This window comes from the organism of the source record quoted next, unplaced genomic scaffold (assembly GCF_019419815.1).
Source record: "Pyrus x bretschneideri cultivar Hongxiangsu unplaced genomic scaffold, Pyrus_bretschneideri_v1 Contig20, whole genome shotgun sequence".
Lineage (NCBI taxonomy): Eukaryota > Viridiplantae > Streptophyta > Magnoliopsida > Rosales > Rosaceae > Pyrus > Pyrus x bretschneideri.
The window spans coordinates 5,377,594-5,506,729 of NW_025999502.1; the positions used below are offsets into that span (position 1 = coordinate 5,377,594).

At 36.6% G+C, this 129,136-nt stretch overlaps 10 protein-coding genes and 2 long non-coding RNA genes across 18 annotated transcripts; 7 read left to right on the forward strand and 5 right to left on the reverse strand.

Annotated features, from left to right (window-relative positions):
• Positions 1-10,785: 10,785 nt before the first annotated feature.
• On the reverse strand, positions 10,786-11,661 carry LOC125477175. The gene is made up of 2 exons (XR_007258344.1): positions 11,423-11,661; positions 10,786-11,236 (listed from the first exon to the last, which is right to left on the reverse strand). It is a non-coding gene; the product is annotated as an uncharacterized LOC125477175 (long non-coding RNA).
• Positions 11,662-13,878: 2,217 nt separating this feature from the next.
• Positions 13,879-18,173, forward strand: LOC103960254 (pentatricopeptide repeat-containing protein At3g04130, mitochondrial). 2 transcript variants are annotated; one of them, XR_007258314.1, is made up of 3 exons: positions 13,879-14,042; positions 15,554-17,565; positions 18,035-18,173. XR_007258314.1 is itself a non-coding variant. In XM_009372699.3 (2 exons), exon 2 carries the CDS (start codon positions 15,596-15,598, stop codon positions 17,114-17,116), a length of 1,521 nt encoding a protein of 506 aa, XP_009370974.2. In that variant the 5' UTR covers positions 13,879-14,042; positions 15,554-15,595; the 3' UTR covers positions 17,117-17,717. The 2 variants fall into 2 exon arrangements, 1 of the variants encoding a protein (XP_009370974.2); XM_009372699.3 differs by lacking the exon at positions 18,035-18,173 and having other exon boundaries at positions 15,554-17,717.
• Positions 18,174-18,324: 151 nt separating this feature from the next.
• Positions 18,325-21,601, reverse strand: LOC103960253 (trimethylguanosine synthase-like). 3 transcript variants are annotated; one of them, XM_048583993.1, is made up of 6 exons: positions 21,347-21,601; positions 20,909-21,158; positions 20,182-20,317; positions 19,764-19,855; positions 18,705-18,828; positions 18,325-18,567 (listed from the first exon to the last, which is right to left on the reverse strand). In XM_048583993.1, the coding sequence occupies exons 1-6, from the start codon at positions 21,420-21,422 to the stop codon at positions 18,487-18,489; spliced, it is 759 nt and encodes a 252-aa protein (XP_048439950.1). In that variant the 5' UTR covers positions 21,423-21,601; the 3' UTR covers positions 18,325-18,486. The 3 variants fall into 3 exon arrangements, with proteins under 3 accessions (XP_048439950.1, XP_048439952.1, XP_009370973.2); XM_048583995.1 differs by having other exon boundaries at positions 20,909-21,144; positions 21,347-21,592; XM_009372698.3 differs by having other exon boundaries at positions 20,909-21,149; positions 21,347-21,592.
• A 9,503-nt stretch (positions 21,602-31,104) lies between these two features.
• LOC103945400 lies at positions 31,105-33,320 on the reverse strand. Of its 2 annotated transcripts, XM_048583775.1 has the most exons (3): positions 33,099-33,320; positions 32,263-32,313; positions 31,105-31,617 (listed from the first exon to the last, which is right to left on the reverse strand). In XM_048583775.1, exon 3 carries the CDS (start codon positions 31,583-31,585, stop codon positions 31,301-31,303), a length of 285 nt encoding a protein of 94 aa, XP_048439732.1. In that variant the 5' UTR covers positions 31,586-31,617; positions 32,263-32,313; positions 33,099-33,320; the 3' UTR covers positions 31,105-31,300. The 2 variants fall into 2 exon arrangements, with proteins under 2 accessions (XP_048439732.1, XP_048439731.1); XM_048583774.1 differs by lacking the exon at positions 32,263-32,313 and having other exon boundaries at positions 33,099-33,311.
• A 3,277-nt stretch (positions 33,321-36,597) lies between these two features.
• On the forward strand, positions 36,598-40,266 carry LOC103945401 (probable serine incorporator). Of its 2 annotated transcripts, none has more exons than XM_009355963.2 (7): positions 36,598-36,751; positions 37,160-37,389; positions 37,708-37,947; positions 38,222-38,333; positions 38,428-38,602; positions 39,297-39,537; positions 39,765-40,266. In XM_009355963.2, the coding sequence occupies exons 2-7, from the start codon at positions 37,206-37,208 to the stop codon at positions 40,052-40,054; spliced, it is 1,242 nt and encodes a 413-aa protein (XP_009354238.2). In that variant the 5' UTR covers positions 36,598-36,751; positions 37,160-37,205; the 3' UTR covers positions 40,055-40,266. The 2 variants fall into 2 exon arrangements, with proteins under 2 accessions (XP_009354238.2, XP_009354239.2); XM_009355964.3 differs by having other exon boundaries at positions 36,602-36,751; positions 37,174-37,389.
• Positions 40,267-40,801: 535 nt separating this feature from the next.
• LOC103960249 (ubiquitin receptor RAD23b) lies at positions 40,802-46,633 on the reverse strand. Its single transcript, XM_009372694.3, has 12 exons — positions 46,436-46,633; positions 45,858-46,019; positions 44,040-44,078; positions 43,869-43,945; positions 43,748-43,786; positions 42,760-42,937; positions 42,573-42,692; positions 42,434-42,499; positions 41,774-41,821; positions 41,577-41,686; positions 41,249-41,336; positions 40,802-41,169 (listed from the first exon to the last, which is right to left on the reverse strand). The coding sequence occupies exons 1-12, from the start codon at positions 46,499-46,501 to the stop codon at positions 41,053-41,055; spliced, it is 1,110 nt and encodes a 369-aa protein (XP_009370969.2). The 5' UTR covers positions 46,502-46,633; the 3' UTR covers positions 40,802-41,052.
• Positions 46,634-53,110: 6,477 nt separating this feature from the next.
• On the forward strand, positions 53,111-63,328 carry LOC103945461 (STE20/SPS1-related proline-alanine-rich protein kinase). The gene is made up of 21 exons (XM_018647010.2): positions 53,111-53,698; positions 54,156-54,410; positions 55,004-55,128; positions 55,262-55,306; positions 55,413-55,494; positions 55,586-55,654; positions 55,748-55,918; positions 56,013-56,078; positions 57,122-57,190; positions 57,351-57,473; positions 57,572-57,639; positions 57,801-58,028; positions 59,244-59,359; positions 60,390-60,484; positions 60,556-60,612; positions 61,890-62,048; positions 62,126-62,174; positions 62,259-62,317; positions 62,971-63,032; positions 63,117-63,175; positions 63,246-63,328. The coding sequence occupies exons 1-20, from the start codon at positions 53,534-53,536 to the stop codon at positions 63,166-63,168; spliced, it is 2,115 nt and encodes a 704-aa protein (XP_018502526.2). The 5' UTR covers positions 53,111-53,533; the 3' UTR covers positions 63,169-63,175; positions 63,246-63,328.
• A 7,329-nt stretch (positions 63,329-70,657) lies between these two features.
• LOC125477061 (cell division cycle protein 48 homolog) lies at positions 70,658-71,759 on the forward strand. Its single transcript, XM_048583828.1, has 2 exons — positions 70,658-70,893; positions 70,994-71,759. Exons 1-2 carry the CDS (start codon positions 70,658-70,660, stop codon positions 71,757-71,759), a joined length of 1,002 nt encoding a protein of 333 aa, XP_048439785.1.
• Positions 71,760-73,991: 2,232 nt separating this feature from the next.
• Positions 73,992-75,329, forward strand: LOC103960269 (fasciclin-like arabinogalactan protein 8). The gene has a single exon (XM_009372714.2). The coding sequence runs from the start codon at positions 73,992-73,994 to the stop codon at positions 75,327-75,329; it is 1,338 nt and encodes a 445-aa protein (XP_009370989.2).
• A 6,578-nt stretch (positions 75,330-81,907) lies between these two features.
• On the forward strand, positions 81,908-84,264 carry LOC103960268 (fasciclin-like arabinogalactan protein 10). The gene has a single exon (XM_018650627.2). The coding sequence runs from the start codon at positions 81,939-81,941 to the stop codon at positions 84,045-84,047; it is 2,109 nt and encodes a 702-aa protein (XP_018506143.2). The 5' UTR covers positions 81,908-81,938; the 3' UTR covers positions 84,048-84,264.
• Positions 84,265-91,925: 7,661 nt separating this feature from the next.
• Positions 91,926-98,365, forward strand: LOC103945403 (putative glucose-6-phosphate 1-epimerase). 2 transcript variants are annotated; one of them, XM_009355966.3, is made up of 9 exons: positions 91,926-92,104; positions 93,607-93,681; positions 94,867-94,923; positions 95,014-95,174; positions 95,537-95,677; positions 96,652-96,754; positions 96,844-96,943; positions 97,205-97,451; positions 97,996-98,365. In XM_009355966.3, exons 1-8 carry the CDS (start codon positions 91,997-91,999, stop codon positions 97,420-97,422), a joined length of 963 nt encoding a protein of 320 aa, XP_009354241.2. In that variant the 5' UTR covers positions 91,926-91,996; the 3' UTR covers positions 97,423-97,451; positions 97,996-98,365. The 2 variants fall into 2 exon arrangements, with proteins under 2 accessions (XP_009354241.2, XP_009354242.2); XM_009355967.3 differs by having other exon boundaries at positions 98,005-98,365.
• A 1,272-nt stretch (positions 98,366-99,637) lies between these two features.
• On the reverse strand, positions 99,638-104,977 carry LOC103960246. Its single transcript, XR_669216.3, has 2 exons — positions 104,355-104,977; positions 99,638-100,156 (listed from the first exon to the last, which is right to left on the reverse strand). It is a non-coding gene; the product is annotated as an uncharacterized LOC103960246 (long non-coding RNA).
• Positions 104,978-129,136: the final 24,159 nt, after the last annotated feature.

Genomic DNA, 129,136 nt, shown 5'->3' on the forward strand with positions numbered 1-129,136 from the left:
CATCTTCGAGCCCTCTCGGTGTAGGACCCACTCCTTCGTTTCATTCAAATTTATATTATTTTCTTTTAGTGTTCTAGATTAGTGGTGTGCTCTGAACACGGTCCTTATTTGCATATTCATTATTCTTTTATATTTATAAGCCTTATTTATCCTTTGTTTTCAGCATTTGCACTCAATAAATGACTTTCGTCACCCTCGGGTGTCGGCCAGCACGTGCCTATCCTGGTATTCGGGGAATATCGGGGTCGGGGCGTGTCAATGAAGATGGGGAGAAAGAGAAGGGGAGATAGGGGGTGGAAGGGACGAAATGTTTTGTTTTGTTTTTTTTTTTTATAAATTTTTCTTTATTATTTTAATATTTAAAAATATTAAATGATTTTTTTTTAATTTTTTTAATATTTTAATAGAAAGTGGGGTCTGGATCAAGCCACGTCATTTAACTGACAAATTAACGGCAAGCTAACGGAATGTATAACATTGGCACAAATTCGTAAGATAAGGTATGACATTGTCAATTTTAAATAATGAGGTATGAAAGTGTCGTGACACAAAAAAAAATGTCTGAGTATTTGGTAAACTTTATATAAATTGATGCGAATATGTTAAATAACTAAAAATGATATGATATTTTTTTTTTTAATACATTGCTATTTTTACACTAAGGAGAAAGGGAGTTCGGCTAAGCCACAATGGGTATTCTAATTTGGTATCGAATTAGTCATCCATTAGATTTAAATCTAAGATCTCTCACTTCCAATTGAAGAGGAATACCATCAGACTGTAGTATTGAGTGGCAAAATGATATGGTCTTTAATGTGATATAATAATTGTCAAAGAGAATAATGTAAGGACAATGATAGGTGTATATTTGTCATTTGAAATTTTCATTAAATGCGCGTTGATTACTATGCTTTGAAATAAAAAGCATTTTTTTTGAAGCATTATAAATCCTACTTCTTTTTTTCTATGTTTTTCTACTGTCGTTGACAACAGTTTTCAAAAATATCACTTTTTTTTTGTTGCTTTACCAAACACATTTGATGTTTCAAATTTTTTAATAAGCTATTTTTTATTTTTATTTTTATAATAAAGCATCACAATCCCAAACTAACCCCAAATGACTAGACTCACCCTGGCCAAGCCAAATTATATTGTAGAGCATTCAAAATCATGTTCAGTAAATTACGAAAACTTCCCTTAAAGTAGAATATCGTTTGGGTAAAAAAATATATATGTAATAAATCTTAATGGAAAATGTTAAACAGCTCTTATTGCAAAAAGAAATACAAGCTGCAATAATACTCGATGCTTTTTCATGCAAGGAATGCTAGAGAAATCATTTATGTAAACTATGGTTGTTAATAATTGAATTATTACCTAAGTGTTGATTAACATGCTTATTTTCTTTTGGTGACACATCACATAGTTCGCGAATTTGGTTGAATAGTCTACCTAGCATTAATAAAGACAACCCCAAGCCAACAAGGCTCTATACTTTGCGAGGATCAAGGAAGAAGGGAACGTATATCGTACGCAGTCTTACTTTTGCTTTATAAAAATGTTGTTTTCACGACTCGAGCCCGTAACCTTTCGATTACAAATGAGCAATATAAGAAAAAAATACAACACGCAGACATTAAATTCCTTTCTTTTGTTGATATTAATAAAAAGACTGTCAAACTAACAATGAAAAGCATCCGTACAAGTCAAGTTCTAGGCGAATTTTGTATCCACTTTGAGCTTTTAAAGCACGTAGGACTTGCAAATAAATGGAGAGCTTGAGTGATCATCCATTTGGTTCAGATTAGGACCAAATTCTAGCTGGTAACGGTCACAATTCCATATATATGTTGTATAAATACACAACGATTAAGTGAGAGGTTTTAGATTCGATTTTCATCAAAGGCAAATTTGAACCACATTATTTATAACACATTATGAGCTAAGCCAACCCCCTCCTCCTTGACGAACTGGGTTGGGGTTCTTCTTCTTCTTCTTCTTTGGGGGGGTTGGGGGTTGATGGGTTTTCAAATTTTTTTATTATTTTTTTATTTGAAGATTAAGCAAAGAAGAAAATGAAGATGGGGAGAGAGAGAAGGGGAGATGGGGGGGGGGGGGGGAAGGGACGAAAGGTTTTGTTTTTTTTTTATTTTTTTATTTTTTATTATTTTAATATTTAAAAATATTAAATGATTTTTTTTTTAGTTTTTTTAATATTTTAATAGAAAGTGGGGTCTGGATCAAGCCACGTCATTTAACTGACAAATTAACGCCAAGCTAACGAAAGGTATAACATTGGCACAAATTCGTAAGATGAGGTATGACATTGTCAATTTTAAATGATGAGGTATGAAAGTGTCGTGACACCAATAGTTGAGGTAGTTTTTTGTACTTTACCCAAAAAAAAATGTCTGAGTATTTGGTAAACTTTATATAAATTGATGCGGATATATTAAATAACTAAAAATGATATGATATTTTTTTTTAATACATTGCTATTTTTACACTAAGGAGAGAGGGAGTTCGATTAAGCCACAATGGGTATTCTAATTTGGTATCGAATTAGCCATCCATTAGATTTAAATCTAAGACCTCTCACTTCGAATTGAAGAGGAATACCATCAAACTGTAGTATCGAGTGGCAAAATGATATGGTCTTTAATGTGATATAATAATTGTCAAAGAGAATAATGTAAGGACAATGATAGGTGTATATTTGTCATTTGAAATTTTCATTAAATGCGCATTAATTACTATGCTTTGAAATAAAAAGCATTTTTTTTGAAGCATTATAAATCCTACTTCTTTTTTTCTATGTTTTTCTACTATCGTCGACAACAGTTTTCAAAAATTTCACTTTTTTTTTGTTGTTTTACCAAACACATTTGATGTTTCAGATTTTTTTAATAAGATGTTTTTTATTTTTATTTTTATTTTTATTTTTATAATAAAGCATCACAATCCCAAACTAACCCCAAATGACTAGACTCACCCCGGCCAAGCCAAATTATATTGTAGAGCATTCAAAATCATGTTCAGTAAATTACGAAAACTACCCTTAAAGTAGAATATCGCTTGGGTAAAAAAAAATATATGTAATAAATCTTAATGGAAAATGTTAAACAGCTCTTATTGCAAAAAGAAATACAAGCTGCAATAATACTCGATGCTTTTTCATGCAAGGAATGCTAGAGAAATCATCTATGTAAACTGTGGTTGTTAATAATTGAATTATTACCTAAGTGTTGATTAACATGCTTATTTTCTTTTAGTGACACATCACATAGTTCACGAATTTGGTTGAATAGTCTACCTAGCATTAATAAAGACAACCCCAATCCAACAAGGCTCTATACTTTGCGAGGATCAAGGAAGAAGGGAACGTATATAGTACGCAGTCTTACTTTTGCTTTATAAAAATGTTGTTTTCACGACTCGAGCCCGTAACCTTTCGATTACAAATGAGCAATATAAGAAAAAAATACAACACGCAGACATTGAATTCCTTTATTTTGTTGATATTAATAAAAAGACTGTCAAACTAACAATGAAAAGCATCCGTACAAGTCAAGTTCTAGGCGAATTTTGTATCCACTTTGAGCTTTTAAAGCACGTAGGACTTGCAAATAAATGGAGAGCTAGAGTGATCATCCATTTGGTTCAGATTAGGACCAAATTCTAGCTGGTAACGGTCACAATTCCATATATATGTTGGATAAATACACAGCAATTAAGTGAAGTTTTAGATTCAATTTTCATCAAAGGTAAATCTGAACCAAATTATTTATAACACATTGTGAGGCTAAGCCAACCCTCTTCTCCTTAGTGTAAAATATCGTAAAACATTACACAGCAATGAAAGTAGAAGCGACATTACATTTACAATGACCGAGGCTTTATGTATGTTTAATCCAACATGAGATTATTGGTTCAGGTTTTAATTATCCAATTCGTCCGAAGTTGGTCTACTCTGCCAGAAATTAGAAATAGTCAAATATATCTTATGAGCGGGAACTAGCATCTATGTAAGTGATTGTTTCAAACAAAAACGACGTACAATGTGCATGAAGAAAAAAATTTCCTTTTCTGATTCATTATCATTTATGTAGTCACATATTTGTATACAAGAAGGCAAGCTACAAAGCAACCCTAACTAATCCTCTAAACTAATTGTCACTAATGTACAATGCGATCATCCTTTTTGTGCTTGAATAAATATCAGCCCCTAGGAGGCATGATCAAAACACAAGAACTGCAACAGCTACCTGACTTCGGCTTACATATACGTTCCCATTTACTAAGTGTGAAGATGAAGACCACTTCAACTAGAGTAAAATAGAAATTAGAAATAATGTTCATCTGTGATTTGAATGTAGGGAAACTTTAACTCGATCTCATCTTGGTTTTCGAATTATCAGAGGCACTTCGTCTGATGTAATCTAACTCCTATGTTAGTTGGCTTGTCAACAACTAACAAGCTAGTTTATGAAACAATGTCAAGTTCACTGAATCCGTCAACATTATACTATAACAGATTGTGCACCTGATTAAGAGAAAAATATTACCCTAGACAAGAGATCTAATGAGACTTTACTCCTGAGAAATAAGATTAATGAAGATGTTAAATAACTATTGTTTGCAGAGGGAAATATAACCAGAGCTAATATGAATATAAACAATGTGTTTTCAACTTTTTTCATATGGGAGGTATAGTAAAACGATACAACAAACAATGCATTTTACTTACAACACGCACGCATGGAACCTTGTTAATTTGTCACATATTGAGTCAGAACATCACTTTCATCACATCCTGAACTCTAAATCAAGAAAATTATTTCTATATACCGGAGAAATTGAACAAGAGTTAAAATTCTAAAATAATTCAATGTGCATAAAGATTATAAAAAGGAAAAGTAATTAGTAACTGATTCATGACAACATTCTCTGATGTGATTCGTTCTTTTACGTAGCTATTGGATGTGTCATTATTAAAAGTAGATAATAGATTAAGATTAGTGGGATTGGAGATCATTATGTTGGAGGTCATCATTATGTTGAAGGTCATCATTATGTTGCTTTCGGTTCTCCCATATATGTTGCATCTGTAATGGTATTGGATGTGTCATTATTAAAAGTAGATAATAGATTAAGATTAGTGGGATTGGAGATCATTATGTTGGAGGTCATCATTATGTTGCATTCGGTTCTCCCATATATGTTGCATCTGTAATGGTTTCAGATATGAAATATACATAAAACATTCAATATGGTATCAGAGCGGGCATCATCTTGAGCCAGTTCTGTATATCGAATCTGCTGTGTTTATTTTTCAAAAAACAATGGCAGATGGAAGTATCATTGCTTCTTCATCTGGAAGCACTTCTGAAATGGATATCAATCCAAACCAACGACTCAGTTCAGTATTATTGAATGAGTTTAATTATTTGCCATGGGCAAGGGCTGTTAGTCTTGCTCTCGGTGGAAGATCCAAACTCGGTTTCATCAATGGCAGTCAACCTGCACCAGATGCTTCTTCTCCAGAATATGGAGGGTGGCTATGTAAAGATCAACTGGTCATGTCATGGTTGTTAAACTCTATGGAAAGGAATATTGCTGAAATCTTCAGCTATTCCGAGTCGTCTCTCATCCTTTGGACCACCGTGAAGGAGATGTATGGAAATCAAAACAATGCAGCTCGCATCTTTCAACTCAAGAAGGATATCTCCAACATACAGTAAGAAGGTAAAAGCTTTGTTCAACATCTTGGTTCTTTAAGAAGCATGTGGAATGAGTTAGATGTGTTCAGACCTCACACAACTGATCTCTCTGTGCTCCTTAAAAGAACTGAAGAAGATAAAATTTTTCAATTATTGTCTAGCTTGAGCTCAGAATATAAGGATTTAAGAAGTCATATTCTCATGAACTTGGAGCTACCATCCTTCACTAGTATCTGTGCAACTATCCAACGTGAGGAAGTAAGGAGAAAAGTCATGAACAATGGTATAAAAACCAACGTGACAGAAGCTAGGGCTTACCTGACAAATGAAAAAAGATATAAAGGAAAAAACCCTCATTTAAAGTGCCTACATTGTGACAACATCGGGCATGTGAGAGACAAGTGCTGGATCCTACATCCAGAACTCAAACCTGACTTCATGAAGGATAAATCCGCACCAAAGACAAGTCGAGCACACCCTCGTGCCAACACTGCAACATCTTCATCTATCAACAATGTTGATACCTATCAACAGTTCACTGCAAATCCTGCCATCCTTTTAAATGAGTTCGCATCGTATCTCCAACAAAAGAAGGGAAAAGAGGATGGATCGGTTGATCATGAAGATGGAAGTACTACTGCATTGATGGGCAAATTTGCAGGTTTTTTAGCTGATGCTGATTATGTACCTCAGACAAACTTGAAAGGTATCATAACTGCTTTCCAAACTGCTCTTAAAATAAATGAGTTACATGATTTTTGGGTTGTAGATTCTGGTGCCACAGACCATATGACTAATCAAATGTCAAAGTTACATAGATTTGAGAAACTACATAATCCTTCACATGTATCTGTTGCTAATGGTGAAGGTGCAAGGATTGTAGGAAAGGGAAAAATCCACCTGATATCTGATCAAATAGAGTCTATGGCCCTATATGTCCCATCATTTCCATTTCAACTTCTCTCAGTGGGAAGAATCACAAATTCCTTAAATTGTTTGGCCATTTTTTCACAAAAAACTGTCATTTTTCAGGATTGTATAACCAAGAGGACGATTGGTGAGGGGTTTTACCTTGATGGTCTCTATTACATATCAAAAAGCTCTTCCTGTGGGTTCCATGCCAAGTCAAAGTCCATCCATACCTCCATTCAAGCTTCCACCTTGTGGCACCAACGACTAGCTCATCCATCTCAACCTATCTTATCCACCTTATTTCCTGACTTAGGCAAAGAATCAACCCACTGTGAAACTTGTCATTTGTCAAAGGCAACAAGACTACCTCTAGGGTCTTCGATGTCTAGAGTTTCTCATCTTTTTGAGCTTGTACACTCTGATATATGGGGACCAACAAATGAATCTTTTGATGGTTATAAATATTTCATAACTTTTGTTGATGATTATTCAAGAGCCACCTGGTTATATTTATTAAAATAAAAAAATGAGGTGATGGAAGTGTTTAAGGACTTTCACAACCTTGTCAAAAATCATTTTTCTTCTCAAATCAAAACCCTAAGGTCTGATAATGGCACAGAATACATGTCTCAAGTCATGACTCAATATTTGAGCAACAATGGCATCATACATCAAACTAGCTGTGTTGGCACACCCCAACAAAATGGTGTTGCCGAGAGAAAAAACCGAGATCTCCTTGAAAAAACTAGGGCATTGATGTTACAAATGAATGTACCAAAACGTTTTTGGTCTCAAAGCGTCATGACAGCAGCTTACCTGATCAACAGATTACCTAGTAGGGTTTTGGGGTTCAAATCCCTAATGGAGATAGTCAAGAACAGAAAGGTGGACTTGTCTCACCTTAAAGTCTTTGGATGCATCTGTTTTGTTCATGTTCAGTCATTACATCGAGACAAACTTGATCCTAGGGCAACTAAATGCATTTTCCTTGGCTACCTGTCCACACAAAAATGGTATAAGTGTTATAATCCACAACTTAAGAGACTAATTGTTTCAAAGGATGTTCAATTTCATGAAACTAACTCTTATTACAGTAAGTCTCTGGATAGTACAAGTCAGGGGGAGATTATCTTGGACATGTTTCCACTGCCAAAGACTGAGATACTCAACAATGCGGGTGATCAAACTCACACAATGGATCTTGTGGCTCCAAATCAACCGGATTCATATGACGACAGCAACATGCCTGTAGAAGATGAAACTCTACGTAGTATTGGTCCTGAAGAACCTTCAGAAGAGTCTCTTCCTACCATACCTCGACGAAATCCAACTCGTGAGAGGCACCCACCAGTAAGACTGCAAGACTTTGTTACGTACAAGCTCAAGCACCCCTTATCCAACTACTGTTCTTATCAAAAGTTGTCACATAATTACACTGCCTATTTGAGTAATATATATGCGCATGAAGAGCCTCAATCATTTCAAGAAGCTAACCAATCCCAAGTGTGGCAGCAAGCAATGCAGGATGAACTGCATGCACTCGATCAACATAAAACCTGGAGCATTGTGCCACTGCCCAAAGGAAAGAAGATAGTAGGCTGCAGGTGGATATACAAGATTAAATTCAACTCGGATGGGTCTATTGAAAGACACAAGGCACGATTAGTGGCCCGTGGCTTCACTCAAACATTTGATGTGGATTACAAGGAAACCTTTGCCCCTGTTGCAAAGATGAACACAGTGCGCGTACTCTTGTCTGTGGCTGTCAACAAAGGATGGCCTATGTATCAAATGGATGTAAAAAACGCCTTCTTACATGGTGAACTTGAAGAAGACATCTACATGAGATTACCACCGGGTCACTCTCAAAGTCATAAACAGGATGTTGTGTGTAAACTGCACAAATCAATTTATGGTCTTAAACAATCACCGAGAGCCTGGTATGCTAAGCTCAGTTCAGTCCTTATCAGTGTTGGTTTTGGAAGAAGCAATGCGGACTCCTCTTTATTTGTACGCTCAGGCACCGCTGGTACATTGGTTGTTCTTGTGTATGTTGATGACTTGATCATCACCGGAGATAACCCTGAAGAAATCAAAGAACTCAAGCACTCCCTTCAGCAACGCTTTGCAATAAAAGATCTTGGTGTTCTGAGATACTTCCTTGGCATCGAAATGGCTACATCTCACAAGGGCTTCTTCCTTAACCAGCGCAAATATGTTCTGGATCTCCTTAAGGAAGCAAACATGAGTGATGCTAAACCGGTCCCTACACCTCTTGACATTAAACTTAAGGTCAGCTTAGAGGGTCAATCTCTTCCAAACATAAGTTATTATCAGCGGTTGGTTGGTAAGTTGATATACCTGACCATCACAAGGCCCGACATTACCTATGCTGTCAGTATTGTTAGCCAATTTATGCACTCTCCCACGATGGAGCACTTTAACCTAGTCAAAAGGATACTTCGGTATCTAAAAGGTTCTGTGGGACGTGGTATAATCATGAAGAAAAATGCAAGCACTCAGATTACAAGTTATTGTGATGCAGATTGGGCTGGTAATTCCATTGATCGTAAGTCTACAACAGGATTTTGCACGTTTGTGGGAGGCAACCTTGTCTCATGGAAAAGCAAAAAACAAACTGTCGTTGCAAGATCCAGTGCTGAGGCAGAATATCGGGCAATGGCATCTACTGCGTGTGAACTAATCTGGCTCAAAGGTTTATTGTGTGACTTAGGTGTTTTCAATCATCAATCCATGTCCCTTTTCTGTGACAATCAGGCTGCAATGCACATTGCTTCCAACCCAGTTTTTCATGAGAAAACCAAGCACATTGAAGTCGATTGTCACTATGTTCGTACACAAGTTCAATCTCAGGTTATCCAAACGCATTTTGTAAGGAGCTCAGATCAACTTGCGGACCTATTCACAAAATCATTGGCCTCTCATCAGTTTCAGCTTCTTCTTGGCAAGCTTGGATCTATCAACCTTTTGGATCCAGCTTGAGGGGGAGTATTGGATGTGTCATTATTAAAAGTAGATAATAGATTAAGATTAGTGGGATTGGAGATCATTATGTTGGAGGTCATCATTATGTTGAAGGTCATCATTATGTTGCTTTCGGTTCTCCCATATATGTTGCATCTGTAATGGTATTGGATGTGTCATTATTAAAAGTAGATAATAGATTAAGATTAGTGGGATTGGAGATCATTTTGTTGGAGGTCATCATTATGTTGCATTCGGTTCTCCCATATATGTTGCATCTGTAATGGTTTCAGATATGAAATATACATAAAACATTCAATAGTAGCAAAGACAACTCTCAAGTTAGGGTTGGTCAGGCTAAGAGGAAAAAACACTTCCCTGTGAATTATCTTAAACCACTACACTGAGTTGCAAGACGTATGGTATAAACTTTCAAAAAGAATTTTGTGCCACAACTATTATCATATATACAAACAATTGCTTAACAAAATGCACCTAATTAATCACTATTACACAACTAATCGCAATGAGAAACGTCTCCAACTTACTTGCATAAATATCAACATGAGATCAGTGAATTACCATTGCTTAAGGTGAAAGACAAGATGGTTCAACTGGCTAGTAATACAACTACACATACTATGTGAAGCACATTCATATATGTAACTCATATTATCAATAACCCAAACCTTAACGAAGAATATTAAATAACTCTTGTTGCAAAAGGAAATGCATCCAATTAATGAATATAACTGAATTGTTCACGTGGGAGGTATACTAAAACGCTACAACAAAAATGGTATTTTCATTACACGCAACCCTATTGCCCTGCATGTATTGTAGGAAACCGAACCAACAATGAAACGCCCAACCCTAGCAAATGAATTGAGAGCCGAGTGGACCAACAACTTGGTTCAGATTAAGAGAATAACCAAGCTGGAAACAGTCACAATTCAAATGGGCGCGCGAAATCTTACTTACAATGAAGAAGGCTTTGCTCTGTCTGTTAAGTCCACAACAGAAATTTGTTCAAAGTTCAAAGGGATCTTCACTCGTCAAGTTTGTTCTCAATCCGTCTATTCTGCGAGCAATTAGAAATGGTATAGACAGATCTTACGAGAGGCACATAATTGTTTCACTTTTCGAACAAAAAAGAGAACAATGTGAATGAACAAAAATTTCCTTCCATTGATCCATTATTAGGTTTACAATCACACAATTACAGCACATGCATAACTAATCGTCCTAACTAAACTATAGCCTATAACGACAAATAAAAAATGTTTACAACTATATATATACAATGCCCTCCTCCTATTGAGATGTTTGCTTCTAATCTTCTCTTCAACTGAGATTGTCTCTTGAATGCCTTCTTGTTGTTATCGGATGATTGGGTCGGAAGAGTCCTCTTCAGTCGCATTCCGCCGTTCAGAGCATGCGCTTGCACTTCAGTCTTGAAGGGCTCTGCACTCTACGAGCCTCTCGTCACTGTTGCCATTCTCCCATACATCAGAAGCGAATTTGGGACGACCCGATTCCCAAAGGATGGTCCAGGGGTTCCACTGAGATCCCAAGGTGTTTGTTGATCAGGACCAGGCCACGCCCTTTGAGGTTTTCATCTGCAATTGCAAAAACATAAAATCATGTAGATGAAATTAACGTATAGAGCTGATCAAGGTCTTAATTAATATATATGAATCATATACTCTCAAAGGGTAATTAGATAATTTATCACAGGTTTGTCGAAAAATTAAGATGAAGATCAAATTTTAATAAAATCATGGATTCGATTGAAAGAAATATACCTGATCTGGTAAATCATGGATGCGATATGTTAGAACCCTACCAGCACCGCCATCCTCTTCATCTTTGCTTTCAGACCCTCACAAACTTTCATCTCTCTCTGGATCCCTAAAACCTAATGAGTAATGAGGGTCTCAACGTGGTCAGTTTTATAGGTGGAGAGAAGATCTGTAGAACGCTGGGCGCATTTCAAATCCAGGGGCTGCTGCTGCTGGTATTAGGGTTTTGAAGTAGAATTGGATGTTGTCATCAAATTTGGGAAATGCGTTTTCTTTACCTTAACAATATGGGGGTTTTTAACTTTAATTTTTGAAAAAGACTGAAATTTAATATAAAAAAAAATCTAGTGTTAAATTTCATATTGATTATAATTGTCTTTAATTCAAATTAATTAATGAGTATTTTATTCAATGTCTCTCATTAAATATTTGAATTTACTAATATACACATTTTAATTTATTTTTTGATCAAAAAACGGTTTTTTTTAATTTATTAATTTTATTTAACATTCTTCATATTTGAAATACTGAAATAATGTACCTAAATGTTAGTACCAAAATATATTATATTGAACTAATATTAGTAAATGTTAGTACCGAAATGTATTATATTGAATTAATGCACCTAAATGTGTATACCGAAATGGATATACTAAAATATATCAAACGAATTAATGTACCTAAATGAAGAAGACAAAATATATTAAAATATAGTATATAACAAAAACTAGTTTATCCAAATGTTTACAACAAAATATATTATGATGAATGAAATGAAAATAAAAATTATAATGAAATACAATTAAATACATTAAAATTAGGAAGAAAAAGAAAAATAATTAAAACATCAAAATATAACTAATAAATGAGGTGATGATTAATGTATTAAGAGACTAAAATTAGATTTTCATCTTACTCATGGTTTTAGTCTAAAAATATTATAGACAAGATTCCAACTTCCAACTTTCAGGTGCATTGTATTATTCCCAATAGACCACAAGCAGGCCAATAGATCACGAGAATGATCCCTAGTGCAGGTCGGTGGAACTGGAAAATCAAATGGAAACCGTGAGACCTGAGAACATATTCGCAGAGGAACATAAAACAAATTATTCTTCTTAAGTACTAAAACATTCTTGATGAAAGAACCACAAAAATATTCGCTAGAAACCAAGTTTTTCTATGCCGGAGTCTTGGTTTGATTGTTGAATCATGGTGAAGCCGACGTCTATCGAACTACAATCACTAAGTAGGGACGAAACTTTGTTTTAAGAACATTGTGGTACGCAAACCTCAATCATTGTTTTTACTTGTTTGAAATTAATTTCATTTATTCATAATCTATCAATTGATTGAGTTGTATTTATTATTTATTAGCTAGCATGTTCGAATTTATTTCTATATTATTGATCATTTTCTAACATCTACAAACATGATCAAATATTTGAGTTTTCATGAGTCACGGGGGGCCATGGCCACTGCAGGCCTTTAACAGTGATCCGCTCCTGAATGCGTAGTCATGTCACTCACTACAAGTGAACAAGGGGCAATAGATCATCATGAAGTACGATCACATGGCAATAATGGTGCATTATAGGAGAAGTACTTGTAGGAACGGGAAGAACCAAGCAAATAATTTCATTATATCCCTTCTAAGTTCGTTCGCATCCAAGGGTATCCCTTCTAAGTTCGTTCGGCATCCAAGTGTCTTGGGCGGTAGTTTATTCTGTAAAGGATGTCAGGTGGTCGAGTCTACTAATGTGATATGATACGCGATCTCAATCTTTGAATCCTGGGATGTAATGTTCGAATGGTGCCGCACTCTGGCAGCAGCAGCTGGCGAACTATTTCACCATGATCATGTTGGATTGTATAGTACTCCAATAGATCCTACCGTTTGGGCATTCATTTTAATACGTCTTGATGCTTGCTTCTTTCATGTGACGTTCATTGTCTAACAATACATTATTATATGCATTATATATATATATGACAATGTATTATTGAATTAGGATACCACGTAGTGGCTAGTCAAATTAACATTTGAGACATTTGTCTAGCTACAATAACAAAAATTTAGTTAGTATTGTTGTAGATGCTCGTGATGCCAATTAGTGCAATTATAAAAAGGATAATCGTTGCTTTCCTCTACGTAAGAAATGCACACATCCTTCCACTTGCAAAAAAAAAAGTATATTTTATCGTGTAAATTTCATAATTAGAATGGATTATTTTCTTAATCCTCATTTAAGTAAGAGTAATTTATAAGAATTTATTCAAATTGAAAATTATTAAGAAATTAAACGATTGAATTATAAAATTTATACAATAAAATACGTTATTTGTGAATAATGGTGCACTGTCCCATAGTAGGAGGCAAGTATTTTCCTTAAAAATGTATAAATGAATAAATATATAAATAAATGCGAAATAAAATAAAAATGAAAAGAACCGTTTCACCCCGTCTGTTTTTTCTAATTTGCCATCTCACTCTCTCCAGAAGCAGAAGCCAGAAGAAGAGGGTTTTAGCTTGAAAACCATCCATTTGTGTCGGCCTCATCCACTTCACTTGCAGCAGGTATTGCAGTGCGCCCCTCTGATATCTGCGCTCACCACCATCAAGGTCAGTGCTTACCCTTCTCTCTCTCTCTCTCTCTCTCTCTCTCTCTCTCTCGCCTTTAGCTCAATATTTTCCCTTTCATCCTCTTTGCCTATAAATTTTCATTAGGGATGAATTTAGCAACGCTTTAGCCTCTACTTTTTACCCGAATTTAATATAAAACTGCAATATAATTGAGGAATGCCTTTTTATTTTCGTTTTTAATTTCTGGAGGTTCATGTTTTAGCTTTAGCTAGTGTTGTAACTACTGTTGATGCTGAAATATGATATTTGATGATGGGCTGTTGCAGTCCATGGCCTTTTGTGTGAATTGGGTAATTGAACTATTTGGTGGAAATCCATGTGCCCTCAGCTTCTGGGAACCGGCTTCAGAGCCGGTGAGCAGAGACTCCCTTTGATCCAGTCAGTCTTGTGCAGACTCCCTACTTGTCCCGGTTTTTGGATTACCAGTTCAAAGTCTCTAGGATGATTGAGAAATTAATGAGAAATTTGTTTCAGTAAGGTAGGGAGGTGGGTAAGATTAGCAAGGGCCCCTTAATTTGTTGGGACCTAGTATGAAGACCAAAAGAAAAGTGGTTTAGCTAATGGTCATTTGAGGCAGAGAAATGTTGCCTTGTCGGTGACTGGTTGTGGTGGGAAAGACACGGTGTGTCAGCAGTCCTATGGAGGGGACTCCGTGTAGGGGAAAATGGTTCAATTTGGTGTCCTTGGAAGACATTTCTCAGGGTACCCTGTATTTTCTTCTCTATTAAACTTGTGGTGACTCATCGTTCCAGACACTGTTTCCAAACCTGTGCGGATCCTACTTGAACTGTGATTCCACCATTGAGTTCTTGGCTTATCTTTCTTCCTCCCGTGTGGTTTATTTGAATCATAGTTTTAGGAGAAATCTAGTGTTAGGAAGTTGGATAAGTATTAGGAACTTTACTTTGCTTCCTTCCTGTGCTGACAGGAGTAGTTTATAATTTCAGGGATCTGGAGTCTTCTCCTGTAAGTGCTTTTTGATGTCTTCATTAGATAACCCGAACCGTCCTCACTTCACTTCTTTTAAGTTTATTTGGAAGTTGGCGTGCCTACTAAAGTACTGTTGCTTGGCTGGTTGTCCATGGCAAAGTCAATATCTGTGATTTGCTTCTTTATGGCCTTCTTGTCCATTCTGTTTTGTATTTTCTTTGATCTGTTTTAAATATTTGTTTTTTTATTAAAAAAAAAAAAATTATGCCTCCCTTATAAACATGCTAAAAGTTGTAAAATTAAGTCCTTGTTCCGTTATGGAATAATCATGAGTTTTTTTTTATCCTGTTCTTGGAAGTTCATTTAGTTTCATATACTTCACAAGAAAATACGTTAATTTTGATTTATGTTTTTGTCAACAATGTTAAGGCACGTCCATTCATATACTAATTTAGTTTCTATGGTCATCAATTATCATTTCAATGTAAAATGCTAGTTCACATTTCTATTTTCTTCCCCAATTTTCTATTGGAATATATACTAAAGTAAGCTTGTTGCAGGAGCTAAAAGACATAATCTTTTCATTTCCTGTGGACATCTTCATGGTCTTCCATGTTCAGAAATGCTTTAAAAGCCTTCGCTTCCGACGCAGTACTTCAAAACCTTGCTCCTTTTTCCATACCTCTCCTGAAAATTGCTCATCTGCTCTTTCTTCAATTTTGTCTGCTCCGCTGGGATCGTCACAGTTTGAAGACTCTACAAGACTATCTGACCTTGACATCATCATATCTAAAGTATCTGTTGGAAGCAGTGATGATGAAGTTCTACAGTCTCTTGCACAAGATCAAGCATGTAATAGCATTCAGCTCACGGATAAACTTGTTGATCAACTGTTTCATCGGTTTAAGAATGATTGGAAGTCTGCATTGGGTGTATTTAGATGGGTAGAGTTACGCTCCGACTATAAACCCACCCCAGATGCATATGATTTTATAGTTGACATTTTGGGTAAAATGAAGCAAATGGATAAGATAACGGGTTTGTTAGAAAAAATGCGCCAGGATCATCTGGTGACTCTTAACACCGTAGGTAAGGTTATGAGAAGGTTTTCCGGTGCAGGGAAATGGGAGGACTCTGTGAGGATATTTGATGATTTAGGAAGTTTTGGTTTGGAGAAGAACACAGAATCTATGAACTTATTGCTTGACACCCTTTGCAAGGAAAACAAAGTTGAGAAGGCCCGTCAGATCTTCTTAGAGCTGAAATCACATATCTCCCCCAATGCTAATACCTTTAACATTTTCATTCACGGTTGGTGCAAGATCAAACGGGTTGACGAGGCACATTGGACAATCCAGGAGATGAAGGGACATGGCTATCGCCCTTGTGTCATCAGTTACTCGACCATTGTCCTCTTTTATTGCCACCAATACAATTTTAGTAAGGTCTATGAATTGTTTGATGAAATGGAAGCTCAGGGGTGCGCTCCAAATGTCGTCACATATACCTCTGTCATGTGTTTTCTAGCAAAGTCTGAGGAGTTTGAGGAAGCTTTGCAGTTATATGAGAGAATGAAATCTGCTGGATGTGATCCTGATACACTTTTCTACAATTCACTGATCCACACACTAGGAAGAGCTGGCCGAGTCAGGGAGGCTGTTCAGGTCTTCAACGTTGAAATGCCTGAAAAGGGGGTTCCTCCTAATACATCGACATACAATACAATGATTGCCATGTTTTGCCACCACGGGGAAGAGCAAAAGGCCTTTAATGTCCTCCTGCAGATGGAAAATGCAGGGTTATGTAAACCTGATGTTCAGACGTACTATCCATTGCTTAAAATGTGCTTCAAAACTGGAAAAATAGACGATTGTTTGACTCAATTATTGAATGACATGGTCAACAGACATCATCTCAGTCTCGACCTATCCAGCTATACCCTTTTGATTCATGGACTATGCAGAGCAAATAGATGCGAGTGGGCTTACCTTCTCTTCAAGGAGATGATTGGTCAAGAGATAAAGCCTAGGTACAAGACATGTCGTTTTCTCTGGGACGAAGTGAAACTGAAGAATATGTTTGCCGCTGCTGATACCATTGAAGATTTCATGAAGAAACTATAATCGCATGAGAACCATCTCAGGGTACTGTAGTTCATTTGACGTGACACCGACACGTGAAGAAATGCATCTTGACTCATTGTCGTTGCGTTAAGTATGGATTTGTGTATGAAGAGATGGGGGAGAAATACTTCAGGCTATGCACAGTTGTAGGAGTCAGGACACTAAGAACAGTTACTGTTGCAGCGCATTAGGACTGGATACGTTTACTGCTGGAGATTTCACTTTCGGTTTGGAATGTCTGGCATCAACCATTTTAGGGACTGAGAGGCGTAAAGGTAAAAGATTGAGGTCAAGGAACTGGATGGGGAGGAAAGATCATACTTCTGAAAGTGTTGTCCAGAACTTGTTTTAATCAGATTAAAGGTTCCACCTCCCACCACTCCTGAGCAGAAGGAAATTAACGAGACGATCCTGGCGCTGTTCCGAAAGACTATCTCACATTATTTTTGGTACATTGCATGTCCTTGTTCATTTTTATCAAACGATTCTCCGTTTATTTGTTCAATCCAAATGCCAAAATTAAACATGACACGAGCGTGTAGGTGTGCGGAAATCATTTTTTGTAGTAGTTATTATCTATGTCCAAATCTGATTCATTTTCCGGTGTGTTCCGTTGCATCGTAGAAAAATTACCGGATTTAGGGCTGGTTTGGTGTTGTTGTGCAAACTACTTCTGATGTGCTGTGAGAATAAGCTCATCTTTGCTGCTTCACATTTTCATCTCTTTTTCACCCCAAACTGTGAAAGTAAGCTGTTTTTAAATATTTACCAAACACCTTTTTGAGGTCAGCTTATTTTTATACCCACTTTTTGTAAAAGCATCTCAGTACCAAACCAGTACTTAATCACCTAACGAATAATCTGTGCAATGTTACCCGAAATCTGTCACTCTTTTGATCATATGTTTGGCCGTTCCAGGTTGATGTGGATACCTCAAAGAGAACTTGAGCTCCATGGAGAATGGAGATGGCCTTTTTTGAAGTTTTTGGTTGCCTTCCTCGGATAAAACGAAAGTAGAGTACATATTTTTGGTTGTCTTCATCGACATCGTTGGAAACCTTCGGGTTTTTTTTGTTTTTTCGTTCTGAAGAGATGCCGGTTTACGGCAACTGGCATTTCTTAAAAAGGATTGGTCTACATCAACGGACCATGCCATGTAATCTTGCAAGGAAATTGGTACATGAAAACCAACACTCGAGCATTTTGAGGAAGTTAACTGAACCTTCTCCGTATGTATGTTTGTGTCTAACAAAACAACCCTAAACTCACTTGTATTACAAATTGGTTCCTGTAGGCTGTGGTCAACGAAAACTTATAATCGGGGAGCGACAAACTGGAAAAACAGCAAATTCAGCAAGCGATTAACATCTTCATATACATTGAGTGGATGATGCACCACTGAAGTAGGCTGTTATAGCCTTTAGAGAGCTCTGCACATAATTTTCTTCAATCTGCATATTCAATATCAATCACGGGCGTACGCACAGTGTTCAAAATTCAGATAACTATCACAAAACAAAACTAAAAAACATGATACTATTGATATTTTCCGTGCATAACACATTACTTTGTATGCATCGGACCATACCTCAACGTCTAGAGGAGGAGCAGACAACCAGCAGAGTTCTTCCACTTGGTGTAAGTCCACATTCCGCGGTAAGTACATAATGATGTTGGGCGTTATCGCTTGAGCAGCTTGAAATATTGCGTACCTGTGCTTAATGCATTAATAGAAAAATAAACATACGAAAAGAAAATAGATAACGTAGAACATCAAACTACAACTGTCTACATACGACTACAACAATAATCACTTCACTTGGTTTTGTTCGAACACTTCCCGAGGACAAAATTTACCAAACAAGGTTAAAACTAGAGAGAACATTAATATTCTAGGAAAAACTATTCTAGGGACTCAGATGTGAAAGGTTAGGAATTGATGGCAAGGAACAAGTTGGGGATGATCGTAGGTTTTATAAACATCGTGGTATCTGTAAAAATTTTATGACGTATCGGAAAGAGCAGCATACATCTGCAAGTAGCCGCCCAAACTTATTTTTATTTGATAAAAAGAACTATGATACAAAGGCTTCTACCACACCTGATCAACAAGGAGATGGACCTCAAATTGGAAAGAAGTAAAAGACCAGATATGAAACACACTCCTGCGCACCGGTCTATTTCTTTCCCTTGATTCTCCTTTGATTTATTCAGTCCAAAGGACACAAGAAAAGGGATGTGTGGAATCACTTCCCGGGACTAATGGTGAGGGACTGAGTCAAAACTCAGAACTACATCCCATATCCAGAAAAGTAGAAATTCCAAGATATGCCATCAAAGTAGCTATTTATATTATATAAACTACAAATACAAAGGATTTCAATCTGTTCCAAGCGAAACTTAGATATACTTTCAATTAATTTTTGGTCAAATCTTCTTATAACTTGCCTCACATCTGTGATTTAGATTAATGCATCGACAAATTTATCATCATCGTTATTTTAGTTCATAGAGCCGACCCCACTTAGAGGATAAGGCTTTGTTGTTGTTGTTGTTGTAGTTCATATATTCAGTAAACTACACCACACCAGTTAACGTTCTCCTTAATTCCCATCATGCAATGTAAAATGAAGACATCTTTACATACCCATCTTTTGGCTTGAGTAGGTCAAGTGTAAATTTCTTTACCCTTGTGTACGATGGGCCTCCCCAAGGTGGTGAAAGGAACACTACATCCCCCTACGAAATAAAGATACAAAATTTACATTAGTAAACGCAGCTCAAACTATTACAGAAAAATAGTTCTAAAGTTTTATACTAATAAAGCAGATGCAACTACGCAAGGTTTTATCTGTTTAGTTATTCATTCATTTTAATCTCCAGATAATATTGAATCAAATATCAAATCGTATGAGGTCACACAACAAAATTATGAATCATTATACAAAGATACGAAAAAATCTACAAATGTCATCAAAAGTTACATACCTCCTCATCGTGGGGTTGCTTACATACAGAATGATTTCATAGATTCTCAGAAATTAATACTGAGAGGAAAGCAGTACCTTCAACGATGGTGCAAGTTCAAAAAAGTCTCCAACAATAAAATCAATGTAATCTTCCACTCCATATATTTTTGCATTGTTAATGGCCATATCCACCTTTAGGGGATCAATTTCAATGGCAACAACGTGACAACGCCTAAGAGACCACAGACCAAAGATCAAAGTTATTAAGCTCTTGTAAAACACATACATAATGAGAATGTAAAAGCTTATCCAACATGCATGAAAATGGTCGTTCGATACGTAACGTCCACCTACTCTTGTCCATCAAAGATGAAACCCCGACAGAATTCAACATCCAAAACCAGACACTAAATTGAATATTGATCTATCATATAAAATCTCGTATAAACTGAAGCAAATAGCCTACAAAGTACAAACTGTCAAGAATACAAGACATTAGGTCCCCCTTTAATACCTCCGTCGCTCCAGTACTCTATCGTATTTTTCAATCAAACGATATCCACAATTTACTGCAATTTATCTGGTCTAGCAGTAAAATTCAACCCTCGGGTTTCGATAAAGTACTCAAACATAAAAAAGCTCTCAGCTTGAATGCATACTTTCTCAGGATTTAACCAAAGTTGAAAGTAGGCACTACATTTCCTGATAAACATATCTTCAAATATCAAGGCCATAAAGCTTAGAGATTGATACAACTGATTGCCAAGTAACTAATAATTTGCATAAAATTACCACCTCATATGAACGAAGTTTGGGAACTTACAATGAAGCAAACTGAATGGCATTGCCGCCAACGCCCGCGAAGCAATCGATAACAGTTGTTCTTTGGCATCTCTTGGCGTGCCCGATTGCAATCTGTTCAGGCGTGACAGAGTACCAGCCCTGTTCATCCATTCTGATCCCCTCGTCGTATCTCGAGAAGAGATCATATCTCTGAAACCAATACTTCTCAACAAGGGGACTCAACCCTTGTTCAAGTAACTTCCTTCTCCTATAAATCTGACCTGAGAAAACTAGCAAACAAATAAATGGACTATTAAAAATTCAAAAGAAAAGAACCCCAGATTAAATTTTCTTAGGGATTTTTATGAACTAATTTCTCTAGCATTGCAGTTTTCAGCAGGAAGATTTGAAAAATTAATGTTTCCTTCATTTTCTGGGAAACCCAACAGAATTAGAATACAGAAAAATGACTGATTACGTGGGAGGTGTAAGAGCTTGTTGCATTTCTTAGGACGACGAGTGCCTCTTCGCCGCCTTGAAAGTTTCTTCTGCATCCTCTGATATTGGCGGGCTGGAAATTGAATGAGAGCGGGAATTCTGGTTCAGTTCAGTGGTAGTCTCCTCCTTTCTCCTCCTCTCTTGCACCGAGTTTGATGATTCATCTTCTCCTCCGACTTTTTTTGTTTTTGGTTCAAGCAGCCAATTTCAATAAATAAATAATAAAAAACACACGCACACACACAAATAGGCAAGTCCAAAGTCCAAGGACAATTAAACGTTGCCCAAAGTTAAAAAAAACTTCTCTCTCCGTGTGAGAGCTTTTCTCTCGTAGGGTTATTTTCACTTCGAGGGTTACAAACCCAAGAAAATCTGGTGGTGTCAGTCCTAGCTTCAGCTCGGATCAATTGTCGTTGTGTTCTTACTTTCTTTCTCTTTTATTTTCCTTGTTTCTACTGTTTTTTCTCTCAAATTTCTACTCTGATCTGTTATTCCTTTATCTTCGAGGGTATTACTCTTCCTGGCTCTTCCTTACTCCGATCTTCAGCCATGAATCCTATTGAGATTGTGTGTAGAGTTCCAGTGTATCCATAGGCTCGGGTGTTTCCAACACCACCACTTTCTTCTTATTGTCTGTCGAATCCGACAGTGTCGTTCGTGGGTTTTTTGATCAGTTGGCTTCTCACGTTTAGTTGTCGGCTATCCCTAGCTTATAGATATGCTCAGGTAGCAAATTGGAGTTAGATGTGGCATCTGTTGAGGCGGTGCGAGGCGGTGGACAAGGAATCTGCGGATAGATTGGAACTGGACTAGTGGAGAAAATTGTGGAAAGTTGTGGATGCTTCTCGTTTCGGAAGATTGGTGTTAAGCTTGGGCCTAACTGTTTTTGGGCTAATTTTGTGTTTTCTAGTGTTTTAGGCCTATTTTTGTTTGTTATGTAGTCTTTGGGCCTTGGTTTGCTTGTATGTTTGTTTGTGGTGTTTAATAAAATATCATTTTACCAAAAAAAAAAAAAATAATCCAAAGACAATCCATAACATTAATAAAGGAAACAAGCCCCAGAAATGAGCCCATAACAAAGTCTAAATCGAAAACCCTAAAATGGAAATGAGAACTAGCCTCCTCCACCAAAATAGCCGCATTACCATCCCCGAGCCGCCGCCACCAAAAAGAAGAACCAAAGAATCGAACAATGGAAAAGGGGTGGGCAACCAACCCGCGCTAAAAGCGTTCCCATAATCCTACCAAATATTGTGAATTGCACGTTAGTAGCCATCGAAACCCAAAGCACGCCTCCAACCAAGTCTATGGAGGAAGAACTCGAGGAGCCAAATAGCGAAATCCGGCAGGCATAAGCTCACTGCTAGGAACAACAATTTGGATAGAATAAGGCATGAAACTCAGATAGGCGACAAGAATCCGACTTGTTAATTAGAATCTTTGAGTTGAAACTCACATAGAAAAACATAGTTGAAGATGAAAAAAAAATGCAAAATTTGTATTTTTAAAGTCACTATTAAACAATGACTTTAAATTTTCTGGCAAATAAAAAAAATTAAAAAAAAAAATTTCAGCCAGAACGATGGTGGCTAGTGATAAATTTTGGCATTAGCAACGATGGCATGTAGGTCATGTGCAATGGGGACAAAATATAAATCTTCATATGCTTATAAGTGTATTTGCCCACAATTTGTTTGTTATCCTAATAGAATGGTAATTGATCAGTAGCGTAGTCAGGAGTTTCAAATAATGGGATCACAATATAAATCAAAAAAGATTTACTTGGCCATTACTTGGTAGGCACCAGCTAGTTCCTGCCAATATATACTAATAATAATTATTATTTGTATAGGCTTGTCGAGGGTGGATACAAGATACTATGGAGTAATATTGAAAATTGTCAACTCTTGTCAACTAATGTATTTCATCGAGTATATTGTACGCACAATAAAATTGCACACAAGAAGAGAGAAAAGGAAGACAAATATGATAGGAGATATACCAAGTAGGGGAATGAGATTGTAACTTAGTTTGCCTTAGCTGTTTATTGAGGTCAAAGCAATACACTAACGCCACTTAATAATACAGTTCAGTGGTTCCGCTTCACTTGTAAGTGAGAAGTCTTAAATTCGATTCTCGCCGAATGAGAATTTGAACCACATTATTGCTAGCTCATTGTGTAGCTAAGCCCACCCATTTTCCCTTAGAGCAACTCCTGCGTATCAAATGCCCCATAGGGCAACTTCCTACTCAATCCCCTCTAGTGAACAGTAACTGCCTTTAATGAACAGTAATTACCTTTTGCATTTCCACCCCTAACTAAATAGCCATGGCAATAGGCAATAAAATATTAGTATTTTTTATTTTATAAAATAATACAAAATAATTTTATTTGTAATTTCGGATAAGATTTTCAATCGTTCTCGTTGTGACACATGTTATTATTTGAAAAGACAAACTTTGGTGATAGATTTCGATAAGATTTTTATCCAATGTCGTTGTGCCACGTGTCGTTACCTTTTCAGAATCGTTGAGAATAGATTTCTGATAAGATTTTTAACCAATTACGTCGCGCCACGTGTCACAATCTGTTTACAATCTTTGAGGGTAGATTTCGATTAGATTTTTAATGAATGACGGCATGCCACGTGACATTACAACCTAATCCTTTCTTTTTCCTCCTTATAACCCATCATCAATCTCAAGAAATCACACACCAAAATCAAAATCTCTATTATTATTCATAGTTTCTGCCTCATTCTTACAATGTCTTCTTCAAGGATGTTGTGGGAAATCAATGAGCAAGAGAAAGAATTGTTTAAGCAAGGGAAAGAAATGTTCAATCTCCAGGTGGGTGAAAATGAGATGGAAGAGGATGAAGATGAGGAGCGTAGAAGGAGAGATGACGAATCAATAAGCCAAAGAGTCTCACATTCCCAGCAAGTCATCCAAGCTGTGGCTCAGATCTCCAGGCCCAGCCATTCCGTAAACATTGATAGAAACAAGGCAACGACGAGGTACATATCTCTTGGATGATTATTTTGTCTGTAACAATGCATTCCTTAATACGTACTTTAGACGTCATTTTAGAATGGAACAACATTTGTTCAACAACATCATGATTGCTGTTTGCAACCATGATTCTTACCTTGTGCAAAAGAATGATGCTTTTGGTGTTATGGGTCTCTTCCTGAACAAAAAATTACTGCTGCCTTGCGGATGTTTGCATATGAAGCATCTGCAAACCAAGTGGATGAGATAACGAGGATAGAGAAATCAACCATTCTTGAGTCCCTGATGAGGTTTTGCTCCACAATCGAATCTATCTACACCACAGAGTATCTCCAGAGACCTACTGAGATGGACTTACAAAGGCTTCTGAAGAAAGGCAAGATGCAAGGTTTTCTTGGGATGATTGGAAGCATCAACTGTGACAACCCATCCCGAATTATTTGTACCATAGGCGTGAAATGACGATTTTGCCTTTGGTGGTTAATTGCCATTTTGGGGTGTTGTTTAGTTGTTCTTTTTCGTTGTGAACTCACCTAGGACCACACACCCACACACACACATCCGTGGACTTTTCTCTCTCCCTTCTCTCTCAGACTTTCTTCCATTTTCTTCCTCATCGTACGGACAACTTCCATCCAACCATTTCTGGCACGGATTGTGTTTATTGTTGGTGTTTTTGGACTCCTTTCGAGCTCAGGAGTCGATTGGTGGTGTTGGTTGGACTTGAAACCCTCAAAAACCCTAGAACCTGTGAACCGAGTTTTCGTGCACTGTTTATGCAGTCATGATCGCAGAGGTTTCATCGAGTTTTGAGGTTCTAAAAGCTTTAGGACGTCTTCACGAAGCTTGGAAAGTAATTTTGAAGTGTTTTGGTACCAATTTCATGGAATTTGGTTGAGAAATGAAGAAGATATTAAAGTTTGAAATTTTTCCCAGTTTCCGGCGAAATTCAAGTTGCAGACGAGAGCAACCGGCGAAGGAGGCGAATATTCCGTCAGAGTTAACGGAATATTCTAACGGCATCAGGTAATGGTCGTTCACTTCTGTTAGGGTTTTAACGAAATATTCCCTAATGGCGTCAGGGTTCCACATGCATGCCTGCGCGTGGCCGGCGCGTCTGACAATGCCTTGGCTGGAGCGTGGGGGCGCGTGAAACCTCAGAAAATTATTTTAAAAATATGGGGATGTTTGTGAAGTTGAGTAGAGCACGTTGGTATATTCAAACACTCTAATTGAGCAATGTATGAGAAGTTATTACCCAAGGTTGGTTATGTGCGTTAGATTGACGGTTTTATAGTTGTATCACATATAGGTAAGGACTATCTGAAGGATGAGCGTAGTCATGCGAGGCTCAGGGCTTACAACCCTTCTACGTATCAGTGAGTGGGCTTTTGTTTTCAATATATATATATATATATATATATATATATATATTATGATTGGTATCTTTCTAGAAATTACGTTTTATTGGTTTTATAATTGAAATGTCATGTCGAATATCATCGTTATTATTATTGTGATTGTGTTGGTTATGCTTTGGTGCCGCGAACGCTCAGGTAAGTTAGGTGAGTATGGTGTTAGTGATAAATGTGGTGTTGATGAGATTGAGTTATAGCTTATATTTCTGCACCTCGGTGATTATGCTCCACTAGAGTAGGGCCTAGCCTTCACGTGATCGTTCACCTCCCGCACTGTACGCTCACCTTGGATCCAAGGCAGGTGCCAGCCTTTCTTACAGACCACTATAGGTGGTTCCAACTCGTAGGTGACTCGTGATACATCGCACAGCCTTCATGTGATCGTAGCACTGAGCGTAATTAGATACACCAGCCTGTCGTACAGACCACAATAGGTGGTTCCGACTCGTGTGCAGGATAGTGGTTGAGGTGCTATAGATTCAACCGTATAGGTCACTTTAGGTGACTCCGGCTGACGTACTGATATTATCGGCATATTTTGATTGTTTTATCTGACCTACTTGATGCTTGTACTATTTGTTTGGATATTCTGACGCAGCATATTCTGGCATGACATATTTGAGCTTTATCGTTTTTAGCATGATTTGATATACTAGTACGTATAATATTTTCTGGAAAGTATACGGGTTTTACAGATAGGGGTTATTACTTGATATTGAAATGGTTTGAAAAACAAACTTTGTTTTTGCCCACTCACGTTTTTTGTTTTGCGCCCTTCCAGGTTTTAGGTAGCGAGGATGTGGGTGACGAAAGAGGCATTGATGCATTTCTAACAGAGCACCCTCCATGTAGGATTTTCTAGTTATCACTTGTGTAGTGTTTGTTTTTTGGACTGCACCTAGGATACTCGAACCTTTACTTTTCATTTCTCCTTCTATGTTTGTCACTAGCACTCACTAATCTTTTATTGTAAATTATTTTGTTGATTTTATTTTTCTCGTATTTTCACTCTTTTACTTCCGTATTGCGCACTTGGCTACGTCACCCTCACGTGACGGCCAATACGCTCCAATTTTTGAATCGGAGTGTGTCATCTACTGTATGCACTGGACCTGAAAAAACTGTCCAAGTGCATGGCAAGGAGCTTATGGGGACAGAAAATGAGCAAAAAGTATCATTTTGGAGGCGGTGGCATCATTTGATACATGGATTTGGCATGCTTTTTTTTATATTCTGAGAGCTCAAAATGACCTCAATGTCTTGCCCAATCCCTAGTGTTCAACGATATCCTGCAAGGAAAAGTACCAAGTCTCACGTACTAGGTCAACGAACATAAGTACCACGGGCCATATTACCTAGTACCCAAGGTGGTCATCATTTGTCAAAACAGTGCCACGTCCCCAAAGTGCAAAGGAAAAACACTTTGCAAGCTGTCAAGAGGGTGTAGGAAGGATTTGGAGCTTGTTTTGGTATCCTCCAAGCTCGTTGGACGATTGTCAATGGTGCTGCCAGAATGTTTGATTTAGATTCGCTTCGATCCATCATGATGATGTGCATCATTCTTCACAACATGATTGTGGAAGATGAGTATGATTATAATGCTGTTGATGAATATGAGCCAGACACAATGAACAATTCCAGAACACAAATATATTGTGCTCATGAGGCCACCGAAGAACCCATGCAACACGAACCATTACGAAGGGATGGACGTTACAATGAAAGGCTCATTCAACAATATACTTCACTTCATGACGCATATATTCACAGTGCCCGGCAAATTGACTTGATAGAGCACAGTGGTAATTGAAACAAGCTCAAGAAACTTAAGTTAATTTAGTGTCTTTGTTTTTATTTGGTGTGTTTATTTAATTTTATTTGGTGTGTTTTTTAAGTTCATTTTGTGAGTTTTCTTTTATTTGGTGTGTTTGTAATTTTATTTGGTATGTTTATGTAATTTTATTTGGTGTGTTTATATCCTTTGAATAAAGATTCTCTTAGTTTAAATAAATTACCAAATTAAATAAATATACTCTTAGTTTAAATAAAGTACTAAATTCAATAAATTGGAAACAACATAAAGTACTCTATTCAATAAATAAGAACTTACAACCCAAAGTGATTGGTAAATTATGGGCTCCAATTAAAAACAAATTCCCTAGTCCCTCGTGAATGGAAAATCATCACCTAACCAATTTGTGGTGCTAGGACCATCTCCTCTTGCTCTCGCTTCTCTTGCACTCCTCCTTTGCACAATGTCCGCTTTCTCCGAATTCCAAAAATATTTAGAATTTGGAGATATCACCTTTACAGGCTCCTTCATAATGTCACGATCTTGTTGAGCCCTTCTTTCTTCTTTAAGCTCTTCCCTTTCTTGCCTAAGTAGCTCTCTTTCTCTCTCGTTAGCTTGAAATAATCTCTCAGCAGTTGTAGCTTTTGCCTCCTCTCTAGCCTTATCAGGCTCAAATTTAGCCATTTCCCGCGCCAAAGTCAATTCATCTTGGCGAGCAAGTTCTTCCATATATTTTGCATAATCATTCTAGGAAGCACTCCATTTTCTCTTTGAAGCCTTCTTACCTTGAGGCCTAATTGGATAACGGGTCAACCTTGACCCTTGTTCAGGGGTTACTTCCAGCACTTGTTCTGTGTCGCTTTCATGAACATGCAAGTGATGATCGGGCGTAGAGTATAGAGGGATATTGTTCATGACAACTTTTGGACCGACAGGCACAACTCTAAATTTAGGACAATCTTTGACAATATTCCAACATTCACACCAGTTGAATGATTTTTTTTTTTTTTTTTTTTTTTTTTTTTTTTTGGTTTTGGCATTATACCAAGCTTGTGCTTGAAGTGTCTACACAATGCAAGAGAAGAAATAATTATAATCAAAGTAGCTAATATAAATTTGGGTATAGTACAAGCAAATAAATAATATATTGTTACCTAATCTACGAAATTTTCCCCACTTCGAATATTACTACTAGCTTGTGCCAAGGTGTCTCTCCAATAACTAAACGATTGACTAAGTATTCTCCAACGACTGAACATCGATTCTTTTGTTCTTTTCCTACCAATTTTCTCAAGAAAAAAGGTATGAATAAGACTTCACATTTCTCGTAACTACATCTCATTACCCGTAATCGGATCATGAGTAACTCCAACCTAGTTAGAACACAACGTAACATCTTCAATAAGCGTCCAATTCGTACTTGCATCATTAGTCATTTTGTTGGAAACCAATTGGATTGAAACTTTGGGAGAAAGATTGGAATGTGGTTGAAAGTATTTGAGAAAATATGAAATTATGGTGTAAGGTAGAAGATAATGAGAAGGTATATATAGAAAAGTAAAATCAAATTTTTTTGGACTTTTTATTAATTTTTTGTTAACTTAATTAATTTCTGTTGTTGGATTAAAAAAAATTTGAAATCCAACCCTCCAAATTGTGCCATGTGGCACAATGGTAATATATCTAATTATTTTTCCTTTTTTTCTTATTTTTAAAGACAAATAATGTGGACCATTGATCTGAAATCCAACGGATGATATTGTGCCACATCATCTAACCGTGGGGGGGGGGGAAGTTTGAAATTTTTTTACCGTTGGAAATCTAACGATCCAAAAAATTTATCCGTTGAAATCTAATGGACGAGAATGTGCCACATGCCCGCATAAACGGTAACATTTCAGACCTTTGGACGACGGGCCCCACCGACTAAAAAGTTGTTGGCGATGCGCCCCTATACGCACGTGTGCGACACGCACCAGACGTAAATTTTTTTATAACGTGGCTGACATCAGCCATGCATCATTTGGCCTCAAGCTCACGGGCCGCCGATTCAAGCCCACCCTTTCACTCGAGCCCCCCTCAGCCCAATCGCATGCATGGGCTGGAGCTAGGAGAGGAAGGCAATTGGATGAAATTATTGCCGGTACAACGGGCTATCACCCATGGTGGAGTTGCTCTTAGTGTAGGTAATTTTTTTTTAATTATCCCATGGTAGCTCCACCACTGAAAGCAATTGGTAATTTTCTTTAAAATTAGCATTTTTTTTCGTAAAGCATTTTATTAAAATTGGTATTTAATTTGAATTTGCCTTTATTTTGAGCAACAACCTCGAACAACATTTAAAAAAAAAATTAAACAAATTAAAAAAAAAAAAACTAAACGACAATGATAGTAACATAGAACTATGTGTCTTGGGTAATACGCATTGGAGTGGTTGTAGGATGCCATAATTTCATCTTATCTATCAATTCAATATTTCTTCTTTCTTGGGGTATATTTTAGGAGCTCTTTGTCAATAATTGAATCTTCCTACTTATTTTACCCTAATTTGCTCGTCTTGTCCGATGCGTTGCGTTGCTCATCTTGTTTGTTTCGTTACTACTCTTCTCAATGAATTCATCTTCTTTCCTATCTCCTATGTTGAACTAATTGCCTAACGATTTGGTTTTGGCAAGACACGAAGGCATGAAGGGAAATGTTAAGGGCTTTCTGAAAGTGGGACTCTTTATGGACTCTGTCACCTCACAGTTCAATGCCAAGTCACATGCTAACATTATAAAATATTGTGCCATAAACATGAGGTGACAGATAGTCCATGAAGAGTCCCACTTTGGAGAGTCTCCTTAGCATTTCTCAAGCATGAAAGTACAAATTGACAAAGGTGTCTTTTCTTTGGTAACATGAAAGAAAGAAAGAGAAGAAATACTAAGGAACAATTAGTCTAACTTTAGCAACTCCATAGCAGTTATCGAAAAGGGTTTGAACTAAACAGGGAGGAGGCTCCACAAGCTCTTGAAAAACCATCTCGCTATTTAAACTCAACTTGGCTAACCCGTCAGTTACAAAATTACACTCTCTATGAACATGTTGCAAATTGCAACTCTCATTCTCATGATCAAACTTCTGCACTACAAGACGACCATAGAGCATTGAGAAAACATGTAGCAGCATCACAGCTTGAGAAAACATGCGAAACATTCTCCACAGTAGAATCACAAATCTAACAGAGTGTTGCTAGACATGTGTCTTTTAAAACATTGCTCTCTAGACAAAAGTGTTTTTGCTTCAAACATTGTCCTTCAATGCTCCCAATCCTTGTTCCGCTCCTCCTTCCTTCAACCTTTCTTCACTTCACATATTTTCCCCTTTTATCTCAAAGCAAAATTAAAAAACAAAACGGTTATTAAACGATTAGGTTCTAATAACATATGCACACATTGAGGATCATGACAACTCTTTCAAATACATTGTGAAAGAGACCCATAAACCCATGTAAGTAAACCACATTATCTGATAACACCATATGCCTAATTTCTCTTTCAATCAAAATAATTATTACAATAAAACCGCAGTGTTTCCATACTACAAATATTATGTATATGACCCAATCAATTAGTTCACAAACGCAATAAGATGAACTTCAATCATTTAAGTGTTATTTGAATTTTCAATACACTCTAATGAAATTGTAAAAGCAATATCAATCTACATCCTAAAGAATTTTCAATTTTCCATGGGCAACTGAAGTCTTTGCATGCTCCAAGCTACACAACGCTTTTTGAGTTCCACTCAAACCCGAACATGATGGACTGCCTCCTAATGTGACTGCAAAGTAAAGATAAATGGTGCAGAGGAAAGCCAGGAGTGCTAGGGCTGTTAAGAGGAAGCGGTGTCTCTGAAAGACTGTCGACCAGCTACCCAACTCATTTTGTGAGAATTGCTTTCTAAATGATGCTGACTTCCGAACAGGAGAAGACAAAATGCTCTCAAGAACCATTGTACAGTATGTACGGACCTTCCTCAGACAATCTGAAATTTGCACAAACGTGTGTTCAAGATGACAGCTAAAATAGTGAAGTTTCCATGCTAAGGAGGAAGTTTCAAAGATAAATTGCTATTGCAAACAATGCATTGAAGGGCATGGTACGGTTAAACAATGAGATCAAGAGTATAGAGTTGAAGATACATGACAATACTAAAAGTATGACTGAGCTTAACAAATTTGTCTTCGGTTATAATCAACAACAGTCGCATTATGACTGGATGCAGTGAAAAAATATGAAGAAGATAATCACTATAACTTCCGAGTGAAATTCTACAGCCATTCTTCAGATGAGAAACATGCCAACAAGAAGCATTTTCAACAATCGCAATTAACACCCTCAAACAAGTGAGGGTGTGGGAGAATTATGCTGTACATGATACTGACACGTCATGATACAGAACAATACTGAGAGTTCATTGAGCACGTAATGATAACAATATTTCAGACTACCCTAGGTGTTACTGCCCAATATTCCAGAACTTGACACCATCTTTTACAACCCAAAGGCAGGTGCAGAAGAACAACCGTAATGAAGCAAGCAGTTCTAATAGCATTGAAATAGACTTGCAAAACAAAGACAATGAGTGCTTTGATTCACCAGATATACATCATGATTAACAACAGCTGACCTTAATTTAATAACAGAAAACAAATGATTCCACCTTGTAGTTGAGAATGCGCTTCATATATCAAAAGTTTGTCCTCAAGTTAGTCCTCGTTTTCCATAAATTTCGTTTTCCATAAATTAGTAAGTCGAGAATCCCGCCCATTTACTCGTACTACAAAAGCTACCCCTAACGGTCAAGGGTCATGAACTTCTCCTGGGCTACAGCAGCCTAACCAGTTCACTAAGGTTAACATAAGATTTCCAAAAAGAAGCATTGAAAGTTAAAACTAATACTAGATCAAATGGCTGACAGTGGATTAAAAGTACACTCAGTATATTATGAAACCAAAAACATTAAACATCTACCAATTAAAGAAATTCAGACCTCACAAGAAAATAAATGCACCCATGTAGGGGTACACAAATAACTAGGGGATGCTATCCACACACCCATTTTTACTTCTCACACACCCTTTGTTAATTACTGTCATTTGATCTTCTTTATTTCATTCGATCCGAGCCCTAAAATTGAGAGGGGATGTGTCAATAGCAAACCCCATTAACTATTCTCCTTTCATATCCATAAAGGTTGGATCTTGATATGTACAATAACAACAACACCTATGAAAAACCCACTTGACATTTACAATCAAGAATCTCTAAATCAAACCCACAACCCCAAAATCATGTCATTCTCACAAAACCCACATCCATAAAAACTCTAATTAAAAGAAAAACAACCATAAATTAAAATATAAAATAAAATAAGAAAAAAGAAAAAAGCAAAACAAAGAAAACCCAGGTAAGCAGGAGCTCAGATCTGAAGGAAATGAAAAGGAAAAGACGAGGGAGACTTACAGATGACTCGATCACAAATTTTCTTTTATTTATGTTGCCGTGTCTGTTGGGTCTCCTGAGTCGTCGTCGTCGTCGTCGTCCTCTTCTTCTTCTCCCTTTTTATTGTGTGAAGGTATTTCGGGGTGGAGGTTAGGGAGAAGAAGGGAGAGATGAGATGTGATGACAGGTCCCTTTTTCTGCGCCTTGTACGCGCTCAAGGGCCGTTTTAATGTCCCCAGACAGGCGTTTGGCGTTAGTCAGTACTAGATACGGTGCTGTCGTTTTACCTTTTTTATTTATTTATTTTTTCAATGTCGTTTCACCTTATTAATTCTCACAAGTTCGTCGCACATAGAAACTATTTTCTTTTATTTTTTGGGATGCTTTGGATTTTTTATTTATTTTTGGTTGAAAACGGGGCTAAAAGTACGAGTCCAAACAAACCTACTTAATGATAAATCTTGACCAGGGCATCCCAAGTCAATTTTTAAGGAACTAATTGAACAAAAATGAGGAGTGTCAAAATAAAAATGACCTAAATCTAAATCAAGATTATAGGTCCCTCAACTGTCTGCCACAAAGTTCTTTTTTTAGTAGACGTGTCGAAGTTCGCATTGCCAAGATCTTGAAAGCAATTCTCGGTAGCCCAAAACAAAGGGGCCTAAAGGATGATTATTGCCAACGGCTTGCAGTACCAAGAGAACTGTAATTACTGAGTCTGATTCAACCAGTAATTTATGAATCCGTAATTTTCATGCCAATTGTATGCTCAGGTAAAGACCTCATAGTTCAGCAGTGAGAATCTCACCTGTGCCCAAATTGGCACAAAACCTAGAAATCCATTTACCATCAAAATCTCTTAAAACACCATCTACTCCAATAGAATTATTATTTCCCTTCTTGCAACCATCAACATTAAGCTTAAACCAACCCGAAGGAGGAACACCCCAATGGAGAAAAGATTCAACCTATGTGGTTTATCAATCTTGTGAGTATTAGCCTTCAACCATTCACGAAGATAAGTACAACTAGCAATTGTAGGCTCATCAGTCATTGCAAATCCTGCTCAAAAATAAATTTATTTTTCTAATACCAAATAAATCAAGAAACAACGGAAAAAACTAACCTCCACTCTAAACCCCACCCCCCCCCCCCCAATAAGACAATTTTATTAGTGAGATTAAAATGAAGCCAATCATGAAAATCATTGTGGTCTGACTGTTGATTAAACATTCCCAACCTTTACCAAACTTCTCTTGTCTTAGCGCAATCTTTAAAAACATGAGCTGCATTCAAAGCCCCAACTACACCTTTGACACTCAGGGTTATCAGTCATACCCCTTTTCAGCCTTTGTTCATTAATGAGGAGCTTATCAAGAGACAACAACCATAAGAAACTCTGAACTTTTGGAGGAATATGAAGTTTTCAAATGAGATTGCATCGCTAGTTAGGAAAACCACTAGAATTAATGGCCAACATATAAGTAGATTTAACGTTAAGATATAAAGTAAAGGTTTTTAACCACTTTAACTACGAGATCTTTATGTCACTTCTTTGAATGAATGAAAAATATAATGAGAAGAATGAATATTTTTTGTTACAAGAAAAAACCCAAGAGAAGAATTGAACACAAAACCAAGCGTGCAAAAACGAATGTTATAAATCACTTGAGCTAACAGTCTCGTATTATATAATAGTTTTGAATATACTTAAAAATAGAAGAATTTTGCTTTTTTGACACCAAAATTATATATATAATGAGGGGATTTTTTTTCGCAAGTACCACCTGAACTTGTAAACATGTCGATATTACCACCTAAACTTTCAATTTATATTTATCACTTAGGCTCTTTTAATTGTTGTAATCTACTACCTGCATAACTTTCCATCAATTTTGCCATTAAAACATGTCACATGTAGGGATATTTTTGTCAATTCACCTCATAAGAATGACTACTGCTTGAGTCAATATGGTGCCAAAATTGGAAGTTTGTATAGCCCCAGTTCGTAATCCCCTCCATAAATATTTGAAAAATTAACTTTAAATAAATTAATATGAACTAGACACTCACTTGCTGACCTACCAAAAAAATCTTGAACTCACTGTAAATTAAAGATTAGAATTTTGCATGATTTCTACACATGATAGTCATTCCATAAAGCTTAAAAACAACATAAAACACACCAATTTCTACGCCAATCTGACTCAATATCCTTCATCCCTCTTCACTTAATGCCAATGTAGATGGGGCCAATCAATTTTCACTTCAATTTTTCAACAACTCTTGACAAAATCAAACTCAAAATCAACTTCTCCCTTTTCTTTTCATGACCTAACTCTAACACCGCTACACAAAAAAAAAAAGCATTTTGCCTTCATTACAAATTGACTCCAACAAACCCTAGGAAGTGAGTTGACAAAAATATCCCTCCACATGAAGAGCACGCAACATGTTTTAACAGAAAAATAGATGGAAAGCAATGTAAGGAATAGATTCTAATAGTTAAGAGAATCTAGGTGGTAAAAGTTAAAAATTGAAAGTTCAATTGGTAATCAAATTTAGAAAACCGAAAATGGGAATCAAACTCAGAAAACATAAGTCTCCAAAACCAATCTAAATATGAGCCGAGTTTTGATGAACTAAATGTGAGCCAAAATTTACCGCAAACTCAAACTATGTCTAGCTGATTTACATTCTCAATCAGACTTTTGGTACAACGGTCTTCGAACTAAGACCCCGCTATTTCTAAAATTCAAACAAATGCCTTCTCATTTACAAGTGAAAATGAATGCTACTACACTGTATTACTAAGTTAGGCTTTTTTGTTGTTGAAATACAATGATTTATTTACGCTAAGAGGTTGAAGAATAACTTGATTGCAAACTCGCAATTTATGATATTGAACTTTAAACATCTCTTACTTATACATAAAAAATAAAAAATAAAAAAAATCGCTAAACTGTAGTACTAATAGTTTTCGTTAGACTGCCAATTAGACTTAGAGCATCTCTAAAGGAGATGTCAAAATATAAATGTCAAATGTTAATTTGATGACTGACGTGGTAATGTCAGATTTTCTCTTTTTTCTAACCGATACTGTTTTGATTATAAATGATATTTGTACGATTCATTTTAAAAAGAAATCAATTAAAATAAATTTTCAATATCTATAATTGTTGCATTAATGAGACCCACATAATAAAATAATTAAAAATTATTTGACATCACCTTTTTTCATATGTCAAATTTGACATATGAAAACGTCAATCTACATAGAATTGATATATCGGTTGGAGCTTGTTTCTACCTTCAAATTTGATTACATGACATTCCACTTAAGATTTGACATCTCCTTTGAAGATGGTCTTAGGTGTTCGATTCTCGTCAAAGATAAATTTAAACCATATTATTACTAATTCACCATCATCGCTCTTAGTATAGATAATACCGTTTGGTTAAAAAACTAAAAAAATAAATGTCTCCGTTAGACTTATATCACTTGCGGAGAGGGTCAAAATAAAGGGTACCCTAAAATAAAAACTTGGATAATTCCCGAAACCAAAAAGCAGTCTTATTCTTTGTCCGTGTTATTTAGCAGGCTCTGACTTGGAATTATTCATCTTCCCCTTCTTCCCCTTCTTCCCCCTTTGCTCTCGTCCATATTCCGAAAGGTAGGCCCTCACTCCTCGATTGCATTTCTTTACAACCAGAGCTTTATGATTAGGGTTCCTGATCTACTAGATCGTCGTTTTGCTGATCTGTATTTGAATCTGTTTTGATCAATAAATCATATGTTTTGTTTGATGGTTAGGGTTTTCGCATCAATTTATGTTCTCAATCTGATCGAATTTTGTTTCTTTTCTTATTAGAGTTCCAGTTTCAAACCATACATGCTTTCATTTTCTTTGTCCAATTTTTGAATTGAGCTGCAATCTAATAAGTTAATGATAGTGACGATTGGCTCGAGGCCTGATATTTATTTGAATTTTTCGAATTTAGCTCAAAATTTCATCAGGGTTTGTTGTTTCTTTATCGAATTTTATACCTTCATGTGACAAGGTCTTGATTTTGTTGATTAGTTTGCTTATTTGAGGTTGAATCAGCGGTCAAGTGTGAAAGAAGAAGATGTGGGCAGCTTCGTGCCTGGCATCATGCTGCGCTGCTTGCGCTTGTGATGCTTGCCGGACAGTGGTGTCAAGTATTAGCCGCCGGTCTGCTAGGATTGCTTACTGTGGGCTCTTTGCGCTTTCTTTGATAGTTTCATGGATTCTCCGTGAGGTTGCGGCTCCTCTCCTCGAAAAGATTCCTTGTAAGCCACTTATTCCGTCATTCCAATATTAGTCTGTGGTGTTGTGTTATCATCTTGTATTCTGTACAAATGTTTTGAATGTATTGTAATGCTTTATAATAAAATCATAATAATATAGTGTCCTCCAATGAGTGAAGAATTTTAACTTCCCATGGAAGTTTGACTACAACCAATGATGAGAACGATTATATTTCATCGGTCAGTTTTAGGTCAACTTTAAACTTGAGGAAATTAGAAATTACTTGGTTCTTGGTTTTATTGGTATATCATATTTGGTGGTTGGACGTGACGCTAATCTCATCTTGGTTTTTGATGCAGGGATTAATCAGTTTAACGAGACACATAACAGGGAGTGGTTCGAAACAGATGCAGTGCTTCGTGTTAGCTTGGGAAATTTTCTCTTCTTCACTATTTTATCAGTTATGATGGTTGGTGTGAAGAATCAGAAGGATCCCCGTGATAGTTTGCATCATGGTGGATGGATGATGAAAGTTATATGCTGGTGTCTCTTAGTGATCTTCATGTTTTTTGTACCAAATGAGATTGTTAGCTTCTATGGTAAGCAGCATTAACTATCAGGGATTTGTTTTCGTAGTGCATGAAATTTCCACTTTTTCATCTATGAATAGTTCCAAGCACTGTAAATATAAAAACACTAGAAACGGATGAAAACCACTGTTAATTGTACTGTGGAAAATCTTTATGGAGTACCAATGGGTTTTATTAATCTTTATGGAGTACTAATAGCATTTGGATTAATATGTTAATTCTACTGTGGAAAATCTTTTCGATTGTTTGACGAAATTTTAACAGTGAAATATCATGTTTGCAGAGACAATTTCAAAGTTTGGCTCGGGATTTTTTCTTCTTGTACAAGTTGTACTTCTGTTGGATTTTGTTCATGGATGGAATGACAAATGGGTTGGATATGATGAGAAGTTCTGGTTAGTTTATTATTTTCTTCATTATCTATTATTCAAATTCATATTTCTACATTCTTTGGCTGATTTTAACTTGTATCTTCATCATTATACATAGGTACGTTGCACTTTTTGTTGTTTCTCTTGTTTGTTATCTGGCAACATTTGTCTTCTCTGGACTTCTTTTCCATTGGTTCACACCATCTGGACAAGACTGTGGGCTCAACACCTTCTTTATTGTCATGACTCTCATGTGTGTCTTCGTGTTTCTTATAGTGGCACTGCATCCTGCTGTAAGTTTGTATTTATGCATGTTTTTTATGGTTTCAATTACTCTTGTAGCCAATGATAATTGTTTATCAATAAAGTAACAGGAAAAGAAGAAAACAGCTACCATAATGGTATGATACTTGCATACATAGATGCAATTGAAAAACAAATTAAAAATGATATAATAAAACTTGTATAAGGTTGTGGGATTGTTGCATTATTTGTTACTGTCTTTATGAATGCAGAGAGACTAGTTATAGATTCAGTGATATACCAAAATTACAGAGCACACATAGGCAATAAAATCCAGCCCTTATTTTATTTTATTTTATTTGTTTCAGGAGGAAATATGATAAATTGACCCTTATTTAAGACTGTTTTGTAGATAACATGATTAACTGTCTTCTTGGGTTAAAACCACAAGAAATTTCACTTTCCAATTATAGATATGGCAGACTTGGTGATGAGCGAGGTTTTCTTTAACTTGATTCAATTTATTACTCTCTCTGCATTCTGATGATAGCAGCACGTCTCCATTTTAAATCCAGTTAACATAAAGAGTCTACATGTAGCTTGGCTTCTTTGTACTGTAGTAACTTTGGTTATGAATTAACTCTTATATTTTACACGCGTAGCCGTGGTATATAGATGTATGGAAGTTCATGCTTGTTAGGGGGACCTTTATGGTTTCTGAATTATAATTTTAATGCTATACAGGTAAATGGCAGCATTTTGCCAGCATCAGTTATATCTATGTACTGCACATACCTCTGCTACAGTGCACTTGCCAGTGAACCTAGGGACTATGAGTGCAATGGTCTTCACAAGCACTCCAAAGCTGTTTCCACTGGGACACTTACCTTCGGTTTGCTAACCACTGTTCTTTCTGTGGTGTATTCTGCTGTTCGTGCTGGATCCTCCACAACACTTCTCTCCCCACCAGGTTCTCCCCGCGCAGGTAATTATCTATGGAACCATTAGAACTCTTGGTTTTTTTCGAGATGTGAAACTTTTCTATACTATATGAGAAAAATGTGTTTAAACTGTCCTTTCCAAGGGTTGGTTATGTTGATTTTGTTTCTTGAACAATTTTATTTGATGTTTGGTTGCATTGAAAGGCTATGCAGTTTTGCCATGCAAAAAACTGATACACCTTTTTGTTATTTTTTTTCTTTTCTGGCAAAGGCGCTGGAAAGCCTCTGCTTCCATTAGACAAGGTTGATGAACACGAAGAAAAAGAGAAGTCCAAGCCAGTGTCATATTCGTATTCATTTTTCCACATAATCTTCTCTCTTGCTAGCATGTACTCGGCCATGCTTCTGACGGGGTGGTCAACCTCTGTTGGGGAGAGTGGGAAGTTGGTGGACGTTGGGTGGCCATCTGTGTGGGTGAGGATGGTGACTGGTTGGGCAACTGCAGGTCTGTACATCTGGTCTCTTTTGGCTCCTATTCTGTTCCCCGAGAGGGAATTCTGAAGCCCGACACCACCAAACGAGAGAAAAAGGTTTGCTCATTGACGTCATTAAGTATATGTATTGTGTGTACGCTTCTTCTATTGTGTACTTAAAAAGTACTATCAACTATGTAAATAGAATGGCTTGTGCTTGACTTTTAGAATAACCAAATCTTGTTGGAAAAACTACATGGTATTGAGCTTGACAATATTATCTTTTGATGTCCCAGAAAATTTCTGTTTATTTTTATCTGTGCATATGGTTCGACCTTACTTAGTGGGAAAAGACTTTGTTATTGTTGTATGCATATGGTTTGTACACAACCCGAATGCCTTTCGTTTGGCGGGATGTTTTGAAAGTGCAAAATTTGATTGCTAGAGTTGCAAAATGCGGTGTCACGAATATTGCGTCGACTCATCAAGTTATTTGAAGGGATCATCTTTACAAAACCACTTAGTCATCGAACAATAACATACAGAATAGACGAATAACACAATGTTTCTAGTAAAGTGGACGGTCACGATAAGAAAGGTTTTCGGATGCAGGATATATGCTCTTAACCAATTGAGTTGCAAATTCCTTGCAAGGAAGGAACAAAGTTAGGGGTCCCTGCGAGATGGGTTTTTTCTTCATGAGTGCGAGAGAGAGAAGGTGACCATGGTTGGAGGTTTGCACGAGAGAGATGTAAGAGTGGCAGAGACAATGAAGGAAATGGCGTTGGGTTTCAACGAATACATATCAACACGAAATCTTATACAAAATTTAAAGTTAGAAATCAATTTCAATTGCCATTCATAATAATACCAAAAACTGGAGTACGAAAAGAATGTTACACTTAAAAATCCAATTTGAAAAAGAAAAAAAAAACAATTACTATTTAATTAAATTCATTTTCTTGCGGACATTAAGTCGCTCCAGACACTCCACGCACCGCCTTCAAGCGACAATGATGCGGATTCAAACCAATAAAACCATGAATCCAATGGGTTAAAGTATAACTGGGTGTTTAAAACAATCATTCAGTCCTCGAAATCTCCAGCGTTCTCCAATAGATAGTTGGCTGCCAGTTCCTCGTTGCGATCGCATGCCAGAAAAGCCTCAATGACCAACGCTCTGTCAAATCCCATCGCCTCAAGCTGTAACAGGGAATGCCAAACTAATCAATACTTATGAAAAGATTATGTAGCGGTTGTTAGGAACAGAGAGAATACATACTCGTTCAATGGCCTCCTGCTCGGCAGGGGTTACATTGATGGCATGAGGCAAATCTTGGTCAGGACCGTCAGGCTGATCAAATATGTCACTGGAAGATGGGGAAATCTTATAAGAAATACAAGTCATGATACTGACAAGTTCTATAGAAACATAAACCAGTGAAGATACGGTAAGCTTTAACAAGCCCCAATGCAAATCCAAGGGATGGCTAAGAGTCAGAGCCTCGGAAGATAAGTGGGTGGAGAAAAAGTACTTGATGAGCAAGCAATTGTGTAACTGGGCCCTTGTTTATGACTAAAATGTACCAAATTCATATGTCAATACTCACCCTTCAGAACCCTCAACGGGTTCATTTATTAACTGAAGGAACTCAGTATGGTGCTCCTGAATTAATCTTAAAAGCTGGGGGTTTTGCTTTCCGAGCTCCTGCAGCATGGGCTGTAACAAAAGCAACATGAAACTATTTAACACATTATAAGAAACCATCACAATATTTAATGTCAAAGACGTAAAGCAAATGCAGACCTGCAAAATTTGTGGGTTTGATTGCACCATTGAGCGCAGCGCTTGGAACTATGATGGAAACAGGAAAAAGGTAAAGCAAACCTTTCAGGACCGCACGTTAATAAGGCAAGCAAACCGAATCAAACTCAAATATAAACCATTAAGATGAGACAGTTTAGCCAAACACGGCTTGCAACTGAGGAAAAATATGTCCTCAACTTCATTGAAAATCCAAGATTAAATAAGAATAAAGAAAGAGATGGGAACAATTTACAATAATCTACTATCCCCTCACTGCATATGACCCATCTACCCTATCTGCACATTTCTGTGATTCATGAGAACCGAACCAGTTTACACATTATCACAAAATTTCCAAATATTAAAAATGATACTTGTGGTTTTCCATATACGTCAAGTTTAATCCTGTGGTTTCAATTTGTCAGCCTCACCCTTGGCGTTTTTGTTTATATTTCTGGTACCAAACATAAACCAAGGAGAGACTGACAAAATTGATACCACTTGACCAAATTTGACATATTAGGCCAATTGTTAACATAGTCAAGTAATACTATCATAAAAATGTCTGCAAGTTTAATCATGTTTATGTGATCGTTTATAATATCAACATCCAATATACAAAAAGTACACCATAGCTGGGATACAATATAACAAGTTTACCTGGCGATTATTCCTAAGGAAGTCGAGGGATCCAAGGGCCCCAGCGCCAGCACCAGAGAGTGTTTCCTGGAGGATTCCAGTTTTAGATACAATGCCTCAATAAATGTACAAAAACCATCAAAGAAGCCTGAGTCTTTACCTGAGGAAACATATTCAAAGGAGCAGAGTTAGGCGCTCCAGAGACGGGGGCAACATCAGTTGCCTGACTTGCAGGGAAATTACCTACAGGAACTGCAACTTCTGTTGTTTCTGGTATACTCTGAAGAACAGTATGTCAGCAGCTACACAATAGATCAACATCACAGCAACAAGTTTAAGAGACATACAGAGTACAAGTAGTCCACTGCTCGCTCCGGATTGTTATAAGCTGCTCGTAAGGCACGTGTAACTGTTTCTTTGTCCCAGTTGCCACCACCCATATCCATTATTTGTTGAATAGTCTGCTCAAGATTAGTACCAGCAACTAAAGTTGAAGCAGCTTGACCATAGGTATCACCATGCGCACTGCAGTTGTAACAGAGGGACTTAAGATCGTTATGTTATACCATAATACCAATAAAAGTATTAAACTATGGCAAGAGGAACCCAACTCTGTTATTTTGAGTCAAATTATAGAGAAAGAAAAAAATGAAAAGAGGATAATAAGAGGCTTAAGAGCAGTTTCTTGAAGCAGCCAATGTACCAACAAGGATAGTTCATTCACTAAACCCTAATTCACAATTGAACATATAGTGGCCTCCTAATTCTTAACGAAACCTACACAAGTATCTGAGTGAGCATGCACAAGGTCTAGACAGCATGGTCCACACACTGAGCTCAGCTCAAGAACTTGACTTTAAGGCTCATATGTTGTATTGAAAGTTGGGCACCAAATTCAACCTTAGTTTCTAATTACACATGAATAGGACATACCACCATTCCACACTGCCTTGTTCAAAAGTAACACAATGACTACATATACTCTCTTCTTCATATATAAACTTAAATAAAAGGTTCCAGGGGCTATACAAGTAATACAAGGCAAAAATCATTAAAAAAAAAAAAACCAATGGAGGCTACAAGAGGAAAGAGAGACAACTCTAGTTATCCACACGAGTAAGAGTGTCAAAAGATTAGCCCTTAACTCAAACAAATGATTCCCATCAAAAGATGCTGGGTAAAGTCCACTGATGTACTTGATTCCTTAGCAACAAATGCAACTTAATGCAAGCATCATATGCAACAATCTAAGGTAATTCAAATTGTAACCATTTACACATACAAGTTATTTGTACAACATATTGTTAAATATAACGTCAGGATAAAGTACAATACCTCGAAGTGTCTGGAGCAGATGTGGTACTCTGCAAGGGTCTGCGGCAGCACAAAAAGTAAAAGTATGAATCTAATTTAATATGAACACAAGTTCAAAAGGTTGTTTGTCATGTAAACTCACGGTTCTTGTATGGGAGCTTCAGTTCTGTTTGTAGAATTTGTGGTTGGTGGAGTTGTAGGAGGATTTGTAGAGGCAGGCTGCAACACAGAGATACAGCATTTAGCCTATACATGAATAATATACCCAAAAGTAAATTAACAAATGCCTAGCAACTAATATCGAGAATAATACCTGAGAAGAAGAAGACCCTGCTAAGCCTGAAGTTTTATTCTGTGAAAATTTCCAGAAAGAAAACTTTAGAAAGAATGGTGGGAACAAAAGCATATGCACATTGCAGAGAAAGCAAACAATCTTGGTTAGTGTCTTTTCTCCATGTTTCAGAATACGGTTAACCAACATGTTAACTAATCGATTACGATAAATTCAACCAAATTCTGCAGTTTTTTTTAGTATTTTTCCTGTCCCATATTCTACTAATCATGGTGTTAATAATAATCCTGCCTCTCAAATAAGAAACATAGTCTCATTTAAAAAACAGAACAATGTAGGGAACAAGTTGACCAATAGTCTAGTTAGAAGATGCTAGCTAAACAATTCAACAAAGACAACAAACTCAACTAAACAACAAAGATACATGGCAGCAGACTAACAAAAAACTAATGTACCGCAACATGCAATATAGCCTGAAAAGAACTATTCCTAAGTTCTGAAAATGCAAATACCAAAAGGGAAGCCAAAACCAAATTGATCCCATTGAAGATCCATCTCCTCGTCCCTTGCTCCCCTAAGAAATTCTTCCATTCCTCTACATCTGAACCACTCAAAGATTTCCATCAATGATATCGACTATGGCTCGGTTTAAAAGGGTCCTCTCTTCCTTACCTAATTTCATTTTTAATATTTTCCTTCTACTTTTCTTCTCTCAGACCTCATCTCTCCTCTCACACTCACACACACACCCGCATAGTAGTACTTCTAATATAAATTAAAAGATCTTGACTTTGCCGATTCATCATTTTATTCACTTAAGAAAAGGCCATAACCCTCTAAAACTGGATTGATTCATGCACCTCATTCAGAAGAAAAGCCAAAAAAATTCTTTATTCGACACATTCATGGAAGCTCCATTAATTATACTGTTGTAATCATGCAGTCCATATCATGACAATTACTTTGAAATCTTACTCACAAATGCCACCATGTTACTTTAGTTGCCAGAATAATCACACACATATCTTAAGCATTGTTAGACTAACTACTTTGATTAAATCACAAATAATCCCAACTAATAAAGCATTTCATCTTCCAGAATTAGAGGTGTGGAAACATGTGTATATTGCCCGATTTACTAATCATTCCTCTGATACGAATGTTTAACCATTACTAATCACTCTCATATCCTAAGAATTCGAAATATCATAAATGCCCTTGGTTAATTCCATATCAAAAAGACGACAACTTCATTAAAGATGGATAAACAGTAAAAAAATAGTTTAAACTGAAAAATTACATGAACATGCGAAATCCCAGTAATTTATCCACATGGCCAGTTGAGCTAACCCAACCTTTCTTGTGATTTGCTTTCTTTGATCATTATCTATTCCCTTCTATATAGATATTCACTATAAAAAAGAGCCAAATGACGCGGGCATGAATGCGTGCCAGAAGGCACAGTACTAAAGTCGCACACTAATTATAGTATATACAAGTTTTTAGTAGAATAGTAAGGCATTACCATTTCTGTGTTTCTGAACAACATAAATAGTTTCAAAGGATGGAAATAAAGGGTAATCAAGATCAGACAAAACACACATGTCGGACTCAAATCTAGTAAAATCTAGATTATTAATGATTCTCTGACTAGAACTTGCCAAATACCCCTAATAATAAACTTATTTACTAATCTTATAACCATGAACTAAGCTTCCAAAGCTGACATGAAATCATACAATTAATTAAGACATCAATCAATAAAAATTGGTTGCCGTATCTGAATAAGAGTTACTTTGATTGCAATAGCATATTGCCTTGGATTTAAAAGAGGATTACCTTGCTAAGCATGACAACAAGAAAACCGTCTTCTGTGACCTTGTTGTCAGCCAATGTAGTTTCGTCTTTCAAGACCTTCCCATTGTGAATCAGTAACTGCTGTCCACATGGGTAATTATCTTTTCCTTGTATATCCTCAATGTTCTTCTTCACAGCCATAACCTGTATTCGAAGTAACATAAGTACATTACGCGAATATTCAATTTCAATTTTCTAATTATATCAAGCTTCTCTATAGGCTATAGCCATTCTTGTATGCAATTATGCTAACGTGATATGCGAATAAACGGACATAAAATTAAAATAAATTTTCCACATATATAAAACAAAATTAACATTTCTTCCATTGGACAGGAATGTGGTTCCCAAAAGCGGAAAGAAAAAAGAAATTGGAAGTATTACTCTGCATTGACATTGTGCAATTACTTGACAAGCAATAAGATATAAAAAGTTACAAAATCTCAAATTTCCTCAAGATTTTCTTTCCTTATTTTCTTACCAACCAAACAGACTGAACAGGAGCATGGAATTCAAATTTCAAAAAAAATGTAAAAAGGGAGAAGAAGAAAGATGCTCACGGCGTCAGTGGGCTGAACCCTAATTTCGAAATGGCTGCCCTTGAGGGTCTTTACAGTGAGCTTCATCTCGGCGGATTGGCAAAGTCCAGAAACAACAGCGTCTCGATTGGCTTTAAGAGAGAGACAGAAAACCCTAGAAAGCGAAGGCCGAAGCCTTTAAAGAGAAGGCAACCGAGTACAGGCAAAGCGCAGTGTACTGTGTCCCGCTTTCATCTCCTTCGTAATAAATACTGTAATGCACGAGAGGCGCACGTGACTTTTATGGAAATTGTACATAAGCCATGGGTGCAAAATGAATGGCTTAAATATTAAATAGTCTCTTTGTTTTATCAGTCAATTCAATTCCTGTATTTTTAATTTGGTCAAATTGGTCCATGTGTTTACATCTATTAGCCAATTCAAGACATTCCGTTAAAAGATAGTTAAAATTGACATGTCCTAAACGCATAGTACTCAAGTGAATTGAACGAAACGTCAATTTTTAAAGATTGGCATCGTATCTATTTAGTGGGTGTAAATAAAATTACACCGTTGTCCTCTCACTTGCTTGACACATGTCAATTTTAATGATCCTTTAACAGAATATCTTGAATTAGCTAAAGGATGTAAACACATTAACAGAATATCTTGAATTAGCTAAAGGATGTAAACACAGGGACTAAATTGGCTGATAGAATAATACACAACGACTATTTTGAGATTTCAACTAAAATCAATATGAGAAATATTAATGAAACTTTTCCAACAGTGAGACTATTCATAAACTTCTATAATATGTGTGGCTCAATATATATATTTTTTAACAGAAGCGATAAAGTGTTTCATTATCAAGACCAACAAATACAAGAGGTGTCAGGCGAGTATATTTGCTCTAGTGATTAATTTCTTAATTTAGAAATAATTCGTCCAAATCACAAATAAATTTAAGACCCTATACAACTAATGCAATAGACCAACACAAGCAAGGATCCCAAAGTGGACCTGTAAAAAAAAGGGGCAGAGGTGACAGATCAATCAACTATGCCCTCACATACATGCATAAAGCCATCATAAATAGCGAAGCCACCACAATCCCCAAAGTAAAACAAAAGCTACTAAGCTAACTCGCTTCAAGTGCTACAAGCAAAATACATATAACAAAAACTAAACTAATTAAAGCTGATAATGTGTCCACAAAGAAGCGCGGGAACATGACATAAGGTAAGCGTAGTAAGGACATATGGGTCAGGCGTCGGTTGACAACAGATAGAGGCTTGAGGAGTTCTACACCAAAGCTACTGTCGTTGCCGCCACACCACGAGCCCATAACCTACATAGTTTGTTAGCACAAGAAGTCATCAAAGGTATCATCCATCTGGGAGCAGAATATGAGATTTTAGAACACTAGAGTCGCGTGGGTTGCAAGTTGATAAGGGCAGCAAAGAGTGGCAAGAAAATAGGGACCCACACCATAGTCATTAACAACGCTACAATGATGTTTTCCGCAACCACCACATGACTAAAAACCATTGGACCGAGCCATAACCTCCATAGCGAAAGCCAGGGAAGCCCTAGTTACCCGAGAAGGAGTTGCAAATGCTTCAAATCTACAAGAGCCACAAACACTCGGACAACCACCTTCATGAAACACAACCAACACACTTAATAAATCATGGTTTGATTAAACCAAACTAGAAAGAGATGTTGGATAAGTTGTTATGAGAAAAGAAAATGGAAGCGAGGTGAGGCATGAGGGCAAGTTGGCAAATGGGTGAAATGGAAAAGAATGAAATAGAGGGTGGATTGGGCGGGGGCGGGGGTGGAGGGTGGGGGTGGGGAGGAGGACGACAGAAAGAGGAGATGAGGATGTTTTAGGGAAGGAGAAGGTGTTTGCAACCTACCCCAAGCGGTAGCTAGGGTCGTCGGCTGTGAAATTCTAGACCTAGGGGCTTTTTCTTGGAGGAGAAGAGAGGGTCACAGCTCGGGCTTAGAGAGAGATTGTGTGGGTAAATATATACTATATAATGGTAAAGTTCATCTTTAATAAGAAAGTGTGTTTAAATAACAGATAGTTTCATTGCTATTTAGGATTATATTCTTCTTAATTTGTAAGTGAGGTTTTAGATTTATCACTCATGGATAGTGAGTTTAATATCAAATCATTATATTGCCTTTTGTGTGGCACCCATAATGCAAATATAATGTCACATAAAACAGAAGAAAAAAAAGTTAGCATCACTAGTGCAAAAGACTTGTAGCTCAAGTAGTTAAACGCATTATGAATAGTTTATGGACTTAAGAGAAACTAGTGGAAGGTGTAAAGAGCCGCTAAGAGAAGCGACACTTCCATGTAGAAAAAAAGCAGATGATTGTGCGGGTCGACAACAATATTTGTCATAATCAACCCATGAACAATGGCTATAGGGTAATGGGGGTTGATTGGGTGTGTATGATTGAATCCTTGTTGGATTGCCCACATATCTTTAGGAATGGAGAATCAAATCATAATGTAGTTTTAAAGAATGAGTGGTGAGATGTGTGCCACATCGTGAACCATTCCTAGTGAATAAGCATACGGCAGAGCGTGCAGGAGAGATGAGTCTTCATGGGTATATATAGCATAGACGACTTGGAGTAAAGAAATACGATGATTGTAGATAATAGATCCTTAAAGATTTATTTGGTAGATACCCAAACTAGGGTATTTATAGTGGTCTTGAGAGTCATTGTAGGAAAAGTAATCCAATTGTAAACTCGTGGTTGGAGTTCCAAATGAGTAGCTTTAAAAAGTTGAATGTGTGGCAGAATGTGCCAATTTTTTTTATATTCTTGAAAGGATTTAGATGCCTTAGGAGATAGTTTGCTATTGCATTTTTTGGCTTCTACTTAGTTTAATCTAATGCAAGGTTCTAAAAAACGTTAGGCGCTAGTCGGGCGGCGGGTTAGGCGGGCGCCTAGGCGGCCTAGATGGATTTAGATAAATTTCTTGTATATCTTGTAAATAAGTGCATATTGACACTTACAAAAAATTAAACTTGTATGAAATTCATAGATAAGATAATAAAAAAATAATAAAATGCAAAAATAGTATCCAACAAGTCCAAAATTTAAAAACACATTAAGCATATATGCCATATAACCATAGTGAGGAGTATTGTAGGATGACACATGTACAATAAGTTCACAATTTAAAACCACACAAAATGCAAAATAGGAGGAAATAAGGAAACATAGTAATGTAGATATAATTTTTTTTTTTTTTTTTTTAGTTTCAAAAAAAATAAAAAATAAAAAATCCTCCTAGCCGTCTAGCTCGCCTAGAGCCCAGCCGATTTTTCCAACAAATTCGCAAGAAAACGCTTCGGGTCACCACCGCTCAACACCTAGGCTGCCGCCTAGGCCGTTTTTGAGAACATTGATCTAAAGTAAATTGAAGTAATCATCCTTTGTTTCCTTTCATGGAATGGGTTTTAGTCAGCCAACTTTCCAGAGTTAACCAACTTCGAATAATGAACCAAGAAGTCTAACACGAATAAGTTTAGAGGCCAAAGCACTAATCTACTTTCTTCATAATTTTGCCTGAGAAATTATTACTTCTAAACTAGTGTTTACAACGTTTTTCAATGCGATGTTCAGAGTACCATCTTTATCTGACGACACGCCGGATGCCAATAGTAAATCTATTTCTTCGAAGCTTGCTTTTGTTGTGGACTGGAGTGGGGTCCACGAGGGCCACGTAAGCATATACGGAGGAACTAACAAAAATTGTGATAAATGTATGACATTGAAATGAAAAAGTAAATGTATGAGATTGAAATGTTTTAAAGATGTTGTATTGTAACAACCCTTCTCGGAATTTACGGAATGGAAGGGCATTTTCATAATTCCACTTTGGGTTGAAAAATATTTTGAAATGGTTACTATTTGGGTCTTAAATGGTGTGCCCAAGGGGGCCCACTTCTTTTGGCTTTGTCTCCTCACCTCGGCCCACTCTCATTCTCCTTTCTCTTCCCGTATCTTTCTCCAAAAACATTCTCAGCTATCTCTCTCTCCCTCCACACAACTCTTGGACCTCTCTTTCATCTCTCTTCTCCAAGAATCACACTCAGCCGACGACCACCACACATCATCCTCTATGGCGAGCACCACATACCAACCACCCTTCTCTAGCCCTCTCTTACACTCTCGAAATTGGAATGGAGATGCACGAATCACTGAGTTACTATGCGATGGCGCAACTCCAGCAAGTTCCTTATCTTTTCGACGATTGGTAAACCTCGGGACACTTGAAATCTCTTCATTTTCGTCCTTGTGGCCTAATTCTAACTTAGATTATGTATTTGGGACGACGAGTTTACACGGAGATACCATGGTACAATCTCAGCGTCAAGGCACTCCTACATCTGCATCTTCAAGTCCTCTCAGTGTAGGACCCATCTCTTTGTTCATTCAATTTTATATTATTCATTTTTAGTGTCTAGGATTAGTTGTATGCTCTGAACATATTCCATAATTGCATAATCATTGTATTTAGATTTATAAGTATTGTTTATATTTATTATTTCTCATGCATCCTAATATGGCTTTGTCATCTTCGGATGTCGGCCATTACGTGCCTGTCCTGATGTTTGGAGAATATCAGGGTCGGGCGTGTCATGTGTAAAGTTGTAATTAAACACAAATCCGAGAGGTAAAATAGTAATTTACCCTTGGATTATTTATGCTTGCGTCATCCATCACGCTTCCGCACATGCGTACTAAAGTAGTCCACAACCCAACAGTTGTATTGGTGCCATGGTTAATTGACAAAATGGACGTTACTCGTTGTTGGGATGTGTTTTTCGTTGCATATTTTGATTTGCAAGAATTTTCATAAATATTTATATTTATTTTATTGTTCTAAAATTTATTGTAAAAGTTAAAATAATTAGAAGCATGAACAAAAATATATTTTCTTGGAAATTAACAAGTAAAAACTAGACTAGTATGTTCATAGTTTCAGTTAATTATAGACATGATTAAACTTGTTTTTTGCCATGATCAACTAGTATTTTTTCATACTTGTGTGTATTTTATCATGTTAAAGAAGTCCGGAAAGATGAAAAAGAAAATAGAATTTTCGTGTCAAAAATTGTTGAAAATTTAGGTTAATTGTAGCCTAGGGCTTCCCCCTTGCCATCAATTTTTGGTGGAGGCTATGGGGTGTCCCCTCCTAGGGCTACTGTAATTGTTGGATAAATTTTAGGGTCCGGTCTAACAAGAATTCCCATTACTAAATTGGTAAATCCTTCTAAATTATGACACACAAAGAAACTTAATAAAATTAAGATTCCTGAAATTTTATTTGGATTATAATTCCATATTAATCTAAGTATTTAATTCTCAATATCATTGAGAAATATTATCGTCAACACTCATTCATTAGCTACCATGCATGGTTTAAATTAATTAAAATACTATTTGTACCTATTTAAATATAAATTTTGGAACACATTGTTTTTTAAGAAGATGCATATCTAGAATATCTATTTTTAGAGATAAATATATCGAATACAACTCGTGTAAGATTGAGAACCATCTAGCAAGATTCATATATATATATATATATAAAAAAAATCTGTTTTACGTTTAAAAAAAAAAAAAAAAATATATATATATATATATATATATATATATATATATGCGCCTTTGAATTTAAACATCTATGCTATCACGGGGACCAAAAGCTGCCAATACATGACAAAACATACAATCACAGGAATGCCGCCAAGTGCTTTCCCACACAACTTTTTCACTTCACAGGGCCCATGAACAACGTAGTCCATTCCTACCAAAGGGGCAATTGTAGCAAACCCTCGAGAATGGTCCATGAATCTTTTAGAGTAAATTGACTAAATTCATTTTGCCATTGAAGAGAGGTTTTGAAGAATAAAGAAGTTAGATTCGGGATGACTCTCCATTCAAGATGACCTAAAACATTGTTAAATCTCGAAGACGACCTTTGTTGCTTGAGTTGTGTAAGTTTGAAATCCAAGAATATTCAAATCGTGATAACAACTAACCCAGCAGGATTCTCTTTGGATTCTTTTGATGAAGATTCTGAAGATCCGTGAATCGTGTCCTATCATCGTATATCGTGTAGTTAGTTTTTATCAAGCATTGTTTGAATTTAGTTGTTAAATAAAAATATTTAAATTCGACGAGAATCAGATTCGAATTTCAATTCACAAGTTCATAGAGGAGAGAGCACAACCCCACACCTACCACCAAACGTCCTAGAGGAGAGAGTTTTGTGCCGAGGAAGGGAGGCAGATTGTCTCCACTCCTCTTTGGGTGCTTTTCCCATTCATTTCTATTTTGTGCAGTCACGGTTAAGTTACGTTAATATTTTATATTAATATTTTTTTATAAAGATAATAAGTAAAAAAATAATACGAATATAAAATGTTGACGTAACTTAAGCGTGACTGCACAATTAAAAAGTGTTGGAAATTACACTCGCGGACAGACAATCTACCTCCCCGAGGAAGGCAAGGAAACTGCACGTACGGTCGGCTTATATGAAACCGAAGGAAAACAAAAAGTCAAAACAAACAAATATGACTAAGACACGTGGAGGTTGAAAAAGTAAAATGTGGAGAAAAAGGGGAAGAAAAGCAAAATTGAAAGATTGACTGTGCTTAACAAACAAGTGGCGGCCTGGCGGGATTCCTGCATACAAAGTTACAAACGTCTCCTCTCTCTCCCTCTTTCTCTCTGTCTTCTCCAGTTTTAGCGGCGACCCGGTACCTTCGTGACTTCTTCCATAATTCCCATTTCTTTCTCTCTTCCCAAAAATCATCAAATTTTGAAGAAAAAGAAAAAAAAAAATTCCTGGGCTCTGCTTTTAATTTCTCTTTTTGTTTTCTCACGAGAAACCGTTTGATTACAGCAACAACAACTCATGTGACCGCCATTAAGGCTCTCTCGGTCGAGATATTTCCTGGTCTGCATTCAGCCCCCATCTTCTTCTTCTCTGTACGCCGCACAATGAGCTACTGCGGCTGCTGCGATTTCGTTTGATCCAAACAAACCAGAAAAGGAAGGATTTTTTGGGTGTAATTTGTGGTGTGATTGGGGATGGAGAAGGAGAAGAAGAAGTATCCGATAGGACCGGAGCACTACATTCTGTATGAAGAGGTCGGGCAAGGCGTCAGCGCTTCCGTTCACCGTGCTCTCTGTAAGCCCTTCGAGGAGGTTGTCGCCATCAAGATCCTCGATTTCGAACGCGACAATTGTGATCTGGTACTCCCAGTTTTCAATTCTTCATTTTGTTTGCAATTTTATTTTATTTATTTTTATGTATTAGTCGGTTTCATTTGGTAATTTGATTGGTAAAAAGCCTAAGAAGGCAATGCGGCCAGCTTTTTGTATATTGAATTTTTACAATTCTGTGAAAATTTGCAAAAGGCTATCGAGAACGGATTCAATTTTTACGAATAGCAGCTAATTTCAGCTTCCGTTTTTGGTTTTGGAATTTGAGTTGTATTGGTACTTAGAGAAGTTCATGTGGTGGTGCTACTGTACATAATTTTTGAGAATACGGACATTTAGTTCCGGTTTATTTATATTTTCCATGACCCCATTCGAAATTACTCAAGTTATCATGTGTTTTTTGCTTAGATTGTTCAATCCCATGATTTTTGTTTCCATGGTGGTATTGGTTTTTGAGCATTGTCTTGTGTATTGTTGCTTTCTACAGAACAACATTTATCGGGAATCGCAAACAATGATCCTCGTCGACCATGCTAATGTCCTCAAATCGCATTGTTCCTTTGTTAGTGATCATAATCTGTGGGTTGTCATGCCATTCATGGCTGGGGGTTCTTGTCTTCACATTCTGAAGGCAGCATACCCAGATGGTTTTGAGGAAGTTGTTATAGCCACTATATTACGTGAGATTTTGAAAGGTCTAGAGTATCTTCATCATCATGGCCACATTCATCGAGATGTCAAAGTAAGTATGTTAACATTCAGCATCATTCAAATATTTTTATGTTGCGTCGCAGGCCTAGGTGGACAAATCAGCAAATTGTTTCTTTGTTGTATTGTCTGGAACTTGTTATATCTTTTAGGGTATGGTAACTAGTTTTAATAATACTGTCATTTGACTGTCTGTGTACTGTATTCGCTGTTAAAATCTCATATCTGAAGACGGTTGCCCTTTTTTTTTTTCCACTTAAATATCCTTCCACTCTTTAAGACTTTTCATCCAAAACTTTTTATGGTCATTTTACAACTGGATCAGTGTTGTCAAAAAGTCACTTACAATAATTTGTAGGTTGCTCGAGTCATGTCAAACAGAGCCTTTCCAATCGAAAACACATTCTTGATCCCTCTTACCCCATATTCAGTAGGGTATTGAGTCTAGTGACAATTCTTATGCATAAATATTTCACTTCTGTACATTCTGTGGAATTGCATGTTTGCTATACACCGGAATAGTTGTACTGGCAACCACTATTGTTTTTATTTATTTAGTGCATCTATAATACGGTTGGGCACCTTTAATTCCTTTACTCTTCTTTGTCTTATAAATACTTCTCATAGGCTGGAAATATTCTCATTGACTCACGTGGTGCAATCAAGCTTGGAGACTTTGGTGTTTCTGCTTGCCTTTTTGATTCAGGTGATAGGCAGCGTATGAGAAATACATTTGTGGGAACGCCTTGCTGGTATGCTATTTTTAACATTTAGCTAAGAAAATTAATTTTTACCATCCAAACAGCATAAGCTTGATTCCTCAGTCTTACTTTTCTTATTACTTTGTGTTGTTTAATCAACAGGTTTTATATCTTTGTCTTGTAGGATGGCACCAGAGGTTATGGAGCAATTACATGGTTATGATTTCAAGTGAGTTTGTTTTTTGTAAACTTATTGTTATCTTTTCTGCTTCTTTTTATGAAAACAAAATTCTTAAGCATCATAGAGTTAATTTTTGGTTGTCATATTCGTGCAGGGCGGATATCTGGTCTTTTGGTATAACCGCATTGGAGCTTGCCCATGGTCATGCTCCTTTCTCAAAGTATCCTCCAATGAAGGTGTATATCAAATGACACTGTATCCTTTTGTGAGCAACTTTTCGATCATTATCAGATCATTGAACAAAATGCAAATCTTATATGTTTATAGGTACTGCTGATGACCTTGCAAAATGCACCACCTGGTCTTGATTATGAAAGGGATAGGAAGTTTTCTAAGGTATGACAACAATTTGTATTGAGTTTCCTCTGATATTGTAGTTTTCACACCTCCGATATTGTAGTTTTCACAAGGACATGTCTTTTTCTTAAGTCCTTTAAGCAGATGATTGCTAGTTGCTTGGTAAAGGATCCTTCAAAACGACCTTCTGCTAAGAAGTTGTTGAAGAATTCCTTCTTCAAGCAAGCTCGGTCGAATGATTATATCTCACGAACACTTCTGGAGGGCCTGCCTGCTCTTGGTGATCGCATCAAGGAATTAAAGGTAGCAATTCATATCCGACTCTCAACACTTATTCATTTTCATGCTATAGTTATGGGTTTTATGTACTTAACATCACATGTTTATCCTATGATAGCGAAAGGAAGAGTATATGCTTGCACAAAAGAAGATGCCAGATGGACAAATGGAGGAACTATCACAGGCAGGAATCTTCTCTCTTTAATCAATAAGAATGTTGCTGATATTTTGATAAAAAAAAACTGGTACTGTGATTATTCTGTTTTGTTTTGCTTGCTTTTATTAAGATAAGATACTTAACGAAGGTCACTTAAAATCATGCATTCAATAAATTTTTATTGCTGCAAGTAAATTGGTTTGCAGTTTAAAGTCAGTAAAATTTTTCGTTACTTAGATTTACATTTGAGGTTAGATACCATTAGAACATACCATTTCGTTCTAAACAGAATCTTAGGAAAAATTAGGCATTTGTCAGCTGAAAATTGTAGGAAGTATCTGATAGGGTGTGGAGGAGCGATTAAGAGAAGCTACCCTCATCAGATACTCATTGGTTGCCATGGGAAATGTAACGAAGGATACACAACCCATAACCAGCATTGCCTTCGTCATAATCTTTGCATTGCCTCGTTAATCTAGTCGCGTGGTGAATCATTGATGACATCCCTTCTTCCGTATTCTTTTTAATTCACAAAATCTATTCATTATTTTATCTGAACCTGGATGAAATTTCCTGTTCTGTCTCTACCGACAAATGGAATGGAGACATAAGATACAATATGATCTTCCTATCATAGGGGCTAGTTTCACCCCATAATGGCAATGTGAAGGTGCAACTCTCCCCCTAAATTGGTGTTCGATTTTACCCTCCCCCAATATTGATTCTCGAATAAACATGCATATGGTAAATGTATATTTCATTTAGTAGTAACTGTAACTGTTAACAGATGCTAATTTCCTTTCTGACATATTTATATTCCTAAACAGCTTCGATAATTAAATCTTGTACAGACAAATCCAGTTTGCTCTGTAATTTTCTATTGTTGTGTGGTAATGGGTTCCAGTTGATCCTGCTTTTTGTTCCCTTTTTGTTTCTTTTTGGCTCTTAAATCTATTAAATCTACTGATTTAAACCTGCAAAAGGATCAATGGAGTTAGGATTTTTGATATTTAATAATCCTTAGTTTTTTACTTATTAATTAGTTCTCATTTTAAAAAGTTATATTGCAGAATGAATATAAAAGAGGAATTAGTGGTTGGAACTTCAACCTTGATGACATGAAGGCTCAAGCTTCCCTGGTAATTGTCCATCTTGATTCTTCACATATTTTTATTTATATGATTCCTAAAAAAATATAATGATGAAATCTAATATGGTCTAAAATATGCTATTTTTCATTTTATTGTCAGAAGCAACAAAAATTCATTTCTTTCTCAATTTACGTTTTCTTTCTATCAGATTCAGGATGTTGATGACCCTGTACCTGATAACAATCAGACAGGGAGTTCGACTTCTCTGTCTGCTCTTGATGCGCAACTAAAGCCATCACTCTGTCGAAACTTAGAACCAGTTGCAGATATGGTATTTATCAAATTGGCTGGACATTTATGGTAGTTTGAAGCACATGCATACATATCATAATAGCTGTTTCTGGTTACTCATGGATTAATGTTTCACAGGAAGACAATGATGTGACTCGGAACCAACAAGCTACTGCATACGTTAACACAGCTTTATATGATGCCAAGTATTTCATCTGTGATATCTGTTTTTAATATGTTTTGCTAATATTTAGCTTTACTTTTTCAAGTCTTGATTCCCAAAACACAAAAAAGGTGTTGTATAAATGATTAATACCTGTAGATCCATATTTTGATTATTTATGTTGTAGCACTTTTTATCTACCAGGTTTAGAAGTGACAAATCTGATGATGATTCTAGCATTGCCAGTCCTAGCCATGAACCACTTACTTCACCTTGTCATGATGATCGTACTGAACGGGGTGAAAATCCCAATGGAGATAATATTGGGAAACTTATGGAGGCGACAGCTTTGAATTCTCAACATAAAAGGCAGTGCTCATCAGGCAGCAGTGGTTTACCAGAAGTTAGTGATCCTCTTGTTAAAGGAGACAGGTATGCCATTTAATTGACACTATAATGTCTCTGACTGAATCAGTTAGCCTTTAAACTTGTGATTAGCATATCATGATTCCAACAAGATAGTTCCAGGGAGAAAAATAACTTGTCAACACTCCATTCTTTTTTTCCGGATTCCTGGTGAAATTGGTCTGACATGGCCGTTCATTGGACATTTACATGTGGCAAACGTGAGAATTATCCTGATAAACTAGACACATGAATAAATCAGAAATTCAATAAAAAATGGAGGTCATCAAGTGGAACAAAGTAATATGAAATGTATGCATGGAAGGTCTCTGTAAACTTCCAAATGTTACAATATTTCACAAGTTCTCTATAGAACTATATTGCTTTACTTTCCCTTGAAATCCAAACTCCATTTGAAGTTTCCCCTATGGTTTTGGAGTTGTAGCAGATTGGTTAAGCCGTCTTCAGACTAAATTTCCAAGATGAACATGATTGTTGATATGAACGCCAGTTTTAAGTGATTGTTTAGCTTGCATTTGTGAGCAAAGTGTCATATCGTCTGATGTGCCACTTATAATTTAGAATCTCATGGCTTGAAATCTGTTCACAGAAGAAGAATGCTAATGTAACTTAAGACCATCGTTTTCTTGTGTGAATTGGTGATGTTTGATAGAGTTCTGTTAATAATAAACCGGAAAGTAATGGAGGGAATTACAAAAAAAACTTAAAGGAACTATTGAGATAAAAGATATGTTTTTTTTTCCTCTTTGTGTGACGAAGTTCTTACTAATGATGCAACGCAAGAAAGTTCTGTTTTCTTTGATTTTTCCAGAGAATGGTCCAGAATCCAGATTATTGGTAAGTGGGTTTTAGGTCCAGAATCCAGGTTCTTGGTATGTGGGTTTTAGGTTTGTGGAAAAAATAAATTTGTTAGCATGCGGATATGATATTTGAGTTTCCAATCTCTGCTGTCTTACTAGGTAACTGTCTTAGGGGGGAAAGTTCTCCTAAGAAAAAAAGTACTCTTCAATTGCATACATGATGAAAACTCATCTATTATGTAACTAGCAGCAGTAGCTCATTCTTCATATCTGTTTGTCTGCTTAGCGTTTGTTTCAGACTGAAGTTATGATTATTCTTGATGAACTTCACTTTGAATTTTCAATTTTCCATGGTATTTCTTTTCGTTTTTTTATTCTTTTTGTCTTTGCCGAAGTTAACTTAAATTACTGGAATCTCCAGTGATAAATTGCAAAATCATCAGCCCCAAAGTAATTCAAAGGGAAATGCGGCAGTAGTTCCACAACTAGCAGATGACGTGCTTACTGAAGTTCCTCCTAAAGCATCTAAGTCACCAGGCATGTTCTGATATTATAGCTATCCCTGGATTTATTGATCGTTGTCTCCATGAAAAACAATTTCTCCATTTTTTTTTTTGGAATTCATCTATGTATGTGTGTGTGCGCGCGCGTGCATGTTGTGGTCAAGTAATTGATGCTCAGTTTATAGGTCAGATATGGGTGAAGACGCATAGTGGATGAGCTGCATCTTGGTCCAATAATTAACAATAAATCCAAAATTTTATCAAGATATAATGAATTTGAGGGAAATGATTTTAGAGGAAATTCCTTTCTGAAACAGAAAGAGAGTTTCTTGGGAGATGGAGGGGGAGGGAGATAGAAATGACATAAAGCGGGATTGGGGCCTAGGGGATGGAAGGCTTGTTGAGGGAAACTTAATTGGGTTGGAGGTGATAGGTTTTGTTATTTTTCGTTCTTGAGAGGATGCATTTAAGTGGAGGTTTTGAAGGCCTATTGGCTTGGTGGCCAATAGATTTTTTGTTGTTGAGAAAGTTGACTTGGTTCTTTAACCTGTGAGGTATCCCTTTTCAGTCTCTTGAGTAGGAGTGATTGCTTATATGTTGTAAGGTATTGCCAGGGCCTGATTGTCCTATGGTTTCCTTTTGCAATATGATGAAGGAAGGTTCTCTTTTTGTGATATGATGGAGAAAGGTGTTATGGTGTGAGGAACTTTGTAATCAATTGGTGGTAAATGTAGATTAGTGAAGGTTAGTGATAACAACCTGCCAGTTTGGGTTCAGGTATTTCTAAAGTATTAGTTTATGATCTGTCGTATCCATGGTGAGAGGTTTTGGTGATTAAGTTTAGATGCTCTTGTAACTACATTGAGAGGGAGACGTGCTTCTTGTGGCCAATAAAGTGGTGGAAGATTATAGAAGGTCAGAGAATGTGGGACTGCATTAGATTGTGTTGAGGAAAAGGCCTTAAGAATGTTAAGCATTTAATTAAAGATCATAGACAAGAACCATGTTTTTTTTCTGATCTCAGGTGAACTCTGCCTTATTAACTGATGAAGTTATTCATGCAGCTCACAGTGGTGAACTCGATGAGAAAGCAAAGGCACCAGTTGTACAGCAGAAAGGACGTTTTAAAGTCACATCTGAGAATCATGACTCAGAAAAGGTGGGTTTTATAATGCTGGGTTTAGTGTTTTCTTCATGTGAACTCTGTGGATAACTTATCTTTTCTTTCAGGTGGTTCCGGCTCCTATTCTGCAAAAGAGTCACAGCTTGCAGGTTTGTAGTTCTGAGGTTAGCACAATTGTGCCAAAGTGCCTATTTAATTTTTTCTGCTAGCCTCTTGTCTGAGAATTCAATTACCTTACCTGCATTAGTAGATATAAGAAATTTGAGAAAACTTTACATGGCACATCTATCAAGGTGTCATTTTTGTAAGTCCTTTGTTTAGTGTCTTTATGGTGCATTAGTAGTGTTTAAGTAGTAGCATTCTTGTGCTCGAGTAGTTCATTGGTACTTTATTGTCCTTGACTCCTTGTATTACATTTTTAACAATTGAGTCTAATGTTCCTTGGTATTTTGAAATTCCTTATCCAAACATAGGGTTGGTGAAAGTTCCTAGTCATTCAGAAAACCCTTGGTGGCTAGAAGTGGAAAGACAAAGCTTTCTGAAAATATCATTAGTGATAAATCGATCATGCTGACCGTTTTGATCATAGAATGCTAGGCATGCCTCAACTACTCAGTTTTCTAGATATTGTTTTGATTTATTAAAAGCATCATCACGCTTACCATTTAGAGTTGAGTATAATCTCACTTGTCAAATGACTTGATGGTAATTGCACCCAAAAACCTTTGATAAACGATTAAAAGACATAAGCTTGTTTTCACATGAATGTAATTCTCTAATGGTTTGCTCTGTCAAGAATCAAATATTACCATTCCATAAAAGAACAAAAACTATAAAACGGTACCTTGGACCAAATTTTTTGGTCTTAAGATTTGATGAATTGATTGCATGTTTCTCTGAGTCTCTATTTTCCTTTGTGAGACATTTCTTAATTTTTTTAGTATGATTGTCACGTAATGTCGGCCTTCACAACACTTAGGAAATAATCTGCAGTATCAGTTTTTTGACCATCATGATTATTTCGGACCTAGGTCCAGCCAGGAATTCTTTAGAGATATGTACAGAAACTTATGGCATGTTTACTTACATGGAATGGGTATTGGAATTATTACCAATTCTTGATTTAATGGAGTTTACTAAAACATGGGCGTTGGAATCATTGAAATTCCTGATTTCACCACGTGTTACTAACACACATGGAATTAAAAGATGGTTTCCTTATTAATATCCATAATCCAATACCTGAAAAACCAAGAATCCTATCATCTCTGGGTGCTTGTTGATCCCATTCCCATTCCTTCTTTCCCTTCCTTGATGCTTGGTGACCGTACGGCTATGAAAACATCTTGTCTGATATATTGTGAATTTATATCCTAAGCGCATAAGATTATATTTATTAACTTTTACTGAATGTCTTACAGCACTTTTACCGGTTATGTAGGTGATTAGCTTCAATCCTGCAAATCCTCTACAATCAGCTCTTCCATCACCCCTACCTTCACCTCTAACATCACCTTCTGATGCTACCGCACCAGCTCTTTCTGGCTACTCTCTTTTTCCAATGTTAAACTCTATTTTGCAGACAAATATTATTCAGAGGGTATGTGTTAGCAAATACTTTTGGCTTATTTATGTTTCATATATGATAGAAATTTATTCGTCATTTCTTCTTAACAGGAGAGTATTTTAAGTTTAATGAAGCAAGTTGCTAATGGCGATTTCACAGGTTCAAGCAATTATTGCTCTTTCAGTTTTAGAATTTTATTCAATTTAGATGATCCTAACGTATTGTTGTAAAACCTTACTCCAGCCAACCGTGCAAGTGATGTAGGATCCACCCAGGCTACTAATGGTTCGGAGAAATCATTGGTATGTTATAAAGAGTTTCATTTCTATGCTATTCCTTCCAAACAAACTATTCCGGCTCCAAATTTAGTTGCTATTTATCAAGTTTCCATCTATTCTTAGGATAAGTTGCCAATGGATTCATAGAATACTAAATTACATATATCTTGTATGAGCAAGTACGAATGCCAAGAATGAGTTGAACTAGAACTTGTTCAATGATATGACATAGCACTAAAAATTCGAAATGCTGATGGTCTCGCTTTGTAGAGTGCTATTTGTTTTGTTATGTTGGGGCAATGGGGTTAATGAACTTTCACAATTACATTTGAAAGTTAGCAAAAATGTTTCAGGTTCTAAAATGTATTATAATTATGTCAAAAGTTCACCCTCTGTAAGTTCAACTTTCTCATTCTTAGATACCACAGATAGCTTAGAATCTTCAGCTTTGTGTTTGCTCCATGACTCTGAAATGTTGCTAGCTATGGAATTGCGAGTCCACGCAGGATTCTTAAGTTGTTGGCAGCATGATAAAGATACTAGTGAAAAATTTGCGTTCGAATGAGAAACCTTCTGCTTAGGCTGATATGCCGTTGCTATTAGTCTTTTATGAGTTTACTTTTAAAGCGTTGGGTGATTTTTTTCATAAACATAAAGTGGCATGTCTGTTCTTGCAGCCTCAAGCAGCTCGAGAGAGGGAAACCGAGTTACTCAATGAAATAACTGAGCTGCAGAGGAGGTCAAAATAGCAACCAACACACGCCGTGCCTAATTATTATGTTTATTTTGCTAGTAATCTTAGACTCTTTTTGTGCATATGTAGGCTCATGTCTGCGCAAGATGAGCTTCAAAAGTTGAAAGTAGATACTGCTTAAAACTCAGGTTATTATCTGATATCCTGTTGCTCAAAAGTTTTTGTTACGGATATCAGATTCTAACATACCAGTTTCAGGTGTGATTTCATTATCCAACTGGCGCTTGGATGATGTACGGAAGTTCTTCGAACGCAACAATACTGACAAATCTACGAAGAAGGAAAAAAAATTTGACTGATGTTGTATCGTTAAAGATAAGAAGCTAAGTTTACTTGTTAAGGTGATGATAAAATTATTTTTATAGGTTTCCAACTAATGCAGCTTCAGTAATAAGTTAGTCATGTTATTTTCTTCATGCTCTGCTTGTAATTTGTATATATAGATTTAGTTGTCTGCCATATTTCTGCTCAACTATGTTGCATTTGTTTTTCCCTTATTATTTATTTAATTTATTTTTATTGAAGTTAATCCTGCATCTTCTACCTAACTGCCGTTGTGCTTCATCTGTAATAAGTATTTTCTACCTCGACCCCTGAAAGTAATCGTTCATCGTCGCTCGACTCGACTTTTGAAAGTAACCGTTCATCTTCACCCGCTATGCGCGAGGATTAAATTGACCCGAAAACATGTTTGATTTTGTGAATTAATGTATCGAGTACTTTGATTGTGAGCTAGTGTATGTTTTTGGTACTTTAGGGAATAGAAAGATGCATGTAATGTATTGTTTAGGGTTTAAGGAGGGAGACAACATTGCAACGGACTTCTAGTTTAAGTGGTCACCTGAGCTACTGTGTCGGAATATTGCACCATGGCTAGCCACGACCTTAAAGTTTCCTAGTTTCACGAGCTCGTTTGAGGGACATCTTGTGGTCGTGTTGTTGTGGATTTCAATTCGATTACATAATATATTTATTCTTTAATATTGTATTTGCTAAAAATTAGACAAATTCGTAATATCCGACATTGTATTTTAAGAAACCACTAAAATGACATTTGATTTAGTTGTCAAGGGTTTTGGATTTGAGTAATTTTTTCAAACCACCGAAATATTTTGTAAAGTTAGCCTCGTAAGGGCTCCTCTCTTTTTAAGTGAGTTAAAATTAAAAATTTAAAACAACATTCTTTCATAACAAGAAAAGGAGTTTATTAATAAAAAAGAAAAAATTAGATTAGGAGACATTTTTTTAAAACAAATTACGGTAATTACCTTTCCTGTTTAGGAACCTTTCCTAATTAACAAAAGACAAACCAGAGACTCCATAGGAAACCTTTTCCTAATACTACAAGCAGTTGTTAACCTCGGCTTATAAATATCACAACCCCTACGTGCTTTGCTCTCACTACTATTCTCCAATCTGCAATCCAATCTCAACTGCTCTCTCTACGTTGTGTGTTCCTTAGTCTCCGCTGTCACGATGCTCGCGGATAAACCAGAATGTTCTGACAGTAAGGGAATGACGAGGGACTTCAGTACGGCGTTACTTGAGCGCAAGAAGGCTGCCAACCGGCTTCTTGTGGATGACGCTGTCCACGACAACAACTCAGTCGTAGCGCTGCACCGGGACACTATGGAAAAGCTCCAGCTCTTTTCCGGCAACACGGTCTTGATCAAGGGAAAGAAAAGGAGGGACACTATCTGCGTTGTTGTTGCTGATGATACATGTGACGAACCAAAGATAAGGATCAACAAGGTTGTCAGGAGCAACCTGAGGGTTATGCTTGGGGACGTTGTTTCGGTTCATTAATGCGCTGATATAAAGTATGGAAGGCGCGTCCACATTCTTCCTGTGGACGACAGTATTGAAGGGGTCACTGGAAATCTGTTTGATGCATATTTGAAACCTTATTTCTTCGAGGATTTCCGCCCGGTGAGGAAGGGTGATCTCTTCCTTGTGAGAGGAGGACTGAGGACTCTAGAGTTCAAGGTTGTTGAAACCGACCCTCCTGAGTGTAGAAGTTTACAGAATTAAGAGAGAGAGCGATTGCAATTGTTAAAGAAAGAATGATTCTCATTAACTTCATCTGCAGGATACAAGGGATATATATGTGTACATAAAATATCTAATCAAATGCTGAGTCATCATCAATACTTTAGCTTAACAGCTAAGCTAAGTGCTAATCCAGTGCCTTATGCTCATTCTAGTCTGGTGGTCCTTCACTATCCTTAATACACCCCCTCAAGCTGAAGGAAGGGGATCGAACTGAGAGCTTGAAGCGAAGTTGTTCAAATCTGTCTGCAGGTAAGGACTTAGTGAATATATCTGCAATTTGAAGCAATGAAGCCACATGATGAACATGAACATGGCCCAGAAGAACTTTTTCTCTAATGTAGTGATAATCAATCTCTATATGTTTTGTGCGGGCATGAAAAACCGGGTTGAAGGCTAGAGCAATGGCACTTTTGTTGTCACAGAAAATACGTGGAGTTTGAAGAAGAGGAAAGGAGATATCTTGCAGGATTTTGCAAACCCAGCTAAGCTCGGCAGCAGTATGAGCCAGTGAGCGATACTCTGCCTCAGTAGATGACCGAGCTATTGTGCTTTGTTTCTTGGCACTCCAAGAGATGAGATTAGGACCCAAAAACACACAATATCCACTAGTGGAACGTCTGTCCACAGGGCATCCTGCCCAATCAGCATCCGTCCATGCTGTGAGAACTTGCTTGCCTTTAGTAAACCATAAACCTGAGTCAAGAGTACCCTTCAAGTAGCGAAGAATCCGTTTAACAGCCTGCAAGTGAATCGTGCGAGGACTATGCATGTATTGGCATACTTGATTTACTGCAAAGGCCAAATTAGGTCGTGTCCATGTGAGATATTGGAGAGCACCAACAGTGGATCGATAAGAAGAAGGATTAGGGAGAAGGGTACCAGAGTGATCCAATTTGGTGGAACTAACAGGAGTAGTACAGGGTTTGACCCCAAGCATATCAGTTTTCTTGAGTAAATCCAGAGCATATTTGGATTGATTGAGAAGTAAACCTTTGGCAGACATGTGAACTTCAATGCCGAGAAAATAGTGGATATCACCCAAGTCTTTGACAGGAAATAGAGATTACAGTTTGGAGATAATGGACTAACAGACTGGAGTGGAACTCCCAGTGATGATAATGTCATCAACATAGACCAGTATGAAAGTGATGTGAGAACCTTTCTGAAAAAAAAGACTAGGATTAGAGGGTGATGATGAGAAACCCAAGGAAATAAGGACACTGTAAAGAGCTTCATACCAAACTCTGGGAGCTTGTTTAAGGCCATAGAGAGACTGTTTGAGTTTACAAACATGTTGAGGTTTAGATTGATCCACAAAACCAGGAGGTTGAACCATGTATACATCCTCTTTAAGAGAGCCATTCAGGAAAGCATTGCTCACATCCAACTGATGCACAAACCAATCATGAGTTACAGCAATAGACAAGAGAATTCGGATGGTGGTTGGTTTAGCTACGGGGCTAAATGTCTCAGAAAAATCAAGGCCTTCTTGTTGATGGAACCCCTTAGCAACCAACCGAGCCTTATACCTCTCAATGGAGCCATCAGCTTTGTGTTTGACTTTAAACACCCATTTGCAACCAACTAGATTGTAACTGGGATGAGAAGGTACTAACTCCCAAGTACCAGTGGTTTGAAGAGCTGCAAACTCATCTGCCATTGCTTGGACCCAATGAGGATTCTTAGAAGCTTGATGATAAGTGGTAGGTGGAGAAGGAATAGTGGTGAGGTGGTCAACAGATGGTGGAAGAGGGTGTTTAGTGGCTGTAAAGACTTTGGGCTTGGTGATGCCAGATTTGGCTCGGGTAATCATGGGATGGTGATTAACAGGAATAGCAGAAGGAGAGTGGGCTATTGGTGAAGAAAAGGGAGGAGGTTGGGTTGCAGGTGATGGTACCGAGATAGGTGAAGGGGTAGGGATGGGTGGAGGGGGAGATGGAGAAGTGGGAAGAGGTATAGTGAGAGAAATAGGATTGGGAAATGTAGGAGGAATAGGGGGAGAGGACTGAAGTAAGAGGGAAACCTGGGATTGTTTGAAAGGAAAAGAGGTTTCATCAAACACCACATGTCTCGAAATATAAAGCTTATTGGTGACAGGATCGAGGCATCGATACCCACTGTGGTTTAGGCTATATCCCAAGAAAACACAAAGCTTACTCTTGGGGGCCAATTTACTAGAAGAATAGGGTTGTAGCCACGGATAACATGCACAGCCAAATGTCTTCAAGGTGTGATATTTTGGTGAAGCTTTGAATAACAATTCCCAAGGACTAACAGAAGAAGTCTGAGGGGGCAGCCGATTGATCAAATAAACAGCAGTCTGAAATGCTTCAATCCAGTACTGAGATGGTAAACCACTCTGAGATAGCAATGTTTTACCCATTTCAACGACATGCCTATGTTTCCGTTCTGCACATCCATTCTGCTCAGGAGTGTGGGGACAACTTAATTGATGAGTGATACCATTAGCATTGAAGAAATTTTGCAAAGTAGCACTTAAGAACTCACCCCCTGAATCGGACCTGATACATTGAATCTTACTAGCAAAAAGTGTTTGAACTTTCATAACAAAAGTCTGAAGAACAGAACACACATCAGATTTGTAATGCAGTGGATATAACCAGCTGTACTTAGTAAAATCATCCACTAGAATTAGGTAATATCGATATCCAGTACAAGAAGGGGTGGGAGAAGGACCCCATACATCAGTGTAGACAAGATGAAATGGCCGAGTGGAAGTACAAGGCAAAGTAGAAAATGACAATTTAGAGGCCTTCCCCATTTGACAATCTAAGCAAAACGACTTCTGAGATACTGGACCAACAACAGACAATTGACCTTTATTTACTACTTTATGTAGAGCTAAACTAGAGGGGTGTCCAAGTCTTCTGTGCCATGTAGTGATGTCAGCTTTAGCAATCATTAAGGCATGAGGCGAAATGGCAATACCAGAAATACCATTGGAAGCATTCCAGTAGAAAGGGTACAGACCACCTTCACTGGGGCCCTGGAAAAGCATCATCCCAGTGCTTAGATCCTTGATGTAGAAACCAAATGGATCAAAGGTTAGGGAACACCAATTGTCATACACAAATTTATATACGGACAGGAGATTATGAAAGGCCTGAGGTACTAAGAGCACATCATGAAGTTGAAACACAGCATTAGGAGTGTTAATTAAAGCGTGGCCATTATGAGAAATACACAGACCTTTTCCATTACCAACAAGAAGCTGGTCAGGGCCATTGTAGGGCATAGCAGAATTGAGAGACGCTGGATCAGGAGTGACATGATGTGTAGCGCCACTATCAGTAATCCAATAACTTGGAGTAGAAGAACCAGTCATAGCAGTCAAACCCATAGGAGGAGGATGTTGAGAAGCAAACTGAGAGAGACGACTACAATAGAGAGCAGAATGGCCATATTGATTGCATAGTTGACATGGCATGGAACGACCAGAGAGAGCTGAAGAATGTCCCGACTGAAAATTGCCAGAATTTTGGCCAGTATTTCCAGAAAAGGAGGAACGAGAGGGAGCAGAACCAAGAATACCTCCAGAGTTGTTGTTTGGGCGATTTGGACCAGGAGTACGATGCTGAGGAAAACGATTACGATTCTGATAGTAATTACGATTCTGATTCTGGTATCTTCCTTTAGAACCTCCCCGAAATGAGGTTAGATTCGAAGATCCCTGTTGAGCAGCATAAGCATGAAATGGTGCAACAGTAGAAGAAGAAGATGCGCGAGTTTTGCGTTTCTGAAGAGAGATCTCCTTGCTGAGTAAGAGGCCATGGAGTTCATCACCATTCACAGACTCAGTTCTTGTTTCAATCGAATCAACAAACGATTCGTACTCATCAGGAAGACCAGCAAGAATATAAGCAACCAGATCAGAATCAGAAATCGGTTCTCCAGCAGCAGCAAGTTTATCAGAGACATCCTTAATAGAGTTCAGATAATCAGTCATGGAAGCATCACCTTTCTGAATGGTCTGGATCTTAGAGCGAAGACTGTGAACATGAGTGCGCGACGCTCCGGCGAAACGGCGTTCAAGAGACTGCCACAACGAGTGAGAATCTTCCATTCCAATAGTCAGGGGAAGAAGATCTTCAGCAACGGTGGAGTTGATCCAGATCGTTAGGATCTGATCACGTTCACATCACAAGTCATGTGCAGGATTGAGAATTTGAGATCCAGATGAATCACGAACAAACGGAGGAGGGCAAGGATCATCCTTAGTGATAAGGCCAAAAAGCTTGAACCGCTTAAGAACGGGAAGAAATAAGCTGCGCCAGGTGATGTAGTTCTGACGATTGAGTTTCGTCGGAACCATTCCAGCAATATTTTGGACAGTAATCGTCGCAATCGATGGAGGTACAGTGTTTGAGATCTCACCAAGAGGATGAGGACCAGAAGATGTAGCAGGAGAAGTGGAATCAGAGGAATTAAGAGTGGCCGCCATAGAAAGACAGACAAATTGCGCAGATGAAATGAGGAAAAATTAGGTAAGACGTGTTTGGGAGACAAGAAAATGCAAGAATTTCAAGAAAGTGGAAGCGGAGGATCGACGTCGGTGGACTCCGGCGAAGATACCATGTAGAAGTTTACAGAATTAAGAGAGAGAGAGAGATTGCAATTGTTAAAGAAAGAATGATTCTCATTAACTTCATCTGCAGGATACAAGGGATATATATGTGTACATAAAATATTTAATCAAATGCTGAGTCATCATCAATACTTTAGCTTAACAGCTAAGCTAAGTGCTAATCTAGTGCCTTATGCTCATTCTAGTCTGGTGGTCCTTCACTATCCTTAATATTGAGTACTGTGTGGTTGCTCTCGACACTGAAATCTTCTGTGAAGGGGAACCTGTGAGAAGGGAGGATGAGGAAAGAATGTTAAATGAGGTTGGCTATGATGACGTCGATGGAGTGAGGAAACAGATGGCTTAGATTCGCGAATTGGTGGAGCTGGCACTGAGGCATCCTCAACTGTTTAAATCAATTGGTGTGAAGCTGCCAAAGGGCATTCTGCTATATGGATCTCCTGGCACCGGCAAGACTCTAATTGCCCGAGCTGTGGCTAATGAAACTGGGGCATTTTTTTTTTCTGCGTCAATGGACCAGAAATCATGTTGAAGATGGCGGGGGAGAGTGAAAGCAACCTCAGGAAAGCTTTTGAGGAAGCAAAGAAGAATGCACCATCCATTATCTTTATTGATGAGATTGACTCAATTGCTCCCAACAGAGAGAAGGCACATGGAGAAGTTGAGAGGAGGATTGTTTCCCAGCTCTTGACACTCATGGATGAACTCAAATCCCGTGCACATGTAATTATTATAGGGGCTACAAATCGTCCAAATAGCATTGATCCGGCTCTTAGAAGGTTTGGAAGATTTGATAAGGAAATTGATATTGGTGTGCCCGATGAAGTTGGACGTCTTGAGGTTCTGCACATTCATACCAAGAACATGAAGCTGGCTGAAGATGTTGATTTGGATAAGACAGCTAAGGACACGCATGGCTACTGAGGGTGCGCTTCAATGCATCAGAGAAAAGATGGATGTGATTGACTTAGAAGATGAGGAAATAAATGCCGAGAGTCTTAATTCAATTGCAGTTACAAACCAGCACCCGCAGACTGCTCTTAGCACTAGCAACCCTGCTGCTCTTCGTGAAACAGTTGTTGAAGTGCCGAATGTTAGTTGGGAAGATATTGGAGGTCTCGAGACTGTTAAGAAAGAACTTCAAGAGACGGTTCAATATCCTGTGAAGCATTCTGAGAAATTTGGAATGTCCCCCCTCAAAAGGAGTTCTTTTCTATGGCCCTCCGGGATGTGGCAAATCGCTTCTCGCCAAAGCTATTGCCAACGAGTGTCAAGTAAACTTTATCAGTATCAAGGGACCTGAATTGCTTACGATGTGGTTTGGAGAGAGTGAGGCCAATGTACATGAAATCTTTGACAAGGCCCGCGGATTTGCTACTTGTATCCTGTTCTGTGACGAACTTGATTCCATTGCAACTCAGAGAGGGAGTAGTGTAGGTGATGCTGGGGGTGCTGCCGATAGGGTTTTGAATAAACTCCTTACAGAAATGGATGGGATATCGGCAAAGAAAACTGTTTTCATCATTGGGGCCACCAACAGACCTGACATTATAGACCCTGCACTTTTGCGTCCAGGCCACCTGGATCAGTTGATTTACATCCCTCTCCCTAATGAGGAATCTCGCTATCAAATATTCAAGTCTTGCTTGAGGAAGTCCCCAGTTCCTAAAGATGTGGACATCAGAGCCCTTGCCGAGTACACCAAAGGATTTAGTGGTGCGGATATAACAAAAATATGCCAGCGTGCTTGCAAATATGCAATAAGAGAGAATATTGTGAAGGATATTGAGAGGGAGAGGATGAGAAATGAGAATCCTGAGGCAATGGAGGTGGATGCTGATGATGAAGTAGCAGAGATCAAGGCAGCTCATTTTGAGGAATCGATGAAGCATGCTCGTAGGAGTGTTAGTAATGCTGATATCCGCAAGTACCAGGCATTTGCGCAGACATTGCAGCAGTCAATAGCGTTTGGAACGGAGTTCAGGTTCACAGGCAGTGCTTCTGGGGGAGGCACTGCATACGACTCTTGCAACAGCTGCTTCAGGGGCTCATGAAGATGACCTTTACAATCAGTATAGTTTCATGAATTAAGTGTCTTTTTCGAGTTTGAATTCTAACTCTGCGTTTCGTGTTATATCCATACGTTTTGGAAGTTAGAACCGTGGAAGTGTCCTGTGTTTACCAAGTGTTGTACCCAAAATAACGATCATATATCTCAGAGATAAATTTGGAAGTGGTTTACAGCATAAAATGTGATTTTCTTTCTTTTCATTTCGTAAATTTGCTACAAATATTACTTGCTTCGATAAATCTCTGTGGTTTTTAATACACATGTAAGTGATTTTCCTTTAATCGCCTATCATGAACACTAATAGGACAGGACACCGGCAACGTAGAAAGCATACAAATATCCAGTATTATACACTTCAAAGGATTATTTGCATTAGCTTTTCTACACGCGAAAGACTTTTTTTACATCCTAGCGCGCTACGCATGGTGTACAAAGTTTTTTTTTTTTTTTTTTTTTCTTTTCCTTTTTACATTCGAGCATTGCTTAAAGACATTTGTATGAAATCATAGTCTTCAAGGTCCTTTCATAGCTGCCTTTTCTTCTACTACCTTGCCTTTCTTTGGTGGAAGCTTGCAAATGTCTAAAACCATAGAAGCAATAACATTTTGAGACAACTTGCTGGTTACATTCTTGCAACAGTTTCACCACCAGATTTGAGATTTTGCCTTCCCAAAGTGATGTTAAGCCAGTCGTTAACTTTGCAAATGATGGCTTGTGTGAGAACCTCCGGAGAGGATTGGTGGAAATACAAGTGTATATCTGCATGCACAAATGACTAAATTCAATGTTAATGATGATGTGCTTACTTTCATACGAGACTAACTAAAATTTTAAAATATTTATAGGAAATAACAAGTGAAGAAATATACCCTGCAGCCATGAGCCATGGTAGAGAAGCTAGCTCGATGATCCTCTTTCTATTCCCCTTGTCCTCCGATTTCTCCCATGCCACCCATTTTTGCAGTAAAATAAGGTTCTTAACTGATGTAAATTGGACTGTCACAGTTTACCTCTCGCTTTTGCCTTTTCCCTGCTACTTTTCCTCCACTTCTTCCTCCTCTCTCCTCAATAGAAGTACCGATTCTCTAGTTCTAAATTGGTAATCATCATCATAGGAAGAAACTATGAACAATGTATGACCACCTTCGTGCATTCCACAAGGAAGTATTTATAGAAAACATTCCGATAAAACCGATGTTGGGCCGTTGATTGGTCAACTATAGAGTCAAATTATTCATCGGTTTCACATGAAGTCACATAAATTAATCGAAACAACTCATGAAATATTTTTTAATATTTATGTCTTTTCACGTGACCGAATAATTCAAATAATTTTTTTATTAGAAAAAAAAAATCAAGAAATAGAAATTTCTAGTGAAATAATAAATGAACGGCAAAACCGATCAGTTTCCCACGTTAAAAATTGTTTTGACTTGTAGTATACTACCTTTGTATTGGCTTTTTATTATATTTCTTAGTATTATGCTTGAATTGTGAATTTTCATATGTATCAATGAAATTTTTTGTTCTTTAAATAAATTTTTTTTTATTTTTTATTTTCTTTGTATGAAGTGTCCCCTTGGTTCAGATTTCTGGTTCGCATCTCTATAGCACCATATCATATACCTAATTAGTTAATACTTTCTATTGAAGTTTTTTGGGTTCTTTAGAGAAAGGCGCTTGGAACTCCTATTTTCCAAACAAAAACCTACATATATTAAATATTCAAATAAAACCTAAAATTCAAATAGAATACCATGTAGACAAATATATAACCAATTATTACAACATATTTACAACTTATGCCACAAAACCCTAATTACTCTTGAATGTTCATTTACTGTTATGCCTGTGTTAATATAGTAGATGTGTTCAGCGTGGTTTGAGTTAACTATTTAACTGATGTACATATCTATTTTTAGAAGTTGAGTGCATGCCGGCGAATACATTGTCAAATGGGAATGACTTAATTTCCTACAAATTAAGGTTGAAATCAAATCAACACGACCAAGACCATCCATCTGTTCGTCCATTTTCAACCAAACAAAAACATTTTCCTGCAAATTTGGCGGCACGAAGACTTACTCTTCCTCAAACACATATAAATAAGTAGCCCTTGAATCCACTCAAAGGCACCTCAATCGATTTCATCATTGTTTGTTAATTCTCTTTGTTAATTCTGTAAGTCTCGATCGACATCGATCAATTGATCAAAATGTATTTGCTCGGAAGGTTCAAGTTTAGCACACCCATCACGTATCTCTTGCTCTCTTTCCTTTTCCTTTTCTTCTCTGCATTGTCGGCTTACAACATAACTGACGTTCTAAGCAAGTACCCCGACTTCAGCACCTTCAACGACTACCTCACCAAAACCCGAATCTGTAACCAGATCAATGAACACAGAATTCTGACCGTCCTCGCTGTCAATAATGCAGCCATGTCCTCTCTAGATGGAAAATCAGTGGACGTGATCAACAAGGTGATACGCATCCACGTCTTTCTGGACTACTTAACATTGAATAAGTTCAAGAGCTTGCCTACTTCACTGACCACCCAAGTGACCACGCTGCTTGAATCTCCTGACCAACAACGCTACCTGAACATCACAAATGGGGACTCCGTCTCAATTGTTTCCGCTGCTGGTTCTGCTGAAGTAGAGGTAGTTCGAGATATTTCTCCAGATGAAATTTATATGACATCCGTGGTGCAAGTCAGCAATGTTATTATGCCCTCAAGCTTAAGCATTTCTCCCTCGCCATCGCCATCATCACCTTCACCTTCTCCTTCGCCATCACCATCACCTTTGTCGTCACCTTCTCCATCCCCTTCCCCTTCATCTGCACCATCCCCATCCCCATCCCCTCCTCCTTCATCGTCATCCGGTCCTTATGACATCACCAATGTTCTAAATGACAACTCAGATTTCAACCTCTTCAGCACCTACCTGACTCAAACCCAAGTCGCTAACCAGATCAATGAACGCAAAACCATGACAATCTTTGCAGTGAACAACGGTGCCATGGCCTCTTTAGTCGACAAACCAATGGAGATTAAGAAAAAGGTGCTGAGCCTTCACGTTCTCATGGACTACTACACCGTCCAGAGTTTCCACAACTTGCCTAGTGCGCAGTCCATTCGAATAAACACGCTGTTCCAAGTTACCGACAACCCAAGTGGCCAACTAGGCTTCGTGAACGTCACAAATGGGAACTCAATCTCGGTTGTTGCAGCTGCCGGTTCTGACCAAGCAACGGTAGTTCGAGACGTTTCTAACAACAAAACTAATTACATATCCGTGGTGCAGATCAGTAACCTACTACTGCCTTCAGAATTAACTGCATCTTCTTCCAACCCAGGCAAGTCACGATCTGCCACGCCTGTCAAGGCTCCGTCTAGCAGTATTGCAGCCGCACCAAAGCTAGGCGACGCTCCAGCGCAGAGTCCAACTGCAGCTGCTCCAGCCCCGCATTCATCTGCACGTGCTTCCACTAATTCTCTGTTAACTATAATCTTTCTGTCCGCTTTGTCTCTGACTTCCGTGATGCTCATTTGAGTTGAAGTATTTCTTAATTTCCTCAAATAATGTCATCAAGTCTCAAAAATTAATGAAGCCCTCGATCAACAATTTTGAGTTTGTTTTCAAATATTTCTAGCAGAGGTATTTTTCTAATTGTAAAATTAAGAAGAAGAAGAAGAAGAAGAAGAAGAAGAAGAAGAAGAGAGAGAGAGAGAGAGAGAGAGAGAGAGAGAGTAAAGTCATGATGATTAAAATAGCCTAACTTGCTAATTACAAATGGTTGTGTGAAGACCTATGAAGAAATTTCCCAAATTTTAATCTTGCAAAACTAACATCTACGTGATTACTGATTTTCACGAAATGTAGACTTTGGAGACGCAGTGAAACCTTTCTCAATTAAAATAAGTGAAAAGGTAGATGGATTGAGGAACCCAAACCCAAGTGATAAAAATCTCAATTAAATTTCAGACGAGGTAGGATTGAAATATGATTTCAATCCTACTACGTAACAGTGAAGAACTAAAACAAATATGCAGATAAAAGGAACAAATGGTAAAACCCACACACAATGAGGAAAATCGATGAATACAACCGGTTAAAGAATTCACTGAGGAATAAATACTTTTGAAGACTTACCAAGATAAACAATTACCACCCTTGAACTTCTCTCTTGTACTTATGTTCTTGTAGCACGCTGTCCTTCCTTTGCTTTCTTTAAGATGAACATTGTGGATGTAACTTTCGTACACGGTTGGATTGATGAAATTTCACCAGTAAGAGAACAAACACCGTTAGTCTAATTAATGAACACCACGAAAAAGGGGAGGGTGCCAGCTAAAGGGCATCTGATGCCTAAGTTAGAAAAATAGTCGAGAGAAAAGAGAACTTGAGAGAGTTATGAGTAGTAAGTGGTGATTACTGTTTCATCTGTTTTACCTGGCTATTTATAAAGAAAAACCCTAGACAACTGGGAAGGGAGGCTACACAGCATACTAGGCAATTCTCAATAATATAGGTAGTCTCCACAGTCTTGCTAGCTAGCAGTCTTGAAGGTCCATGTTGGTATGTGCGTAGTTGAGCCAACCACCCAAGGGGAGACTCTTCAGAATCGGTGCCTTACCACCATTGGACCAGGTATGGCTGAATACAAGACGTATTATAGATGGGCCGAAGATCCGATGATCCGCGCCCTGGACGGCTTGGAGAGCCCATGGACCATTAATGGCATGAAAGACCAATTACCTTAGGGCACACTACGTCTTATTCTCTTGGAGTAGTTATGTGGTCTACTCACGACGTCAAGAGTAAAACCGCCATATTGAGAATAATGTCCACGTATCCTTTTATCAAATGTGGTTAATTTATGTCTCCACAAACACAATGCACACAACAGGCCCTCCTCACGAGCAAAAAGTTTGCACAGAGCTTCTTCTAACAAATGATTGTTTATGAATGAATGTGATAGTTAAATTTCTAAAGCCTCAGAAAGATTTACGATGAAACTCACTTTTGCTCTCAAATGCAATATGAAACTCAAGGGTTCTGCAAGCCATTTTTTAGCGATGTAAACCCGGTTATTTAAAGGGACTCACAACCCTAAGAAATAGGACTACATAACTTTTATTAAACACATAATTATCTTTCCCTTAAATAACTAATTAATTATTCCTATTAAAGAAATAGATTAGCTAAGTATCATAATCCTATAAAACTTAATTACTCAATTGTGATCCCTAAATGAATGCATATGAATCTTACCATGGGATATCCACGAAATCTGCTCTTTTATTAATGAATTGTCGTGCACCCAAAGTCTTTGACACCTATACCTCAGACTTAAGACTAGTATGAAATTAGGGACTAACTAGTTAAAATTTTTAGACAATGAATACAAAGATTAGTTCATCTTTGACCTCTCTCAAGTCTTTAGGTCTCTATTGTGGTCACACGTCAGGAGAGAGGAGAGGTGGATAGTGCAAACCGGCTTACAGCCACGTTTGCTAAAGCCTAGAGCAATCTTCCTTCTTGCAGTTTCGATTAATTTAGTGTAGATTAAAGCATCTCGAAATAATTAGGCAAAATAGATTTGCATGCAAGTCAAATGTGGCTCCAAAGGACTAGCAAATGCCTAGGAAAATGGATTTACTACGCCACGAAAGTAAAATGCGCCCTGTAATTTCAATTATCCTATTGTTTTTCACAAACAAACAAAAAAGAGATGGACAGTGAAATATTTGCACCTCCAAAGCTCTCCCAATTTTGTACAGGCAAATTCTAATATCACTAACTACGCTCTACAGTTACAAATGTTAAATTGTGCTAAATCAAGACCCGTGACTATGCAAAGTGATTGCTCAATCGAGACTAGGGTCACTTTGGAGTAAAGACTTAACAATGTACAAATTTTAAAAGCTTTTGAATCACTAAGAGCATGTTTACTTGTACCAGGAATCGATATGAAACGTATTGATTATTTTGTCTAATGCTGACATCTATGAGTTTGCTAACGCAAACGGAATGAAAAAGTAAGTGGGTCTGTCCTTGAAAATTGTGAATGTAACACCTAAACAGACAAGTATTGGATCACCAAGAAGGGTCGTTAAATCACACCTACACAATCAGGTAATATTCGTATATCTCACTCATGATCCTCTCATATAAACATGTCCTCGTATGATTTGGGATCTTTGACTTGATTTTTTTTTGTCTTGGTATCATCTATATCGAGGTTCTCTTTATTTCAACAAGTTTTTTAATTTTCTGGTGATCACACGTCTTCTTATGTATGACAAATTTTCAAGTCAAATACGTGATATGGAGCACGTGTAGCACACATGGTACAACCTGCTCTCATACCATGAAGAAGTTGGGGTTCCATTAGCTACATGGGGATTCATCCAACCTCTTGTAAGTCTTTACAAGGTTTCTCCTTTCATCGATATGAGACTCTTTTACTTTCACATTTTCACAGTGAAAATATGTCAAAAGTTGTTTCAATTATTAGATGACGCTTTACGCAGTGGAGGAAAACAATAATATCTATGCACTTGGGCCTGATGCTGGTTCGATCCTCACCCATCCTCCTTCTCCCTAACATTTGACAATTTAATCTACTACCGCTATCGTCTGGAAAAAAAAAAAGAAAGTTGTTTCAATTAGTTTTAGATTTTTGGAACTACATGTCTAGTTTTGTAACTTCACGTGAAACTAATGAACAATTTGTCTGTACGTATTTAAACAAGCTTCGACCCACCATCGGTTTTATCGACCAAGTTTTCTATAAATACCTCTTTTTCAAATCCACGAATATATCTCATACTATTTAGTGGTTTCTTTCTTTGATGATGCTCACTGATTCAGTACTTGGGACTTCGTTTTTTGGTTTTAGAGTGAGGAGCAAGAAGTGGGGGAAGAGGGGCAGGGAAAATGGAAAGCTAATGGTATACTTGAGCCGGTTCAATTTACATCAATTAATAACATTATATCGTTGTAGAATTGGGTGGCATGGGAGAAATTGTGGACAGAGTGGAAAACAAGGCTCGTGGTTGCGAGGTAAATTTATTCACTTGTTATTTGTTTGTTTGTTTGTTTGTTCTTTATTTTTATTTTTTCAATCACTACAGAATTTTCATTACTTGGTAACATGCGCTGAAGTGTATACGTTTAGTTTTCTGTAAAAATAAGCACATCGATCATCATCATACATATTTCATTAATGTATTCGTGTGTACGAATTTGCAGATACAACTACTTGGCCCTGTAAGTACTTCTAAAGAATCCCATCTATCTTCCTCCCATCTACCCGGGAGGTTCTCGCTTAAGGCAGCTTGGTCATGTCGTCCCCATCATTCTGCCGAACAGTGCGATTTTCCAGCGGATTTTCTGCAGGCATCATGTTTTCCATTTCACAAAGATGTCCACAGGCTTGATGTCCCTTTCGGAGGGGAAAAGTCTCGAGAACTTGTGGTGATTCCTGTTGCATTCTTACTTCTTGCTCATGCATGGAATTTACACAAGTTCAAATCTTGAGGGAATGTACAAAATATAGAGGAAAGTTGAAGGGCTGTACATGTCACAGGTCAAAAGAATTAACATACTCGGATCAGCGCAGGGATTTCACTCTGAAACTAGCAAGTTGTCTCAAACATGTTACTGTTTTTATTGCTTAATATTTCTGTTTTGATCCTTTGTATGCCTTCTAGTATTGCGGTTTATCAGAAAACAAATTGATACGTAAATAAAGGAAAATTATTTGTTAGTAATACTAGCCTAGTATTACTGGCTGGTTCCTAAAAAAAATTAACGGCTCAATGTAATTTTAGATTAAAATTCAAACAGTCTGCAATGTAAATACAAATGAATGTTTATTTAAGAATGTAAATAGTCTTTTCCTAAGTTGAATGCAAATAATAATAATAATAATAATCCACATTTGAATGTAAATACAAAATTGATTATCTAGAATATTCGACCACGTGAAATTGCAAGAAAATTGAAATATGTGTCAGAGCTGTTACGATTAGCCTTAGATTTTGTGTCATTTTTGCAACTTCACATCAAAGTAAAGCAATTTGTCTGTATTTTTTTTTTTTAACAAACGGTATTATCTACACTAAAAAAGTGGGGTGGGGATAAGTCTCATAATATGATAGCAATAATGTGGTTCAAATTCATCTTTGGCGATAATCGAACCTAAGACCTAATTTGTCTGTATTTAAACAAAAAGATATGATAAGCATACTCTTATTTTCTTCTTATACTCTTAAGCTTAATCATGTCCGTTATATGCGTTTTATTTATTTGATTTGATGGTAAAAAATAAACAAAAGTGTCTGAGAAACGAAAAGAAAAAAGTTAACGGTGGGTAAAAGTCAGCTTCCTTGTACAAACGTAGAAGCCAATAATCAGTTTTCACGTTTAGTGGGAGGAAGAAGTGGAGGAAGAAGAGGACGGAAAAACGAAGGTGAAAGGTAAACGAAAGAGGCGGTAAAGTTTACCCAAAGTTAAATGCACATAAGACCCGGACTGTTTGTGGTCTCTGCAATTGCCATGCAAACATATTATTTTGACAATAATTTTTTTTTTGAGTGTGAATCTGCCAACTCTATCCAATTTCCTTACATTTATCATATTATTTACTATGGCCACCCCAAAAAAAAAATACTTAGAAAACCCACCTCAAAGAATCAGTTTGGATCTCATAATTATTTACATTTATCTTAATTATTTACTACTACCGCTTAAAACTGCAGAGTCGTTAAACTTTTAAACGTAATTAATTTGATTTTCCTGCAGATTTTCATCTGGCATCTACAGTGTTGGTTATTCGGAAGAGTTAATGTTCCATCCTAAAATCAATTTCAATAAGAGATTAACCTAATTTGTTGTAAGCTCACACAAAATTTCTTTATTTTCTAACCCGTTAAGCTTCATACATGAACTAATTAACCTTTGTAACATGAAAAAATTATTAAAAAACAATTAACAATAAAGAGTGGCTCAGCTCTTCATAAGTTCTTAAATGGTTTCTTAATTTACAGATGGAGAACAACACTTCACGCCCTAACACTACTGTTGCGAAGGTGAAATAAATATCGTGAAAAAATTTGACATGAGATAAAAAAATATATTATGTAGCGAAAAAGTTATTGGGCATATGCACATGTGTAGTTATAAAAATGTACTAAATTGTTGGTTTATTTTTAGATAAGTTTCAAGTGCGAAAACATTGTCAACTGGGACAGACCGACTCTTCCTTTACCATGACCATCCATCTCGTCCTTCTTTTTCAACCAAACAATAACATGTTCCTGCACATTTGGCGGGGCAAAGACTCACTCTTCCTCAAACACATATAAATAGATCCATCTTTCAACCCACTCGTAGGCACCTCTTTCTTTCTTTGTCTGAACTTCGCTCCTCTATCTGTAATCAAATCTCAAAATGTATTTACAAAAGTTCAATGCACCCGTTGCTTACCTCCTGCTATCTTTCCTTTTCGTTTTCTTTTCGTCATCGTCTGCATATAACATCACGGACGTTCTCAGCAAGTACCCTGATTTCAGCATCTTCAACGACTACCTCACCAAAACCGAAGTTTGCAACCAGATCAATGAACATAGAATTATGACTGTCTTAGCTGTCAACAATGCTGCCATGTCCTCTTTAGTAGGAAAATCAATGGACGTGATCAACAAGGTAATACGCATCCACGTGTTTCTGGAATCCTATACCCTCACCAAGTTCAAAAGCTTGCCTACATCACAGACCACCCAAGTGACCACACTGTTCGAATCTCTTGACCAACAACGCTACTTGAACATCACAAATGGGGACTCTGTCTCAATTGTTTCCGCTGCCGGTTCTGAAAAAGTGGAGGTAGTTCGGGACATTTCTCCTGATGACATTTATAGGATATCAGTGGTGCAAGTTAGCAATCTAATTTTGCCTTCAAGCTTAAGTAGTTCACCGTCTCCATCAGCATCTTCACCAACTCCAACACCTTCTCCATCATCACCTTCTCCAACCCCGTCACCTTCTCCATCAGCACCTTCTTCATCACCTTCTCCAACCCCGTCACCTTCTCCATCAACACCTTCTTCATCACCTTCTCCATCAACTAGTTCTCCATCCCCTTCATCATCCATGTTTAACATCACCCAAATTCTAAACAAGTACCCAGAATTCAGTATATTCAACGACTACCTAACCCGAACACAAGTTTGTGACCAGATCAATGAACGCAGAACCCTTACGATCCTCGTGCCCAATAATGAAGCCATGTACTCTTTAGTAGGACAACCAATGGACATGATCAGAAAGGTGCTAAGCACCCAAGTTGTACTGGACTACTATACCATCTCGAAGTTCCACAACTTGCCTGTTTCGCAGTCCACTCGAATAATCACACTGCTTGAAGCTTCTGATAAACCAAGTGGCCAACAGGGTTTCATGAATGTCACAAATGGAGATACAATCTCGATTGTTTCAGCTGCTGGTTCTGACCAGGCATCAATAGTTCGAGATATTGCTTCTGATGAAAATTATTATATATCGGTGGTGCAAATTAGCAAGGTAATAATGCCCTCAGGCTTTATTTCACCATCTTCATCACCTTCTCCATCAGTATCTTCACCTTCTCCGTCAGTACCTTCACCTTCTCTGTCAGTACCTTCACCTTCTCCGTCCTCTCCTCCTTCATCACCTACTTCATCAACTCTCAATATTACCAAAATTCTAAATGACTATCCAGATTTCAGCCAATTCAATAGCTACCTGACCGACACCCAAGTTTGTGACCAGATCAATGTGCGCACATCCATCACAGTCTTTGTGGTCAACAACGCTGCCATGTCCTATTTAGTTGGAAAATCAAACGAGGTTAAGAAAAGGTTATTAAGCCTCCACGTTGTTATGGACTACTATACCTTTGATAAGTTTAAAAGCTTCCCTAACTCCCAAACCACTCAATTGACAACATTACTCCAAGATACTTTCCAATCGATTGGCTTTGAAGGTTTGTTGAATGCCACAAATGGGGACACAGTCTCGATTGTTTCTGCTGCTGGTTCTGAGAAAGCAAAGGTTGTTAAAGATATATTTACGGAGAACTTGAAACTATCAGTCGTGCAATTAAGCAATCTAATTGTTCCTGTAGACTTAAATAGTTCACCTTCTCCGTCAGTACCATCTCCATCTCTTTCTCCGCCAGCACCATCTTCATCTCATTTATCTCCTTCTCCATCAACCTCAGCACCATCTCCTTCCCCTCTTCCTTCACCACCATCAGGTCCTTTTGACATCACCAAAATTCTAAGCAACAACCTGGATTTTAGCCTCTTTAGCACCTACTTGACTCAAACCCAAGTTGCTAACCAAGTCAATGAACGCAAAACCATGACAGTCTTCGTGGTCAACAATGATGCCATGGCCTCTTTAGTCGACAAACCCATGGAGATCAAGAAAAAGGTATTAAGCCTACATGTTATCATGGACTACTACACCGTCCAAAGTTTCTACAATTTACCTGCTTCACAGACAATTCGAATAAAAACACTGCTCCAAGTTATTGACCGACCAAGTGGCCTACAAGGCTTGGTGAATGTTACAAATGGGGACACAATCACAATTGTTTCAACTGCTGGTTCTGACCAAGCAGTGGTTGTTCGAGATGTTGCTAATGATGAACGTTCCTATATATCAGTGGTGCAAATTAGCAATATAATACTCCCCTCAAGCTTTATAGCACCAACCCCTTCGCCTTCTTCAACCCCAGGTAAGGCACGATCTGCTGCACCAGTCCAGGCTCCATCTGGCAGCCCTGTACCTGAGGCACCAAAGCAAGGCGAAGCTCCACCACCATCAAATGCAACATCACCCGACACACCAAAGCAAGGGGAAGCTCCACGAGCATCAAATGCAACAGCACCCGTGGAACCAAAGCAAGGGGAAACTCCACCAGCATCAAATGCAACGGCACCCGGCGCACCAAAGCAAGGGGAAACGCCACCATCTTCAAATGCAACAACACCCAAAGCAGCAAATCAAGGCGAAGCTCCATCAACAAATTCACCAGCATCCGACGTACCATCGAGTTTAGATGTTGCACCCAGCTCAGAAAGTACTTTACAGGGTACAACATCTGTTGCTCCTACCCCATCTGGGAGTCCTGCAAGGTTTTCCGTTGACTGTGCTTCATTTATAACTACAATTTTGGTAACTGTTTATTCTCTAACTTGCATTAGACTGACTTGAGTTGCAAGAAAAATGTGGTTCATGATCTTAGAATAAGGAAGAAGAATCGCATGGTAAAGCAAGCAGGTGATTGAAATTTGTTCTTGGTAGACAAACGATACACATAAGCTGCGAAAAATGTGTGCATCTTTCAGTTGTATTGTGTTAATTAGTTTCTAGTGTTGGAGTTAGTCATTTTTGTAGTTGATTGTATCAATTTTGGCATTGTTTTGCAAGAAACAAAGCGCTTTAGCAATAAAATTTGTTCATTGCATTCCATTTTTCTTTGCAAACTTTTCAATGGTTCTGAATTCAGAGCTTGATTTTCTACTTTTCTTGATTTTCAATGGATTAACCCATTGTCGTTTGAGGAATTGAAATCAATTTTGAAACTAAACCAACTTTTGGTTTTGGACAACCCATTGTCGTTGTGGGTCAGATCACCAGAAGTTGCTAAGCAACCTATTAGTTCCCACCCTTCTATTTGTAACAAAGGCCACAAGAGGAGTCTAGGTTGATTGACTTACTGTGGTCAGGAGCTTTTGCCGTCTGCAGTCATAAGTTTTTTCCATTTACGGTCTCTTTGTTATTGTTTTACACAATGATTTTTAATTATAAATTTGTTCTTTACAAAATTATAGTTTTATTCGATAATGATATTTTGGGAAAGAAAATTAAAAGTACAAATATGTCTTGACACACCCCGACCGAGATCAAGGCATGTTGGCCGTCACGTGGAAGTGACGTAACCATGTGCATAGTGCGGAAGCTAATAAATAATAATAAAAGTACGAATAAATAAAAACCAGCTATACACAAAGTAATACCATACATGTGTAAGCGTAAGTGTGAGAAACAAAGTTCAAAGCACGGAAGACCTAATGCAGTCCGGGAGAAACAACACTAAATAAACACACCCAAATGTGGTCCTACACTGGTGATAATCTGTCAGATAAGCCGGGAAAATCCTCTGGGGAGCCACAAAAGCGCTAGCCGAACTAGAACATGGAGGGGCGCAAAACAGAAAGCGTGAGTGGGTAAAAACAAAGCTTTTCAAAAATCATTTCATAAACAAAGTTCTAACCCCTCGCCGTAAAACCTATATACCTCCCAGAAAATAAAATATATACATATATATATAAGTCATGCTCAGAAATATGCCATGCCAAATGCCTCGAAATAAATGCAAGTACTCAGGTAATTCCAATCCATGCCATATAATCTGTCAGCCGGAGTCACCTAACGTGACCTGTACAGCTGAATCTAGAGCTCAAATCTCCAACGCACTAACTATACCTGTACACGAGTCGGAATCACCTAAAGTGGTCTGTACGACAGGACTGGGTGTATAATAAGTACGCTCAAGTGCTACGATCACGTGAAGACTAGGCGAATAATCGCGGGTCACCTACGAGTCGAAACCACCTAAAGTGGTTTGTACGATAGGATTGTGCACCTAACTTGGATCCAAGATGAGCGTGTGGTGCGGGAGGTGAACATCACGTGAAGGACTGTGCCCAACTCTGGGAGGGAGCACTAATACCGGGGGTGCAGGTTATAAGTTCTCTATGCATCTCAAATCACTACTAAACATAAACATAAATCATAACTTACCTGTTACTTACATGTGTGTCCGCAACACCAACACACATATATATATGCAACTAATAATGCATAATTAAATGGGCAAACATAATGCATGGCGTATAAACGTATAAACGTTTCATTTCACTTTCTGGGAAAAACATAAGTATATAGGTATATACGGAAAAACCAAAAGCCCACTCACTGGTATGTAGAAGGGTCGTAACCCCTTGCCTCGAGTGACTGCGCTCGTCCTCAGGAGAGGTCTCACCTATAGTGCACATCCACATGCCCGGGAGTGATCTTATATGTATATATCCTACCTGCCGAGGCCTTTGGAGCTCACTGCTTCGGGTTCGTAGAACTCCGAATAAACAACTAATTCCCAAGGGTGACCATCAGGAAGTTCTCGTGTGATTCAAAAATAAACCGCGGGCGTGGTGGGCCCAAAGCGACATATCGGCTCCGGCCGGAATCATCCCACCCGGGCCGGGATGTGACAATTTGGTATCAGAGCCTAACCCTGGTCGCGAGTGTGTCGACGAGGACGTCGGACCCCAAAGGGGGGTGGATTGTAACATCCCACATCGCCCAGGGGAGTGATCCTTATATGTATATTCCTATCCTTACCTAGCACGAGGCCTTTTGGGAGCTCACTGGCTTCGGGTTCCGTAGGAACTCCGAAGTTAAGCGAGCTCGTGAGTTCCCAAAAACAAAACCGTGAGGGAATGGTAAGCCCAAAGCGGACAATATCGTGCTACGGTGGTGGAGCGGGCCCGGGAAGTGATCCGCCCCGGGCCGAGATGTGACAATTTGGTATCAGAGCCTAACCCTGGTCGCGAGTGTGTCGACGAGGACGTCGGACCCCTAAGAGGGGTGGATTGTAACATCCCACATCGCCCAGGGGAGTGATCCTTATATGTATATTCCTATCCTTACCTAGCACGAGGCCTTTTGGGAGCTCACTGGCTTTGGGTTCCGTAGGAACTCCGAAGTTAAGCGAGCTCGTGAGTTCCCAAAAACAAAACCGTGAGGGAATGGTAAGCCCAAAGCGGACAATATCGTGCTACGGTGGTGGAGCGGGCCCGGGAAGTGATCCGCCCCGGGCCGAGATGTGACAATTTGGTATCAGAGCCTAACCCTGGTCGCGAGTGTGTCGACGAGGACGTCGGACCCCTAAGAGGGGTGGATTGTAACATCCCACATCGCCCAGGGGAGTGATCCTTATATGTATATTCCTATCCTTACCTAGGACGAGGCCTTTTGGGAGCTCACTGGCTTTGGGTTCCGTAGGAACTCCGAAGTTAAACGAGAAGGGGGCTAGAGCAATCCCATGATGGGTGACCCACTGGGAAGTTGCTCGTGAGTTCCCAAAAACAAAACCGTGAGGGAATGGTAAGCCCAAAGCGGACAATATCGTGCTACGGTGGTGGAGCGGGCCCGGGAAGTGATCCGCCCCGGGCCGAGATGTGACAATATGCGAAACAACTATAAATACGTTAATTTTAAAGCACATAACCAACATTACGAAATAACTTCTCATACAATGCTCAAATGGGGTGTATGAATACACCAACGTGATCTACTCATCCTCACGAACATCCCCGTATTTTTAAAATAATTTTCTGACGACGCATGCGCCCCCACGGGCCGGCCAAGGCACGGCCACATGCGCTGCCCATGCGCAGGCACGGCCACATGCGCTGCCCATGCGCAGGCACGTGTCTGGCACACTGACGGCGTCAGTTAACGCCGTCAGGAATATTCCGTTAACTCTGACGGATTCCGTTAACGCCGTTAGGAATATTCCGTCCAAACTGACGGAATATTCCGTCGTCTTCTTCGGCCAACCTCCGACGCCGGAAAACCGGGAAAAATTCAAAACTTTGTATCTTCTTCGTTTTTCAACCAAATTTCACAAAATTGGTACCAAAATGAAGCTTACAACAAGATGAACAAATCGATACCACTTTCAAGCACTAAAACCCATGGAATCTCGCCGGAGAAAACAGCACCAACTTCGGCCAAACCTGTAACTCACGATCCCGATGTCCAAAACCTTTAAACGAACCACCCCGAGCCTCCTAAAGACCTCACCAAGCTTCCTACAAGCTTGAAATTCCCAAAAACACAAGAATTAACTTGTGCATGAACAGTGACCAAATCGGGAGATCCCGTGTTCGATGTGAAAACAAAGGTATCCTTACCTGAAATGGGTATGGTTGAACTCCTAAGGACCTCACGAGCACAACTGTGTAACTTGTTTCCTCGATCTGTGAAGATTTCAAGGGTTTTGGGTGGTGTTCGTACGAAAAGGATAGGAAAGGGAGAGAGAGAGGGGCTCGGGATAGGGCAGAGAGAGAGAGGAAATGAGTGTGGTGTGTGTGTGTGGTCCAAACTCCACCAACCAAAGCCCAAAAATAACCACACAACGAAACAAACATACTAAAGGCAAAACCATTATTTCACCCCTTCGATACGAAAAGTCCGGGATGGGCTGTCACATGTCTGGTACTTAAATTTAAAATGTAAAACTTTGGAGCTGTTTGATAACCATTTTGTTTTCACTTTTCAACAAAATAAAATGAAAACTGAAAGCCATACTTGAAAAAACTATAAAAAGTTGCAGCTGTTTATAACAATTTGTTTTCAATTTTGAAAAATAAAATAAAATAGAAAACTGAAAATGGTAAGCCTAAATTTGAAAACTTAAAAAACTTCGCAACTGTTTAATAACCATTTCATTTGGCTAAAAACTCGTTTTGTAACTGTACAATCAGTTTTTAGGGTTTCCAAAATTTGGCTTTCAATTTTGAAAAATAAAAACCAAAATTAAAGTAGTTACTAAAAGAGTTTTCTTTTCAATTAAATGAAAATTTAAAATTTTAAAATTAAAAAAATAAATCGGGCCTCGTTTTGTTAATGAACATCGCCGTAGAACTGATTAGTCTAACTAGAAACATGCAATCTTATTCAAACTTGATTCTTTAGCAAAACGAAATGCAAAGTTTTTTGGCCTGCAGTTTTAACACCAAATGTGAAGCTAGTTGGCTACAAATCGGTTTTCATAAGGAAGCATAGTGAGAAGAATGAAGCATTGCAACCTCATTGCGCAAGACTTCTTTAAATTCTCTAGGATTGATTGCGAGGAGACCTATTCCCCGTAGTGGACATCATAACATGCTGCTACCTTATCAATTTAGTAGTTTTTGAAAAATTGAATATGCAATTTATGGAGGTGGTAACCACTTCTCTCTATGGGTAAATTATTAGAAGCTTATTCAAAGTCACTACCAAAGTCAAATTTTTAGAAGCTTGTTTGAAAAATTGGTATGTGTAAATTATCTGAATTGCAATGTTTGTAGTTCTCAGGACAAGTTTTGTTAAACTCAGTGAAACTATGTCTTGAAATATATTCATTTGACCTTAATGTACCTTTTTTTCGATCAGAATCATTTTATCCCATTGGGATTGTGTTGCCTAATGAGATTTTGATGATGCACCCATTCTGTGTTGGTCATACCTTTTTGTGCTTCCTACTTATCCTGAAAATGTTAAGTGTTGACATATTGCATTGACTCAATTTTCTTCTTAGATTATGGGTTTTGTCACATCTTGGGTTTTACCATAACCAGATTTTGTGAGACTTACTCTTATATGCATTCCCCTATTTGAGACTTACATTTGCTATATATGTCAACTAAACGAGACGACTTCATCAACTACTTCTAGATCATCCATGGAAATCTGATACACCGATTACTTGAGTAATACACACTCAAGTGGAAGTGTTGAAGTTCTAATTTAATTAGGAATGTGATTTTGTTGATCATGATAGACTGTGTTTAAGATTATCTTCTAGATGTTTCCTATAAACTTTCGCCTAACATATAGGGCAAGTAAGCTATGTCGACTATAAATAAAGGCACAAGTGATGAAAAAGATCCTCACAAAAATTTCCCAACTCTCTGTTTTTCTCTCTCTCTCTCCATGTGCCGCACCCTCTCCTCTTCGCTCACTAAAATAGGCCAACAACAAGGATCATTTTTAAGAAGAGAAAAAACGTTTTTACTTTTATTTTTTTTAACTACCTACCATATTGAAATGCTATTAAATTTCCAACGAGAGTTGATTTAGTTGGTAAGGATCATTCTCTTTGTTAGACCAAGGTTTAGGTTCGAGTCTCGCTGCTTGCAATTCTCCTTGATGAGCACTCTGTAAAAACCAAAAAATAGGGCTAAGACCCCTCTGTAAGTCCTTCAAAAGACTTGTGGCATGGACTGGCCCTGGGATGTGATAGCTTCCCTTCCACCTAACTTTTTGTTGCTGAAAAAAATGCTAATAAATTATGCTATCTTATTTTTTTGACAAACTGTAAATAATCTTCACTACATTCATGTAAATTATAGAAAAGAGAAGAGTTGAATCCAGCATGTAATAGGTTGTAGAAGAAAGCCTTATCTACTTGAGGCAATCCACTAGTTGCAAATTAATTAAACCACTTTTGTGTTCACGTATTGGCGTCTGTTAGTTGTTGACATAGCTGATATGATGCCCACTTCTACATGGTAATCAGACCATATGACCTACTCAATTTTAGTCTAACTCAAATCTCATTCCAATGAAGGCTAACTCAACATTTAAATCTTCACGATTTGCTTGTTTTATTACACGATGATGGCTATAGAAATATAAAATATCTCTGTGAATCTTTATAATCCCGTAAAGGTAGATTGCTATTATAAAGTCGTCAGCTTGTCCTCTTTTTATAAAGGAAAAATGGAACTTTGTATTAGAGCAAAATTTGGTGAGAATTAACTCGGTCTTGAATTGGCTGCATAGGCAATTAAAGTACGCCTATATGCTCAGTTATAATATTGAGTTGAATATACTTTACGATTCCAACAGTAATATGAACTATTTAAATACTTTTCCTAACACAATATATTTACATTAAGTGGTGGAAGGAATAAATTGGTTTCAAACTCGTCATTCGTGTCATTTAATACTACGATCTAGTAGTATTTATTTTCTCCTATAAGTGAGATGTCTTAAGTTGGATTCTTGCCAAAGGCGAATTTGAATCATATTATTGTTAACTCATTGTGAGGCTAGAAGCACTTCCACCCCTAAAAGCTCATTGGGCAATAGACAATTCAATCTCTCTCAAGTGAAGAGTAACTGCCCAATGCATCTCCATACCTAAACTTCCACCCAAGTAAGCAATAATTATCTTTAATGAATAGTAATAATCCAAGTGCATTTCTACCCCTAAACTAAATAGCCTAGGCTATTGGTATTTAAATATTATTATTATTTATAAAATAATAAAAGATAATTTTATTTTTAATTTTGGATAATAATAAAATATTGATTGAAAGTATTTGAAAATATTGAAATGTGATGTAAAGTGGAAGAACATGATTAGGTATTTATGGAAAAAAAATAATTTTTTGTATTTTTAATTCATTCTTATATTTTTTGTATTTTCAACTAATTTTCTATAACTTTTTATTAAATTTTATAATTTTTTTTTAATTTTGGTTGACGTTAATCTTACTTCACATGGCTTAGGAGTTAGGGCAGTCGATTTTTGAATCAGCTTAACTGGGTCCCCCAATAGCCCAATGGATACAAATGGGGCTGGAGGAATTTTGGAAGGGGGGAGCTGAATTAATCCACTATCCCTATGAGATTTGAAAGGGGTGGAAGTGTTTTAAGTTCATCCCGTCCCACGTAGATAATATAAAAATTGAACTCATCATTTATAAGATTTGAACTTAATTAATTTTACTTCTAAATGTAGAGAAATAATACTACTTGAACGATTTATTACCAACAACTAAAATTAACTGGTTCGCATGCTCCTCATGTAAAGTTTCGGAAAGGATCCAAATCAGTATAAGTTATAACAAATGGAAGGAACCAAATCCGTTCTGAACCCAAAGAAACTGAGCCTAAGGATCAAATGATCCAGACCATTGAAATTTGATCTAATAACTACAATTATTATAACTTTTAGAGGGACCCCTGTTCGTAACCATTAAATCAAATTTCAATGGTCCGGATCATTTGATTTTTAAGCTCATATTTTTTGGATCCGGAGGGAATCCGGTTCCAAATGGAAAGAGTTTTTTTTTTATTAAAAAAACAATATAAGGAAACCGAAAGATTTTTTTATTTTTTTTTATTTTTTATGAGAATAGTCTTGAATATACCAGATTACCCTTTACTTTGGACCGAAAGATAAAAAAAGTAGGATAATATCGCAAAATCACCCAATAAAATATAAAGATTTCCCAACCCAACTGAAAAAATATTATATACGAGGGACGGAAGGAGGCATATAGTTACAAAATTGCAGAGCGACAGAGAAAGCGAGAGAGATGTCTTCCGGCGTCCGGGAGAGAGAGAGGGTGTTTGTGGAGCACTGTAAGGGCGCGAATGGTCTTGACAAGGTTGTTCTCAGAGAGGTTCGAGGCTCCTCCGCGGAGGTACCACCCACCACCGACCCTTCTCTTTCTCCGATGCTTTTTCATTTTCTTCAACGTTTTCTGATTCTGATTTTCCTCTTTTTATTGTCGCTGATTTATTTTTTTCTTGATTATTTCCTCTATCCTTTGCTTTGTCTAGGGAATGCTGGTGGATTCTGTCTATTAGAATTTCGAACCAAATTTTCAATTTAATTCATGTGAAATTGTATCCGGATTTTTTAATTTATTGGGTTTTGTTGGATATAGGATGAGCTTTGTCCGTATTGATGGCATTACAATTTCCATGAACAATAACAGATAGAATCAGAAAGGAAGAATTGAATTTCAATTTTCAATCTAGTAATGTTTGATTTCAGTAGCCATTTTCTTGCGTTTGTGTAACTGTTTAGACATTTTGCTTAATTATGATTAGCTTCGGTTTTTTGAAAATTCTTATTAGTTCTGCGAGGTAATTGTTCGTTAGATGAGCGGTCGGTTGTTCTAATCTTCTTCTTTCCATGTGTATTATACTTTTGAATACTCTTTTTGTTATTTATATTTCAAGTACATCTTGGCACTAGTTGTGTGCTACTTTGAGTTGTGACATCGCACCCAAGTTATAGTGGGATGGAATTCCTACTGGGATTCATTGTGATGAAGAATGATGATCAGCCAGGTCAGAATAGGCTTCTGGGTTCAGTTTTTTGTGTCCTTAATAGCCAAATGATTTGAAACGTGTTGTGGTATTCAATTCAGGATAGGTTCTTTTTTTGGCAATAAAATGTGCTATTATTGATCTGTTAGTGGGTTATGGGATTTTGTTGAATGCCTCGTTAGTTTCTCTGCAGTGTACTCGGGTATACAAATACGTGAGACACCGCTTCTATTAGTAGTTTTCATCCGATAAATAACAAACGAAAAAGATGTACAGAAATAAAAAGGAAATCATGAGGGGTAAAAGGATAGTAGTCCAATTAATTTGAAGTTTTCTTGCTTAACAAGAGTGTGCATTACCAGTTACTTCTTTATCCTGTGATGTGCAGGTATATACAAATTTGTGTACCTTTTCAGGCCAAATAAAAGTTCTTGTGCCTTTTACTTATGTGTCCCTCTAACCCCTTCGTTGTTGATACTCTTTATTTCAAATTTCCCACAGAAGAATATTTCCTGGGCCTCTGTTCTCTATTTGTGTTCCTATGCTAGTGCGTGAGCATGTGCAGGTTTTCACGGATTTGCTAACATGCTGGAGGACATGTCAAATAGCACCACTAATCTTATCTTGACAATGTTGCCTTGTGTAGTTTTATCATTTCGTTATTTAGAAGAAAAAGTATTGTGTTTCCTTGACTAGATTGATGTAGTACTGAATTTTTATTTATTGTATTCCTTATTCAATCTTATGTAATCTTCAAATATTGGGCTTTACCTTGAGTCTCTCTGGGTACTCTCTCTCTGTTTTGTGCAACAGTTCATGGGTTTGACAGAAAGATTACTGATAAACATTGTTTATACTTCTGAAACAGGTATATTTGTATGGGGGTCAAGTTACATCATGGAGAAATGAATATGGGGAAGATTTGCTTTTCGTTAGTAGCAAGGTATAAGATTTCAGTATGTTGCCCAGATTATCTTATGTCCTATGTAGGGTTGCAGTCATAAAGGTGCTTGATATTTGATGCTATCCTAACTCTCTAGGGTTGGATGTTAATGCCTTTATGGAGGTTTTAACTTGTAGTGGTTGAAAATTGTAACATTGTGATTATGACAGATACAGATTCTTTATTTTGTCTTTTGAATTCCTTTATCTCTTGCTTACTTTGATCTACGTCAAAATATCTTCTCAGGAAACAATAAGAAAAAGTAAACAATTAAAGTTGGATCAAATTCTAGGCCAGTGTTATATTCTCATTATCTTTGAAAGTATACAGGTAGGAGGGAGTGGGAGTGATAAATGAATAAAGCCCATAACTCTGTAATTTGGTAAAGGTCATGGAGCATGCTATTATAGAGCAAACTATGTAGACTAATTATATTAAATCCTTTTGCTAATACAATTTTAGATATATTTTGATTGCATGCATATGTGCGAACTGAAAAAAAAGGAAGGCACATTTTTAAAATAAGAAAAAGCTACAGAAAATTGAAAGTTGGGTGGCTTTGGAAAATGCTACTTCCCATTCACCAATTATTTTTCTGTGACCTTTTATTTCCTTTCCCTTTTGTAAACTATAAATAAAGTCCATTTGTCACTATTTATATTTGAGGGAAGTAAATAATCAATGATGACACTTCAGACCTCCACCTCCTTCTCTGACAAATTGTTTCCTTCGTTGTCTCTTGCCTCTCTTTTTTCTGTAAAGCTCTAAGACAATGAGAAAAAATTGAAAAGGCTATGGGGGGTGTGGAAAATGGTACTGATTTTGGAAAGACGTGAAGTATGGTGAAATGTTACATAGTCTTGCTGCAGTAGGAAGATGTGTTTGTGTGACTGTGGAGGCTTGCATAATAATCCTGTTGCAGCCGTATCAGGGTACTCCAGGCTTATTATGAGTAGAAAACAGAGAGACCTTTGTAGCTTTGAGAGGACATATAATTAAAAGAACCAAACTCAGATGATGGAAATTTGGAGAATGGATGTTGAGAATCATACAGATGTCTGCTATGTGTTATGTCAGTTCCACCACCCATGTCTAATATTGGGTCTCAGTAGGTAATGCTTACTGATCTAGCATAGCTGTGAGTTTTTTCCCACCTTTTCTAATATAAATTCTTGCTTCTTGCAGGCTACTTATAAGTCTCCTAAGGCTATCCGTGGCGGAATCCCAATATGTTTTCCTCAAGTAGGTGTCCTTTATCGATTATCTCTACTTTCATTCTTTGGTTACTTTTCCTTTCTATTTGTTTTGAACATAAATAGTGTTCATATGCAGTTTGGAAGTCATGGTTCTCTTGAACAACATGGATTTGCAAGGAATAGGCTTTGGAGTATTGATCACAATCCCCCGCCTTTCCCAACAAACAGCGGTAACAAGGCTTTCATTGATTTAATCCTCAAACCTTCTGAAGAGGATGCAAAGATCTGGCCTCATAGGTATTTTACTTAAAGTTGATAATTGCATGTTTACGTAAGCTGTAAGGTAGCGTGCCATTTCTTCCTGGTGGATGGAACAGGCAATTGTCAACTCTGTGCTCGTGTATACATACACACACACACACACACACACACACACAACCACATACAGATACACGTCATATATGGTTATGGGGCTATCTTGCACAACCAGTTAATTAAAATACTACTCTATGGTCTATGAAGTGTTAGATTTTAAATATGTCAACGCCTCTTATTCATATTTTTTATTGCTGGATACCTGTTTGGTTGAATTCTAATTATTCAGTGGATCTCTGTTTTGCATTGCTTGGTTATAATGATGTAATAGCAATTACTTGCAGATATGAATTTCGCCTTAGGGTAACTTTGGGACCAGGAGGGGATTTGATGTTGACTTCTCGCATCCGAAATACAAACACTGATGGAAAGTCGTTTACATTCACATTTGCCTATCACACCTATCTGGCTGTAACTGATATCAGGTTTAAAAATACAATTTCTTGCCGTTGTTTGAATTGTTTAAATCAAATAGTTTAGCGTTCCTGCATGGTTTTCTTTGACAAGAACTGGAAGGCATTGTAGACATATGCTATTATATTGCTCGCCGTCTTTGCTGTTGTTTAAGCATTATATAAGCCATATATATATATTTTTAAATACCAGTTGTAATTCCTGTCAGATTTCAGATTGTGAGAATGGAAGGGATAAAATGATATGTTAGGGTAACATTCATTCGATATGTTTAAGTTTTGACTTTTGATCTGTTACAGTAACATCCATTTCTAAACATTGCAAGACATATTCTGGTAGCCAATTAATCTGAATATATTGTCTAATAATATTAAAGAATTTCAGGGGAAATTTATCACACATTTTTCTGTGTATGCAAGTATGAGTGCATATCATGTATGGGTTTATAACATTATGGAAGTCCCTGTTTTGAAATTTTGTAATGAGAAATAAACTACATAAGTCATGAGAAACCTTTCTCTTGAAATATGGCAGTAGACGTTTTGGAGGTCCATTGCTTACTGATGATTCAATGGCAAATTCCTGGTGTTTTCCTGACGGTGTTTATTCCATCTTCCTTTGAAAGTATTTGTCCCTGTTTTCTTAATAAGTAGTAGAGCAGTAGATAGTTTAATTGACAGAATTTAGTAAAGTATTATTCGAATTTGGATATTCCATAGATGAATTTCATAGTTGGCATCTCTACTCCGTGTGAGAGACCTGTTTAATGCATACCTATGGATGAATCATGTCAGACATGGTATACATCCCATTGGAGGCCTCTATGTGCGTCTAATCCATGGCTGGAAAGTTTTCCTTTCTGTTGTTTATGCATCAAAATAATCCATGGTACAGAGTGTCTTGGGGGGTCTCTGCATCAAAACAATCCTTCTCTGTAAAGTGTTCCTTGTGTTTGTGCATTGACTGTCATGTTGCTTTTATATAGTGAAGTGCGGGTAGAAGGACTGGAGACACGGGATTATCTGGATAACCTGAAGAATAGAGAGCGATTTACTGAGCAAGGGGATGCAATAACATTTGAGTCTGAGGTTAATGTTTGAAGGATTGATGTTTTCCACTGTTGTTTTGGTTCTTATTTATGTTTATTTGTTGCTAAATGATGGTTTTTATTGTCAAGGTGGACAAAGTTTATCTCAGCACGCCTACAAAAATTGCTATTCTGGACCATGAAAGGAAGAGAACATTTGTGTTACGGAAGGACGGGCTTCCAGATGCTGGTGAGTTTTGATCAGTCAATTTCTTTTGCTACAAAACTATTATGTCAAGGAATTTATGAAGAAAATCTGCAGTTTTAGACATGCTTTTATGAGGTTTTTAGACTTTTAAAAGAATTGACAAGAAGCCATCTGTCTTATCCATGCTAGATATTAAGTCAATTGAGTAAATGTGGAAGGTCTGCGTGTTTCATTAAAGGGCTTACGGGCGTACGAAACAAAAGTCATCTTTAGTGTTAATCAGATTGTCCTTTTCCGTTGCAGTTGTCTGGAATCCGTGGGATAAGAAAGCAAAGGCAATTACTGATTTGGGGGATGATGAGTACAAGCATATGCTGTGTGTCCAGGCTGCTTGTGTGGAAAAGCCTATTACTTTGAAACCTGGTGAAGAATGGAGAGGAAGGCAGGAACTGTCTGCTGTCCCTTCCAGTTACTGCAGTGGACAACTTGACCCACGGAAGGTACTGCTAGGCGGTTCATGATGAGCTATTTTGATACATCTATTGTACAGGTAATTACTGAAATAAAATATACCTTTTCTACCTCCATTATTGGTTTGAAGATCATCGTGCTAATAGATAGGACTGCACATGCATGGCGGGCATGTGTTTGCGCATGCTTTTTATGTAACTCTCGAGTCGTCCTAGTCTTGACATGGAGAACTTCAAAACAATTTCTACTAGACCTACCAGTGTTTGTGTGTTCTGATAAAGTAGCGAGTTCTAAACTTTGTAGAAGACTTGTTCTTACTTAACCACCGGTTGTTTCATCAAAAATAAGAAAAAGAACAAAGAAATCACCAGGTTACACAACCATAGACATTTTAGCCCCCGTGTTTAAACATGTAGCATTGATCATGGCCTATAGTCATGATCAAAATAGGAATGTCTTTACAAAAATTAATAATTTCCATTATCAGTTGGATTTCAGTTTCGCTAACCTTTTCAAAATAGGAATGTCTTTACAAAAATTAATAATTTCATTCAAGTATTTTGCTTATATTTTCTTTCTATTGTTTCCTTTTGCGACCAAGTGGTGATGACTATTATATAAAGGCATTGCAGGCACAATTTGCATTCGAGGTTTGGCATGATTTTTCGGTTGGATGGCAGATTCATTACAAAGCCGAATCTGTCTACAAGGAGTTTCATCGGATATTTGATTAATGCAAGAACACGAAGGTCAGTTAAAGAAAATTTAGTTAATTATTTGTACATCTATAGGGACTCTCTACCAAAGAAACAAAGAGGAGAAAGCAGAAGGCATTTTCGCTCCCCCTTTGTTTTCTGGCCTTTCACAATACTCCTTTTAATCGAATTATAAACCGAGATGATTGTATTCTTTTCTGTCGATGAGTATTTTGTCCGCATTGAACGATGGTTCTTGTAATTCTCTTTATCTTTGGAAGCGTAACGTTACCGAACACTCGATGGATTGGTTCGTTTGCAAGATTTTGCACTGTGATTTTTAGTTTGTTTCATAGATGATATTTTATGCATTTTTTAACTTCTTTTTTAATTTCTTGGGGGAGAAGTTACTGTTTGGTAGCAGAATTTTGTTTTTTTTTCATTTGGAGTGGTTGCAATTGTGAAGATGAAGAATTATTTTTCTTTAATCTTTTCTTAACTCTCTTTTACCTAAACCCTAAGCCCTAAACATTTGTCGCAATGCAAACAATTAAGGTGTAACTTGCGCACTGATCTCTAATTTGTTATGGATTGGAAGTTTAATAATATTCATGGTGGAAAAATACTCCACTAAGTTGTTGCAACTAGTAATAGTGACGGTAACACTAAAGAGTCTTATGGTTTGACAGGATAATGGATTTGGGATTGTGAAATTTTCTTCCACATGTTTGGTGTGTCCAAGATTGGAAATAAAATTTTACGAATTCACGGAAATTTGTAATTTAGGATCTACAGCCTGCGGACGGAGATGTCTAGAGTTGCGTTTTTTGGGGTTGTCGCTCACACAGAGCGACATGACCTCTGATTAGGGTTTGATTTTTTTTTTATTTTTTATTTTAATTATTAGTCAATTTGGAGAATAGTGATTCTATTATTCTTACAAGGAGGTGATACTTATACAACAGAGGGCAATCAATCCCGGACAATAAGGGAAATAAATCTAATTACAATAATAACCCCTACAATCAGGAATCTTAAGTATACAAAAGTCAACAAAAACATCGCAAAATTGAAGTCTGAATGATTTTCAAGTCTCTCTTTCTATTTCCTTTAGAACTTTATTGTCGTCATTAGTAAAGATCACGGCCTCTAATTGGAGAGAGAGAGAGGACTAAAGATGAGGTCAGCTAATTTTTAGGTTTTAGAAGTTTCAATATTTACAAAACTACTCGCAAATGTCTTTGACATTTACAAAAATGCCCCTGCTGTGTCTTGCGGCTATGGAGTTTGTAGATTTAGGGTTAAGAGGAAGGAGAGAGGATTTCCAACATACTAAATATTGAGTTTTAAGTAATAGTGAAGTCAATGTCAACAATTGAGTGAGAGAAAAGACGAGCATAAGAAGATAGCTGATAGCTAGCATCTTTCAACTAAGTATCCGTAAATCAGCAATTTGAATCTCCTGAATCATATATAATGTAAGTTCAGGTTGGAAGTTCATGGCATCCCTGAAGATGGGCCAACAATATTGTGAACTCTATAGCTTGATAGGCTTTCTCGTACCATCACGTACGTAATATATGCTGAATGTTATTTTCGCCACAAGTACACATTATACAGGGACTAGGAAGGCTCTTAATTTCTTTCATTTTTCTGGGAGAATATTATTTATATTTACACATACGTCGTGCCGTATTTCATCCATCTTATACTGCGATTGACACCTACAACAGTAGTGTGCCACTGCAAGTGTTGGCAACAATTTGGCTGTAAAATATGATGCCAATAATGTGAGATGCTGGACAGCAGCAGCGACAGCAGCACATTATTATTATATGTATTATCTGATTGGGGTCCCATGAGTCTCATTGTTTTTATGCGCATGCATGATTTGAAGAGAGCGGTGAGGTTTTACTACTATTATTGTTAGAAGACCACTCGAAAATTCTCCGGAAGGGTCTCTGTCTTTGGTGCTTGCGTTTGGCCGGCGGGTGGTTGTCTGTGTCTCCACTCAGCATCTGCCACATCACTTGCACATCTTGATACCCACATGTTTGTACGTCATCGTGAAGCTTCAAAAGCCCATCACCTGCGTCCAAATTCAACCACACAACTTTTTCAATTATACTTAATAAAATCTGAAATATATTGAAACTATATAGAGTGGTACGGGTTTTGTGATTTCGACATCAAGGTTGCATCAGTAAAGATGTTGATCCTATCTTTAGGCCTCAGCTTTCGGCTCAAGGACGAAACGAAAGATTGGTCACTTACCACAGTCCCACCCATTCTGAGTTGGAATAAAAAATAAAATAAGAATGGTCCCTAAAAGTATATATCACTTTAAAAGGTCTCAAATCACTAATTATGACACACTTTTGTCAATTTTATACCGGTACAACTACTATGATACGTACTATTTAGTAATACAAATTTTATACAGGATCCAACCGTTGTAAGGATGCATCAGATCCTTATATATCTCCATATCCAAGATCTAACCATTAAAATTCTAGACCACTGAATATTATGTATCATGAAACAAATTCGTCTAGGTCTCAAGTGTATTCCTCCAAATCTGCAATGGGATCTTTCAATGCATAATTTCTATCTTAGTACTCTCAAGTTTTCTAATTTTCTAATTTTACAATATTCCAAAGTTTATTTCATCTCACTTTCGTACCATTTTCATACATCAATTATTCTTTTCATCAATAATTGACGGGAAGAGAAGAAGAAAAACCCTAAGACCTTAAAGAGAAACCTAGACGAATGATACCATGTAGAAATATGACTTTGTGTAGTAATGTGTGTAAATATTGCAATATATATAGGACTAAACAATTTCGTTTTTTTTTTAATAGGAATCCCTTAATAACTAAAATTGAAAAATTATAGAGTAAAGTACAAAAAACTACTTCAACTATTGATGTCACGATACTTTCATACATCATCTTTTAACATTGACAACGTCATACCTCATATTTAGAATTCGATCCAATGTTATGCCTTCTGTTACTTGATTGTTTACTTTTCAGTTAAATGTTGACGTGACTTGATTCGGAACCCATTTTCTATTAAAATATTATTAAAAAATAAAAAAAATGATTAAATATTTTTAAAATAAAGAACAGTATTAAAAAAAATATTTTGAAAACCCATCCCGCCCCACCCAAAAAAAAGGCCGGAAGAAGAAGAAGAAGGGAAAAAAATAAAAAAAAAAAAACCCAAACCAACCCCCTGCAACCCAGAAAGAAGGAGGAGAAGAAGAAGGAAAATAAAAAAAATCCAACGCGAACCCCCCTCCCCCGCCCCCCCCCCCCCCCCCCCCCCCCAAAACCCACCCCTGCCAACCCCAAATCCACCACTCTCATCCATTCTCCACATCCTCTTCCGCACCCATCCTTTGCCTTCTCTGCGCACCCATCTTCCCGCTGAAGGGATCTGGGTTTTTTTTTTTATTTTCTTTTTTTTTCTGGGTTGCAGGAGGGGGAAGGGGGGGTGGTGGGGAAGGGGGAAGACAAATTGGAATTTTTTTTTTTTTTTTTTGGGTTGCAGGGGGAAGAAGATGAAGATGGGGAATAAGAGAAAGGAGGGGGGAGGGGGAGGAACCAACTGAGGGGTTTTTTTTTTTTTTTTTTTTTTTTTACTTTTCTTTGTTATTTTAATATTTAAATAATTTTAAATATATTTTTTTTAGTTTTTAATAATATTTTAATAGATAATGGATCTCGAATCAAGTCACATCAGCATTTAATTGAAAAGTAAACAGTCAAGTAATGGAAGGTATAACATTGGATCAAGTTTTAAAAATGAAGTATAATATTGTTAATTTTAAAATATGAGATATGAAAGTATCGTGACAATAATAATTAAGATGATTTTTTATATTTTACCTAAAATTATAATACATGCAATAATTACGAAGATGATTTTGAATTTATTTCCATTAATCTAACAGTCCTCCATTAATTGAAGAAGTGGCGCATTTTGTCCCACCAAATTTGTTCCACGTGGGGTGATATAAAGGTCAGTCATGTCACCAATCAATGAAAGACTTAACGAATAAACAAATGGATGTATGAAAGTAATAGGAAAATCAATGTTTGAGGCTTTGAGTACGAAAGTGAGATAAACAAAATAAACATTTAAATACTAAAGGCAAAAAAATTAAAAACATTATGAAAGTAAAATGGAAGTTACTCTTCAGCGAGAAGTCTTAGATTCGATTCTCGTTAAAAACAAATACGAACTAAATTAATATGGCTAGTCTATATCAAATGTATTAAAAAAGTCAAAATTAAAAAAAATGCCTTTTTTTCTTTAGGGCCTGTTTGCAAGAATTTAAAATGGAAAATAAAACAATAACTTTGCGGAAGGTTTGGTGGAATTCATCATTATGTTGGGGAGAACTTCCCAAATGGTGGAATCAAAACTTGTCTTCTCAAATTTCTTAAAGTTACTAAAATTAAAATTTTCACTATTTTTAATTTTTAGTGGGGAAGGCTGAGTGTTTTTTTATTACATTTGGATGTGAACTGAAATGAACAAGCATCAGATCACTAGACTTTGCTTTTCTTTCTAATTTGGCTAAGTGGAGTAACAGTAAGCTCCATTACCAGTACCTCTTAATTAATTATTAAAATGAAGGTAAAAAAAAAAAAAAAAACCACTCATAACTTTTAGGTAATGGACCCTCATTTTGACTAATGTTTTTTTGGGTACGAACAAATTCATTTACCCAGGCACCGACAAAATTTAAATGTATTGTATCATCCATTAAATTTCCCTTTGATTGAAAACTATAACTTAATTGACTTAGTATTACGGTCCAATGATATTCAATTTATAAAAGACAGAGATATAGCTATAAGCTCAATGGGCTATAGCGCCATAGCCTAGTGCAATTCTTGGAAAAATTAGAAATTACTACCATGATTTAGCCTAAGTTTGTGAAAATAAAATTTTAGCCCATCCAAAATCTAATTTACACTCCATACTTCAAGACAAGGAAAATATTAGCCCACTCCTATATAAATTTCTAGCTCTGCCGTTATTGTAAGTAAGGTCTTAAATTCGACCCCTTTAGAATGAAAATTTAACAGTAATTTATTGTAACTGACCAATTGTGTGATTTAATCTAAATTTTGCATCTTTTAGTGTAAATACATTATTGTATTAACAAATTATGTGAATTCACATATACTTTTGTCTACAGGGGTAAAGTAAAAATATTCATTTTTTTGTCATGTTCATCATGGTAAGATAGCGAACTTGATGATGTTATAATCATCAATGATTAGATTTTCTTGTGGCCTTTTCTAGAAGTTTTGATACCTGTGGATGATTAAAAAAATGTTCAATGTACACAACCTAGAGAGATAGGGGAGATTTTCTAGTGTGCCGAATACACAGTCCAGTATATCAAGTGTCATAATACAAGTGATTCCGGCACACTAAAATTTCCCCAGAGATAGAGCCAATCATATTATTGTATTGCCTTAGGTAGAAGAATGTTCTTAAAATAATTCTAAATATGGCTGATAAATAAGGGACCACAAATCAAAAATTAGAGAAGTGGGGGAGGTTAGCCAAACATGACACCTATTAGAAAACGTTATATAATACTCAGTGATGTAGCAAAAATGAAATAAGAAAAAAGGGAATCCTATCAGCACTAACATTACTCATGGATTAACATTAGAAATCAAACCGGTTTGCAACAACCACTTTGAATCAAAATTAAAGATACAATTTTAATGTTATGTGTCATTCAGTGTTACTGGTGTTTTAACCATTAAATTTGAATTTCACAGTTGTTAAATATTTTATTTTTGATCTCGTATGTTTATATTTATTTTTCATATCATTCATGGCCAAAAAAAGTGCAAAATAAAGGAAAATTTGTTTGACAAAGAGGAATGAAATTAAAACATGCTTCCTATGAACGCAATGAAAAGGAAACAGAAGAATACAGAGACGAGGAAAATGATAGAATAAAAAATAAAAAATGTGGGAGCGTCTATCTATATGAATTATGAAGCTTAATATCTAGCATGGAAAATTGTGAATCATCCACCACCAAGTTTTCCAAGAGAATAAATAAATAAATAAATGGATTAGGTGTAGCTGGCTTGTAGGGTTAAGATATAATTCCAAGTGCTACACATATATATGCAGCAGATTATGAATAAAACAAAACTATACATAGATAAACTGAGAAAGAAGAAGAAGAAGAAGAAGAAGATGATGATGATGATGAGATGATATATAAGTGAGTGACTGACCATTTTTGCGATCCTTGACACGAGTAGAGACGGCAAGCCAGACACGGCGGACAGGGAAGATCATCTTGTCCCAAAAATCCATCAACCTTTCTTTTGTCACTTTTACTTTCTTTCTTCCTTTCCTTTTCCCGCCACTCACTCTAACTGCTGCTGTGCTGCTCCTTATCCCTGCCAGACCTGCACTCTCTCTCTCTCTCGAGAATTATTAAGGATGACACAAAGAAATGTTTTTACAGAGACTGAAGAGAGATTAAGAGGGAGGCGACTTCGAACTCAGAGAGCTATTGAAAACCTATATGTACAGATGCAGTGCTCACCACCACCAATAAGAACCACCGACACATCTTTCTCTCTACTCCTCACTGTTCATTATATTCTTTATTTAAGCTCTACTTTTTTGTGTAAGAATAAGACTTTTTAATTATGTTGGTCTACAAAAATACATCTTCAAATATATATGATCTCATTAGTTAGAACTAGCTAGGTCGACGAATTCTTAAAGAAAAAAAAAGCAATTAGGTAGTATAGATATATTTTTACATTTTGATGTAGAAACGATCAGTGTTTATTGTATCTTCTTTGTATAGTCGTTATGTTATAATTTTGTCGTCGATATATGATAAATATGTCCTTATAATTGAAAAATAATTATTCTACAAGTTAAATTTGATATTAACTATTTCTGCATCTTGCAATACTGACAAGACTATTGCTGTTTTGAGAAACAAGTTGTGAAATTCCAAAGGTACAAAATTATCATTTTGCCCCTCACCTTGAAATGTGCGCAACTCATTCATAAAAACGAGTACTATCTAAATAAAATGAGAAAAGAGTAACAAGTGAAAAAAACTCAAATGTCCACGCATGATCTTCACCTAAGACTTTCACTTAACCCGCTAATGATATTGTAGGATAATACTAGAAAAACTAAATTTGGAGACTAAATTTGTAAACTAAATAATGTGTCGCCAATAGAAATGAGCATATTTATCAACGCTTAAGTAATAAATCAATCATCAACTTTCATGTCTTTTAATTTTTAACATTGAATTTATAAATTTAGTCTCCTTAATATTACTTTTTTTTTGTAATTTACAGAGTCTGAGGACAAAATCTAATAAAATAATAAAAATAGGGATGGAATGTAGCATCATCTCCATTTAGTCACCGTTCATGGTTTCCATTAGTCATCCTGCAACTACCATATAATAAAAGGAACTCTCATGTCACAATTATTTTGTCTTCATGTCAACTCATTTCATAAAAAGTCTTTGGTGCGAGTTACACGTGGCCCGTGTTTCTCAAAATTAAATATTCAATTAATGCTTGTTCACTTGTATTCAACACGAAAGTCTCGCTAACTTAAGTTACGTAAAATATTCAAAATGACCTTATCAGTTGTATTGTGCAAGAACTAAGAACAAAAAGGAAGTAAAAAGGAATTAAGAAAGGGTAATGTTAGGAGATTAAACTAAGAACCAAAAAAAGTAAAAATGAATTTAAAACGTGTAATGTTAGGAGATCAAAATTTTAAATTAATTTTTGTCAATTATATGATAGTTATGGATAATTAAATTATTAACTAAATATTAATTAACGTGTTTATTTTCTATTAATGTTATATCCATTAATTTATAAATTTCGTTTACCTAATATTATTCTTTAAGAAAATGACATGCACTAACACAATTGATGATACACACTCTCTCTCGTCTTGATATGAAAAGTTGGTAAGATATTTTTGTTAGTGTAATTATAATGTTCTGGCCACGAAGAGAAGATTAAAATAATAATAATATATTATATGGACCATTTCCAATTGAAAAACAAATTTCCTCCGATCCCAAAAATACGGTGTTGTTTCAATATCATTATCTTCCCTTCCTCCAAGATAAATGAGTCGATTATATAACTTATTTGGGATGAGAAAACAAAGAATTTATGTATAGTGCTACGTATATGCCTGCCTATATTCTTGAAGATTATAACCCATACGCATGCAATATAAAATAAAGGTATATAAATGTTTAGTCCACTAGACTAAGGGCTGGTTTAATATTGATGTGCTTGGAAAAAAAAAAAACTGCTCTGCTGTACTGTAAGAATAAACTCATTTTTTATGTTTCACGTTTACAGTTTTTTTCCATCCAAAACTGTGAAAATAAGCTGTTTTTAAGTATATACCAAACACCTTTTTGAGTTCAGCTTTTTTTTATACCCACTTTTTATAAAAGCACTTCAATACCAAATTAGTACTAAGTCCATTAATAATAGTAGTTAAGCAGTAGTTCGGTGACTGCAGAGAAAGGTTTGATGAGAATATATTAGGCCACTACACTAATTATACTAAGACCAATAATGCTAGAAGTAGCTTGCAAAATAGAATTGTTAGTCTAATAATATATTTTGAAAATATGACTGCAAATTCTTACACTGCATGCTTTTAGTAGAGGGAAGAGGAAGATGAAAATGGTAAACACACACACACACATAAATCTCTCTCTGATATGAGGACATGCTGTCATGACGATCGTAATATACCTTAAAAAAATTACAGCGCACTGATTTTGGTCATTGTATAGTTTGGACAGAGCTCCACTTTGCTCTAATATGTAGTTTCTACTGTTGTGATTTAAATTCGTAGTGTATTAGTATTATGATTTATATAACTTCTACTTCACTTTTTTAGTGCGAGGTATGATGTTAGATATTTTTGAAAGGCGACTTCGATATTAATTTTTTATGACTTATTATGTGGTTTAACTTAAATCTCTCATACCTTAATATATGGGGAAAAAATTATGTAAATAACAAATTCGATATACAAATTTGAATAAATTACATCACAGTGCAACAAATTTTCCATTTTCCTGGACCTTTGTGTATGTTTTTTCTAACTTAGACTGTGTTTTGTCCGGGGTCCTACTTTTCGCTCTTCTTTTGTTTAACCCAAAATTTTGAGTAAGCAAATCAAAGCGGAAAATCCAATCAGATCCATGGCGGGTTTGATTGTTTGAATTCATCTCAACTTTTTCTTCTATGAATACAGAATTTGGTAAGCTTTCTGGTCAAGAATCAAAACTTCCAATGTAGTGTCGGCAAGCTCTTGTCCACGTGTTCCATACCCTATGGCGGGAGAACGCTTGGCTGTCGAGGGAGATGAAGCTTTTGATATTTTCTAATACGACACGCCATAATTCTTATTCTTTATGAAAGGTGTTCCATCTTTTTACGTGATCTTGGAACTATCATATCCACTTCACAGTGAACAAACGTGCCTATAGCAAATTCACCTAAAGCGAAACTACAAAACTTGCCTATAGTGAGACCAAACAACTCACATTGAGTATGGAGAAATCTTACATCCTTGTTTGAAAGTTAAACTAGTGACCTAGTTTTATCCCTTAACGGACATCTTACCCCTAAGCGCCAACTCTCTTCAAAATTACGTTTGAATTAATGACATGGCATGAGTATTTTTGTGAAATCTTGCCTCAAATTTTAATGATGTATTTCATTAAGAAAAGATTTTAAAATTTTAATTAACTTTCTTTCGTTAAATTCTCATGTTTAATCTAAGTAGGATTACACTTGACTTTGAGGGACCGAAAAATCCAATTGTCCTTTGGAGTTTGAATTGGGACTAGATGGATAACTCTCAATAACGTAGGTAAAAACGTGTCCAATTCGGAGCTAATAACAAAGAAATTAAAGGAGTTTCAAGTTGAATACTTTGATAAATTAGAAAATTCCTTAACAAATCCAGTCTTCTCCATTTATCAGTGTGGCACATGAGATCATGACATGGTAAATTTGTATCGTCCGATCACTATTTATGAAAATAGAGTACCATGTAGGAATGTCGTGCACGAGATCTGACCTGGTACATTCTTATCGTGTGTTCACTACTTTGGAGATTGGTTGGTCTTCTAGTACAAGCATCATCTCCATTCATTAGAGTTATAAAGTCATAAGAGGTGATCATGCTTAGTTAATCTACAATGGGAGATCACTAACTCTTTAGTAAGCAGGATTTGGTGTTGTTCATGTTGGTACACGACCCCATAAGTTGTAAGCATCAGCCAAATTATGTTGCTTCAGCCCTAGCTTGTACTTTATTATAAATATGAAAAAGAAGATTAAATACATGTGGGTGAAAAGAGTGTTCAATTAAACAGTAAATAGTATTAACCAAAAAAAGTTTTAGACAGTATATGGTGTGAGAATATTATAATTGTTTTAACAATGAGAACCATAGTGTTAGAAACAAAAGGATGATGAAGTATCTTTCATGCTGTGAATGGTGTTGAAAATTTGAAATTTCGACACAATCATGCAACTTCCTTATTGGGTTTATTCTTGAGCATAATGAAAAGGAGATTAAGCATTTTTGTCAGATCAAATGTGCGATATTATCTAAGCACCAACACAAGTGATGCCATGCCAACTAACCACATCATTTTCTTAACTTTGAATTTCAAATTAAGCACACGATTAATCAGGACCACATCATTTTAGAGTTAAAATCCAATAAAATAATAATTATATATTAAGCATCTTGCTTTATCAAAGGCATCCACGCTTTAATCCATAAATACAATTAGTGCTTCCACATTTGGAAGGGACTTTTCACGATATCAAGCTCAAACCCTTGACACAAATGAAATGATGACAAGAGAAGCTTTTGCCCAACTAAGTAATAATGTTAGAGCTACAATAATTTCTAGCTTCCCCATAAGGAGGAAATTCCTCATAACTAAAAATGTTCATTATCTTTATCATCATCCAAACTTTGTTTCTAGAAAAATTTATTCGATTTGGAGATAGTTTATTCATTCATATATATCAAACAAACTGATAATTATGAGAATAACTAGTACCATCATTATCTAAGCTATAATGCAGATTAAACCAAAACTCAAATTTGAATCAATTAAAAATTATGACATATTTTTATTTTCTTTTTTTGATATAACAAGATTAAGGGAATGGGGGATTGAACTAAGCCACTCAATGAACAAATCATACTAATTTGGTTCGAACACGCCTTTAACAAGAATTTAATTTAAGACCTCTCATTTATTTAAAACTATTGATATTTCAACATGTATAATCCATTTTCAAAGTTGTCATTTTTTTTTTGAGGGTAAAATGTGACATCCCGTCCCAAAATCTCGGAAACTCTCGTGTGAAATTACTATTTTGCCCCTAGTTTGTTCTTTTACGTTTATTGGTTGTTTTGTTGTTGTGCTGGCATGTCCTTGGGCCACACACACACCCCCATACCTGCACCACCTTCTGTCACTCTCTCTCTCTCTCTCCCGAGCCCCATTTCCTTCCTCTTCCTTCTGAAAGTGTACGGACACACACACAAACACATCCAATCACTTGCAGATCGAGGGAACCAAGACCACCCTTGTGCTCGTGAGGCTGAGAGGAGTCCAGTGGTACCATTTTCAGGTAAGGTTATAGCTGTTTTCACGTCGATTCGACAAGGTCCGTTTTAGTTACTATTCATGCAAAATTAACCTAGCACGTTTTTGGGATTTTGAAGCTCGTAGATGAATTAATGAGGTTCCAAGGAGCCTCGGAGTGCTTCGTTGGACGTATTTGGACGTCGGGATCACCATGGTCGGAGTTGGCCGGTTTTGGTTAGTTTGCACAGGTAATTTCTGGTGGTTTTTGACCCTTAAGACTTGTATATTGTTATTCTCCTAGTCCTAGGCGTCATTTTGGTTCAAGAATCGTGAAAAATGGTTGAGAAACGAGTGAGAAAACAAAGTTTGAAAATTTTCCAGTTTCCGGCGTCGGCAACGTCGCCGGAGAAGGTGACGGAATATTCCTGACGCCGTTAACGGAATATGTCAAAACTGACGGAATATTCCTAACGGCGTCAGTTGACGCCGTTCGTGTGCACCGCACGTGCCTGCGCGTGGGGGCGCGTGCGGCGGTGGAAAATTTTTCTAAAAATATGGTTGTGATCCTGAGGTTATGTAGAGCACGTTGGTATATTCAATTGTCCATTTTGAGCAATGTATGAGAAGTTATTTTGAAAGGAAGGTTATGTGCTTTAAAATTAACGTTTTTATAGTATTTTCGCATATAGGTGAAACGTATCCCGAGGACGAGCGTGGTCACTCGAGGCAGGGGGGCTACGACCCTTCCACATACCAGTGAGTGGGCTTTTGTTTTCCGTATATACCTATATACTTATGATTCCCAGAAATTTATGTATATGTTTATTAGTTTATGCCATTCCTTTATTATTATCGGTTGTTATGCATGGTTAGTTGCAGATATGGTTATTATTTATATTCATTTATACGTTTATATATATACTGGTGCTGTGGAGGCACATGTAAGTGCCAGGTAAGCGTTATTTAATATTCGCATTAAATAGTGGTTAGAGGTGCTTAGAGAGCTCATAACCTGCACCCCCGGTGTTAGTGCTCCCGCCTTGAGTAGGGCACAGTCCTTCACGTGTCGTTCACCTCCCGCACCACACGCTCAACTTGGATCCAAGTTAGGTGCACAGTCTTGTCGTACAGACCACTATAGGTGGTTCCGACTCGTAGGTGACCCGCGATTATTCGCACAGCCTTCACGTGATCGTAGCACTAGAGCGTTTATATGCATTACACCCAGGCCTGTCGTACAGATCACTATAGGTGGTTCCGACTCGTGGGCAGGTTTAGTTATTGAGATTGAGATTTGAGCTCTAGATTCAGCCGCACAGGTCACTTTAGGTGACTCCGGCTGCCAGTGATATGTTATTGTTATGGTTTATACCTGAGCACTTGCATTTCACCACGAGATTTGGTATGGCATATCCTTGAGCATGATTGGCATAGTTATTGTATACGTACATATGTTTATTTTCTGGGAAGTATACAGACTTTACGGCGAGGGGTTAGAATGTATTTTACTAAATGGTTTTCAAAAAGCTTTGTTTTTGCCCACTCACGCTTTTGTTTTGCGCCCCTCCAGGTTCTAGTTGCTTAGCAGGTTCGGTGGTTTCCCCGGAGGGCTTCCAGGCATTTCTAACAGACACTCACCAATGTAGGGTCACCTTCGGGTGCACTGTTGTCGCATCATTTTAATTTGGACTGCTGTAGACTTAATGCTCTGAGTTAGCGGTTCGCTTACACTAGTACTTATTACTTTGACCTTTGTATGCTAGTTTTTAATTATTCGTACTTTTATTTTACTACCCTACTAGCTTCCGCACTGTGCACATGGCTACGTCACTTCCACGTGACGGCCAGCACGCCCTGATCTCGGTCGGGGTGTGTCACAGGCCCTAGTCATATACCCTTAACTCTGTTAGGTTTTTCATTCAAAATAAGTCATGCGCCTTGCACTTGACTTGTGTTTAGAGTTATTTATGATATATTAACTCTCCACTCCCCTTCTAAAAAGTTGCATCCGACGAAACAAAAATCTAGAGCTTCTACAAACTAAAAAATGAAATTGATTATATAATGGAATAATATTTTTTATATTATACATAAAAATGAAACTTAATATAATTTTGATTGAGTTTCTCTTCAACAGCATAGTCCTCAAAACATATTTCACATGTTCTTGAAGTATAGTTGTCCCCTAAAACAATGGTAAACATCAAACTTACATTGTTTTTACAAAGTCATTGCTCATGGCAAACAATAAAATGAAAATGAGGTCAAATATCTAAAATAACCCTAACACAAGCCATATGCAAGTATTGTGGATGGAAAACTTAACGGTGGTAAGATAAGACGACAAATTAATGATTTTGTAGAATTGATATGACAAATCGCTTAAAATTTTAATTATGACAAATTGAAAAATATGTATAAATTCATATGACATTTTAAAAAATTTCCATTAATTAATAATAGGGAACTAAAACTTGACAACATTGAAACAAAATCATGAAAGAAAAAAAGGTAAACAAAAACATGAATAGCCACGTAAGCAGAACAAAAACTGCTTTAAAAGGATTTAAAATAATATTAATTAATTCGCAACGATTTTAGAAATGAATTTTTCCTTCTTTTTTTTTTTTTTTTTTTTTTTTTTTCAGAATCGAAACTTAAAGTGCAATACGGAATGTTCTTAATTATTCGAGCCACTAGGCCTCTTACTGATGTGATACGTTTCAAACAACGAATTCCATGTACAAAGTTACATGGATCTCAGTACAGTAAGGAGATTCAGAGGTCCTAATCAAGATCATGTCACGCATACTTATGGCTTACAACTCCATCTAATATTTGGAGTGTACTAATTATTAAAAGATGGGTCTTGGGCTTGGGGCTATTGATAATTAAATTCTTTATTAATTAATTATTTTTTATATCAACATACTAATCTTTTCAGATGAGTCTGAAGTGATGAAAAAACGCCAAAGAGCAAAGCACCCCTTTGAGAAAGATGTCTTCCAACAGACGCACCCCATTCTCATATCTTCTACAATCCCAAACATTCTTACTGAGAGAACCACAAAGAAATTCGCCAAAAGTTAGGTTTTTCGGTGCTGGAATTCTGACTTAGATCGTTGAATCCTAATGAAGCAGACGTCCGTAGAACTACAAGCACTAAGTAGGGACGAAATTTCTGTTTCAAGAACATTGTGGTACGCAAGGCTCGATCTTCAAATTGTCTGTTCAATATTTTCGTTTTGTTCTTACTTTGTTAATTCATCTATTCACATTGATTATTTATTAACATATATAAATTTATCATTCATTGTTGATATTTATCTAACAGTTATCTCCCCACAAAATGCGCCATTCATCTAGCTTTGCTGCAGTGAAAAAATCTTAATTAGGCGCACATTGCTCATTGGTTGCCGTAGTTGACCTAATTTGAAGCACATATTCTGTCTGAACTTATGAACAGTAAGAACTTCTCTGCATCTCAATAATACGGTTTTGACATTCTCACTTGACTTGTTTTTTGATTCTTTTCAACGAACACGATCATCCACCAAAAATGAATCAAACTAAAACAACTTAGTTATCCAATTGCGATCGAATAAAGAATCCAATTATCATTATTTTGAGCATTAGTTTAATAACTGAGTAGTTTAATCTGATTCGCGAGGCGTGGTCGGCCTCGCCAGGAAGTTCAAGAAAAAAAACGTCTCGAGCATCTGCTGCTGAAAGGGTTGTCATATATTCATGACTTTGGTTGATGCACTAACATTACCAATTGTTCCAACTATGATATGTTGACACACTAACATTCCCAGTAGTTAGAAAAAAGCGGAAACGTAAAAGAAAACAATATTTGTTGATCCACATATAAGGAGAAACATGGTACAGCAGTAGCGATTATCGAACATTCTTCTGCTCAGAGATTATAGTGAAACAAAGGCAGACCTTAAGAGCAAGTCCACTGGGAGTGGATTGCCCCGGCACCCAGTACCCAAAATAGGCCGGCCCCCAACCAAATCACTCCACCCCAGCCTAATAGGCTGGCACCCAACCCACGTCAGGCAAGAGACCGACCTAGAATCGACAGACCCAACAACCGAGCCATTTGACGTCAGGCTTGGGTTAGCTTGACATCAAATCCCACTGATTTTTTTTTTGCATCAAGCGCGTGTGATACACACTTGTGGGGGCGCGTCCCAGACAGAAAAAAGGGCGTGGGGCCCGCAAGCGTAGGCGCACTTACGATTTAGACGGAGAGGCCACGTGGTTCATTCTTAGCCGTTGGATTTCCAACGGTTAGTTTTCTGGGCTTTTGGTTTTCCAATGGTAAAAGAAATTTGAAATTTAAAATTAATGGCTACTGACGTGGCACAATGAGGACCTTTTGATTTTTAGATCAATGGTCCAAATTTTTCCTCCAAAAAACTTAATAAAAAAATAAATAAAAAAATAAAAAATTAATAATATTCTTTTTATAAAGTCAGAAATTAAAAATAAAATCATTTTATAATAAAAAATAATAATATTTTAATAAAATTGACTAGGCTATTTTTTGTTAGGGATGAAAATGCATTTGGCCTATTACTGTTCATTGGGGTCTATCATTGTTCACTGAATGAATTAAATAGGCTGGATGCTGACGCATTTTTTTAGGGATGAACTTGCTCTTACATTTGCATAATTCCAATTATGCAAACGCAAGAAGCCAAAAACATTGAACTCGCCCGTGCATAACAAAACAGTGCATGACGACAAAACAGTGGCATCCCCACTTCTAATTAATCGTCCATGTTCTTCACGTATTCCTTTGAAAGTTTGGTCACCATTATCAATTGCTGTTCTTTGATCAGAGAATAACCTGATTCAAGTAAAGCCTCCATTGTTTACTGCACAAGGGAGAGGTAATGCGTTACTCCTACTAGAGAAATTTCATTCCAACCAAATGAGTTACGAGACGCATAAAAATGCTTAAAGTTTGTTGCTTAGTTTTCTAAAATCAGACAGGCTAATCTTGCCATTGCACTAAAGAGTGTTGGTCGGTGGAAGGAATCTGGTGGACGATATTAAGGTGCTCTTTGCTCATTGCAGCTTTTACGCCTAGAGAGAGCAATATGGTCGCTGATCGTTTAGCTACGCTTTGCTCTCTGTGAGCGTGGTGTTTTTGTCAAGTTAGAGGAGGGTCTACATTTGGTTTATGACTTGTTTTGCTATGACTTTCCTTTCCTGTACGTTTTCTCCTATTTAATTCTGTGGAAGCTTTTCTTTTAAAACAAAAAGAAACTAATAGTTTATCTTCAGGCTTCCTTTTGAAAACATCCTTCTGTATATCATTTTCCCTTTTATAATTTCATATTACCTCATTCGTCAAACTCCATCTATCAAGTGTTAACTTTTGCTCCATTGTTTGTGTAGTGGAGCAAGAGACTCAACACCAAACTGATTGTGATTGCCATACCAAAATACATCAATAACTATATCGACAACATGTTTGGTGTCAACATCCGTATAGACGTTCATATTAACACACTAACATAATATCAATAGTTACGAACGACATATTTTACTATCTAGTAATAAAAAGTTAAAAGTTTAATATATGAATTTACCAAGTATAGATTATGTGTGAGATATAAATAAATATATATATATATTTTTTTTAAACACTATCCAATTGCAAAAGCAAGAACTAAACGGATATTTGATAGATAATCTAGACGAGGTAATTTTTCTAGTGTTTTTTTCCTCCTTAATGGTCATCTGATAAATATAGCTTCAAGTGGAGATGTAACAAAGTGAAAAAAAAACAGAGGTATTTTAGAATACCTCATTTGGGCCAAAATTGTTTTTGTTCTTGTTTTGGTTTTGTCAATCACATTCAAAGGCAACAGCAGAAAAGCAGAAGCACACCAACCTTCGAACCCAAGACCAAGAGGTGTGATGCAGTAGCACTTCACCATCAGGGTGGGAAGAGGGTCGGTAGACAAGCTTGTATAACAAAAATATTTGTAAAGAATATGTATCAACCATTAGGATTGGGCAAAGCTATAGCTACTAGGCTTATTTCCAAAAAGAACTTCTAAAACTCAACTTTCTTCTGTCTGTCCCATGGAATTTAAAATGTGTCACTTAACACCCTATGTATCTATTGTGCTTCCCGCTTTACCCCATGTTGTTAAGTTTCGTTAAAGAAAATGGTTTGTGTGATGATGCGACATATACACATATATTTTGTCATTTGTGGTAAAACAGGTGAATATTTTTCGGTATCCATCTATTGGTAATTTTGTTGTTGTACCTTTGGTTGCATAAAAGAGAGAAAATTAACTACTAAAACAAAATTTTACACTTTCCAGAATTCAAATGGTTGAATTATGTACAACATATCTATAAACGGGTCGAATTAGTCTTGATCCATATTTGAGTCCATTTATAATCGGATTAACGGATTCGAATTCGGATTCTATTTGGATTATCTAATCTGACTTGTTAATCCATATTCAATTAGCATTAGATTCTAATAAGATAGGATCCTGAATTTAAGGGTTTAGAGGTTTGATAAGATTACATGTAGGTGATGCTTTGAAAAAAAAATAAAAAAAAAAAAATTGTGGTTGTACCATACTTAACTAATCTCAAAACTATCAAGCACCGATCAACTTCATACCTTCAATGACCCATTGAGAGGTTCATGTTGAGGCATCGCTGCCGAAGCACAAGAGTTTCACTTCACCTAGGAGGCTAATCACAATACGACACGTGTTAATGTCAGAATAAAGCTCCCAGAGTCCCACATCGATCACAGACGAAAGCCGAAGACTCTCCTCGACTATAAAAGAAGACCATTCTCCTACAATTAAGAACTAATGCCATTACTGTACTTACACTCATCATTAGAATCCACTATTGATGATTATGCTTGAACTTATGTATTGTGTAAATCCTTCACTATTAATGAGAACTTGTCTACCTTGTGGACGTAGCCAAACTTAGGGTGAACTATGTGCATATTGTGTTTGCTTCCCTATCTCTATCGCTTTACATATCATCTTCACTAGGTGATCGGAGTGATCGTGCAAAGGTCACAAACTCCATACTTTACGTTATTCTAAAGTCTTACTGATTTTGTGCATCAACAAACAGTAAAATTTAGTTTGTGCAAAATTACTTTATTGTTCATAATTTTATTTTGTGATAGAAGACAAAAATGTATTTTCACTTTCTTTTGGTTGACAAAAAATGTAATTTAAATAATAATCAAATAATATGTTATATTAAGTCGGATCAGATCATCCTCGATTTATCTGGATCTTATAATGGGGTAATCGGCTTCATATCTTATTCAGGTAATCAAAGTGGAAGTTACAATCTATATCCTATTAATTGCATCGGATTCAAATTAAAATTCGATATGGATTAAAATGCGATCCATTGACAAGTCTAATGTAACGTAAATAAATAGTTTGTTTTTCAATAGTAAGCACCGACCTCGTTCCTGTCCTTTTGGTTAAGGGCTTTTGCATGAAGCCTACAAGGACCGGGTTCGAAGGTTGGTGCTGCTGTGATGGACTGATGATGAAGGTTTCTTTCTGCACCAAATGAGGTATTTCAAAATACCTCTGTTTTTGTGCAGATTCTCTGTCCACCTATTTCTTTAACCAAAAATTGCTATTTTTACTATTTATTTGTATCATTTTTTGTATTCTTTCTCTAATAAAGATGAAATCCACATGTGTCGGTGGATCTTAACTGTCACGTCTCAATCCTAGACATACGTCCATGATCGACACATAACGTCATCCAATTACTTGTATGTCTCACATACCCTGTCTCACGATTACTGACAAATCACAATTTGAAAATCAAATTGCAAAGAAATTTTTCGTTTACCTTATGACTGCATCTAACCTTCTCGTTAGACTACCTACATACTCTCAAAAGGGATTAAGCCATTCGTAGTTCACTTATCACAAAATCAGACTTTTAGTCCACTAAGTTCAAGCAGAAAAGCATAGCATTCCTCAATCATTTATTATAACCTGACAACATGTAATTCCTAGACTCAGGCTACATAACCAATCCCTATGAAAACATGATTTCTCTCCCATCCAACATATAAATCATTATGTCTCATCATGATATTGCAATTCACAACACACATCATATTTAAGAGCCAACGAAACACAAAACCATTCTCTAGCCGCATTAATTAATTAATTTGATCAACGTAATAACAATCATTCTCATATCTTCTAAATTCATACCTTATGAAATCATAATCGAATCATAGAAATCCCGAAGAGTCACTCAGATGTCCAACATCTTTTCTAACTCAATTCACAAGACTCTCGAAACTATTGACACAAATATATATAAAACTAAGGTTAGAGTGACACAGTTAGGCCAAGCCTACTTCTCCAAATAATGGGATTTTAGGGCACTCCACGAAATTCAACAACCTCGGGTTCCGAACCACTCAACGAAACCAAACCAAATGTGATCACCTATAAAATGTACCATGTACAACCAATCATCATCACCTCTAAAATACGTAAGGTCCCCCATCACGGATATACCAAGCAGGACCATAGGCATAAACTCATCGTGCAGGCAGTGATCACCCATCGCGGATATACCAAGCATGATCACCCCTGAATACATATGGTTCCCCATTACAGATATATCAAGCAAAACCATCCATGTACCACTACTACGTGGTGCAATCTCATCATCACACATTAAACATAATTATGCGTATACAAGCTATCGATTCCACATATCAACTAGCATCTAGTCATATGAAGCACAACACAAGGAATTCCCTTAATTACTATTTCTACTAAAAATCTAATAAAGTATCTAACTCATCTCCTAACTTCCAACTCCATCTCATGCTAGGTAGTAATGCCAATTTCAAATAGGTATTCAGTTGGCAATCATATCCAAATTATTATCAAACAATATTTAAATCCCACAATTGTCATAACATTCATCATAATTATCAATCACATTATTAAAAAGATAATCAAACACATATATGTCACAAACATCATCAGTGCACAAGCCAAATCCTATTTAATAAGCATAGGTCTATGGCTAAATATATATAAATCACATTTGAATAGAAATCATATTCGTAAGACCAATTCTTAATCACAATTGATACCAATATAAGAAATTAAGATAATAAACATATCTCATATATTCAAGTCACTATCTAACCAATATAGGCCCACTGGTCATGCGCCATCGCATGAGCCGTCGCAAGTGGCGGTCGGCCGTTCCGACTCGCTGGAAAATTCAATTTTTTTAAAAATTACAAAAAATTACATAAATGAAGATCTCAAATAATAGAACAAACTTTATACCTGTAGCCAACTCCAATTTGGCTGGGAAATACCTCAATTTCACTCAAACCCTGCTAAAACCCTAAAAAAAGATGTGCTTTGATTCGGCTTCCAATTGAACTCCGACGCCTCCAATATTGCTTGGGCTTTATTCCTGAGATTGAGGGAAGTCTTTTGGTGGTGGTCATGGATGGTGAAACTTGCCAAAGCCCCAGGAAAAAGGGATAAAGCCGCAAGAATACTCGTGGGTTTGTGGCTTCGAACTGGAAAAATGGGAAAGAATTTGGGAAATCTAACACTACAAAGATATAGGGCTCATCAAGGGCTTCCCATGGACACCAAGATCATCCAAAACGGAGTTCGTATGAAAGATATATGAACGGGTCAAGTTGATGGGTCGGATGGAGAAACCAGGTTGGCTGGTTCTCCCCTTGTCCCTTTTCTCCTTTCCCTCCTTTTCTTTTTTTTTTCTGATTGGTCTCCTTATCCCACATAAATATGATTGCCTCTTTCCCACAACATGGGAGTTTAAAATAAATTTAAAAATCTATAGGTTAGTAACACAACTTCAAATGTCCGTATCTATACCGTTATAATCCGGACTCGCAAACGACTTTCGCCTATGTGCTCGTAGTTTTAAGATCTATTCGAATACGTTACTTGTGACCTCAAAAGGTCAACAAATTTTAAATAATTACCTTCCAAACTTCAAACTTTGTAACTAATTTAATTAAAATCTAAATCCAAATAAATTAATATAATTTCTCAAAAATAATATAAAATCTCAATAATACAAATACGTAGATTATGACAGTGAAATCCAGGAACGGGATTTCACATTAACTCAATTAGAAAGATTGTACCAATAATTGTATAAATAGTGGTGAGTGTAGCACATTTTTTAATCTCCACATTAGTGGATCCTATTTGCATAAGGTAAAACATTTTAAACGAATTTGTTAACGCATTTTGACAATAAAAGATAAAGTGAGATACGAGTTAAGTTTCAAGAGGTAAAGTGACAATCTGAATTTGAGGTCATAGAATAAAAAACTTGAAAAATAAATACCATTTTTTTGTTTCACTTAGCAGATTTAATAGAATTTAGAAGACGGTAAGTTGGGTGGGAGGTGAAGAAGATGGCTCAGGGACCCGGAAGAAGAAAATGAGGATGGTTCAACAGACATCGCGTGTTTTGAAGGAGAAACTCAATGTTTTCTCTATTAGGTCTTTGAGAGGCTTAAAATGGTGCATGAAATTAGCCTTAATTAAGGCAATCCTAGTCCTAATCTAGTTGGACAAATCCCCCTTTTTATTAATTGATTAGCTTTTTTGCGTGTGCGAAAGCATAAAAAATATATATATATAATCACAACATTCTATGCGTGAATTAGAAAGACATAAAATAAGGTAACAACAAAGTCTTAGACCATATGGGAAATAACAAAAATGGTATCACCAATTGATTAAAGAATAAATATCATTAACCTCTAACTAAATGGTAATTTAATTTCTTCTTCTGCTTTGTTTTCTTCCCAAAAAAATAAAAGCCTACGAGTAACATAAATTGTTATTGGCATTCTAATATAAAAAAATTTCTTTGCAATAGTAATTGTGACTTAAATCAAAATACCTGATACATGTACACATCTTACAAAAAAAATATTAATAACACATTTACATTACGGATCTCGAGTCTTCGGATGTAGCTAAATCTTAACTATTTTATTAAAATTCTATTTTGCAGACCAATCCCGTATCAAGATAGGAAACAATTTTCATTGTGACGGGAACATAGGTGATACACTATGTGTTTTTACGTAAGTAGTGAGAAATTTTATTTTTTAAGTTATTAACTTTTTAACACATATATCCCATCATGTATATAGGGACACGTAGTGTACCAGTCCGTGTACCGATCACACTGAAAAATCTCTCCCAAATAGCTGCTGAAGGTTCTTCTGCCTCATTCATGAGAAACTACTTCATCCTCTTGTAGAACCATACATACAAAAACAATACAATCTTATTTACAGTGGCAGAACTACATCCTCATCTTCTGCAAACAAAATGTCCAAGAAACAACGAACAAAAACCCTTCACCTTTAACTGTCTTCTACCTATGGCTGCTATGAAGTATGAACATCTCGCGTATTACTTCAGATAACCTCAAAATAAAATCTTCGGGTAAATCATGCCGAGTCACTTGAGTGGCCTAATCAGTACAAGATTTCCGTTGGCGTTGAAAGGGCCCTACATAAATGTTGCAAGCACCGAATAATTCATCGATTGTTCTAAATTCTGATATGATTTTTTTCTTTTTGTAAATGACAGACTTTGGACTAGCAAACTGGCTTCCGAAACAAACGGACTCACTGCGTTGTGCTTCAAATTGAAACTACATTTGGATACTTAGCACCGGAGTACGTCATGCACGGAATTGTAGATGAAAAAATTCATGTTTTTGTATTCGTGGTTCTTCTTTTGCAAATTGTAACTGGAATTGAAAGCCGGTGGATTCATCAAAGCAAACTCTTCTCCGCAGGTAACCAATAATCTATACGTAACGCATCCACCCACGCACGCACATATATCAGTTTGCATATAGTAGTAGTGCTTTATAGCTTCCCATTGTGTGAGACAATCCTCAGTATGGCATCCGCCGATGAGTGAGGTACATCACTGATGAATCACTATGCATATTCCTGATACAGTACATTCGTATCACGCAAGCATTGAGACTATAGATTTGGTTATCTATTTTCATTAGGTTCTCCAATTTAAGTTCTTGTCGGACGAGTTGGATGATCACTCCATTGTCTATGGATATAAGGTTCCAGTAGAATCATTGTTTTGGAGGACTACTTATGAGTAGCAGACCCTTGTTTTTATTTGTTTATTTATTTATTTTCTGCATCAAGATTTTAGGTTTAATTACTTGGGACAAAAGTAATACAGGTGATTGACTAAGAGATAAAAAGTTGGAATTTTCCATGTAGGGAATCAAGTATCATAGAGAATCCAACGAAATTAACCGTATGTATATCACTCGATTAGCGTCTCTCTCATTTAATGTCGCAGAGAGATATTTAAATAAGATGATATAACCTGAATGTACCCAAGAATCCCTCCAAGTTTTGTACTACCTGTACATGCTACAACTGAAGAATATCTGCAGTTTAAGTAGCCCAATTCTGTTAAATTCTTGATGCAGGCCAAATCCATAATCTAAGAGGTTCTTTTGTGCAATCATTCTTCTAATCTTCCTTTAATTAAGCTCAATTAAACTCTGAATTGAGAGGCAAAATGATCCAAAAACCAAAACAAAACAGAGGATTGAAAAACTTATACGAACCAAATCAAATTCTAGGAAATTCTAGCAAAATACAGCCTCAATAGAACACCAAAGACCATGGAAAAAAAATGCTAAAATATTAACCAATCACTATTCACAGTTTTGGTCAAAGAACGCATATTTCAGAGACAAAAAAACAGAGAAGCTCGTCTGAATCATTTATACAGGTACCTCCTTTTGGTTCGAAAACTGAAGGGCGACGCCAATTCTTCTTCCGGTTCCATCTCGTCTGTCGGAGACAAAAAATGTCGATTTATAACGTGCAGCTGCACATGCTTCTCCTTCATGTTATGACTAAGATTCTTGATAAAAGCAATTTCTGGAAATTCAGTCTGCAAGTTAGCCGGAACAGAGCGGGCGGTCAAGAACGGAGCATTGCCTTGGTCTTCGGCCTCAAACATACTTTTCCGCTGCTTGTTCCGTCCAGAGTGGAATGATGAGTCCATTGCGATTACCGTGATAACCTGCGGTGCTGGAGTTATAGCTACCGGGTTTTCGAAATACTCATCTCCGATTTTTATCCACTCTTTCCCAATCATTAGCAGAGACTCTTCTTCTTCTTCTTCTTCTTTAGATGATATAAAAGGGCAGTCTTTTTCCTTCAGCATCCTGGATTTTCCTGGCATTTTTGCAGATTTCTTTTCGCTTGGTTCTCTTTCCGGGAAAATTTTCGGAATGGGTTTTTCTGAAACTTGATCAAAGATGGACGCTCTCCTCCATCTTCTCGTTCCTTGTTCTTGATCTGTGGTAACAGAATTCGGAATTTCTGCTAACCACCCTGTGTGATTTGGATAGAAAACAGTACGGCTTCAAAATTTGGAGGGAAAGAACGAAACAGAAAGGCCCCACTTAACGGCTTTGCTACTCGCACGGTGTTTCTCTGTTGTAATATATATATATATATATGTGTGTGTGTGTGTGTCCATGAAATTTATAAAGGTTTTTCTGGTCGCTTGCAGAAAATACAATAAAACTAATAAGATATTATTCTATCGTTTGTAAAAAAAATTTAACGAAGCGAAAAGATGGTAATGTGCCTAGTTGACTAGATTAATGTCTTCTTAATTTATTGTGTAAAATAGTATCAAAACATACAATTATACTGACCTGGATTCACATGATCGATCGACATCTTGTTAATTATTGTTAAGACCTTCACACACGCTTAATAGTAAGACTATTTTACTGGTTTCTACTAAATAAATTAGAAGACAGAATGTCAAGTATTATGTATAACGTACGTTGCGCTAATTCATAATTCCATTATGAATCCTTTTGCCTCTATTCTTATTGAGCTCATAAAGAGTAATTTTATACTTACCATGTTTGTATCACTTCTCTAATAGAAATAAAGCCTACCAATACAAGTAGATCTCATCTCTGTTAAAGGAATAGTACAAATATGGACCCAGCTTTCCTATTATCAATAAACTTTTGTAGCGCAGGAGATAATTGTTTAATATTTGTAATAATCCTAACTTGATTTCCAAGCATTCCCAAATTGATTTAGAGACAATACAATAGGCAACTATATTTCAATATTCTCCCACCTGTTCGAACTAGTCAATTTGATTTTACATTCATTAAAATATATGAGCTTGTTTGGAAGTGCTTTTAAAAAACTGAAGTCGGTTTTGGAAAAAATATTTTTGGTACCAAATGCAAGTGAATCTTAAAAAAAAAAAATTTTGAAGTGCTTGCAATAACAACTCAAGTACTTCAAATTAGAGTTCAATCATATCAACATAAAACATAAACCAACATGGTTTTTCCAACATGTTCCATCAAATAAAGAACAAATCAAGTACTTCAAAACCAAAAATAATAATAATAATAATAATAATAATAATAATCATTATCAAATTAGAGTTCAATTATTTTAGGGAAAATAAATATGTAATCCAACTTTGAAAAGAAGGAAACAAAAGAAAAGAGAAAGCTCCATAACATCTGGTTAGTTTTGACGATTCTGTAAATAAATAAAAATTCTAGCATTTCAAAACAAGTAACAAGTCTTCAAATCTCTGTGCCTTACTCAACTTAATCTCTCTAGCAACCACCATGAGTACTTGTCCATTCTTCTCCACATCGATAGCAGAACTGGTATTGGCACCTGCAAATACAATATACAGTAAATAAAACTCCCACCAAGTAATCTCTTAAAATCATTAGACCTTAAATTAACCACAATTAGATAAAGTATATTTCAATATCATTAGTCAAAACTAATTAGCTGTTTAACCCATTAAACTTATTCCATTACTAAACCCATTCCATCATCTACAATCTCTTATTCCATTAGATAAACTTGTGGAGATGCCTAAGATTTTTAAAACTATCAATGCAAGGCTTCCATTTCCGATGTAGAGTACTACAACATTAACATGCCTCCTCATCTGCGGAAACACTCAAACCAAACATATGGATGCATACCGACGCAAGTTTCGACAAAATAAAACAAAAAAACTAAAACCAAACGGTTATCATACCGTGCCCAAATTTTAAAAAGTAGTTTTTAATTTTCATTTTTTTGAAAACTAAAAACTTGAAGTGAGGGTAAGTCTTCAGTAGTCTAGACTATTTGGTAGTTCAGCTTTATATTTAAATTGGCACGTAAGTAAAAATAGTATTTTCTGAATTTAATGGTGACCATTCATTTTTCATACTACTGAGTAGGCCGGGCAATTTCTGACACGACCTGATAACCCGACACGACACGACACGAAATTAACAGGTGTTTGGGTCGACACGATAACGAATCGGGTCGTTATCGGGTAACCTGATACGCACCTGTTAAGATAACGGGTTGGTTCGGGTATACACGTGGGTAACACGATACACGATAAGCAGAATATTATTTTTATAATTTTATAACCCTAAAAAAATACTATAATAATTATATACATTAATTTTACAATTTTATACCCCTAAAAATTATAATAAATATATATATATATATATTAAATTAACTATAAAATTTATAATAATTATAATAATTATATATACTATAATAATTATACCCCCAAAATATTAAGTCTATCTATAATAATTATATATATATATATATATTAAATTTTATAAAAACTATAATAATTATTAATTAATAATTTAATATGCATGATGCATTGCATGATTTTGCATCCATTGAAATTTGATGTGATTTCTTTCCATTCAAATTTCAATAATCAATTTCTTGCCGTTGCCAACTTGCCGCCCTTTTTGAAAAAAAAAATGGAGGGAAAATGAAAATGTTAAGAAAAGTTGAAAATGAAACAAAAAAGTGAGAGAATTAGGGAAAGATGTTGGAGGGAAAAGTGAAAATGATAAGAAAAAGTTGAAAAGCAAACAAAAAAGAGAGGGAAAAATGAAAATTAATAGAAGTGGTGAGAAATTTCTTTTTTTTTTTTAAGTTATTAACTTTTTATCACACACATGACTGTCATGACATATCTCACTATTTTTATAATGACACACGTGACACGTGATGTATGTACTATTCCGTGTACCAGTCAATTATAATTTATACGTACAAAATAAATAGATTTAAATCTACTTAATAAATATATACACACACACACACACACACACACACGGAACTTGATTGATGGCATACGAATTCTCCAAAACTAATTTCAACGATCCAAACCGTCAAAATTGTTTGTATATGCTTGGAGATCACATCAGCAAAAAATCACAAAAAAAAAACATTCAGAGATCAAGTAACGGGACAAAGCTTTTCAACGGTTATAAACGAAAAATCACGATTTAACGGTTATTTTAACTCCGATTTTGATGGTTTTTTATAACTACACTCCTTGACCCTATATGAATACAATGAATGAATTCGATCTTCAATTTAAAATATTTACACAAGTGGATACCACAAAATCTTATGTTATACTTAATAAAAGTATAAATAAACTCTAAGTGTTAGTCAATCTATCGTTTTACGAATTCTCCAAAACTAATTTCAACGATCCAAACAGTCAAAATTGTTTGTATATGCTTGGAGATCACATCAGTAAAAAATCACAAAAAAAAAACATTCAGAGATCAAGTAACGGGACAAAGCTTTTCAACGGTTATAAACGAAAAATCACGATTTAACGGTTATTTTAACTCCGATTTTGATGATTTTTTATAACTACACTCCTTGAGCCTATATGAATACAATGAATGAATTCGATCTTCAATTTAAAATATTTACACAAGTGGATACCACAAAATCTTATGTTATACTTAATAAAAGTATAAATAAACTCTAAGTGTTAGTCAATCTATCGTTTTACGAATTCTCCAAAACTAATTTCAACGATCCAAACCGTCAAAATTGTTTGTATATGCTTGGAGATCACATCAACAAAAAATCACAAAAAAAAAACATTCAGAGATCAAGTAACGGGACAAAGCTTTTCAACGGTTATAAACGAAAAATCACGATTTAACGGTTATTTTAACTCCGATTTTGATGATTTTTTATAACTACACTCCTTGACCCTATATGAATACAATGAATAAATTCGATCTTCAATTTAAAATATTTACACAAGTGGATACCACAAAATCTTATGTTATACTTAATAAAAGTATAAATAAACTCGAAGTGTTAGTCAATCTATCGTTTTACGAATTCTCCAAAACTAATTTCAACGATCCAAACTGTCAAAATTGTTTGTATATGCTTGGAGATCACATCAGCAAAAAATCACAAAAAAAAAACATTCAGAGATCAAGTAACGGGACAAAGCTTTTCAACGGTTATAAACGAAAAATCACGATTTAACGGTTATTTTAACTCCGATTTTGATGATTTTTTATAACTACACTCCTTGACCCTATATGAGTACAATGAATGAATTCGATCTTCAATTTAAAATATTTACACAAGTGGATACCACAAAATCTTATGTTATACTTAATGAAAGTATAAATAAACTCTAAGTGTTAGTCAATCTATCGTTTTACGAATTCTCCAAAACTAATTTCAACGATCCAAACCGTCAAAATTGTTTGTATATGCTTGGAGATCACATCAGCAAAAAATCACAAAAAAAAAACATTCAGAGATCAAGTAACGGGACAAAGCTTTTCAACGGTTATAAACAAAAAATCACGATTTAACGGTTATTTTAACTCCGATTTTGATGATTTTTTATAACTACACTCCTTGACCCTATATGAATACAATGAATGAATTCGATCTTCAATTTAAAATATTTACACAAGTGGATACCACAAATCTTATGTTATACTTAATGAAAGTATAAATAAACTCTAAGTGTTAGTCAATCTATCGTTTTACGAATTCTCCAAAACTAATTTCAACGATCCAAACCGTCAAAATTGTTTGTATATGCTTGGAGATCACATCAGCAAAAAATCACAAAAAAAAAAAAAACATTCAGAGATCAAGTAATGGGACAAAGCTTTTCGACGGTTATAAACGAAAAATCAAGATTTAACGGTTATTTTAACTCTGATTTTGATGAATTTTTACAGCTACACTCCTTGACCCTATATGAATACAAAGAATGAATTTGATCTTCAATTTTAAATATTTACACTAGTGGATGTGGATATCACAAAATCTTATGTTATAATTTATATACTTAATAAAAGTATGAATCAACTATAATATTAATAATTATATACATTAATTTAATAATTTTATATCCCTAAAAAGTAAAAACTATAATAATTATATAGATGTAGGTGTAAATTGAATACAATTTCATGATGATCGATGTAAATTGAAGATTTTGTAAATGGAGGTATAAACTTTTGAGAAAGACTTACAATCTTAAAAACAAAAACTCTTTATCCTTGCACATTTAATATTTGTAATATATTAGTAGTGTATGTATTATTTTTTTTATTAGGCTTTTATTTTCGAGTGTAGATATAGTACTTGAACGAGAAATGTTTTAATGTTTTGAAGTAATATTTATGTGGCTATGTGTGGTATGTGCAAATTTAAAAAAAATATATTTTTTCTTAACGGGTCATAATGGGTCACAACGGGTTGGGTCACTTTACCCGTTGGGTAAAGTGACACGACCTGTTAAGGACCCGTTAAGATAACAGGTGTGACACGACACGACCCGTTAAGATAACAGGTGTTACACGAAAACGACACGAACACGATAAACACGACCCGTTTGCCAGGCCTACTACTGAGTAGTTCGGATTATTCAAGAAAAATTGCTTAAAGTAATTACCAAAAACTTTTCAGTTTCCAAAAAAAAAAAGTAAAAAACAAAAACCCTAGCCACTATCTGAATAGAAAAAAAAAAAAAAAAAAAAAACTGAAAGTAAAAATCCATGACCGTTGCCGACTTTGCCCGTTGTCATGGTGCCATCGGCAATGCCTCTTGGTCTCTTCCTTATTTTTCCTTTCATGTTTCTTATATTCAAATGATCTTTGTATATTGGTTGTGGTCGCCAAAGAGTTTTCGTGGTAATAGTCACTCTCTTGCTCAATGAGGAGAGCCTTTATGACATCTATGGCTTACAGATAAAACACAAATCTTTGAGCGATAGCTATTGTTGAGAGTTAAGATTTGTTTTTGTTTTTCTTTTGGTTTGTGTGCATGGGAAAGAATTATGATGAGGAAGCTCGACGTTTGTTAGTGGCGACTCATAGTAGTGCTTCTTTGCTGACGA

What these genes read in the sequence shown, in the direction of transcription:
- LOC103960254 (XM_009372699.3), top strand. Translation starts at nt 15,596, where the DNA reads ATGGTCTTCCATGTTCAGAAATGCTTTAAAAGCCTTCGCTTCCGACGC.
- LOC103960253 (XM_048583993.1), bottom strand. Translation starts at nt 21,422, where the DNA reads ATGCAGAAGAAACTTTCAAGGCGGCGAAGAGGCACTCGTCGTCCTAAG. An exon ending in CAAGCTCTTACACCTCCCAC is followed by an intron (nt 21,159 to 21,346) that starts GTAATCAGTCAT and finishes TTTGTTTGCTAG; the next exon opens with TTTTCTCAGGTCAGATTTAT. An exon ending in AACTTGCACCATCGTTGAAG is followed by an intron (nt 19,856 to 20,181) that starts GTACTGCTTTCC and finishes TTTATTTCGTAG; the next exon opens with GGGGATGTAGTGTTCCTTTC.
- LOC103945400 (XM_048583775.1), bottom strand. Translation starts at nt 31,585, where the DNA reads ATGGTTCTTGAGAGCATTTTGTCTTCTCCTGTTCGGAAGTCAGCATCA.
- LOC103945401 (XM_009355963.2), top strand. Translation starts at nt 37,206, where the DNA reads ATGTGGGCAGCTTCGTGCCTGGCATCATGCTGCGCTGCTTGCGCTTGT. An exon ending in GGATATGATGAGAAGTTCTG is followed by an intron (nt 38,334 to 38,427) that starts GTTAGTTTATTA and finishes CATTATACATAG; the next exon opens with GTACGTTGCACTTTTTGTTG. An exon ending in ACCAGGTTCTCCCCGCGCAG is followed by an intron (nt 39,538 to 39,764) that starts GTAATTATCTAT and finishes TTTCTGGCAAAG; the next exon opens with GCGCTGGAAAGCCTCTGCTT.
- LOC103960249 (XM_009372694.3), bottom strand. Translation starts at nt 46,501, where the DNA reads ATGAAGCTCACTGTAAAGACCCTCAAGGGCAGCCATTTCGAAATTAGG. An exon ending in GGGTTCAGCCCACTGACGCC is followed by an intron (nt 46,020 to 46,435) that starts GTGAGCATCTTT and finishes CTTCGAATACAG; the next exon opens with GTTATGGCTGTGAAGAAGAA. An exon ending in TTGTTGTCATGCTTAGCAAG is followed by an intron (nt 44,079 to 45,857) that starts GTAATCCTCTTT and finishes AAATTTTCACAG; the next exon opens with AATAAAACTTCAGGCTTAGC.
- LOC103945461 (XM_018647010.2), top strand. Translation starts at nt 53,534, where the DNA reads ATGGAGAAGGAGAAGAAGAAGTATCCGATAGGACCGGAGCACTACATT. An exon ending in AGAATCATGACTCAGAAAAG is followed by an intron (nt 60,485 to 60,555) that starts GTGGGTTTTATA and finishes CTTTTCTTTCAG; the next exon opens with GTGGTTCCGGCTCCTATTCT. An exon ending in TGCTAATGGCGATTTCACAG is followed by an intron (nt 62,175 to 62,258) that starts GTTCAAGCAATT and finishes ACCTTACTCCAG; the next exon opens with CCAACCGTGCAAGTGATGTA.
- LOC125477061 (XM_048583828.1), top strand. Translation starts at nt 70,658, where the DNA reads ATGGATGTGATTGACTTAGAAGATGAGGAAATAAATGCCGAGAGTCTT. An exon ending in CATTCTGAGAAATTTGGAAT is followed by an intron (nt 70,894 to 70,993) that starts GTCCCCCCTCAA and finishes AAACTTTATCAG; the next exon opens with TATCAAGGGACCTGAATTGC.
- LOC103960269 (XM_009372714.2), top strand. Translation starts at nt 73,992, where the DNA reads ATGTATTTGCTCGGAAGGTTCAAGTTTAGCACACCCATCACGTATCTC.
- LOC103960268 (XM_018650627.2), top strand. Translation starts at nt 81,939, where the DNA reads ATGTTTAACATCACCCAAATTCTAAACAAGTACCCAGAATTCAGTATA.
- LOC103945403 (XM_009355966.3), top strand. Translation starts at nt 91,997, where the DNA reads ATGTCTTCCGGCGTCCGGGAGAGAGAGAGGGTGTTTGTGGAGCACTGT. An exon ending in TTCGAGGCTCCTCCGCGGAG is followed by an intron (nt 92,105 to 93,606) that starts GTACCACCCACC and finishes CTTCTGAAACAG; the next exon opens with GTATATTTGTATGGGGGTCA. An exon ending in TGCTTTTCGTTAGTAGCAAG is followed by an intron (nt 93,682 to 94,866) that starts GTATAAGATTTC and finishes TGCTTCTTGCAG; the next exon opens with GCTACTTATAAGTCTCCTAA.